The 143,439-nt window shown below is 32.8% G+C and overlaps 10 protein-coding genes, 3 long non-coding RNA genes and 6 other non-coding genes across 37 annotated transcripts in view; 7 read left to right on the forward strand and 12 right to left on the reverse strand.

Moving 5' to 3' along the window:
* Window positions 1-1,126: 1,126 nt before the first annotated feature.
* LOC101217041 (beta-amylase 1, chloroplastic) lies at window positions 1,127-6,901 on the forward strand. The gene is made up of 4 exons (XM_004144352.3): window positions 1,127-1,818; window positions 5,455-5,665; window positions 5,756-5,872; window positions 5,970-6,901. The coding sequence occupies exons 1-4, from the start codon at window positions 1,298-1,300 to the stop codon at window positions 6,759-6,761; spliced, it is 1,641 nt and encodes a 546-aa protein (XP_004144400.1). The 5' UTR covers window positions 1,127-1,297; the 3' UTR covers window positions 6,762-6,901.
* Window positions 6,902-6,958: 57 nt separating this feature from the next.
* On the reverse strand, window positions 6,959-10,223 carry LOC101211914 (protein MOS2). The gene is made up of 3 exons (XM_004144415.3): window positions 8,659-10,223; window positions 7,640-7,843; window positions 6,959-7,208 (listed from the first exon to the last, which is right to left on the reverse strand). The coding sequence occupies exon 1, from the start codon at window positions 10,216-10,218 to the stop codon at window positions 8,716-8,718; it is 1,503 nt and encodes a 500-aa protein (XP_004144463.3). The 5' UTR covers window positions 10,219-10,223; the 3' UTR covers window positions 6,959-7,208; window positions 7,640-7,843; window positions 8,659-8,715.
* Window positions 10,224-12,652: 2,429 nt separating this feature from the next.
* LOC101212157 (mediator of RNA polymerase II transcription subunit 34) lies at window positions 12,653-30,795 on the reverse strand. Of its 4 annotated transcripts, XM_011653373.2 has the most exons (21): window positions 30,576-30,792; window positions 30,353-30,470; window positions 29,613-29,839; window positions 28,948-29,094; window positions 28,226-28,441; window positions 27,942-28,046; window positions 27,753-27,857; window positions 27,555-27,677; window positions 20,036-20,124; window positions 19,722-19,758; window positions 18,620-18,653; window positions 18,082-18,134; window positions 17,940-18,017; window positions 17,786-17,851; window positions 17,392-17,458; window positions 17,187-17,240; window positions 16,059-16,166; window positions 14,808-14,872; window positions 14,208-14,286; window positions 13,562-13,776; window positions 12,653-13,300 (listed from the first exon to the last, which is right to left on the reverse strand). In XM_011653373.2, exons 2-21 carry the CDS (start codon window positions 30,414-30,416, stop codon window positions 13,106-13,108), a joined length of 2,127 nt encoding a protein of 708 aa, XP_011651675.1. In that variant the 5' UTR covers window positions 30,417-30,470; window positions 30,576-30,792; the 3' UTR covers window positions 12,653-13,105. The 4 variants fall into 4 exon arrangements, with proteins under 4 accessions (XP_011651675.1, XP_011651674.1, XP_031738250.1 ...); XM_011653372.2 differs by having other exon boundaries at window positions 30,353-30,792; XM_031882390.1 differs by lacking the exon at window positions 17,786-17,851 and having other exon boundaries at window positions 30,353-30,793.
* Window positions 30,796-36,541: 5,746 nt separating this feature from the next.
* LOC101217286 (probable polyamine transporter At1g31830) lies at window positions 36,542-46,786 on the forward strand. Of its 6 annotated transcripts, none has more exons than XM_011653374.2 (3): window positions 36,542-36,958; window positions 40,814-40,963; window positions 44,840-46,786. In XM_011653374.2, the coding sequence occupies exons 1-3, from the start codon at window positions 36,809-36,811 to the stop codon at window positions 46,298-46,300; spliced, it is 1,761 nt and encodes a 586-aa protein (XP_011651676.1). In that variant the 5' UTR covers window positions 36,542-36,808; the 3' UTR covers window positions 46,301-46,786. The 6 variants fall into 6 exon arrangements, with proteins under 6 accessions (XP_011651676.1, XP_004144401.2, XP_031738623.1 ...); XM_004144353.3 differs by having other exon boundaries at window positions 40,826-40,963; XM_031882763.1 differs by lacking the exon at window positions 36,542-36,958 and adding an exon at window positions 40,083-40,249 and having other exon boundaries at window positions 40,755-40,963.
* A 2,857-nt stretch (window positions 46,787-49,643) lies between these two features.
* On the reverse strand, window positions 49,644-59,348 carry LOC101217517 (formin-like protein 14). The gene is given in 20 exon segments (XM_031882575.1): window positions 49,644-50,087; window positions 50,185-50,439; window positions 51,238-51,304; window positions 51,390-51,458; window positions 51,817-51,933; window positions 52,038-52,109; window positions 53,109-53,203; window positions 53,469-53,550; window positions 53,636-53,686; window positions 53,765-53,845; window positions 53,929-53,970; window positions 54,888-54,986; window positions 55,085-55,156; window positions 55,341-55,467; window positions 55,828-56,675; window positions 56,677-57,501; window positions 57,649-57,870; window positions 57,967-58,670; window positions 58,779-58,905; window positions 59,201-59,348. Coding segments are annotated over 18 exon segments (3,780 nt in total). The 5' UTR covers window positions 58,852-58,905; window positions 59,201-59,348; the 3' UTR covers window positions 49,644-50,087; window positions 50,185-50,305.
* A 5,371-nt stretch (window positions 59,349-64,719) lies between these two features.
* On the reverse strand, window positions 64,720-64,809 carry LOC116402980. The gene has a single exon (XR_004215712.1). It is a non-coding gene; the product is annotated as a small nucleolar RNA snoR114 (small nucleolar RNA).
* A 15-nt stretch (window positions 64,810-64,824) lies between these two features.
* On the reverse strand, window positions 64,825-64,895 carry TRNAG-GCC. The gene has a single exon. It is a non-coding gene; the product is annotated as a tRNA-Gly (tRNA).
* A 2,910-nt stretch (window positions 64,896-67,805) lies between these two features.
* Window positions 67,806-67,895, reverse strand: LOC116402981. The gene has a single exon (XR_004215713.1). It is a non-coding gene; the product is annotated as a small nucleolar RNA snoR114 (small nucleolar RNA).
* A 15-nt stretch (window positions 67,896-67,910) lies between these two features.
* On the reverse strand, window positions 67,911-67,981 carry TRNAG-GCC. The gene has a single exon. It is a non-coding gene; the product is annotated as a tRNA-Gly (tRNA).
* A 3,120-nt stretch (window positions 67,982-71,101) lies between these two features.
* On the reverse strand, window positions 71,102-71,191 carry LOC116402978. Its single transcript, XR_004215710.1, has one exon. It is a non-coding gene; the product is annotated as a small nucleolar RNA snoR114 (small nucleolar RNA).
* A 15-nt stretch (window positions 71,192-71,206) lies between these two features.
* Window positions 71,207-71,277, reverse strand: TRNAG-GCC. Its single transcript has one exon. It is a non-coding gene; the product is annotated as a tRNA-Gly (tRNA).
* A 23,716-nt stretch (window positions 71,278-94,993) lies between these two features.
* Window positions 94,994-97,429, reverse strand: LOC116402677. Its single transcript, XR_004215170.1, has 2 exons — window positions 97,300-97,429; window positions 94,994-95,768 (listed from the first exon to the last, which is right to left on the reverse strand). It is a non-coding gene; the product is annotated as an uncharacterized LOC116402677 (long non-coding RNA).
* A 104-nt stretch (window positions 97,430-97,533) lies between these two features.
* LOC101217991 (probable methyltransferase PMT21) lies at window positions 97,534-101,778 on the forward strand. Of its 5 annotated transcripts, none has more exons than XM_011653383.2 (8): window positions 97,542-97,711; window positions 98,705-99,013; window positions 99,094-99,242; window positions 99,334-99,529; window positions 99,739-99,949; window positions 100,128-100,800; window positions 100,886-100,963; window positions 101,077-101,778. In XM_011653383.2, the coding sequence occupies exons 2-8, from the start codon at window positions 98,735-98,737 to the stop codon at window positions 101,297-101,299; spliced, it is 1,809 nt and encodes a 602-aa protein (XP_011651685.1). In that variant the 5' UTR covers window positions 97,542-97,711; window positions 98,705-98,734; the 3' UTR covers window positions 101,300-101,778. The 5 variants fall into 5 exon arrangements, with proteins under 5 accessions (XP_031738248.1, XP_011651685.1, XP_031738246.1 ...); XM_031882386.1 differs by having other exon boundaries at window positions 97,571-97,711; window positions 98,718-99,013; XM_004144355.3 differs by lacking the exon at window positions 97,542-97,711 and adding an exon at window positions 98,405-98,549.
* A 627-nt stretch (window positions 101,779-102,405) lies between these two features.
* On the forward strand, window positions 102,406-103,163 carry LOC116402678. Its single transcript, XR_004215171.1, has 2 exons — window positions 102,406-102,732; window positions 102,822-103,163. It is a non-coding gene; the product is annotated as an uncharacterized LOC116402678 (long non-coding RNA).
* Window positions 102,665-105,541, reverse strand: LOC101212399. Of its 2 annotated transcripts, none has more exons than XM_011653384.2 (5): window positions 104,901-105,541; window positions 104,220-104,315; window positions 104,065-104,113; window positions 103,231-103,359; window positions 102,665-102,862 (listed from the first exon to the last, which is right to left on the reverse strand). In XM_011653384.2, the coding sequence occupies exons 1-4, from the start codon at window positions 105,255-105,257 to the stop codon at window positions 103,268-103,270; spliced, it is 594 nt and encodes a 197-aa protein (XP_011651686.1). In that variant the 5' UTR covers window positions 105,258-105,541; the 3' UTR covers window positions 102,665-102,862; window positions 103,231-103,267. The 2 variants fall into 2 exon arrangements, with proteins under 2 accessions (XP_011651686.1, XP_004144465.1); XM_004144417.3 differs by having other exon boundaries at window positions 103,231-103,356; window positions 104,901-105,536.
* An 8,489-nt stretch (window positions 105,542-114,030) lies between these two features.
* On the forward strand, window positions 114,031-125,391 carry LOC101218231 (cadmium-induced protein AS8). Of its 3 annotated transcripts, none has more exons than XM_011653385.2 (5): window positions 114,031-114,281; window positions 116,105-116,351; window positions 116,840-117,112; window positions 117,673-117,730; window positions 125,166-125,391. In XM_011653385.2, the coding sequence occupies exons 1-4, from the start codon at window positions 114,279-114,281 to the stop codon at window positions 117,702-117,704; spliced, it is 555 nt and encodes a 184-aa protein (XP_011651687.1). In that variant the 5' UTR covers window positions 114,031-114,278; the 3' UTR covers window positions 117,705-117,730; window positions 125,166-125,391. The 3 variants fall into 3 exon arrangements, with proteins under 3 accessions (XP_011651687.1, XP_004144405.1, XP_011651688.1); XM_011653386.2 differs by having other exon boundaries at window positions 114,097-114,285; XM_004144357.3 differs by lacking the exon at window positions 117,673-117,730 and having other exon boundaries at window positions 114,032-114,281.
* A 1,438-nt stretch (window positions 125,392-126,829) lies between these two features.
* On the forward strand, window positions 126,830-132,993 carry LOC101218623 (MOB kinase activator-like 1A). 2 transcript variants are annotated; one of them, XM_004144358.3, is made up of 7 exons: window positions 126,830-126,998; window positions 128,768-128,816; window positions 130,463-130,571; window positions 130,779-130,872; window positions 131,526-131,659; window positions 131,739-131,902; window positions 132,531-132,993. In XM_004144358.3, exons 1-7 carry the CDS (start codon window positions 126,976-126,978, stop codon window positions 132,603-132,605), a joined length of 648 nt encoding a protein of 215 aa, XP_004144406.1. In that variant the 5' UTR covers window positions 126,830-126,975; the 3' UTR covers window positions 132,606-132,993. The 2 variants fall into 2 exon arrangements, with proteins under 2 accessions (XP_004144406.1, XP_011651689.1); XM_011653387.2 differs by having other exon boundaries at window positions 126,831-126,998; window positions 128,765-128,816.
* A 599-nt stretch (window positions 132,994-133,592) lies between these two features.
* On the reverse strand, window positions 133,593-137,680 carry LOC101212644 (bifunctional pinoresinol-lariciresinol reductase 2). The gene is made up of 4 exons (XM_011653388.2): window positions 137,256-137,680; window positions 135,410-135,650; window positions 135,108-135,311; window positions 133,593-133,921 (listed from the first exon to the last, which is right to left on the reverse strand). Exons 1-4 carry the CDS (start codon window positions 137,583-137,585, stop codon window positions 133,758-133,760), a joined length of 939 nt encoding a protein of 312 aa, XP_011651690.1. The 5' UTR covers window positions 137,586-137,680; the 3' UTR covers window positions 133,593-133,757.
* A 4,430-nt stretch (window positions 137,681-142,110) lies between these two features.
* Window positions 142,111-143,439, forward strand: part of LOC116402919 — a 3,914-nt gene continuing 2,585 nt past the window's right edge. For 2 of the 3 annotated variants that reach the window (XR_004215596.1, XR_004215597.1), the window contains exon 1: window positions 142,355-143,439. This exon is cut by the window's right edge and continues 1,186 nt beyond it. This is a non-coding gene — a long non-coding RNA (uncharacterized LOC116402919). The other variant, XR_004215598.1, reaches the window with a different exon arrangement.

Below are 143,439 nucleotides of genomic sequence, written 5' to 3' on the forward strand. Positions count from 1 at the left end.
GTAACCTTACTCCCCCAATTCATTCCCAATCGAAAAAAACCTTGTCATTAATTTTTACGTAAAACTCTTTCGGTAATTTCTCAATAATAAAGAAAAATATTTTTAACATCCAGTTTCCTTCATTCTCAATTGAATTGAATAGCCAACAAGCAATTAACCATAAGGCTAATATTGTTTAGCTTATTAACCATAAGGCTAATATAATCCTAATCGGATGATAAATATTGTTTAGCTTATTAACCATAAGGCTAAACATCTTTTAATGGTGGTATTCTTTGGCAATAAAGTTAGAGGATCATTCGTTCTATCCGATAAACCTATTCATAGCTGATAATACGTTTTTTAGGCTATAAAAAGTTTCTTTTTGACTATGCTAGATTTCCACTTGCCTACATACCATGAGAGTCACAAAGTATTGTTCAAAGTTTTCATTTATACTAGTGATGGCACAATTTTCAACATTATTGGCAATGTTACGAGGTAAGATATTAAAATTGAGACTGTGTGTAGTTTTTTTAAGAATAGTGGACTGCCAAATATCATTATCAGATACTACAAGTTTTTTATTGATCAGTTAAATCACTTAAAAAAAAGTTCCTAGCCTATCTTGATTGAGGTAATATGGGAAAGAGAACAATGTGTAAATAACATTGCCTCTTCTTCCCTTTAATTTTAATTTGCTCAAGAAGCATCAAGTCATAATTGCCATCTTAGAAAGCAACTTAACTTAGTTTTGGCTACTAAATTAGCATTGGGTTTAACTTCAAATTCATCTCCTTACATTGTTATTCTACACCAGCTTCTTTTAAAACTAAAACAACATGCTTTTGTTCTAAAAATGTTAAATTTAATTAACATTCAATTCAATGTCTATTTAGTTTAACACACAATTTAAGCTCGTATTGATTAATCATTTGTTTTTTTTAAACTGCTATCATAACAATTTTGTTTTTGATTTATAACCTTAGAAATGTAGCATATATAAATTTGAAGAGAAAAGAGAGAGTTTATAACTTGAAGTTAGAATTGATTAGAAAGTTGAGAGTAATTGGTAAGGAAAGGAGAGAGTTGGATCCGTCGGCCCACTTAATTATGTTAAAATGAAAAAAAGAAAAGAAAAGAAAAGAAAAGAAAAAGAAAGAGTTGAGGAGAGGAGAGGAGAGGAGAGGTTGCTTAGTGTGGTGACTGTCCTTTCTTTCCCATATGGATTCTCTTCCTCCACTCTTTCCCTCTTCTCTAAACCACAACCATTCCGAACCCTAATCTCAATTTCCATTTCTTCTTCCCTTAATCTTCCATGGCCATCCCTTCTCCTTCTCCTTCAACCTTCTCCCCTTCTGCTTCTTTCTCCTCCTCCAGAACTGACCCTTCTTCCTTCTCTCCATTTCCCTCCATTTCTCCTCGAACCTTTTCCATCTCTTCCCGTCTCAATTCCTCCATCTTCTCCGCCGCCGCTGGTTTCTTTGGTGCTCCCGACAACGGCGATATTCAGTACGAGCTTCTCCATCATGGCTTATCTCTGGAACGTCGAAAAACTGGCTCTGCTGTCTTCGTTACACTTCCTCTCGATGCTGTCTCTCCTGATGGCCAACTCCGTAGGAAGAAGGCAATGTCGCAGTCCTTCAGGGCACTTGCGGCTGCTGGAGTTGAAGGGGTTGTCATTGAACTTTGGTGGGGTTTGGTGGAGACGGATGTTCCTTGTAATTATAATTGGAAAGGGTATTTGGAAATTGTGGCTATGGCTCGTCGGTTTGGCCTCAAAGTTCGGGCTGTGTTTACATTCAATCAACATGGCTTGGGGCCCGATGATCCTCACTGGTTAGTCGGTTTAATTTCTCTGTTCTTAATGTTATCTTTTGGCTAGTTAATTCCGAGTTGCATCACCATAAGCATGTATTTCCATTCTTGAAAATTAATATTTCCCCCATTTCTTACTTTCTGGATAGCCTCTGGGTTGGGCGAGGGAGGGTTCTATATAGGGGGACGGTGCACAAGTTGGTCTGTAAAATATAAGTAAACAAAGAACAAAAATCTGTAGATATATGGTTTTATGTAAGAACTGTCTTCGTGGTAGCTGCATTCGATTGAATAGAGTTAAATTACAACTTTAGAGCAGAAGTTTTTGGGAGCTTAGAGATTTGGAGTATAATTCAGTGTTAAATTGATTGAAGTGCTGTAGCCCTTCAATATTTAATGGCGAGTTAAAGAAGAAAAAAGAGAAACAAAAAACTGACATACACAGGTATTCGTACATATTTTAAAATTCAGCATTGAGCGAAGTAAGAAGTGGGAAATAACTCACTCTCCTAACTCCTTGCATCAAATCTTAGACCTCCATCTTCCTCCATCTCCCTTCTTTTCCACGTTGAGCTTCTCGTGCAGTTTCCCCCTGCTTGTATTTTCAAGACATTTTACCTAGATTGGCGGTAAATCCTTATCTATGGCATGAGTTACAGTTGAAGAAGTAGAGTAAGAAGGATTGAATATGGTAGCAATCACTTGTAATCCATTTCCGTACGTTGGTGGCCCACCTTCTAGGGGCTCTCTTGCTACGCCTATTTTCACATTCTATCTTCTCCTGCTTCGATGACCATTGCTGAGGCTTCAGTTTTTTTTCGTTTTATGGCAATTCCAAAAAAGGTTAAGGTTATTTTGTGGCTAGTCTTATTTGGGAGATTTAATACCTTGAAAGGTGTTTTATAACACTCTTTCTTCATCTTCCTCCCTCAATAGTGTGTTCTGTGTTGAAGGCATTGGCTGGATCTAATAAATCATTTGTTGTGGGATTTCCAGTTTACAAGCTACCTTTGGAATTGTTGGCGGAGGTTGTTTTGTGTTAGTGGGGCTTGCAATATAGTTGAGTGAAACAACATGATATTTGGAGTTGAGGTTGGGAAATCAAAGGAGGTGATTTGGGAGGTAGTGTGATTTAACCCTTCTCAATAGGTGTCTGCCAAAAAGGAGACATAGTCTCAATAACTAAGAGGTCATGGGTTCAATTCATGGTGGTCACCTATTTAGGAATTAATTTTCTATGAGTGTCCTTGACACCGAAAAGTTGTAGGGTTGGGTGGGTTGTCTCCTGACATTAGTTGAAGTGCGCTTAAGTTTGGCCTAGATACTCGGGATAAGGGAGGATAAGAAAATTTTATCTTTGGGATGTGCCTTAATTTTTCGCCTGTGTATTTAATGGGGTAGAGGTGGCCGGTGTTTAATTCGTTGTTCCATGCTGTGGTTGATGGGAGAGGGGCTGAAGGGGTGGCTCTTCCCAACGTTGACTCTGTTGGGATTCTTTAGGTTGGCAATTTCCTTTTGGTAATCAGGGATCCTTGCTCTGCGAGGTTAAAGAGGCTACTGGTTGGGCGACATTGGCTTTGGTTGGAAATGGAATTAACAAAGTGGAGGTCAAGGAAGGTATAAATGGTAAGACCGTAAGGGGGACAAGGGTTCAGAGATAAAAGGAGGAGGGGATAAGAGAAAGTGGAAGGAGGGTAATGACTAGCTGTGTATGGAATTAAGGAAGTTGGATAGCTCAGTTAATTATGGGAGCAAGAAAGTCTCTAAGGAGGTAGGGCCATCTTTGTCAAAATGTTAAAAGTTGTCTCTTGGAATCTCAGGGGCCTGCATGGTCAAGTTAAAAGGAGGTTGGTTAAGGATTTTCTTAGACAGGAAGCTCCGGACATTGTCATTTAATGGAAACCAAAAGAAGTCAGTTCTGCAGTAGGAGAATTGCCAGCATTTGGAAGAGAAGAAGGGTTGAGTGGGAGTTCCTCGATGCAGAAGGGTTATCAGGTGGAATTTTGATTTTGTGGAGTACAAGGACTTTCTTAATGAGGGTTAGAGGTAGGTTCTCCATGTCTATTTCCTTCTTAGACAGTGAGGGCGAAGAGTTCTGGGTCACTGGAGTTTATGGTCCCCCGAGGATCAAGGGAATGGATTTGTTTTACCTTTTTCGGGATGTACCTTACCTTTTTCGCCAGTGTATACAATTGGACACTCAATAGGGGAGGATAAAAAAGGGGTAAGGCACATCCCAAAGATAAAACCCAAGGAAGGGGAGGATAAGAAAATTTTAATGTAGAAAGATTCTGATCTTCTAAAGGTTGTGAACATTTACGCCAATACAAAGCATTAAGAATAATAAAATCTCTAAAGCTCTCAAAGGTTGAGTTATTAACGTTTAAAATCCCTCATTCTGTTCACACCAAAGGGACCAACCAGTAAAGGAGAAATTAGAGGCATAGTATTTTCTTGCCACTATGGGAAGGATGTTCTACAAAAATCAACATAATAAGAGGTCGTCTTCATTCGGGCTCTAAGGTAGTTGTGGGGTAATTTATCCCATGCTTCGATTGTGTACTAGAGGTAATTATCGACCACTGTGAGGTCTTTATTTGGATTGTAATGCCATTGTGAGGTTGAGGGGAAGAGGTATAAAGCCACATATATTCAGTATTGAACCATAGTGAGCATACTCAATGGTAATTGATATATACTCCTATTAAAGTTGGAAATTTAAATCCACATATCCCTACTTGGTGGTTCCTTTCCTACTTAATAATTTTGGTAGTTGTATGTTTCTTTTGTAAGCTTCTTTTTGGAAGTTTTAAGGTTTTGGTTTTTTCTTCAGCCATTCCTGAATTCTCTGTTATACCTTTTTTTAAAAAAGATTCAAATCAGCTAAAAGGTGTCTCTTCAAATAATGCAAAATGTGAACCCTTTGGTCCTCATCCCTCAAGACAAGAACCAAAGAAGACGACGGTCCTTTTAAAAGAGAGATTTTCAAAGGTAAAAGGTCATTTTCAATCATATTGACAAATCATAAAATAACACTAAGATATGCATTCTGTAAGGTAACACGATCAAAAAAGGATGAAGTCAGACAATTCATTACATGGCTGATTGCTGATTGCTTTATAGTCCTTCAGCCCATTCATCGCATGGCTCCTAACTTGCTTTAATTCCCATCCATGACTCAGCACCCATTAGCGGTTGTACATACTGATATTCAGAGCTTTTCAATATCTGTCAATCATACAATATCATAACTCAATCGAAGTTTTCTTCTTATCCAGAACTTTTCCTTTCCCTTGCTTGTTTCCTAGATATTGCTGTCAATTTCTGCTGTGCTGTTTAATATTATATTTTTGTTATTAGTATTGTCATACTCTTATGACTAAAGCCAATTGAAGGGCCTTTTGTATTCACTTTCCTGAGGCTTTGCCTCCTTTTGTTTGTACATTCCATTTGTTACTCACGTTTGTCAACTAATAAAATTGGGAACTGATAGATTTAGTTTCTTGTTTGAAATGAAAACATGCTCATGTGAAATAAGAGTTGTCTTGCTGGAAAAGTGAACTACTTTAAATTTCGTTATTCTAAGATAATGGTTTATCTGCCATTGAATCTGAAGTCTCCTTTATTTCCCCTTTGTTTCCCCAATAAAACATTAAGGATTCCCCTTCCTAAATGGGTACTTGAAGAGATTAATAAAGATCCCGATTTAGCATATTCTGACAGATTTGGAAGGAGAAATTCGGAATATATTACTCTTGGATGTGACACTCTTCCCGTTTTGCGTGGACGATCGCCTATCCAAGCATATGCAGATTTTATGAGAAATTTTAGAGACACTTTTAGACCTTATCTCGGAGCCATTATAACGGTAAATACTGCTTTATACACTACGTCAAATTTCAAACTCTGTCTTCTGAATTTGTCACTTACATTCATTTTTTGATGGTTAATATTACAGGGGATTCAAGTTGGAATGGGTCCAGCTGGTGAACTAAGATATCCGTCATCCCCTTCCCAGAAGCTAGCATGGGCATGGCGCTCGCGTGAGCTCGGAGAGTTTCAGTGTTACGATAAGGTAGAAGAATAATAGGGAGCTTCTTCACACTTTCCTTTGATTGTAGTTGCATTTTCTAAGACTTATTTTGATTTCTATTCTTAATGGTGTGTTTCAGTATATGCTTGCCTCCCTGAATGCTTGTGCTCAAAATGTTGGGATGCGTGAATGGGGAAATGGAGGTCCAATTGGTGCTAGTAATTTGATGAACAATCCCGAACAAACAGAATTTTTTAAAGGTGATGATGGTTCTTGGAATACTCCTTACGGTGAATTTTTTCTCAAATGGTACTCAGAAATGCTTCGTCTACATGGGGAGAGACTATGCAAGGAAGCTGAAACCATTTTCAGAGGTAGTGAAGTCAATTTGTCAGCCAAACTAGGTGGGATTCATTGGCATTACGGAACAAAATCTCACCCATCAGAGTTGACAGCTGGATACTACAATACTTCGATCCGTGATGGTTATCTCCCAATTGTTCGCATGTTCGGTAGGTATAAGTTCACTATTTGTTGTTCATGCTTCGAAATGAAAGATGCAGTTGAAAAGCAGATGAACCCTGTTAGTAGCCCAGAAGGGTTTCTTCGGCAGCTGCTGATGGCTGCTCGGGTGTGCGGTGTACCTTTGGAAGGTGAAAACTCTGCATCGAGGTTGGATGACGACTCGTTTCAACAGGTTGTAAAGATGTCAAGGGTTTATACAGATGGGTTGGAGAAGCCCTCGTTTTCTTTCAATTTTGTGAGGATGGACAAGAACATGTTTGAGTATAGTAATTGGGTTCGATTTACACGTTTTGTGAGGCAGATGTCTGATACCTCCAAGCTTTTTCGAGCCAAACTAGATCCTGGAAATAACAGAGGTCTCTCATCGGATATTACTGCTTCAAGATTGACTCTTCTATGTCACTGAAGTTAATGTTTGCGTGAATCATTCAATGGTTCCTCCATGTAGTATGCTTTGGTATGTAATATTGAATGAACTACTGATCAGTCGAGAATATATAAATTATGTAGCAACTACCCGTATACACACCTAAATTAAGGAGCTTATGTAATGGCCAACAATATTACCCAAAAATAAGTAAAGAAATTCTTTGGTATAAGATGGCGGGCAGGAAACATAACCTCTTTTGATAGCATAAAATACTATGGTAGTATGAAGAAAAGCCCATTTAGTATTCAAAGAATCGTTCATGTGTACAAATCCAAATAAAGGCAACACCATTGGGCATGAAAGATGGTTCTAACAAAACTACGCATTGGACTCAACCATCTCTTGAGTATGTGATGTACGACTCATCCAACCGTGCTCAGGCATTCTTTGACATTCGAGATGCCGTTGGTGAAGATTTTGAATCTGGAAATATATTAGCCAAAAGAACAGACATTAATAAAAAAAGAAGATTCATTTTTTATTTCAATTTCAACGAAAGAGTGGAATATACATGCATTCAACGCAAAACCATTCAAGAGTTAAGCCACTTTCACATTGCTATTTCTTGATCCGTAAATTCACATAAAACAAGAACACAGAAAATAACACCCAATAAACCTAGTACATAATTATAGTAAATGTTGTGAATATCACAGGAAAGGAAGATAGAGCTTGCAGTTTTTATGCCTCCATCCTCCATTACATTTCAAAATATTGGGCGATAATGAGGCATGTGTGGGGGATTAAATTTTAATCCGAAAGATTCAACCCTGGCATATCCCCACAATTAATTATCACCAACACAATCAGACTATTCTTCGACGGGAAAATTGAACAAATGAAGTGAAAATTACCAAAAGATTAGAGAAGCATCCCGAGTGTAAGAAAGAATGATTATCACCACTCCACTTTGCAGGTGCAGGAGCTTTCTGCGTTCCCCTTCATGCTCTGAGCATTCTAAGACGACTTGTATGCACATTAGCACATGAACGTCTCAATTGTGTTAAGAAACTTGTTCACATATAGTCACATGTCACGGAATGGCTTTTATCGAAACTCTGAAAGATACACAAGATATCATCAATGAGAAAGTTGGAACACCGGTATCACCTAATCCAACAAAAACAAAATTCTAATCCCAACAGCTAATAGTGACAAAATGGACTAAACTAATGGTTAGTTCGCAGCTACGGATAGGCTGAAAGTTCTACGATAACTAAAAGTCGAAATATAGTTTTGGAGTCAGAAATTAACCCCTGTTTTTACTTTGGGTCCTAAAATTTCAATTCTCCCTCCTGAATTAACATCTTCGAACAAACATCTTCATAGAAATATAACAACCAACAGAAAAAATGACAAGATATATTTTATTTTACATATATTTTTATGAAGGAAAACAGAAAGAATGATAACAGCTCAACCTTGCTAGAGCAAAATTGCTATATAGGTTGTACAACTATGTCCCTTGAGTTCTGACATACAGATAAGAAAATGAATATGTAGTACATCACTCATATAACATGTGGGAAATGTAGGCTAAGAGCTAAGACTTATTTCAATATTCGAGAGCACACGTAATATTAGGTTGCCAACAAAAGTTTTGCAATGTAGATCATTTTCGCTTTTGCTCATTTATTTAGCCCCAACACCAGCAATTTCCCTTTGATTTAGTTAATGCATAAATGTCAGACCGGGAAAAAAGAAAAAGAACAACAGCAATATTAAGGTGTGCTCCTCCATTAAATCCTCATCTCACAGCATTGGGAAAACAAACATCAAAAAATAAATACCGGGAAACAATCTAACATGTTAAACAAAGTAGCAGATTGACCAATTAAGCAAGCATAAGAAGTACTATCAGCACCAGAAGTACCTGATAAAAACAGAGTAACCACTAAAACAGGTCCATCACCATCTTGGGTACAAAGAATCAATATCCCAAGTAACTTGGGTCACCGATATATTCAGCAATCTGTTCTAAACGCACATTAAGTAATTCGTGGCTATCCGCATCCCGAACTACCCCCGTCTCTTTGTCAAGATCCCTCTCAACTAAACTCCCATAAACTCCTTTGTGCTTACCATAAAGAACAAGAACAGGCCCCCCACGTCTGGGAAGTGCAGTCTCAAGAAGCTCTTGAGAGACCCCTTGAACAAGCTCTCTACTCCCATCAATGGATATATCACAAATAGAGGGTCCAACTACGTCTACTATCTCTCCCTTTTTCAAATAAAACTTCCCTCCCTTAAATTCTTTACTGATGATTCTAACACGAATATGACTAGTGAGCCAAGACAATCTACCGGTCCTCTTCTCTTTATCCCTTGAACCATTTTCACGCTTCTCCACTACTTGCTCGACTTCTCTTCTCCGTTTCTGGCCTGTGTTTTCATTCTTAACTTTCAATTCCTCCAGTTTCTTCAAGAATTTTTCCTCTTCTTTAGAACCCAATTCAGCTATATCGGTTGCACGAACTTTCAATTTGACATGTTCATCTCTTTTAGAAAGCTTAAGAACAAGCCAATCGGAATCCAGTTTCTCCAAAACTCTACCTTTCAAACCAGCATCTCTACCGCGAACAATCCTGACATGTTTGCCAATAGAAGCTAATCCATCACTTTCTCGATCCCTGTTTTCCTTCACTCTACCTTCATCCCTTTTTCTCTCACGCTCTCTACCTCCATCTTTCTCTTCCTCCTTCTTTGAAATGCCAACAGGAACATCACTGACAAATCCTAGCCCTTGCTTATCAGTTCTTCTACTGTATTCCCTAACTTTAACATCCTCTTTAGCATTCCTCCCAATTCCCTTACCCTGACGCCATCCATACCCATTCATCAAAGCAGCAGCAAAGCTTTCCACAGGAACCTCCTCAAAATCCTCGAACCCTCTGTCCTCAGGTAGCCTCTCGAGATCCGCTTTAAATTTCTCCAACATAATAACCTCCAAAGGAGCAGGCCGCGGCGGTTCTTCCCCAGATTTAGACTCATCGGAAATCTTCATACCATCAACGGACTGCCTCACATTAAGACCATACGACATCTTCGAATCATCGAGCGGATCTAATCCAGAGGCGGACTCGAACTTGAGATGAGACTCATCAGATTGATCAAGAGGAACTTCGAGATTCTTCATTCTTTTCAGCGGCCTCCATTCGTTCTGAAGGGAGGGAATAACCAAATTTCTGGACTTGCCAGTGGTTTCGGACAGGGGTTTTGAAGCGTCAAACTCGTTGACATACTGTTTGGAATCGTTTAAAGGTCCATGATCAAGGGTTTTGTCGTCAAATTCCTTTGAAGGTTTGACGAGATTTGGCTTGGAAGAAGAAGAAGAGGATTTTGAAGGAAGAGAGAAGGATAGCTTCATGGTTGAAACCCTAGAGCTTGGCTTGGAGGTGGCCGTGGATTTGTGGAAATGTTGTTCCGATTCCATTAGAATGCAAAAAGAAGGATGGTTTTTTTCTCTTAGAAATAGAACCGGCGTTTTGCTTTTCTCGAACCCGGTTTTCATGAAAAAAAAAACCCAATATGTGAATTTGTTTTCAGAACTTACAGTGAAAATGTTAATTACATACAAAAATCCACATTAAACTGATAGTATCCAAATTTAAGTTTCTTTCCAAGTATGAATACTAAACTTAGATATTTTAAATACATAAACTAGAATTCAACCACTTCTAAAGTATAAATAGGGTTGGCAACCAATTCGGGTGGGGGAGACACTCTCTCTCCCCATCCCCTAACCATACAAAATTAAGTTTGGTGTCTCTAGTCTGACCCCGTCCCATGTTAAACTGTGCATTCCCCGCGGAGAATTTTCCATCCATAAGCACAAAACCATAATTATGAACACAGCACGGTATACACGAAAAACATTCCAAAATAATACACTAATAAGCATAAATTGTTGAGAAAGTAAAAGAAACAAAAATAAGAATAAAACTTTTTTAGTACGATGCGATCCACCTTCTTACGTCAATGGGGGAGTACGTACTATAGATTTTAAGAGATAATGGTAAGAGTAATGATGTACAAATTATGAGTAAACCTCATCTTTTTGTAGGTGAAATCTTCAACACGTCACTGCAACATGTTTTTGGACCTCTCGGCTGCAACATATTGGAGATGATGATCCTCTCAGCTTCATGTATGCGAAGGACAAACTTGTTGATAAAATTGTATTGCTACAATCTTCTCACCATTTGCTTACGTAAATGCATGTTTTCACTTGTAAGGTGATTACAATCAACATCATTGTTCTTCCTATAGAATAAACAATGTTTTGAACTTTGCATTTAACTTAACAAAACTCATATACTATTATTCTCTAGGTATTAAAAACACATTTCATTGCTAACAAGTTAACCAAACAAGTTGAACATAGAAAGTAACAGAAAGATGGGAGAATGGAAGAAGAAATGCATTATTGTTTTTATAAAAATAACTTTAGGCTTTTGAAATACAAGTTACTATAGCCTTTTAGATAGAATAATAAGATCAAAATGCATAATAAAGGTGTCAAAATGCGTAACTTATGTTGCAAATGCATAAATATTCCAAAATACACTTTACATAAGCCTCTATGCATGTTTCACCCATTTCTTAGTGTCTTAACGCAGGATAGGAATAAAAGAAGAAGTTATTAAATCATGGAGGAACTTGCATGAAGACTATACGAGAAGACCTTGTTAGCACGAAAAAAGAGGTTCGCTAAAAGACAAAAGTGGTAGATGAAGTTGATGTGACTTGACATAGGTTGCTTTTGACGCTAACATGTTAAAGAGAATAGAAGTTTCCAGCCCAAATCTGCCTATAAAAAGAATTTCGTGTTGGTTTTTTATTACGCTCTATAATAATTTTATGCATAATTGGTTAATTGTTTAATAAAAGTTATTATTCAATTGCATACTATTGTATAATAATATCCATGAATATGTTATTATATTCTAAATGTCCCTAATCGATTATTATCGTGGGAGCAATAATAATTAAGATTAGTATGAGTTACAATTGATAATCATAGGACGATTATATGTAGAAAACATAAATTATAATCATATTTTATAATTGATATTCTTGACATGTTTGCATTATGATAATAGGACTAATGTTACTACATTTTCTAAATTGTAACAATAGCAAATTTAAAGTAGATAACCTTCTAATAACTCTTTGATATCATTAATTACTTGTCAAATTTATCATATTCACAATATGCAAGAAAAATGTTCTATGAACTATTTTTTTCTAAGAAACTTTATTATCTAATGTAATTTTTCTCAAAATATTATAAAAGGGAGGATGAAGATGTGAGTTGATGTGTTTGGAAAAGAGGGTTGTATCTTGAAGTTACAAAAATAATTGTAATTGAAAAGTGAATGGTTTATTAGAAGTTGTTTTTCCTTTGTTGGAAAGGTATCGTGAGAAATGACGTCACAATTCGGGTTTGGTTAAAATTTATTATTCAACAATTTGTATTGCAATGCTATGCTACAAATTTGATTTGATTTTATTTAGTTACATGGAGCCGGAAAAACTTCCATTGACCCTTTTGCTAAACACATACATTTTAATTTCTTAATTAGTGTCTCCAAACACAAATATTCAACTTCCAAACATGAACATTGAAACAATTTTTAACGTGTAATTTTCCCAAGCAAATGATCCAACTCGCATTCATAGGTCACTAGTTCTTAAAAATTTATTTTGATGCATCTAAAGCTATGCTTCTTGAAGAAGCAAGCCATCTTTTCCATTTTAAACCAAATCAAAACTTGTTTAGTCAACATGGATCGAACTCATGATCTCTTGGTAAGTTGACATTTTTACCACTAGGCCAATCAACTGTAGTTATTGAGAAAAAGTAATTGAATGCAGCAAATTCCTAAACTCAACTCATAAAATAGATATCAAATACATCAGTAATTGATCAAAGTGAACATAACACAACTACCATAATGTATGTACTACCAACCTCCGGTGAGAGTCAAAAAGTGATTTGATCCCACATTGAGTTTAGGTCATCTCCTTAAAGGTAAGAAGTTCAACCTTTCAACCTCATAATTGTTGTTTTAAAAAAGTTGAGTTTTGATCTATTAGTGCGATGAAGTGTATTCTTCATCGGATCAAGTTAGGATGACAGGAAGCAACTATGGCACATGGCAGGATGGGAGCAACTTAAAGAATAAGTGAACTTCTCTCAGCAATCAGGACTTCTTTCATAAATAGGAAATAAAAGATAATAGATGAGGAAGAAAGCGACAAACCAGAGGATTGGTTGTTATATTGGATCTTGACGACAAAATTATCAGTTGAATTCATCAGGCTTCTTCATCGCTGCTCTCAATAACAACGTGAGTGTCAATGGTTTTTGGTCTTTTTGGAGTCCTATTTTCATCTTCTTCTTGCTCTTCTTCGGAAGCATTTGGATTTTGACCAATGGACCATTTTTCTATTTCCTCCAGAATTCTATCCCCATACTTCTCTGCCTTCACTTTTCCAATCATTGTTTCCAACTGCAAATTAAAATCATTTAACATTTTCAGAATTTTAGATTTTTGAATGATAACTGCAGTCTAATTTGTTAAAAAGAAACTAGAAACAAAATAGTTATAAAAAAAGGTCTATTTTGATCTGGACCAGTGGGAACTCTTTGTAATCCTTCCATTCAGCTGCTTATAAAATAAATTGAACAAGACACCTATTAAGGCTTCCTAAGCAACCAGCAGACACCCTTTTCAAAATCAATACTTAAAATTGATGTTAAGAAGATTTGCCTGATCCAAGGAAGTAGGCTTTTGGGCACTTAAGACAACGATTTGCTGGGTCGAGAGCACTGAATGAGGGAATATGCCTCCGTCGATGGATGCAAGTTCCTTGCGTAGCTTGTCAAGCTTACACTCTAAACCTGATGGAGCAACACTTTTTCTTTTAGATTTAACACCAGTTACCTTTTGTTTGCCGGAAATCTCAATTTTCACGACCTTCTTCCCTGTAAGTAGAAAAATGTCAGCAAAGTCAATTATTATATTCCTTGTTGTAATCCTTCCCTGTAAGTAAAAAGTCACGACCTTCATAATTTTTCAAGTCAAGTAAATAGAATAACAATTGTACTTCGATAACCAAAGTGTGTTTCTCATTCTCTGAAATTGAAAATTATAATAATTGGATCCGTCCAACTTCAATTGTTGTATCAGGTCATTGGACTAGAGAAAGAAACCATACTTTTGAGGATAGATATTATTAACTGAAAAGTTGTTTAGAAATTAGGATACAGCGGTCTTAAATTTTTGTATGTTGAAACTTGAAAGAACGCAAAAATCATATCTACTTATGGCTTTAGAGCAATAACAAGGGAGAATAATTCTTTTAATTTTCAGTGTTTTCATATGGCCATTACTTGTTGGGAAAAAACATGCTGACCTTGCAATACTTGCCGAGCCAATGGCCCAACGGTAACATACGCATTAGTAGCATAAGCTGTATGCTGAAATTCTTCTTTCTGAAGCAACAGAAGATTATTTCAATGTCACACTGGGTAAGAAGAGAGAGAATATAGCAGGATAGATGTGCCAATCAACGAATAGAAAAAACTAACTACATGACATAGAAATTAGACAAATAGATAGAAGATTTACAATCAAATGAATAAAGGACAAGCAGCGTTTAGTATTAATCTTTAAGAACAATTATAATGTTTCATACTGTGAATAACGTGACACAAATTCCATTCTATATTTTAGCTTTGGAGGGGACCCGAGGAACATTTTAGAGCACGAGTAATTTGTATAGCTATATGATAAAATGAATACAGAAGGAGGGATCTCCAATCCCGATAGAACGTAAAGCAGTTACAGCAGTGCTCCTTATTTGTCTCAATTAGGAAAGGCAGGAAGAATAGTTTATATGGAGAACCTCAAAAATGCTATAAGATGCTAAATCCTCCATGGTTCTACCTCCCCCCACCTTCCCCTAGGTCTTCAATGTATTAAAGCAAGCTAGATAGAGAGAATGAATCCTTACCAAAACACGATCTAATAAAAGTTGTATGATAAGTTGCTCTATTTCCTCTTTCCTCAGGTCAGAAACTGAAATTAAAAATACACGTTAAGACTTCAAATAATGAAGTTCTCCAAACTGTCTTGCCAAGCAAAACAATTTCTATCAGACAACAAGAAATAACTTGAATAATAAAAGGATGGCATACACTCAAATGCACGTGGTAGGAAGGGGGTGAGAGGGAGAAAGAGGAGAAGCTTCACTAGTTTAAGATGCTAAAACTAAATGAATAATCAAAAGTTAAACAGAAAGCTAGTTAAGGAGTATTTTAAAGGTGATTTTTTCTAACTACATTCTGCAATTTTAAAGGTGACGTTAGGAGATGATGCCTCCAAGGAAGTGTCAATCTAGTTGAGATGTCCAAGTGCGCTTGTTCATCCTTAGGTTTTGCTCATTGTATAATTCTCTCGCACTATGAGTTTTGTTTCATTATATTTATTAATAAATAAATTTGTTCCTCTTTCTTTTTTTCTTTCTTTTTCTTTTTTAAATACTTGCTGGATTTTACTTATTTGATACTTGAATCTTCATCGTGTAAGTTAGTTAGCTCTTACTTTCAACTAATGTCTAGTTTTTTCTCTTTTCTTTATATACATGAGCGTCTGGGCCAACTTAAACGCACCTCGACTAATCTCACAAAGCAATCGGACATGCTTGCAAGTATGGCAACTGAAGCTCACACTTATAAATCTTGTTTTAATGCTGTTCACTGTATCATGGACAAATGCTTGATTTCTATAGTTTGGGGCAGAAGTGACAGAAAGTGTGTCCTCTTATCCTCCCCCAATATTTGTTGAACACTTGTATAAACATCAATTAGAGAGCTTTCTTGTAATCTCCTGTGACCTTAAACTTGGGAGGAAATCTTAATGTATATCTGCCTTCGCACACATCTCGTTCTCTTTTAATGATATATTATTTGTTTCTAAATAAAGAATAAAATATCATAGCATCCACCATCTGTCGTACAATACCTAATACCCAATAGATAAAGTTCATTTTCCAACACATGGTATGTATATATGTGTGTGTCTGTGCGCGTGCATGTATGCTAGGTAACGATGCTAATTAGGTGAACACAAGCATGTGAAAATTCAACAACCGCCTCAATTGGATAGTTTTAATTCTTTAACCATGTGAGATCATACATACAGGTTGTTTAGCAATCAATAGAAACTTGGGACAGTGAACAATATCATAAATCAGAAGACCAACCTAGACCATTGTGTTTTGTTTTCAATTTGTCTACTAACTGCAACATCGTCATCTTCTGGTTGCTCTTCTGTACATCTTGTAAGATTGAAATAATAACTCTAGCATGACCTATTAAAAAGATGAAGTATAGGACATCAAAATTAAAAGAAAAGTTCTCCTTGGAAAAGAAAAGAAAGAAAACTACAAAATAGGGTGTGGTGCTTCAGAAGAGAGAGAAGAAAGCAAGGAACTTTAAAACTATCATTTTTGCAATCATCTGTCGCTTGGCGGGAAGCCTCAATGACGGTGTACTTTCGATAACAATTAAACCCTTGTACTTGATATTTGTAAAAATCTGGCCCTTTTTGTTTATATTATTTCCATTCCGTCAGCCGGCCACCCCTCTCTCCTTCCACTAGGAACTTAGGAATATACCATGACTGTTCATTCAAGCACCAAATGCAGGGTTGCTTTAGTATGGAGGTGGCAGACATGTCATGAAGTTGGTCCTCTTCAAACACAATTCTGGGAAGTTTAGCCAGCCAGTAGAGCCTCCGAGGTAGAAGACAACAGAACCTAACCAGCTCAGAGGTGGATGCCTATGCTTCCAATTTGTGTATATAAATGAAATCCCTTCACCTTCCTCTTCTTCAGTTCAAGGTTGATGATTGAGTGATTGCTGTCATTGCAGGTCAGCAGAAGGATAAATGGGAGGACAGCTGACTACAGAAAATAATGTCAAATTTAATAGAAAGGGCTCAACTTTTACAATTATGTAAGTTTAGGGGTTTAATTTTTACAATAGAAAGTTTAAGCTTGTGAAAGTTTGTATAATTTTGGTTGCAGCTTTTATTTTCTCTCTCCTTGAGAGGGTTTCTACTCCTAAACCTTAAAGTCCTTTTCATTACATCAATGAGAACTTGTTTCTTGTTACAAAATAAAAAGCATGAGTCCAATTTTTGCAATTATGCAAGTTTGAGGTTAAATTTTTATAGTTGAAAGATTAGGGGTGCAATGCAATTGTAGCAGCCCTTTAGGACGGTTTGTGAATTTTCCTCTATTAGAGAGGAGATCTGCAAGGGACATAATGTAGTAAAGAATGACCTCTTAAAGAAATAGGCATCAGAAAAAAAAGTTGAAGAAACATACTACAGACATCCACTTCTTTAACCTCGCTGGCAACTGCGCACAAATCACACATCCCTGAAAATTTTAAACTGTTATTCATTTTTCCAAAAAGAAAAATAGTTAGTGTTCACAGAACACCCTGCTTCCCCCCCCCCCCCCCCCCCCCCCCCCGGACCCCCCTTCCAATAAACAAATACTAATTTTAAAAAATGTGGGGAAGAGGTACCATTGCAATCTTTCAGTGGCTCAGCAAAATGTCGGAAAAAGACACTGCGGCGACATTGTCTTCTAGACTGCAATAATTAAAAAATAATAATCATCATAAAAATATATTGAAATGAAGATGAAGATGTTTAATATCATCTCAACTGTCAACTAACATGAAGTAAAAAAAAAATGAAATGAAGATGTTTAATGCTAAATTTTCCTTCTCTCATCTGAAGTAGAAATCTCCAAAATTATCTTGTCTATTTACAAACAAAGAGATTTGAAAAGAAGGAAAGGGAAGGGAAACGGTAAAATATTTTTTTAATTGAACTAACACCTCTGCAATTATATCGTTCTTTTATTAATTAAAAAAAGTAATCAAACACTTTTTGATTTAATTGTAAAGATAATACCTGACAATATTGAACAATACCATAGAGATTCTCCAATCCAGAATTCTCATAAAATACCATTGAACTCTGGAAAGGATGACAGCATATATTAGTAAATCTAAGGGAAGTTGAATGATACACATAAGCTCATCCCAATGCCCCAAAAACTACTTACTTGTCTTGGGACATCACCAGGCCTATAGTAAAGTAGGCATTCAGATGGAAGCCCATCCCGTCCAGCTCGTCCACTTTCCTGCAACAGAAGAAGTCACAAAAGGAGAGCATTGAATACAATGCATGTTTAGTAAGAGAAGGACCTGATAGTATGTTTCCATTGATTTGCTCAGACTGTGATGGATAACAAACCTGACTACAAACAGTAATTCATAATTAGGTTTCAATTGTCAGATAAAATTTAACAAAAAACAAAACTGCATCATAAAAATTAAAATTGAAAAACATACACATACACATACACACACCATTGACCTTCCTATTCTCTCATCTTCTCCCTTCTATTCACCTCTATGTTTGCCCCATCTTTCCTTCACCTTTTTCAATTGCAAGGACCGATGAATAGAGTTCATCCTTTTTGTCTTAACTTTTTCAAGACAAGAAACATGAAATATAATCCAACTGTGAAATGGATACCCTATTCGCACAAATTTTAACCCAAGATTTTGAAAATGACAAAAAAGTATTATCACTTAGCGCCTGTCCAAGTATTATGCATGGGCTATAATCAAACACAAAATTGACAAACAACCATTTTTCATGAAAATTTGTGGCTGAAAGAGAAAAATAGGAAGAAGTCACACAGCATTGTCAAAGGCAAAAATTAGCAAAGAAACTAACCATCCGGTTTGTTGATTCCCATACCAAAGGCCACCTGAAATGCCAAAGCACTTCAAGCTATCAGATTAGTCAACAAATGCAATGCCTTTAAGAAGCTAGAAAATGAAAAGTTGCTGCAAGATTAAATGTTCACTCTTTATAATAAGATCTCAAAAGGTCACCTAAACTGGGTTCAGTTCATTGGCATTGAGATATGGAACATTTGGTATGAAGTGTGGGAAAATGGGTTCAAAAAAACTCATGTTCCTGTTGGACATTGCATTGCCATCCTAAGCCCAACAGAAATAGTTAATAAAAAATTTAATTACTCATCAATTTCCTTTATTGTAATTAATGAGTATTCACTATTTACAATGTCAAAGAAAACTTATTAAGCCTGAATTTTATTTATCAACAACGGGGAAGTTTTAAGAGCTTCCCGATCTCTCCCAATTCTCCATAATTCCAATTATAAGATGATATATAAAAGATGCCCCCCTTCCTCGAATTACAGAGTATTTAAAGAAAACAAACGACATAACTACTATAACAAACTCATGGCCCCATTTCATCAAAAAACAAAACAAAACAAACTCATGGCCCCATTTCTTAAAAATAAAATAAAAAACCAACAAACAAACAATCTCACGGCCCCATATCTAACAAAACTCCTAAGGGCCCACCATAACGCTTTTTTTCTCACTCCATCCCTTCTTGTGCCTACATGTAAAAACCTTTATTCCCAAGGCCTTATCACAGATTTAATTTAACTTTATACAGTTAGTCAAATTATTATTATTAAATATACAACCATAATTTAGGTAATACATACAAGAATCTCAATCACATTTTAGAAAAACCATTGACAATACCTTACATGGTCATCTCACTTTCCAGTTTCCACCATTCTATGTACAAGTTTCCTATATCCATTAATACTTGACAAACGCCCAACCCATATAAGCAGAGATTATCATAATATCCCATTTTTATTCATCGGAAGGAGATACCTTTGGTTGAATACTTAAAATGTATCTTCTTTATCTTTTGGAATAAAATCGGTGCCCAATCCCTCCCCACCCACACGCACAAAAGAGACAAGGAAAAACCAAATTATGCATACCGTGCCAACAATGACCTGCAGCCTAGAATTGCTCCACCTGTGATAGAAAATATTCATAGCATATTGAAGAAACTTGATAAATGGAATCAGTAATCAAGCAGTGTATTTGCAATCTAAATTCATTTAGTATAGGAGCAGTGATGCTCATGCTTTTTAGAAAGTGATAAGTGGCCAAGCTTAAGTCTGAGTTTTATCCTTCTATATTGTTATTAAAGATATCCTGCCTTCAAAAGTGGCAAGCCAATCTGCTTTCTCCAAAATTCCGCATTCAAAATACAGTTCATAAACATTGACCAGCATAAGAATGACATTACCGCATATGAACTTTCTCACGTGCAACAGAATCCATATCAGCATGATAGTGGTCAGCAGAAATACCCCTCAGACGTAACTCCTTTGCAACCTACAAGTCTTGAAGAAATAAGAGAAACACAAGCTTCTGGTATCACGTATAAACCAGATCTCACATTATAATCAGATGAGCCAAACAATCCACAACAACGACAGCCAAATTACAAACCCTCATGAAAAATAGTAGCACTTGTATGACAAACGATTTGCAAATCTCCCTTTAAACTATTTCTCATAGAAAATAAAACTGTCCATTGACTGTGCGAAATGGACAAACGAGTGTACTAGAAAATCCAAAAAATAAAATAAAATAAAAGAGCGAGCGATGCATTAAGACGTCATAAAGAGAAACCTGCGGTATCGTACATCAATTAGCTAAAAATTGGCCCATGTCATAACCTTTATTTCTACTTGTTTTTTCTCCTTTTGTTGTCTATTTTCATAAAAGTTCAAAAATAAAAAGAGGCTCTAGCAAAAATAGCAAAAAAAATTATGATAATAGAGCCCATGTCACTACATTTTCTAAATTGCAAAAATAGCAAATTTAAAAGCCGATAACCCTATTGATTACCGTTTGATAGCCCTTCATCCTATGATTACCGTCTGATAGTAGCCTGATATCTCTAATTTTGCCATTGTCACAATAGCAAAAAAATAAGTGTCATGATCTGTTTTTTCTAAAAGCTTTTAATTTGAAGCAATTTCCCAAATAAAAATGGTTGTTAAAAGCATCTATTTTTCTTTTATTAAAAAGAATAACAGTTATCAAATGGCCCATACCAACTTCCTAAATTTCAAAATTTATCGTTGAAGATTCTTTCTTTCAATTCAAATCATATCTCCCAGAAGATTGAAGCGATCTGATCCACCCTTTCAAGCTAAAGGAACATTGATCAAGAATGCTTCTAATCCTATCAGCTGGTGCTGAAGAGTGAAGATTACCATGTCAGCTAAAAATGATCCGCATTAATTGCCAAAATTCTGCAGAAATCTATGACAGCAAGAATTTTCTCGATCACCACCTAATAGTTTTATTAAACCACCTATTCATCCAAAAGCTTAAGCTAGTGGTTGAAGAAAAATTTAATTATAAATCACCAACACTCCCCCTCACTTGTGGGCTTATTGAAAGGACCAACAAGTGGAATCAATTTTACCTCACTTTTGGGTTTGAAATATTTGAAAGGCCCAACAAGTGGAAATTGATTTTAATTGGGGAGGAAACGACAATGCAGTGGTTTGAACATATGACCTCCCTGGACCACCTGCTCTGATACCATATTAAACCACCGATTCATCCAAAAGCTTAAGCTAGTGGTTGAAGGCAAATTTAATTATATATCACCAACAAGTTTCATTCATATTTTATATATATATATCAAGAGTTTTCAAGCTAGCTTGCAAGTACCACAACTATTCTCACGTGACAACCCTTTATGAAAACAACTTTCATTGAGAGAAAAATAAAAGAATACACGAGTATACAAAAAAAAAACCCACAAAAGGGAGTTCCCTTTACAAAAAGAGACTCCAACTATACAAAATAATGCCTAGAGAATAGTTACAAAAAGTCATTGAAATCGAAGTCCACGAAGAAACATGAAAGTGTTCGGGGGACCAAACTTCCCTAAAATCCCTTTCCACGCCCCTAAACACTCTACTATTCCACTCACCACACAAATAAGATTGCACACACCCCAACAAGCCATAAAAAATGGCACTCTCCCCAAATGGCGGATTGAGGAGAACTCCTTAATCATAGTGTTAGAATTAGTGCATTTAGTCAAATGAAAGATTTTCCCTAATATCCTTTCCTTTTTATCATAAGTTGTTACCTATTTATTTTCCCTCTTGTATCTTTTGTTAATACGAGAGAAATTAATAAGAAAGTCAATCGTGGTTTTCTCCCGATACTCGAGTTTCCATGTAACTTGTTGTCTACTTTACTTAAGCGCTTCTAACATGGTATTAGAGCAAGGTAAAAAGGAAACCCTAGACAGGGGTGTAGATGAAACCCAAATAGAAACAGCCACCATCGCCGCCGAGATCGCCGCCGCCATGGAAAAGCTGCTCCACCAGCTTCAAAAGACGCCGGTTGTCACAGTGGGCCTACCCTCGAAGTCAGTCCGAGTAGCCCAGTGGCAGAAACTAGCTGCACGCGCTTCAATTAATCGCCCATGTGCCGTCGCTCAACACCTCCACTACTCAGCTAGTCTACTCCCACTTGTCTTCCCAAGTCCAGCCACAATACCCTTCTGGTCAGTCACACCTCCACGCGTCGTTGCTGCCCTTGGTTTATGGACTGCCATCATTTCACGCACTGCTGTCCTTTGATTCTTTACAGCTGCCGCGCGTCCATGGTACCAGGATCGATCAAGTCCATTATAGATCAAGGTCTGAGGTTGGTGAATCTTCGACGCCAATCCAAACCAACCGACTTGCCAATGTATTCCAAGAACCCACTAACTTCACTCCTAACTTGTCCTCAAAATTATATAACAAGTTCTCTGGCACCATCTACAGGTGCCTTTCCAAGAGAGAAAACTGAATGGCCAGAATTACTTTTCCTGGTCTCAATCGATCAAGATGTTTCTTGAGGGTCTGTCACTAATTCAGTTTTCTGACAGGGTATATTCTTTGTCCCCCACCCAGTGAAGCCCTGGAACATTTATGGAGAGGGGAGAACTCATTTATTTGGTCCATGTTGATTAATATTATCGAATCACAAATAGGCAAGCCTCTACTTTTTGCATCAACTGCGAAGGATCTATGAGACACAACTCAGAAACTCTATTCAAAGTGTCAGAACACTTCTCGTTTGTATAAATTGAGGAAACAAGTCCATGATTGCAAGCAAGAAACTCTAGATGTAACCTCCTACTTCAATAAACTTTCTCTACTCTGGCAAAAGATGGACCTGTGCAGAGAGACAGTGTGGGATACTCCAATTAATGGTATACAGTATGCTAGACTTGAAGAAACTTATCAGATTTATGACTTCCTTGCAAGTCTCAACCCCAAGTTTAAAATTGTATGTGGTTGTATACTTAGACAGAGACCTCTTTCCTCCTCATGGAAGTGTGTTATGAAGTCCTTAAAGAAGACCGTACAAATGCCATGAGTGTTCTAACTACACCTACTACTAACTCCACTGCCTTCAGTGCTAGATCCTCGACCCATGATAGTGAGAAGAATAGCGGGAAACCAATCCCTATCTGTGAGCATTGCAAGAAATAATGGCACGCTGAGGATTAGTGTTGGAAACTTTATGGTCGTCCCCCTGGAGGTAAGAAACGTCCCTCCAATGATAAACAGAATTCTGGGCATGCTTATATAAGTGAGTCTACTGGCACTTCTCAACCATTTGACCATACTGTAAACGAGAACGATCCCAATCCACCTTCCACTCTAGGAGCCATTGCTTAGTTTGGTATGCCTCAGTCCCTTAGTCTTATCATTATTGATGGGAAAAAGCCTTGGATCCTAGACTTGGGAGCTACAGATCACTTGGCAGGTTCCTCTGAAAATTTTGTTTCTTATATTCTGTGTGCTGGTAATGAAAAGATCATAATAGTTTATGGTTCTTTAGCTCCAAATTGTTGGGAAGGGACAAATTTTTCCTTACGAAGGACTATCCCTCCAAAATGTTTTGCATGTGCCTAAGATTTTCTATAATTTGCTATCTATAAGCAAGATCACTAGTGAGCTGAACTGCAGAGCTACTTTCTTACCTAAATCTGTTTCTTTTCAGAACTTGAGCTCGGGGAGGATGAACGGCACTACCCGGCATGGCAGGGGACTCTATCTCCTTGACGATGATACCTCCACTAGTAGTATCTCTAAAACTAGTTTATTGTCTTCATGTTTTACTATTTTCAAACAAGATTGTATGTTGTGGTATTTTCGATTGGGCCATCCAAACTTTACATATATGAAGTATTTATTTCCCCATCTCTTCTCTAAAGTTGATGTCTCTTCTTTATCTTGTGATGTATGTATTCGGGCCAAATGACATCGGGTCTCCTTCCCCTCTCAACTATATAAACCAACCCAACCATTCACCATTATCCATAGTGACATTTGGGGTCCATCCAAGGTCACTACCTCCTCTGGGAACAGTGGTTTGTGACTTTTATTGATGATCATACCTGCCTTACCTACGTCTTTGTTATCATTGATAAATTTGAGATTTCCTCTATTTTTCAGAATTTCTATCACACCATTGAAACATAGTTCAATGTAGAAATTGCAATTCTTCGAAGTGATAATGGTCGGGAGTTTCAAAACCGTACCCTTAGTGAATTCCTAGCCTCTAAGGGGATAGTTCATCAGAGCTATGTGCTCACACTCCTTAACAAAACAGGGTTGCCAAGCCGAAAATTCATCACCTTTTGAAAGTAGCTCGTTCCCTTATGTTGTCTACTTCCCTTCCTTCATATCGATGGAGAGATGTTGTTCTTATTGTAGCTTATCTCATCAATAGGATGCCTTCTCGTGTTCTCCACCTTCAGAATCCCTTTGATCGTCTCAAGGAGTCGTATCCCTCTACCCGCCTAACTCCTAAGCCTCTTTCGTGTGTTTGGATGTACAACCTATGTCCATAGCTTTGGCCCTAATCAAACCAAATTTACCCCTTAGGCTCAGGGTGTGTACTTGTTGGGTATCCTCTTCATCAGCGGGGTTATAAATGTTTCTATCGTCCTTCCCGTAAATACTTTGTCCCTATGGATGTCACATTTTGTGAGGATTGGCCCTTCTTTCCCATTAGTCATCTTCAAGGGAAGAGTGCGAGTGAAGAGTTTAACTCTACCAATCCTACTCCTATTACCTTACCTTACCTGACTCTGATCCTCATCCCACGGTCCTACCTACAAACCAAGTTCCCTGAAAAACTTACCATAGGAGAAATCTCAAAAAGGAAAGTGAGTCTTCTATTGATCAGTCGGCTCCAGTCCAAGACTCTAAACCTCCTCGAGATCAAGGTGTGACTAATCCTATTGAACCATGTGTTGATAGTAAAATAAGTGAGAATGACAGGTCTAATATTGTTGTTCTTGAAGATATGGGAGAAAAAGATAGTGTTGATGAGACTGAGGTCAGTGCAGAAATTGGTGGTAATGAGGCTAAACAGGGTCATTCAAGTAATCTTGATGAGTATGATCCTTCTCTGGACATTCCCATTGCACTGGGAAAAGGCACCTGGTGCTACATGAAGCACCCCAATTTTAACTATGTTTCCTATGATAGTGTCTATCTCTACAGTTTAGAGCCTTGACTCTATCGTGATACCGAACAATATCACATTGCTTTAAAGTGTCCTAAGTGGAAAACTGTTGTTATGGAAGAGGTGAGGGTCCTTGAAAAGAATAAGACTTGGGAGATCTGTGCTCTCCCCAAGAGACATAAAATTGTGGGATGTAAATGGTTGTTCACACTCAAATACAAGGTAGATGAAACCCTTGACAGACACAAGGTGAGGTTAGTTGCAAAAGGATTTACTCAGACCTATGATGTTGATTACTCGAAAACGTTTTCCTTACTTTCTAAACTAATAATTAGAGTCATGTATTTGTTGATGTGAACAAAGACTGGCCTCTATATCAGCTAGATGTTAAGAATGCGTTCTTGAATGAAGACCTGGAAGAGGAAGTCTATATGAGCCCCCCAGGGTTTGAAGCTTAGTTTGGTCATCGAGTTTGTAAACTTCAGAAATCTTTATATGTACTGAAACAATCACGGAGAGCATGGTTTGATAGGTTTACTACCTTTGTCAAGTCCCAAGGGTATAGCCAAGGGCACTCTAACCACACTTTGTTTACAAAAGTCTACAAGGCTAGGAAGATTGCAGTATTGATTGTTTATGTTGATGATATTGTTTTATTTGAGGATAACACTGTTGAAATCATCCAACTGAAAAAGAGGATGGGTGATGAATCTGAAATCAAAGACTTGAGAAATCTGAAATATTCCCTTGGGATGAGATAGCTAGATCTAAAGAAGATATCTTCGTATCTCAGAGAAAGTATACCCTTGATTTGTTGACTGATCCAGGTATGTTGGGATGTCACCCTACTGATACTCTCATTGTATTCAACTGTAAACTGGAAAATTCAATTGATAAAGAACAATATAAGCACCTTGTGGGGAAGTTGATTTACTTGTCTCATACTCAACCATATATTTCCTATGCTATGAGTGTCGTTAGCCAGTTCATGCAGGCTCCCTATGAGGAACACATGGAGGCGGTTAACAAAATCTTGAGGTACTTAAAAACAACTGGTAAAGGATTGATGTTCAAAAAGGCGTGGAAAGCAATTGAGGCCTATACTGACTCTGACTAGGCAATTTCTGTTGTTGATATAAAATCCACCTTCGGTTATTCTACCTTTATATGGGGCAATCTTGTAACTTGGAGGAGTAAAAAGCAAGGGGTCGTAACTAGAAGCAGTGTTGAGGCTGAGTACAAGGCTACGAGTTTAGGGATATGTGAGGAAATTCGGCACCGGAAAGTTTTATTTGATCTTCATTAGGATTGTGAGGTGTCAATGAAATTATTATGTGATAACAAGGCCGCTATTAGTATCGCCAACAATCCAGTTCAACATGATAGAGCTAAACATGTGGAGATTGATCGACACTTCATTAAAGAAAGAATGGACAATGGTAGCTCATGCACCATACATTCTCTCGAGCCAACAGGTTTCTGATGTTCCTACCAACGGGCTTCTCAAACAGAACTTTGACTTTTGTGTTAGCAAGTTGGGTCTCATTATATCTACGTCCCAACTTGAGGAGAACTGTTAGAATTAGTGGGTTTGGCCTAAGGAAGGATTTGCCCTAATATCCTTTCCTTTTCTATCATACGTTGTAACCTATTTATCTTCCCTCATGTATCTTTTGATAATATGAGAAATTAATAAAAAAGTCAATCGTGGTTTTTCTCTCGGTACTCGGGTTTCCACCCAACTCGGTGTCTGCTTTACTTTACCGCTTTTAACACATAGCACTAACGTCTCTTTGATGAGCATACATCATATCAAATGTCTGGAGGAAAGAATCCCAAACAAAACTCGCAAAATCACAACTCCTGAGAATATGATCTACACGTCTCATGAGACAACCATTTGACCCTACTACATTTAGTTGTCAAGTAACTCATTGGAGGGAACATGGCTTGAACTTATTCCTCTATGCCTGTTTTTTAAAATTTATTTACATGGCCTTTGTTGACCATTAGGCACACCCATGGTGGCTCCAAATAGTTCCATCGTACATTGTTAATTTTTATAGTTAGCTGATAACCCCTAAACTATTTCTTAGGGTGTGAATCCTGATCATTTTCTTATGGGTTGACTGCTTAATATATTGCTCTATATCAGTCAGATTGAACAGGTTCTAGAACTATTTTTCATTTAAGCTAATATATAAAGGTTTACTACAATCGAAGTAGTCCAGATGAAGCATAGAGATTTAGATACAGACCTGCTCGCACTCCTTTCGGGAAAAGCAGTATATTATCCCTGATTCATTGTTAGGATAAGATTCTTGTATAAATTCAGCTATTTGATCTATCACCACCTTGCTAACAGATGACTTTTCCCTTACCTGTAGTACATTGAATAAATCATTAAGTAGGAATCTCCCAAAATACCATTTCTCTCGACAAGGTTTACACTATACCATGTAAAAGAGATTCGGTCTATTGACTGTACTGACAAATTTAACATATTTGGGGATGCGAAGCATCTCAACCAGATCATTTTGGACCCTCTGAGTGGCAGTTGCCTAAAAGAATTTAAACAATGTAGTCATTTAAAAGATCGAATATACAAGATAGCCATTTACCACAAAGGTAGAATAATAACATACAGTCAAAGCAATCACAGGAGCATTTGGAAACTGAGTCTTCAAAATACCAAGATTCTTGTAGTCAGGTCGAAAGTCATGGCCCCACTGACTACAGCAATGAGCCTCCTACAGAGACAGACAAATAAGTCCAAAAAAATCTCTTTCTTGCATGTCAAAACTCATTATTCATTGAAATGCGAATACCAACTTAATAAAAATATTAATTCTAACCTAAAAGGTATGGTTTTGGGGAATTTTACATAGGTACTAAAGGAAGAAATTCTGCTATTAATAGATATACTCACGTCAATTGCAATAAGAGAAAGACGACCAGCATGATAGCACTTTTCAAGTTTAGACATAAATCTCTTGCTCTTTGATACCTTTTCTGGTGTGACATATAATATTTTCATACTCCCTTCACCCTTTTCAAGATTCTTGTATATGAGCTTCTCGTCTTCTTTACTAGTTGCTGATGTAAGCATAGATGCTGAAATTCCTAAAGCAGCCAAACCCATAACCTGAAAAAAAAAAAAGGTGTTCTTGATCAAAAGACATGATTTACCTGATGAAATTATTACACGAAGTGAAATAAAGGTGTTCATACTCAAGCCAATTCCTGTGTAGTTCCCCTTTTTTTTTCCCAAAACTCAATGTTAAACAAAAATATTATTTATGGAAAAATTAGAAACAACCAAAAGTATAGAATTTCTTCTAGATCAAATAAATCAAAACCAGCAGGCTGAGGTATTATCTAATCCAAAACGTAAAATTGAAAGAATATAAACTTGACAGAACCTACTCAGTGAGCCAGTTTGATGGTCTTTCAATTGCTTATTGTAATTTACACCTCTATTAACAGAACTTAAAGTTAGGCAAACTGACAGAACCTACTTGGTATACCAGTTTGGTCAATCTTTCAGTTTCTTTCTATTGTAGTTTACACTACTTACAGAACTTAACATTTTTTTTTTATTGAACACACAGAACTTAACATCAAAACACGAAAAATATAACTAGAAGGTACCTGATCCTGAATCAAAGAAAGCAAAGGACTGACAACCAGAGCAATGCCATCATATAGAAGAGCTGGTAGTTGGTAACAAAGACTCTTCCCACCTCCAGCAGCCATAATCACCAAAACATCTCTCCCACTCATGACAGCATTGACAATCTACTTTTATGCGAAGAAGATTAGTAAATCTACTCACAAAGAGTAGGGGAAAAAAGCACCACAAAGACAACTTCTATAGTTCAAACATATTTTCTTAAGTTGATTACAGGTAAATATTCGTAGACTTGAATAATAGTGGGAAAATCAAGGTTGTTCTTCTAAATAAGAACAATCAAATGAATAGCATAGATAGGTTTGTGTTGTTTTCCGAGTAAACAGCAGCTCGCTCACGATCATTATTGGTCCATTGGTTGAGTATGCCATGTAAGTGGTAATCATGGTAGTCTGTCAGAGACTTAGAGGTAGTTACTTATATTGATTCGTATATTATGCTAGGCTACAATTGATTTCACTTTATTCCAGAGAAACTATAGTACATACTTCACCAAAGTAAACCTGCATTTAACAACAAGATGGCTTGCTCTATTTTCACTTTTTATCTTTAACCATTTAGCTAATAAACAACAGAGTCAAAATTATAAAATACATATGAGAATAGAAACCAAATATAACTATACCTCTCGCTGGTTTGCACGATATGAGGATATGCCAAAAATGTTCAATTTAACGTCATCCGCTTCAGAATCCCATTTAAATGAACCAGACCAATTTTCTGAATTCGTAGAAGTCCCTGTACCCTGGCTAACGGAATCTTCCGTTTCATTGCAGAGTTCTAACAAAGACTGCAGCTCTGACTTTCTTTGATACAAGTTGTCTTGGCGTTCCAGAAGTAGATTTATTTCAGCTGCAGAAAGATAAAACTCTATGACCCGAAACATGAGGACAACCCAAAATAACTAAATTGCCTTACCCATTGTGCTAAAATTAAAATCGATCAATTTTTAAAAAGTAAGCTCTATACTGAGATGTAATCAACATATAAGGCACGCAGTTTATAAAGAAATTCATAAATCTTCATAAATAAACTGTTGAAGATCATATCCATTCGATCACAAAGATAGTCTAAACAATGCGAGCTTCGGCAGTGTGGGAGATTCTAACTGCTGCGAGACATACAATGCGAAATAACCACTAACATGGAAGTAAGAGATTGATTAAACCGAAACAAAACACAAATTTTCAGTTCCATTAAGGACTTCCACCACTTCATGCAAAGATTTTCCCGAACTTTCAACTCCTTACGCAAGAGTTAGCACGAGTTAAACACAGAAGCAGCAATGAAACAATAGACATTTAGGCATACATTATAAAGAATAAAGGAACACAAAAATAGAGAAAATGATGACTAAATAAGCACCTTGGACTTCGTTTATCTGCACTTCTACGTTGAGAAGCTCCTCCAATACCTCTTCAGGGTTCATCTCAAGATCGCAAATTAGAGTCCAGCTTTTGAACAAAGGTAATCAAAACGGAACCTGTAGAGTCAGATTAATGTGAGGAGGTCAGAGAAGTGGATGATGGAAATGAAGGTCGAGACAGCAACAGCCATTGACTCCCAAGACGCCTGAAGATGAACCCACGTTTACGAAATTGGCAAGGTTCTGTGTTGTGGAGCCAGAAGAATTAGCAGAGTTTCGGCAGATCGCCTCGCCGGAATTTGGCTGCCTAGCCGTCGTCGGATTCCCCCCTACCGAGTTCTAGTCAGGTGAGTATTATTCTTGGTGCGTGTAACCGAGTGCTGTAGTTTGGTGTTAGTGTATATTTGGTTACTCCAAGATCCCTCCATCTCTTTTACCTTTAGTTCACTCACCAAAATGTGCATCACATATTTGAATTAACAAATTTTAAGTGAGGTCGCAATTATTATTAATTTTAAATAGTTCTTCAAATGGTTCAACGTAGCAATCCAACTTTTTTTTTTTTTCTTTTTCCCTTCTACAATAGCTAGAATTGTTGAACTAAATGGTGATCAAAATGGGTCAATTTTTCATTTATACAAATACAATTCTTTTGACAATTGCTGCCTTTTGGTTCGAGACTTTTGGGTCAAGAACAAGATTGGATAATGAATAGAGAATTTTAAAAAGATTATATGCAATGGATTTGGATCATAAATAGAGAATTTTGAAAAATCACATGCATAATACTTCTCAAAAGTAAGTTTTTATGCTAATTATGAATCCACGAGTAAAAAGATCCATTGTTTAAACGAGTCAATAAAAAATTAAATTTTAGTTTTGGTTTCTATATTGATTTTAGCCATCAAGACCAGCAATTGAAATAACTGAAATTGGCTAAAAAATGTGTTATTCGTAAGATATATATTGTCCATCAAATTTGAGCAATGAAACGAATTAAAAAAACAAGAAATAAGAAAAATAAGAAAGAATAAACAGTTATCAAACACATTTTCTGTTTCTTTTTTTCAAGAACCAAAAACAGTTATTAAACACATTCTTATTTCTTGTTCTAAAAAAAGAAACAGAAAACAGAGAACAAAAATGTTACCAAACGGGCTCTTATATTTTTTCTTTCTTTTCTATTTCCCTCTCATTCTTCCTTTCTTCTTTCTTCTCACTTGCTTTGAAATTAGAATTTATCATTCTAATTTAAACACTTTTAAAGATTAATCTACTATCCATGTGTTTGAGTTCTTAGTTTCTCCATTTTATTCATTCCACTTCAACTTCATTTCGTTGGACCCTCTTCTCGTCAGTCACTCAAATGGTGGTCTACAAATGACGCTAGGTACTTCCAAACAAAGGTTAACTTGGTTATTGGAATGATGGTCCACAGTTATGATTATATAGCACGAGAATATGGGATGATTTCAAGTTTATATTATGTCATCTTGTGATTACACTTAAATTATGACTTTAAAAAAAACTAATATGTTTTTGTTACCAGGATAAATTAATTCAAAATTGTGGGCTAAGGGTGAAGGCTGTTGAAAGTTTCAAAAAAAGAAAAAGAAAACGTTTTAAAGGTCCATTTGAGTTGGAAGAATAGTTGAAACCTGGAGGGTTACCCAACGACAAGATGTAGCTAAATTAAGAAACAAAGGGAAGAGGAAGGTCGAAGAGAAAAGGGAAAGGGCTTTGCATACGAGAAAAAGGGAGAGTGAAAGGAAAAGTAAAAATAATAAATATAAAAAGTAACCTACTAAAATCAATAATATATCATTGCAACTTGAATTAAAATTTGTCTAAATGGATGGAGGAATCATTTAGAAGATTTTACAAACGTGAGAGACCAAGTGTTTCTTTTGAAACTTCGAGAACCAAATAGACACTAACCCCAAACTTCATGAACCAAAGATGTATTTTGGTATTTTGCTATGAGTTAGATGTGTTATTTGCAATTAGGGTGATTATTTGACTAGATGTCCAATTTTCCCATAGCTCCGCGAGGATCCTCCCGGATAGAGCAAGGATTCACAAAATGAAGAAGGGGGTGAGAAAAAATACAGTAATTTAAAAGGGAACGGGGATGGCCCAACACCCTGCCTCGTTGTCCGTCCCTCGTACTCGCTCCCAGTTACATTTTATTTATTTAGTATAGTTATATAAGGTTTTATTATTATTACTATATAAATAATGCATTTAAATCAAGTTTGATTGTTTATTGGTGAAAGATAATAAGAGTGTTTAAATTCAATTTTTAAATTTAGATTATATATGTGTGAATAATATGGTTTATGTTTATTTATTTCTACTAAAAAGTTTATTAGTTTCTTTGACCAAAATTTGACTAAGTTATCTTTAAATTCAAATTGTGATATATAACTAACAATAATAAGCAATTTAGTGATAGGTTTAATTATTTAATTAGATTTTTTCTATATTAATTTCTTAATTTTTTTAAAAAAAATAATGAGAAAAATTCCACACGGGAGACCCAATCCCCGCAAATTCCACGTGGGATCCCCATCTTCATCCTCGAGAATTTCATGCGGGGACGAAGAATGGTATCTTCGGTCTTGCCCCATTCAATGGACATATTTATATTCAACCAAACCGCCACCAAATCGACTATGGTTGATTTGGTTAACTATTAATGTATAAATGTTGATCAATCGATTTAACTCTAAGAAATATATTATGAAATTTCTCAATTTGAAATTTTCCTAAACAAACATCGATCGACCCCTCTCATTCTTTGACCAACCAACTTTCGTTTGATCAATCAACTCAATTTTCTAGTCTACCATTCTCACCCATAGTTACAATTATATGAAAAATTGTCTAAAGCTAACACTTTAATTAAGCTTTTATATTTAAAAAATAGCACACTTTTTTTCAAAGTTGTACTAGTGCTTCTTCTTGGCCAAGATGACCACCAGATTTCACTATAATCATTTGAAATTCAAAATAGATGCTACTACGCAATTACAAAAAATACCCTTATTTAATAAATAAAAAAATTCCTTCACCTTCGATTTTTTTTCAAAGGGTGAAGGATTTTTTTAAAAAAATAAAATAGAGATTAATTACATAAAATTTAAAAAGGATCGTTCCCTAAACCCTAAATTATTGACAAAATTATCAAATTATGAACGTTATTAAATAGATTTGAGTGAAAAACATACTAGTCAGATAAAATAAGAAATTATCAAACAAATTATAAAAATAGGAAAGTGCAATAATAAATTTATAAAAGTCATTAAGTAATAAATAATAATAGTGCAAAATTAAACCATTAAAAGTATATTGACCAAAATTGAACAAAGATCAAAATACAAACACTGAAATCATATTTTAATCTAAAATAAAATAGAAGGGCTGATTTGGAAAAAAGAAAATAAAAGCTAAATATTTCATATATGTTTCTTTTTATAGACATATGCTCGAATTTAAATGAACCCAATAATAATGATATGGAAAAATTAAAAGGAAAAAGATTGGTGAAAATGAGATGGTTTAGGTGGTGGTTTCATCCTTTTTAGCGTTTACACGGTCAAATTTGAAAAAGAAAAAAATAGGGGAATGTGTCTCTTCAAAACAACCATTTTTTTCCAATTTTATTTTAAAATCACTCTTTTTCCAAATTACTTAACATGAGAGAAATAAGGATTAAATCTTCTAGAGATCTCAAAGTGACGAATAATGTTTTTGCTTGTTTATATCATCATGTAACTTCAAAACTACGTGCATGAGTTTTTAATACCTCTACAAATGAGGAGATTTTAATGGATACATAAGAAAAACACAGCTTAGTAAATTAATATCAAATATTGAATATTATTAATTATAAATAAACTGTTTAATTATGCTTCTCTATAAAACCAAATTTGGTAAATTCAATACATTATTAATTATCTCTTACGTTTAAAATCTAAAGAATATTGTCACTAGAGATCCAAAATAGATATTAAAAAAAGGTCAATTTTGAAAAGAGAAAAGGATGGGATGATAAATAAACTCAAGCTTCATCTTGATTTTATTTGTATTTTTGTCTCCTTGTAGGACCAAATTACAAATAATTTCAAGCGTGACAAGAAGAACACAACACACGCTTGTACTTATTAAACACAATTATTATATAACAAATAATAGAAAAGAGTCAATTTTGTAAATAAAATAATCATACAGCCAGTCCAACCACTCAACACACACTCATTATTGATCAAAAAAATTGTTCTGAATTAATAATTATTCTGCATAAATATTATTAAATCAGCCTACTTTATAATTTCCAGTATTCCATATTTATCACCACTCAACTATACACATAGTTATGAGAAACTAAATAAATGCATTTTAGTTTTTTTTTCCTTCAAAATATCAAGTTCAGTAACTTTCTCTTTCCCCAATTAAAATACTCCCAATAGGTTAAGAAGAATATATTTGATTCACACATTAAATAGTATTGTTGAAAAAATATATAAAATACTTCAAACATACATTCACATCACCCTGCTTGAACCATATGTTTTTCTTTTTCCCTACTTTTTCTGATTCAACATATGTGTGAAATAGAGATCACAATGAAACATTATTATTATTTGTATTTAAGGAATTTGGGCACATTTTGAACACTCGAAAGATCAATCGTGTGGTGTAAGGTGAATAATGGAAGAATCTGGGTCGTTGGTTGGTGGTCAAAAAACAACGTCTACTTCTTTCTTCTTCTTTTTTATTTTTCGAATTAAAAGCTACTTTTTTGTAATAAAAAATATATTTTTTTCAATTTCAGGTAGTAGATAGGGCAGCACGTGCGAAGGAGTTGTTGTAGTCATTTCCATATTTAGATTTAGTCGGTACTCAAAAGAATTAAATAATAGTATTAAATTAACTAATTTAATCAAACAACACCAACTCACCCCTCAATATTTAAAATTTCCAATTGTTTCTCTATGCCATCAAAATATATTTTTCTTAGGTTACAATGTTGTATTTTTAATAAATTTTAAATCAACCATAATATTTTTATGGACAATAAATGAGTTCCTCCAACTTACAATCATCATAAAATTTAGACTCACGAATGATAAAGAAAAAACGAATTATAAACTCATATAATTATCTAATTATATAAATTTAAGAGTTAAATTTTTAATTTAAAAAGATTTAAGGATATAATTGTAATTATTATTTAGCTTGGTGTACTTGCACTTTGCTTTTATTTTTATTTTTATTATTTTATTTATAAATATTGTTTTTCTAACCTCCCCACATTAAAAATGTGTACAAACTTTTTGACTCTTGAAAGGATCTTCTGACTTACCATATAATTTTATTGAGATTTTTTTTTTTAAATGACCATTATTATTAAAGAAAATAAATGTACTAATTATTCGGATTTGCTAAAATTGTGGGCTTTAATTATACAGATCTAACACAATAATAGTCAAATGCCTCAACAAATTTTCAATAAAGGGTGTGAAGAAGGAAGACATAAAACCCAAAAATTGGCTCCAATCACACCAAAAATACACCCTTCCACTAAATTAATTTAATTCATTCTAATAATAAATTTGGTATATGTATCTTGTGTTTTTTTTTTCAATTTAGTATTTCCTTTTCCACATCGGAAACCACTATTCTTTTTATTTTCCCAAAATATTCATATACTTTCTTCACTCATTTCTAAAACCAATCTTATTCTGTACAAATTCACCTTTTATAATTTAAAGATTTTTATTGTTATTCTTTTTTATAAAACAATGTTTTTTACTATTTTTATACAAATCTCTAGTAGATAAACATTTAAGTGTGTTTTGTAGTTTATTTATCTAGCATCTCATCAGATTGTTTAATTATAATATTGTTTTTAAATTATTTAATATTTTAATAACTTTTTACGTCTGAAGTCTATCGTTTGCAAATATGTTTGCTGATGTTGAAAAGTTAGAATAAAAAAAGAATTAACTACTAAATTTAAGATTAGGGACAGAAATGATAGTTTAAACGTTACACGTGGGTTATAGTTAAATTAAAGAAAATGGATTTAAAACTTAAAAAAGAGGTGTGTTTAAGAGTCCATAATTGGTTGTTTGTATCGTCCAAATTGGCCATAGAATATATCATTTTTAAAGATTCCTGTAAACCCAAGCAAACTAATTGCCATTGCTCCACAAACTTTCAAATCCCCAACTTCATCTTCCTTAGCTTCTTCTTCATTTCTCAATTCCTCTCTGCTTAATTAATTACTCACTCACTTCCTCTCTCCTCTGTTTCTCTTCTATATATCCAAAATTCTAAACCACTTCTCTACCCTACTTGGATTTCAATCATCAATTAAAAGCTTTCAACAAACTCCTCCTCTCTCCATATTCACACACACATATATATATATATATATATATAATTTCATGAAGACGACACACCAACAGGAACCGCCGATTTCTGCTCCCCAGATCCCCTCGGCGGAGCTTGACCAGAAGGATGTCCAACCTCACTCAATCGCCGCCGTCGCCGCTTCCCCGTTGAAACCGTCCATCGTTTCCGATTCCGACCACCAGGTAACAAACAATAATTATCGCTACTCATAATTATTGTAATTTAGAAAAATCAAACTCCTTTATTTGCCGATGAGATTCTTGTTGTGTTTGTTTTGTCCACCGTTGGGAAGATGAAATCTGTTTGAGAGTTAGAATTTGAGATTTGGAAACCATTTTTGTTTCAGTGCGGACCTAACCTAGCTATGAATTAAGCACCTCATGCTTATTGCTTTAGAGACGTTCTATCTATTTTCTCTCTTTTCTTAAAAAAAAAAAAATCATTTATTATCTTTCGAGATAAATTATTATTTTTGTCTTTTCAAAAAATTAATATTATTTTAATGAAGTCAAATTTGTCTTCAACCTTTCAATTTCAATGATTTTGAAAAAGGGTTAATAAATTATTTCGTTTATTTTTTCAATCTAGGAAAGGTTTATTTTAAACTTTATATATTTTTATTAGTTTACTTATTGTTGTAGTTTATTGTAATTTTGAACCTTGAAAAGGTAATAATTAATTTTTTTAAATGGTACAGTAAGGAAGGATTCAAACGTAAAAATGATAAGGACTAAAATAAACTAAAGTCTAAATTATATGGAATGGAACAAAACCGTATTTGAATACATTGTTTTTAAAAAATAATTGCGAGTATTGTGTGTATATATATATATATAATTCAAACAAAAATGATAGAATAAAAAACAAAATTATTACATTCAACATTTTTTTGTCTTTTGTGTTTTATTTTTTCTTTTACTTAGTAGTATTTAAGTCAATATTATTCAAATTTAGTATTTGTAATTTTAATGCTTTAGAAAACGATGAATTTTTAAAAATGGTAGATTTTACAAAAAAAAACTTACGACCTCTAACAAATTCTATCATTGATAGTCATTGATATGTTATAGTGATAAAAAGACTATCAATGATAGAATCCAAAATTTTGGTATAGCTTGTAACTATTTTAATTTATTTTGCTATTTTTAAAAATTTCCCTTAAAAACATAGTTCATTTAAAGATAAATTCATGGAATCTTATAAATAAAATATAATATATGGATGAAAACTTTTCAAAAATAAAAAATGAACAAACTATTCACGTCCATAATACAAAACTAAAATTAATTCACATCTGATTTTTCTATAAAAGAAATATTTTGCCGGATGTTCGTACGATAGATTAGTTAAAAATTATGGTAATTGTAATGGATTACCATTTGAGAAATAATAATTAAGGATATAGCAACATTTTAAAAAAATTGCAAATATAGCAAAATTATCGCTGATAGACTTGTATCACTAATAGACTCTAATGATTTATCGGTGATAGACCAATTTTTATAACATGGTCTATCAGTGATAGACTCTATCATTGATAGAATTTGACCAATTTTGCTATATTTGCATTTTTTTAAAAATATTGTTATATACTTAATTATTTTGAATTTAATGGCTAAATTTGCAACTATCCCTAAAAATTAGATTAGATACGTAAAAGTATTTCTATTTTAATTTAGACAATAGACATTAAATACGGATACTAGTGGATCCAACAAATTTATTAATATTGGACTTGAAGTTGTAACTTAGAAAAAAAATATTGGAAGGGAACTTACGAGTTTAGTGATAGTTATCACTAAACTGTCGATATTAATATACTTTATTTATACATATTATATAAAGATAACAAGGTCGAGAGAATTTTACCACTCAATCTATATGACGGTTGGCCTTCTTCTTTACGAGAAGTGGTAAATGGGAACTAAAGTAAAAATGGGGTGCTCTCAAGAAAATGAATATATTTTTATTTATTTATGTTCGGCACCACTTTGTAGGTAATTAATTCGGTAAGGCTATGATTTTTCTTTTATTATTTATCCACAAATTCAGAAGATGAAAGTTATAATGTCTTCCCATTCACTTTTTAAAATAATTTAAAAAATTAGACTATTATTATTGATATTATTATTGTATGTGTTAGATACCAAGGGGGTGATGCTAATTGCTAAATCCCTGATTATTGGTAGTGCCTTCATTCTTTTAATATACATTAAATAATAGTATTTTGGTTATCTACAATTTACTTACATTGCATCTCTTTTAAACTATAATAAATAAAATAAAATAAATTTTCATTTTCTAATCATTTATTAACTTTTGTTCTTCAATTTGGTTTCCTCAACACTAAACATCAATGGAATAATCCACTTTATGTATGTATAATATATATTTAAAAAATGTCTTTTAATTTATATCTTTATATTATATGCTATATATATGCAATTTGAAAATTTAAAACTATTGGATTTTAAAGATTTAAATTTATTTAATTTTTAATAAAATCTCTTCTATAACTAACATTTTAAATAATGAATCTATTTACTAAATATATCAAAATTTATTTTCTATAGTACAATTATGACCATTTTTCTATTTATTTCTTCATTTTTAATCTCATCAATAATATTATTAACCAAATTAAAAATTAACCATGATAAATAATTGCATCCATGATAATACAACATCAGTACACTAATTGAGTAATGTTTAGATGCATTTTATTCTAAAAAACTTTACCTTTTCTATTAATAAAAAATAAGAAAAGTTTCTCTTGTGATAATAGATAAATTATGATTTGATAGTTGGATGATGCATTTTATATTTTAATTATGTTCACACGATAACGTGTTAGATTTACGATCTAAATCAAACATCATGGATAACAAAATACATTAAAAAAATACAGAAGGAGAAAAAGTTGGTTGACTAAATATAAATTTTAGAAGCTAGTATAAACGTATTTTAACTAGCAATGAAGTGAAGTTTTAGATTTAAGTTTGATAACGATTAAATTTTTTTTGCCTAGAATGATCCAAAGTAAAGTGGTATGTATGTGTCATGTGTGTATTATATATATAAAAAAGAAGTGGTTCAATGAATGGCACACAGATATTCAGAAGTGGAACACCTTGCAGATGCAAGCCTGCAAAGCAAATACTCTTTCATTTCGAAAATGCCACATATGACTTTTCCTTTACGAAAACAAAGAGAATTAAATTAAAGCTAACTATTTCTCTTATTAATATTATTATTTATATATATATATAAACATAAGAATTCTAAATTCTAAATTTTCAACATCTTTCTTTATTATTTTTTCAAATTTCTTTTCTTTATCTTAGATTCTAAACACCGTCGTGATATTGTAATTTTGAGGCCTCATCCGCGGTAGTTTTCTCCGCTTTCTTCCACCGCGGAGGTGCTATTGCAGTAATGCACCCCTCTCCTCCACCCATCGATTTTCCTTGATGGTTTGTTCTCTCTTCTGCTTAATTCTTCTCCTATTCTTTCCCTTATCGATCTTACCTCAAGATCCTTTCAATTTTCGTATAAGATTGCGGTTTCTTTCTTTCTTTTTAATTTTTCGATTCTAGGTTTTTTGGAATGGGATTCTCTGTTTAGGGGGGGGGGGTAAGATTGCGGTTTCTTTCTTTCTTTTTAATTTTTCGATTCTAGGTTTTTTGGAATGGGATTCTCTGTTTAGGGGGGGGGGGGGGGGGGGTGGGGGGGGGGGGGGGGGGGGAGTGTTCTTGTTGTTTTTTGCAACGTGTGAGAACGGCATCTAGATGTAGTTCGGTGGTTTCTGATTAGTGTGAGTCATGAGTTCCATATGTATTCTGCATTCCTAATCTGTTTTTCTTAATTAATTACTAACTCACTTCTTCTCTCCTCTGTTTTTCTTCTATATATCCAAAATTCATTCCTAATCCTAAACCACTTCTCTACCCTACTTGAATTTCAATCACCAATTAAAAGCTTTCAACAAACTCCTCCTCTCTCATATTCATATATTATATATATACAATTTCATGAAGGCACACCAACAGGAACCGCGGATTTCTGCTTCCCAGATCCACTCGACGGAGTTTGAGCAGAAGGAATTCCAACCTCAGTCAATCGCCGCTGCGCCTCACTGTAACGGTGCCAAGGAGGAACCCCTCATCGTTTCCGATTCCGACCACCAGGTAACAATCAATAATCGCTACTCAAAATTTAAATTTAGAAAAATTAAACTCGATACGATTCTCGTCTTGTTTGTTTTAGTTTGCGATTTTTTATTGTTTAAATTTAATTAATCGATCCACCGCTGGGAAGATGATATCTGTTTGAGAGTTAGAATTTGAGATTCGAAGACCATTTTTGTTTCAGTGCGGACCAGAATTAAGCACCTCATGCTTATTACTTTAAAAACAGTCTATCTGTTTTCTTTTTCTTTTTTAAATTTTATATCATCCTTTGAGATCAAATATTATTTGTGTCTTTTAGAAAAATTATATTATTTTCTTGAACTCAAATTTGTATTCAATCTTTCGATTTCAATGATTTTGAAAAAAGGTTAATAAGTTATAACATAATTTGCTATGGTCCATTTTTTTCATTTGGTTTATTTTTGTATCCAGGAAAGGTTTATTTTAGACTTTAATATTTTTATTCCTATATTTTCAAAAGGTTTAATTTACTAATGGAACTTTTGAAAAGTAATAATTAATTTTGATCACTTAAAATGAATATAATACTAAAATGATCCTTTTTAATGGCATAAGGACCAAATGATCCAAAGGTAAAATCATGAAGTATGGCATGTATAGATGTAATTCAAATAAGAATGGTGAAATAAGCTCTCTCAGCGGCAAAATATTTGTACGTTCTTGTAGATTGACAATTATTTGATGAGAATCAAAGGCTATAATTTATATGAGATTGTAAAAGTAGTATTAAAAGTATTTTTTTAAGCAAAAGAAAAAGAAAAACAGATATATTGAAACTATTGGAAAGAATGCTTTTATGCGATACAATTTCATTTTTTTCAGAGTGTAACACTTGTGAGACTCACATTTTAACTGTCGTGTTATTTTTTAAAAAATAAAAATAAAAATACAAAAATTCATTTGTAAATTCACATTTTAAAAACACTAATGTTTCATTTTTTTTAAAAAAATACAAACATTGTTTAGTACCAAGAAAAGTTTACAAGTGTACGAAACGTTTTATTTTATTTTATTTTTTTCTTTTGGGAAATTCGATATGATGTCTTACCTAAATTTTGTATTCTTATGTCTTTTATTTCTATTTTCTCTTTTACTTGAATAGTAGTATTTCGGTCAATATTATAATTTCATTTGAATGATTTAAAAAACACAACCCAATAAGTATAAATTTGTTGAATCTTAGAAGAAAATATAATATGTGAAATGGATGACTACTTAAAAATCAGATTAGACATTTGAAAGTATTTCTATTTTAAAATTAAAGGAGTGGGTTGCTCTTTTGCATTCTCTGCTCCGTAGGTGAAGATAAAGTTATAAAGTTGGATTTCATTTTTGGTAAATAATTGTCTTCCCATTCACTTTTTAAATAATAAAAAAATTGGACTATTATCATCATCATTATTATTATTGTTATTATTATTATATATGATGCTAAATCCGTGTTTATTGGTAGTATTTTGGTTACCTACTATTTATTACTTATACTTTGCATCTCTCTTAAACTAAAATAAATAAATAAAATAAGACTTCATTTTAATAATTTATTAACTTTTGTTTTTTAATTTGGTTTCCTTAGAACTAAACATCAATGGAATAAACTTCTATATATGTGTGTATGTATATATATATATATATTAAAAAATGTCTTTTATATCTTTATATTATAATATTATATGCTATATATGGAATTTGAAATCTAAAACAGTAAGAGTGGTTTAAATGTCTTTTTGTTAGTTTTCATTTAACTTAATTTAATTTAATAAAATGTCTATTTTAGTTACAAAATTTTAAGCAACATTATAATAATAGCAAAATATTAAACTATTTACAAAATATAACAAAAAAATATTAAATTATTTACAAAATATAAAATATAACAAAATTCATGCTCAAATTAAACTTTTCTCTATATTTTATATTTTTTGATTTTTTTTTGCTATTTTATAGCAATTTTTCATTTTTCTCATTTTTTAATCTCTATTTTAAAATCAATTTTTTGGGGGTGTAATTTTCACTTGCTTAGTGATTATAGCTAACCTATATACATTGTTATATATTTTAATAGACGATGAGAGTTATTTTAAAAAGTTTGGAAACTAAAACATTACATTTTAATAATTGAGACACAAAAATAGACATAAACTATTTTGAAAGTCATAATTCTATACATTTCGTAGATATTTTTCTGATTCAGAATCATGACCATTTTCCTATTTATTTCTTCATTTTTAATCAAATCAAACAAATAATTGCATGCACTCTAGTAAAACATTAATCCACAGTGAATGAACATGCACTAATCCATGGTCGAGTGATGTTGGGATGCATTTTAATCTATCTTCAATTATGATTGGATAATTGGATAAGAGTGACATATATATTTTTTCCAATTATATACACACGATAAAGTGTTAGATTTATCCTCACATTTGGTTAGATATCGTCTTATATAAAAGATACATGAAAAAAATAATACAAAACAATAGATTTTGTAAAAAAGGTGGATGACTAAATATAAACTTTTAGAAGCTAATATAAACATATTTTAACTAAAGAAAACTTAGATGAATGAAGTTTGATTCTCAAAACTCATAATTTTAAATTTCCCCCTAAAAGATTTAATTAATATAAAAAGTCAAAGTTCAAATATATTTCACTACTCTAACAACAAATAGAAATGGCGGAATAAACTCCTTGGTATAGTATTTTTTTTTTACACAACCTTTTTTTTTTTTATGAGTTTTGTTTCTTTAAAATTTACTCTCCAAACTCTAAATTTTCATTTATTTCACTTTCAATTATCTGGCGATATTGTATGTTAAGTGACTTAAAGTAACAATGAAGTGGAGTTTTAGATTTAAGTTCGATAGTGATAGAAAAAAATTGAAATTTATCCCAAGAATGATCCAAAGTAAAGTGGTATGCATGTGTGTGTATATATGTGTGCTAATAAAAAGGAGTGGTTCAATTACGTGGCACACAGAGATTCAAAAGTGGAACACCTTGCAAATGCAAAGCTGCAAAGCAAATACTCTTTCATTTCGAAAATGCCACATTTGACTTTTCCTTTACAAAAACAAAGAGAATTAAATAAATACCTTTTTAACTAAATTAAAGTTAACTATTTCTCCTATTAATATTCTCTTTTATTTTTATATATATATATATATATATAAACAAAGATAACATAATAATTATAAATTGTAAATTTTCAACATCCTTCTTTATTATTTTCTCAAATTTCTTTTCTATATCTTAGATTCTGAAACACCGTCCTGATATTCTAATTTTGAGGCCTCATCGGCGGTAGTTTTCCCCGGTTTCTTCCACGGCCGAGGTGCTATTGCAGTAATGCATTCCTCTCCTCCGGCCAACGGTTTTCCTTGATGGTTTGTTCTCTCTTCTGCTTCCTTCTTCTCTTATTCTTTCCTATATCGATCTTACCTCAAGATCCTTTCAATTTTCCTATAAGATTGCGGTTTCTTTCTCTGTTTTAAAATTTTCGATTCTAGGTTTTTTTTGGAATTTTCGTAATCTTTTGGGGTGGTTCTTGTTTTTTTTGCAATGTAAGAGCGGCATCTAGCTGTAGTTTGGTGGTTTCTGATTAGTGTGAGTCATGAGTTCGATATGTATTTTGGAGACGTTAATCATAGGGAATTACTCCCTATGGCTGAAATTAGAAGATGTAGGTTGGAGACTTTCTTTGTTTACAAATAAGAAGCATCCTATTAACTGATTGGAATTGAGTGACTGAGAATATTGTGTTTTTCTTGTTTCTTCTGTATTTGAATTTGAATATGAGATATTGGTTTTAGCTTTCTTTATCATGATGTTGCTTTGTGGATTGAGCAGAAATTGAGGACTTCGCCAGCCAGACAAGCTTCTGTTTCAATGGGAGAGATAAATCGTGCAGAGTACGTTTCGGTTGGCGAATCACCTTCTCCTCCAGTCGTCAGTAATGCAAAGAAAGTTTCTGTATTACCACTTGTGTTTCTCATTTTCTATGAGGTTTCAGGGGGTCCATTTGGAGTTGAGGATAGTGTTGGGGCAGCTGGTCCTTTGTTGGCTCTTCTTGGATTCTTGGTTTTTCCACTTATATGGAGTATTCCTGAGGCATTGATTACTGCTGAGATGGGGACTATGTTCCCCGAAAATGGTGGTTATGTTGTTTGGGTTTCTTCTGCATTAGGTCCATTTTGGGGATTTCAACAGGGTTGGATGAAATGGCTTAGTGGAGTTATTGATAATGCTTTATATCCTGTCTTGTTTCTTGATTATTTGAAGTCAGAGATCCCAGCTCTTGGTGGAGGTCTTCCAAGAGTTGCTGCAGTCTTGGCTTTGACAGTGATCCTCACTTACATGAATTATAGAGGATTAACAATTGTTGGTTGGGTTGCTGTAATCCTTGGTGTTTTCTCAATCCTTCCTTTTGCAGTTATGGGACTTGTGTCTATTCCCAAGCTACGGCCGGCTAGATGGGTTGTAGTGAACCTAAAGGATGTTGACTGGAATCTGTATTTGAACACTCTTTTTTGGAATTTGAATTATTGGGATTCTATTAGCACATTGGCTGGAGAAGTGGAAAATCCAAACAAAACCCTCCCCAAAGCACTTTTTTATGCCTTGATTTTGGTTGTTCTTAGTTACTTTTTGCCTCTTTTAAGTGGGACAGGAGCCATTGCGCTTAATCGCGAACTGTGGACCGATGGCTATTTCTCTGATGTTGCTAAAATTATTGGAGGGGCTTGGTTGGGTTGGTGGATCCAAGGGGCTGCTGCAATGTCGAATATGGGAATGTTTGTGGCTGAGATGAGCAGCGATTCTTTCCAACTTCTTGGAATGGCAGAACGTGGTATGTTACCAGAGTTCTTCAGCAAACGATCTCGTCATGGGACACCATTGATTGGGATACTATTCTCAGCCTCAGGTGTTGTTTTGCTTTCTTGGTTAAGCTTTCAAGAAATTGTGGCGGCAGAAAACTTCTTGTACTGCTTTGGAATGATTCTGGAATTCTTAGCTTTTATCAAGCTAAGGATTAAACATCCAGCTGCATCTCGGCCATACAAGATTCCTGTGGGAACCGCTGGATCAATCCTGATGTGTATTCCTCCAACAATATTAATATGCATAGTGTTGGCTCTTTCAACAGTAAAAGTGATGATTGTGAGTCTAGCCGCTGTGGCAATTGGCTTATTGTTGCAGCCCGGTCTCAAGTATGTTGAAAAGAAGAGATGGCTCAAATTCTCTGTTAGTGCTGACCTCCCTGATCTCCATTTTGCCAACCGAGACCGGCCAGACACCTTAGTATATTAACAGGACTTCACTGATCATTTGGTTTCAAAGAAAGGAAGACTCACGCAGAGACGATAAATGGCGCATTGGAGATCAATATCAGTTGATTCAATGGCAAACTGAAGATCTTGTAAGTTCTTTCTGTTTGATATGTGCTTAAGTTGTAGCATAATCACATTTATCATCCTAGTTTTAGAATGATATTGATGATAAATATAAAAATGAAAAAGAAGCAATCTCAGTTCCTTAAATCAAGCATCAATTAGTAACACTGCTTGTTGAGATGTCTTATGGGTTAACGTTCGAATTCAACAATCCACTGTCCTTAAACTATTCCACTAAAATGTCCATCTCTCTCTGACTAAACAACTTCTCGGACCAAACAACCTTACTCTTATGCCGAAAGCACCAAGGTGATAATTGGTGTGTTGGCTCTGTAGTGTCACGTGAAGTAACTATGGTCATCCTAATCCCATTGAATAATATACATTGCTTATTCTTTCAAAACTAGAACTTAAAGTCGAACGTTCTTTTGCATGTTTTAATTAATTAATTTATTTCGTCCTCCTGTTTCTCTTCTTGATGATGTCAAATATTTGAGTTCAAACAACAAGATTTTAACCTCCAACTTCTTTATCATTCACCCATCGAACTATGTTTAGGTTGACTTATTGCCACTGCCGTATCTTGCTATTTTTAATGGCTGGATCCATATATATGTATTTGTTCCATTTTTGACATAATGCCTCGACGAATTCCATCACAGTCAATTTGTTAACAATTGACAATGGGTGGTTTAGCATAATTCAAACATAAAATTTGTATTATTGATTTCGAGATTGAGATTCAATTTCTTTTTTCATGCTATATATTATGGGGAAAATAATTGTAGCATGCGTATAACATTAGTTTTTCATATGGTTATATTTATAGTAATGTGAAATAGCCTTTTTAACTTAGGGTGGTGTCTATCTTTGTACAACAATTTGTTGGTATGTTTACAAAAGGCATTGAAATTCCGTGAAGGAATTAAAAAAGTTAAAAAAAGAAAAGAAAAGAAAAGCTGTTTATACTTTATAGTAAGCTTCTGGTTGAATGAAATGTTTACTCATTTTGGTAACATTTTAAAATTCTCTTGGGAAAAGAAAAAGAGATTAAATTATACACTCAATTGGGTGTGTATACTTTCAAATTTGTTAATAACACCATTGAAGTGAAGTGATTTAAGATAAGATGATGTTTGAGTTGCTATATTTTCAAACTTTATAAGGGTATTTGTAAGGAAGCCAAAAATACTATAATTCAGTTGGTAAGGGTACAGTGTTTAAACAACTTTGAAATTTTAACTAAACTTCTAAACTGTGGGTGAATACGAATATAGTATAGCTTAATAGTAATTGTGGTTATTTTCATTTAAGAGTAATTGACATGACACGTGGATAAGAAAATAGTAATAATAATATATAGGAAGAAGGCTGAAATTGGAAAAGGCAGCTCAAAAAATGGGTCATTTTGGTGAGATTCAGTAGAGATTGAAGACAATAGTAGGAATCCTTTTCTGTAAAATTATGATATTTCTCAATCAAGGACAAAATCAGCTTTTCCCCCACAAAAGAGGGAGTCATGTCCTGACCCTCAACACTATGATATTCTCCCTTTCACATTGAATCATTGATAATTCAACATCCAAAAAGCCTCTCCTTGACAACACAAATAATAATAATAACAACCATATCTTTGGAGTATGATAATTTCAAAAGGTTAGATTGTGTCTTTCAATCCAATCTATATTATATTTTTAGGTTGTTAACTCGAAAAGGTTAGATTGTGTCTTTCAATCCAATCTATATTATATTTTTAGGTTGTTAACTCGAATTAAGCTTTCAACTCAATTCAATCCATAGATTGAGAATTAAGCTTTCAATCCAACTCAACCCATGAATTATTTTTAGGTTGTTAACTCGAATTAAGCTTTCAATCCAATTCAATCCATGGATTGAGTTCAATCCAATTCAATCCATGGATTGAGAATTAAGCTTTCAATAATTAAGCTTTCAATCTAAATTCAATCCATGGATTGAGAATTAAGCTTTCAATCTAACTCAACGAGAATTAAGCTTTCAATAACTTGAGTTGTATTGTTTTTTTTCGTTTCTAAATTTTATAAAATTGTTTAAAAAAAAAAATGTTTAAAATGAAAAGAAAGAAAATCCAACGCACAAGGCCACAACATAGTTAACCTAATTATTTAACTTTTATTAAATAAATAAAGTTCAAAATTGTTTATTTTCTAAGTAAAAAAGTTTACCTTTCGAAATTACCTTTTGAAATTTTCAACTCAATCTAATCTATATATACGAGTTAGGTTATTCAAGTTACTCGAACCCCTATTTGGAAGTTGAAAACATATTCAGAATCACTTATTTTGCACTAAAATTATTGTTATTGTTTGATAAACATCGTTTGGGTGGCAGCCATGTGCTTTGACTAAAATCTGTTGCAATGAAAAGTTTGTATTTGGTAAATTTAACTTTATACATAAATAAACTGGCTAAATTGTGGTAAAAACTACTGTGTTCTTAGATTCAATAACTAAAATAGATATATTAAAATAATGGTTCATACATGTGTAGGTATGCATTTATAAATTGATTATTGAATATTAAGAGGTAATAACTTTAATTTTCTTTAAAATATAGGGTTTAATAAGGACTGGTTATGGGATAACAAAAAATTCATATGAAACTATATAGTAAAAAAAACTTAAATAGATTAAGGAGGATTTTACTCTGTTTTACAAATAATCTCATTTTAAAAAAAAAAAAGAAATTGTCTCAATAAGAAATCTAAGAAAAATAAAATTTATAATTAAAAATTGAAACAATTACTGTGGTTGATTTCACATGACACTTTCCGAATAGGTTATATTTGTAGTTCATATGTTGAGAGAAAATACAGGAAAATATTAAAAAAGTAAAAAGGAATCCAAACAATTCTTCACATGCCTACAGAGAGAGAGAGAGAGAAAACAAAATAACAAATAAAATGATAATAATAGTAATAATAAAAAGGAATCCAAACAGTTCCTGAAACTGAAAACAAGTAGTCTAAAAGTAGATTCTAAAATTGCACCAAAGCATTGTCAAACATACGCATTTGAAGGCCATTTCAATTACCACCACGGCTAACATCAGATATCTGCCTAAACAAAAACTTTACATATACCAACAATATAGAATTTCAAGTCAAATGAAGCCAGCAAATATTGAATTGAATGTGTCTCAAAAGTAGTTTTTGACCTGAGAACTATGAAAGATCAATTCACTGTTGTTTAAAGAAGAATAGAGCATAAGTCTTCAAGATGTTTAACTATGTATGTAAAGGAACTAATGATGCATAATAATATTAACTAGAAATTCTAACCATTTCTTTACAATAAATGTGCAGCAAAAGCCACGACAAGTAAATTAATTGAAACTATCACAAGATACGATCCAATAACATAAAAGTATGGATTCTAGAAAATGATATTTACCTGTACAATGGTCATAGCCCTATTTTAAGTTTTTAACCATCTAAACAATTGATATAATATCTATAGACGTTGCTGTGGGAGAAGTTTTGTTACCATTATAACAGTGTCAAGTTGAGATCAAAAGAACTCGAACCTCTGTCATTGTCCAATGGCAACCACTCCCAATTCTGTAATTGCGTCGCAGTGTATTTACAAAGCACGATATTGATGATAAAAACGGCAGTGCAGGAAGGCGAAGGAGCCAACCTGGGAACAAAATTGCCTCATATTTAGCTGTTAAAAGCATAAAACAGAAAAATTTAGTTTGCATACCAAATCTTGAGATGGTTTCCTTTACTATACCATTTTGTTAAGACATTCAAAGCCTTACCTTGATGGAAGTTCATGAATCTTAAATCAGATATTCACATTCACACCTCTTCAGGTGTTCAACCGAACCAAATCAAAGAGGTTGATCTGGCAATACCTTCTACTAAAAACATAATATGGTCTCACTTTGCTTTAACTGAACTTCTTTCTTTCATGGCTTCCTTCTCTATTTTTTTCTTTTCAGCATCAGCCTGCCTTTCATTTTCTTCTCGTGACTTCCTGAACATCTTGACGAAGACTATCAAAATTTGAGTCACTGCCAAGAAAAGCCCAACAAAATTCATTAGTTATAGTTTCAACGCAAATTTTCCACAATATAGGAAACCTTAAAACAAAATCTCAATCCATGAATCATTAAAGCTGCTTTACCAAGTTCAAGAGGTCACAATTCATGTCACTCTACTTAATTAATGCTCGTGACGGAGAATAGAAACTAATTGTCTATAAAACCTTTTTTCTTTTCTTTTTGACTACAAAATGAGGGTTGCGAGATTTGAGTACATAACTAACTATACAGACTATTCTAAGATAAATGAGCCAATCGTGATTACAGAAAAAAAAACTCTAATTTGGTGTTAGAACAATTGCTGGACTTTAGTAACTGTCAATATAAGACTGGAAAAAATTGAAATAGAGAGCTTTGTGAGTTGCCTCGTTGCCCAACTAGCCATGCTTACTTATTGAAGGGATACTATTTACCGAAGCTTTGTTTTTTCAGGAAGAGCAGACTTAAGTTGAAATTGTGTTTAGACCTGACCCAGCGTACAGAAACAAACTCAAGTTGTGTATTCATTATTGGTGATTAAACTCGAGTTGTTCTCTATTGGTTAAGGTTGCATGACAGTAATTATGAGGAAGCTAGTTTTGGTTGGATGGTCAAATGGGGTAATTGAAGATTTGTAAGTTGCAATTAGTTTTGGTTTCGGCTGGTTTTCACTTTTATTCCAACTGAGGTAATAGACGAGGTGTTGATTTTTACCACAAGCAAGCTCAACTAAACCAATTTTACCCCTGCTTAAAGGACCATGCATCTAAAATATAAAATTCACAAGACCTTGCTCAAAAGGGCACCGAGCTGGATCCTCGCCAAAGTACTGTGATAGAGAGTCCGCATTTCTCCCCTGCATAACAACAATATGCCAGCTTTAGAGGGGGGAAGCAGAACACTTTCTGGAATGAGATTTTTATTGAGAAGGAAGGACTCACCACTTCAGAATATAAGGAGATAAGTGCCCTTACTTCAGCTTCGGCCGTATCAAGAAAATTCTTCAGCACCTGAAAGGAGTTGCTTATCAAAAACATTACTCATTAGAATAATGACACTTGGAAACTCGATACACAGTAAGGATATTTGTAGCAAGTGTTGTAGAATAATCATAAGGAGGCATACATTAGAGCACTAGCATATTGACTTTAATATGTCGAACTGTGTGATGCGCAGAGCTTATAATTCATAAGACCATTTCAACTATTTGGAATGCTTTACTATCATTTCATGAGAACAAAATTACAAATCTGAGCAGAAAATGATTTCAACCTTTGAGAGTATTAAACTCATCGATATATGTCTTGAGAGAAAGTAACCAGATTCCTAGCAAAGAACCACATGATAAATGAACATAAAATATCACACCTTTTGGAAACCAATAGAGATCACACCATCGTTTTCTGAGGCAGTTAGCTCTTGCTCCACCTTTTCAAGACCTTTACTTACTGCTTGCATTTCCTCGGCCAATGCTTTCAATTGAATCTAGTTTTACAAAATTCAATTGCATCAGATAAAAGGAGCAAAGGAATGGATATCTAATCAATATATTTATATTTCAAACTAGAAATTGCAGCACAATAACATACCTTGGAGGCAGCTTCTAAATGAACAAGGTCCTTGTCAAAATCAAGTAACTCTGGCATTTTCTCTGCAATGAGCTTTTTTTGGTAGGGGGAGGGGAGGATTTTTAGCCAAACTGATAAAATCCAGATACAAAAAGTTCAAATCAACGAAATTAAAAACTGCGAGATTGTCAAAATAATCAATATAAATAGAGGGGCCAATGGCGTGAGGCGGATATTTTGTGAGGCCTCTAAATTCAGCCAGGTCAAGAAGAGATTTGTAGGTCCTAATTCCTCGAACTACCTAAACCATAACCTCTCTAGCGACTAGCACTGTCCTAATTCAATACATTTCAGTGTTATTTGGTTATTAACCTCCTATCACTTTCTCAGACACTTAAACTAAAGTGTCGTTCTTTCATAGCTAGTTAACTTTTACATAATTATTTGCACAAGAGTTGAGACAAATGTTTAATTATAGAAATAATATGTAAAAATTCTCTATCACTTAATTTCAACCTTTTCTTTGAAAGTTTCATCAGAAACACGTTAAATGCATCAAGGAGTTGAAGTTGAACAAAAATTGGAACGAGTCAAAGCCGATCATAACACACCTCTGAATCACTAAAAGCATCACATCATATATCCATGTTGTGGAAAAAAAATGTTTGTACATGAACGAGGATGATATAATTGAGAAAATAACTAGATCACTATCGGATACAAGAAAAGTATAAGGTAAAAAAAAATGTTATTGTAGTATCTTTAGATGCTGATCTCCGGAATGAATTATTTTACCCACGTGAAAAGGTAGATCTTCAAATATTAGTATTGACTTCAAGACTAAAAATACCCCAGAAGCGTGAAAGAAATTTGAAGACAGTCCCCACCCAAAAAATAAAAGAACTGTAACAATGATTCAGCAAAGATGTGGACATGGACACACTACATACAATTGCAGACACAACCCCATTATCTACCAAATAAGTAAAACATACTCATTTTGAAATCATTCGTTGTAGATTCAAATTTTGGTAAAAGAGATGATACATACATCGTAGTGCAAGTACAGAGAAAGTCTATCTCGATTCCTACCTTACATAGATAATGCATCAAAGTCATTTTGTTGTTTCTTGCCCGAGTGTCAGACAATTTAAGGAGGCTGTCCAACTTAAAACCTATAGCGGAGCCTGCAATGTAAGTACAAAAAAAAACAATTAATTAAATAATTGAAAACAAATGAACACATGCTGTCAAGATTGGACTAAACAGCTTACACAATTAGTTAATTGTAGAATTGGAGAAACTTTTAAGTGATTACTCCAGTTACAAAGAATGCGAAGTCTTTGAAGACAGATAATCGTGTTAGCCTTCCTAGCTCGTCTATCACAACTTCAAGAACATATTTTAACAAAACTATATAGATTAAGATGGAAACAGTGGTGGGAACTCTACCTCGAGCAGTACCCTGGTTTAACGCATTTCCCAGTGTAAGAATAGTTTGCATTATCTGACGCAGTTTTGCAGATTCTTTGACCTGTGGCTTAAAATTACAACATAAATATGGACTCTGGAAATAATTGATACGGTCACTTTGAAAACATTAATAAGTGAAAGAGTACCTCTCTTGTAGCATCATTTATTGTGCTCAAATGATATCTCAAATCATTCACCTGACCAAAATAAGAACTATAACCGTTTACTACAAGTAAAGAGCATAAAAAATCACGTGTAACATTTTGATATTATACCTGACTAGAAAAGGTGATTTTGAAAGCAAATACTCGTAACTTGGACTCTATTCGTGGGACCTTCAATAGCTCGAGAAAAAACTGAAAATGAAAGAAGTAGCATGTGATTCAGGAACGTCATTGGGGCTTATACCTACTAAGGAGATAAGAAGCAATTGAAGTACCTGCTCACACTTTCCGAGCATTTCTCTGTCACCTGTATAACCCTGTAATATGCACATAAACCATTTGCAAAAAAAAAAAGGAAAGAATTAAAATTGCACGACTTTGAGGATCTATTGAAGCGAACTAGACATCTAATCCAGCATACTCAATATATAAAAGAAGCCAAAATATCAAAACTGACTTTACCACATCTCTTTACTTAATACCAATGTTGTCCAGAAATCAGAAATGATGCAACAATTTTACTTATTTTGCATAACGCTCAAATTACCTCAGTAAAACCCAACGTTCTGTTTTCATGATTTAAAATCTAACGAGCTTTGGGATGCCAAATATTGTAAAATACTAAAACCAAACACATCTCCAGAAAAATAAGTAGAATTGCATGATACCTAAGACAATAATGATAAAATACTCTCTCTACTGTTGGTATAAGGTTAAAAAAAATAAGGGGAGAAAATCATCCTCGAAGGGGAAAAAATGAAGATACACTGCTTTGTATATGCATTACGTTACTTACATTAAATAAGAAGAAAATTTCATAAACATATAACAGGAAAAACCTCCCTAATAATGGGCCTAAGGTTCTGAGATCATAAAAGGGAAAACAAAAATGGTTGCTCCTTTATGCTAGCCGATAAATGTAAAGCTCCTTGTTTTTAATAAAAATTCTAAACCACGTCCCGCTAATTATCAGTAGAGACCATAAAATCATGACTAGTTGGGAGTGCAAAACCTAACATGGGTTATAGGAAATTGGTTTGGAAAAAAACCAACCTTCACATGTTTAATGGACTATTACTACATAACTCATCGACAAAATTTTATTTCTTACATATAAGCATTATAACAGCTAAGGTTCACTATATTCAACATTGATAGTGTCCCCAAAGTTCTGGAATGAGTTAACAACAATATGTAACTATATGTACAGTGAAAGAGGAGGCAAGTAAAGTACCTTCAACGTTTCCATCTCTTCCCTAGTAGGACAAAACTTGATGAGATTCTCAACCTGGTCAATATCAAGAGCAGAAGAATCCAATGCAAGAACTGAATTCTACAAAAAGTGAACTTGATTAGTGCAGAGATAACATAGCCTTAGAGAGGAGAAAATCATTATCCTTCTAACATGCACACACACGTATATAAACTTACTATCATATCTGGTAAAGGAATCTTTATTTTTGAGAGCATTATCTCACAGTTGTATGCTCTCCGCAGGTCAATCTGACAAAATGAAACAGAAAAAGATCACAAATTTGACCAAAAAACCAAATGACAGAAGAAAATCAATCAAATGCTCCCTGCCAACCTCCCCTCCCTAAAGTCCCTTAATAAAATCATGAGAAGGAAATATGAAACATAGAAGGAATGGCTAAGGAAGAATAAAGAGGAATGAAAGATGACTAACCAGTTGCACTTTTTCAGGTTTATTGATGTTGGAACCACGTCGACCTCCACCTTTACTGCCACTTCCATCAGAAGCAGAAGCGGCTGAGAATAGACTTTCAAGTTCAGAGATGTCTATTTCTGGGGCCCTATAAGACCATCATTTGGAATGAGAAATATAGGAAAACTTCATGCAATACAACTCAATAGTAATGAGTCACCTAAGATGATATGAGTGAATCTAGAAAATGTGGAACAAAGGCAACCAGCAAATGTATAACAGAGAATCCAGAATAGGTTCCAAAAAGAAAGTGCACAACAAGACTTTTCTTTTTAGGAAATGCATGGATCAAACCATACATATAAACCTTTTTTTTATTGCTCGCCAGGATCAAATTAAGAGAGTTTCATTCATAATGTAAACTGGCATGAATAGGCTCTACAATCTAAGACATCAACATGAATCATCCAATCAGAAGAAAAAAAAAAAAAAATCACGCATAGTGCACCTTGATTGATTTTCTTGCTTTTGTGAGTCAGCCCATAAACTCCCTTGCATTGCTCGAGTAACTTTCACCCAGTGTAATGGTTTTAAGGTGTTTTTTTTTGGAGCATTTACAACTCCTGTGGCAACTCGGCCTCTTCCTTGAGCTGTTGATCCTAGGGAAGCTTTGCCTCTTCCAGCAGAAGGCGGCGGCGGCGGTGGTACATTTGATCCTCTTGATCCGGGAGGAGGGGGTGGCATTGGTGTAGCACCTTGACTTGTCAGAGAATTGGAATTGAAGGGCTTTGCTGGTGGAGGAGGTGGAGGAGGTCTAGTTGATTTAGCACCATGACTTGGCAGCTCAACACTGGGAGGTTTTGGCGGTGGTGGAGGAGGTGGAACTGGTGCACCACTATTTGATTGTGGAGGAGGTGGAGGTGGAGGTGGAGGAGCACCAGAAAGTTTTGGAAATGGAGGTGGAGGCGGAGTTGGAGGAGCACTAGAAAATTTTGAAAACGGAGGAGGAGGTGGAGGTGGAGGAGCACTGGAAAATTTTAGAGGCGGAGTTGGAGGAGGTGGGGGAGCACTAGAAGATTTTAGGGGCAGAGGAGGAGGAGGTGGAGTAGCACTAGAAGATTTTGAAACTGGAGGCGAAGGCAGTGGCGGGGGCGGGGGCGGAGGAACACTAGAAGATTTCGGAACTATATGTGGGGGTGGAGGCGGAGGTGGAGGTGGAGGAGCACTAGAAGATTTCAGGACTACTGGAGGGGGAGGAGGCGGAGGTGGGGGAGCACCGGAAGATTTTGCAATTGGGGGTGGAGGTGGAGGTGGAGGTGGAGGTGAAGGAGCACTAGAAGATTTTGGAACAAAAAGGAGGAGGTGGGGGTGGGGGTGGGGGTGCACCAGAAGATTTAGGAACATGTGAAAGTGAATGAGTTGAGGTTGTAACAGGATTGTTAATAGTAGGATACTGAGGTGGAGATGGAGGAGGTGGAGGGGGTCTCACATGCATTGTTACAGTGGTCGAATCTGAACTAGAGGAAGTTTCTACATGAGGCTTGTTATGTGATAGAGAAAAAGGTGGTGGCGGTGGTGGTGGTGGTGGTGGTGGTGGAGGAATCACCTTAACAGTTGGTGTCATATTATTTGAGTCAAGTTTCCCACTAGCATCGGTAGATGGAAGATTAGATGGAGGCAACAGAGGTGATGAAGAGGGCAAAGGTTCTTTATTTGAAAATATCTTGTCTTGAAATTCATCAGAAGATTGAGGAGACTCTGATGAAATATTCACTTCATTAGCACCAATCTTGTCAGACAATAATTCAGAAGAATGTACCGTGGCTGGAATTGTAAAGTTGGTAGAAGTTGGATCCACAAAAGGCTTTGTAATAATATCAAATACTTCATCTGAACTATCGGCAGTGCTAGATGTATTATTTTCCTCTTCAGAGTCTACTGGTGAAGAGTATGAACTAGTTTTATATTGCAATCTTGACAATTCTTTCACATCACTCAAGGCAGAAAGATTCTTAAGTAGCCACAAGGCAGCATCATCGTTGTTATCAATCCACTCGACACCACTAAAAAGTTCTTGAACCCTGGAAAAAGCTTCAATTGGCAATCCACCTTTCTCTTCACCATTCAAAATGGAGGTTGGAGCCCTTGGAGGAGAGATGTTTTCCATCTCCCCAAACAAAACCTAATTTAGAGGTAATTAATTAGACGGACAGATAAAGAGAAAAAATAAATGATTAACTCGGACTGAGACACTTATTTCTTATGGTTATAAATAGTAAAACCATGAGCTTCGAATTGAGATTCTACAAATGAGGGTCGATGTACACACCTCAGCTCGAAAGCCTTTTGGATAACGCTCCTTTGACTCCCAAAGAATATCCAAATTTTCAGAGGTTAGCATCAGTATGTTTGATCTAATAAATGCTGTATTGAACATAATACGAAACATCATAACTTCTCTTTCTGGTTCCGATTCCAAATGTGAACACTCCAGCACTACATCTCCTTGAACCAAACACTGTACGTCTATTTTAATCACATCACAGTCTGCCTGCAGTGAAAACGTCCATCTTTTCATGGTTAGCATATCTAAAGTCTATGAAGTCCCTACAAAATTAAAGTAGAAAATCAGTATTTCAAACTTAACCTGATGGTAGTGACGGAGGGCCTTGTTCTTCTTGGGCATAGAGAAAAGCATCTGCGTGGAAAGTCCACCCTTACTGAAAAGATTCCTCCCAAAAATACGAATGACTGGTCTGCAGCCATTCTGAGCATCAAAACCTGGAACGCCACGAAGAATTACACAATCTAAAGAGAGTGCTCGCTCAGGTGGTGGCCACTCAGAGACTATATTTCTCCTTGCTACATATTGCAAGTAGCGGAGCTGAGATGGAAATGGATTTAGTGGGGACAAGAGCTGCAAAAACCCTTTGGGAGCTTCTCGATGTACAATTTCAAGAGTTTTCCTCTCACCACTGTGCATTTTTCTAAAAATCAAAAAACTAGCCAAAAGGAATGCCAAGAGAGGCCAACCTCCCCTCTCACAGTGAAGAAGAATAACATTTTGTTGGTTACCAAGCAGAAGCCAACTTTCACAAACACGGAGGAAGTGCTGAATCAACGATAGTGGAAGAAGCGGACAACCTTCATATTGTCGAGGATAATCCATGACAGTGACGTCATACGCACACAACACTTCTGCAAATTGGCTCCTTTTCTCCCCTTCACGAAAATTAAACGCAAGGAAGGAAGAGTCCGGGAATTCTTCATGTAATTCATTAATTATTTCATGCAGATATATTTGGTACATACCATCAGGCAAAGCTTCAGTCGAAAAACACGAATCAAAAACTGCACAATTTCATGAAATCAACACACCCCAATGAGGAACTATTAACGCAAGTTCATAATGACCTATATCACAACGAATAAATAAATAAAGTGGCCAATTTCACTTACTATAGACTCGTTCAACAAATTCCAGCAACCCATCTGGAGGTCTTCGGTAAAAGAATCTACTAAGGAGGGACATTCTGATGAAATGATTTTACATGTGAGTAGATAATGGCTGCAAGAAAGGAAAAAACTGAAACCAGAATTAAAAGTTTCCCCAATTCCCAGACGAATTCTGAATCTTCTCCAGAAAAAAAAAAGTGTAAAAATCTAATCCTAAATACAAATTGCGAACTGAGTGGAGCTAGATAACATGCAATTCCATTCTGAATTAAAAAAAAAAAAAAAACAAGTTAGAAATCAGCAGCATTGCAATATAAGTTAAATATTGAGCTTATGAGGGGATATAGACGTGAATGGGAAGGGAAGATGGGGGGAATGAAAATCAAAGAAAAAAAAGGAGGAAATTAGAGAGAAAAAGAGTTCACCTGAGGATGAAGATGAAGGGAAGCGATGGAGAGGTGGAGAAATGGAGAGACGGGAGAGGGAGAAATGGGAAAATTTTGAGAATTTGAAAGTAGAAAGAGAGAGGACCCCACGCCGCCACAGCCCCAAACTTCAGCTTTTTGTTGTGTACTCTCTCTAACTTCAAATTTATCGTTCCCAATTTTCTTCCTCTCAATTTGCTCTCTCTTCTTTAATTATCCAACTAATTCCTTTTTTCAAATTTGTTTTTTTAGTTTTTTTTTTCTTTTTTTCTTTTGATTATTTTGTATCAAAATTGTTAAAATAGATCCTTATTTACTTTGGTTGTCATTTTGTTCTTTTTCTTAGTGATAGACTATATGTTAGTGCTCTCTCTTATTGGTAAATATGAGAACAGAGTTTCGTTCTTACCTTGTGTTTTAGATGGATTTCAATGAATTCAATTTGCAATAGAAAAGGCTATACATATTTTGAGATTATTGAGCTTTTTCTTTCTAAGTATAGTCTGAAGTAAAAATGTCCATTTACTTGACCAAACCATCCACAAGATTCGCTTCAAATAAAATGCAAAAATATGTTATTGATGTTGGCGGACAATGAGGGACGGAGGGACGTTGTGAATGTACATATTACACACACAAGGTTATAGTTTTAACAATTAGCTATTTTTAAATTTTCGTCACAACTATTTTATACTTTTAGTTCGTTTTTAATATATAGATATAAGATGTTATAATATTTAACACTTTTTTACCTTAAAATCACTAAGTTTGTTCTATTTAAGTTGAAGAGTAGACTATAATAGTAAATTTTAATTTTAACTTTAAAAAATTATGGGATTTAATATTCTAATTTAAGGATTTTTTTCAAAAATATAACAAACCGGCAAAGTATTTACACTGTATAGAACAATTTTGAAAACGAGAAAAGTCCATAGGCTCACAATGGGAAAATACATAAAAATACTCCTGTCAATAGTACGTGATTAATTGGCCGCACACGTACGTGCAATTCTTCTTTTAAACAATCATGGTACGCGATCGTGTAGGTAATATCAACACTGACCACGTGCACGTGTAATCCTTCTTCTAAATGATCATGATATATGATCGTGTAGGAAATGATACGTGATATAAACAATTGTGTACCTGTTGAAACCGCTTTGCTGGAACACTTCGTCATAACAACAAAACCTGCAAAACATAAACTCGTCAATTGTTGGGTTGAGTTGTGAAACTCGCTTTCTTTAAAACGTTTCACGACTCTACTTTAGGTGCTAGCAGTTGTTATAGTCTTGTCGTCCCCAAGATAAAACAGCCTTCTGCGATGGTGAAAATAACACTTGGACCCACCAGAATACCAACACTCGATAAAGAACACTTACTACACTAGGAAGAGTAAAGAAATAAATATTAAAGGGGTTTTTTTTTTCTTTGCGAAGAGGAAGAATATGAGAGAAAGACTTTTGTTGTTGTGTTGAAAATAGAAGGGAGAGTGAGTTTTTATGGAAGAAGTATGCGAGGTAAGGGAGTAATAATAATAATAATAATAATAATAATAATAATAATAATAATAATAATATATGGTTATAAATTAACGACATTTTTAAGGAGATAAAAAAAGAAGATTTTCCCGTTCTTCTAAAGTTCAAGAAGACTCAACCACTTCTTACTTCTTGGCTATTCCCACTTAAAAAAAATTAAACATATTTTCATCGAGCAATGTCTATCTATGTAAAACCGTGCTTAAGCAAAGGTGTCTTACGTCTTAAACCTTTACGTAGTGACAATGATCAGAATATTGTAAAGTAACTATTGCTTTTGAACTTTACCTCTAGTAGCATTGCACATACAATATTATTCGAGTGAAGTTCTAAAATGCATGTGCTTTAAGGCATCGCACATATATTCAAGTTTAGTGGACGCTCTAGAGAATTTGCCTAAAATTTCATAGAAAACAACTCTCACTTCCACATTCACAAAGGTGAATCTATCAGAAGTACTCCTATAGTTAGGTACCCCACTTGACATCAAGTATAGAATTCATTAAGAACTAAGTTCAGTCTCTTCTTTCGCTTAGGATATCATAAGAATGGAATTCTTAGATGTTTTCTAGCATGATTCTCTTCATATCACTTGTGATAAGTTATTACTCATTCAACCTGATTCTTGGGATCTTCAATCTTTCAAGTTGGATTTGCCTCATAGACAATTCGTTTTTCTATAGGCTTGAGTCTCATTTTCTTTATGAGGTTCTGAAAACCTTCTATATAATCATTCCTTTCGTCAAATGATCAACCAAGTTATCATCAGTATGTATGTGATCCACTATAACTGCACTGGTAGTAATAACCTCTGTAAATGGTAATGTGCTTACGACGTATTTCTCGTCTCTTGCCATTGTAATAACAGTTATGAACTTTTTTGATAACTAGAGTATTGTCGAAATGGATCGGTATGGTTGATATTGATATTTTCCATGTGACAATCTCTGATAGCAAGCTTTGAAGCCGACTTGCTTCTTCACAAGCAGTAGCCAATGATATTGTTTTCTCTATGTTTTCTCTCTACCTAAAACCTTTTGCTATTAGCCTAGCTTTATACTTATTGATTGACCCATCGGGATTGAGTTTCTTTCTTAAAACCCCCTTGCAGCCTATTGCTTTGCAGCCAGGTGGAAGGTTAACTAAGTGTCAAGTTCTATTTGATTCAAGAGAATCCATTTAATCATTAATAGTTTTATGCCATAAGTTGACATCAACTGAGGAAAAAGCTTTGATAAGATCTTTTGGATCTTCTTCCACATTGTACATTTCAAAGTCTTCTCCAAAGTCGTTGGCTATTCTTACTCTCTTGCTTCTTCTAAGTTTAGGATCTAAGCCCTTATCTTGGGATTGGATCCTAATTGAAGGTAAGCTACTAGAACTTGAGCCCCCACTAGTTTGACTAACCAGGCCCCCCACTAATTCTAGATTTAAAAGGAAACTTATCTTCAAAGAAGTTTGCATTGATTTTATGATTACCTTTGTTGATTTTATGGAATTAATCTATATTTCATTAACTATTTAGTAGAGGTACAAGTTTATATACAACCATAGAGAAATACACTTCAGAAAATAATATCAAATAATATCTCTAGAATAATATCACCTAAGAATAATCTAATTATATTAATACCCTCCCTCAAACTCAAGGTTGAAATCACAAACTTGAGTTTGCTAAGAACTAAGAATAGAAACAATATATCTAGAATAGAATAAAAAATCTGAAGAATAAACACACAAAGAACTTCTAGGCTAAAACAAACCCACGAAGAGCAAAACAAAGAACTTCTGGGATAGAAACATAGATGCTCGTATAGAGATCTATAACAGAACCTAGGAAGAACGAAACAAGAACTTCGGGGGCAAAATGAAAGAGCAAACTGAAGCAAAGTAGAATCAAAGCAAGACGAAAACAGGGTCGGAATTGGACAGAAGCGTTTTTTCGGATCAGAATGGAATAGAACGAACTAAACTAGAGCAAGTCAAAATCTGACTAAACGGGAAATCTGGGGCGAATAGAACGAAAATTGAACTGAATGGAGCAGAGAGGCTTAGCGGATCTGAACAAAAATAGAATCGAGGCGTTGTTGGATCTGGGCTTCGATCTAAACTTCGAAGGCAGACATGAAGGATGGGTCTGAACGAAATCAGACAAATCTAGAACATATTGGAGGCGGATCTGAGGATCTGAGGACATGTGGTTTCATGGGTTTTGTCGGGACAACTTAAGGAGATGGAGCAACGACAACGAAACGCAGTGGCGAGCAGAGCTTCTTAGACGACAGACAAAACCGAAACTCTTCAACTGGGCGTTCAGCTTCAACTGATAGAGGTTCAATCGGCTGCTTGGCTAACGAAAAAACAAGAGGTCGGACGGAGAACTATGAAGGAGATGGTTAGGAAGCAAGGGCGGCAGACGCTAATGAAAACGAATGGGGTTTGAATGGTGGCAAATTTGAGCAACAATGAGCGGCAAAGGGAAGGTGTGACGACGGCGGCAGATTTGCAAATATAAGGGGTGGCTTCGACTAATGGGGGATGATTCTGCCTCCGTTGATGATCAACGGAGGCCGAAATCGAACGGGATGTGGAGGCTAGAATTCAATGAGGCGAAAATCCTAGAGCTCTGGTACCATGTTGATTTTATAGAATTAATCTCTATTTCATTAATTATTTTTTTTAGAGGTACAAGTTTATATATAACCATAGAGAAATACACTTAAGGAAATAATATCAAATAATATCTCTAAATAATATCACTTAAGAATAATCTAATTATATTAATAACCTTATTATTTAAGTCATAGAACCTAAAAAGGGATCATTAAACCAAGATTCTATAATTCTATGATTTCATGGTCTTTTATATTTGGTACATGATCTTAAACCAATAGCATTTAGATCTGGAAGAGGAAATATATGAGAGGTGACAAATATCGTTTACGAAGTGGGAATTTGAAGAAGTGAAAAAAGATTAAAAAAAAAAAAAAAAGAGATGACGAAGTTCTAGAAGAGATAATGAAAAAAATCACGAACAAAAACAAGTGTGAACATGAAGAAGAAGTAATAATATGAAGAGGAGATGAATAAATCACAAGGAAGAAAATGAAAAAGAAGTGGAAATTTGTCCGCAATATTCAATGAAAAACTTGGAATTTATGACAATATCATGATTTTTTTTTTTAATTTTGTTACACGTGTCGTAAATATTTTGGTGTTTTTTTATTATATTTATAATTTATATATTTTTACATAAAATATTGCTCTTTTTACTAAGAAAAATTATAGTGCATTATTTGAATAAAAGATATACCAAGTTTTATTAGGTGGAGAATAAAATTAAGAAAGTTTTTAAAACGAATAAAAAAAATCTGTGAAAAACTCGATCGCATGCGAGGAGTCTTTATCTTAACTCTGCGAGAATGAAGATTGAAATAACGAGGGGAGATAGGAACATGGGCAATTCCCTATCATCTTGGATCAAAATCATCTTCAACCTTAGCTTTAAAAACAATAAGAAAAAGAGAAGAAAAACAATAAACTTTTAGTTGATTTGTTAATGGAAATTTAAGGATTTTTTTTAATACAACAAAACGCGAAAATAGTTATATAGTATATAACCATTTTAAAAAAGGAAAAAGCCCACGAGACCACAACAGAAAATAATAAAAATATCACACAATTAATTGATTACACACGCGTGAAAAATTGATTTTGTATCCAGTTTAAACGGTCTTGTACCTCAGTCTGAACAATCTTGTACTATTCTACCAAGTTTAAACGATATTGTACCAAATCTAAATGATCAAATAATTTTGTATCCTTATATCCAATCTAAACGATCTTGTACTCGTGTGCCTAATCTAAACGATCTTGTACTCTTATACCTAGTCTAAATTAAACTCAAAATTAAAGAAATAAATGTAAAATTTAATGAAAAGTCAAATATTTAAAATGAAACTGAAATAAAAGATTGTCAAGCTCAGATGTGCCTTCAAATTTCGTCCGAGGGAATCAGACGGTTGTGATCGACCCACGATCACTTGGGCACCATAGTCATCATTGCAATGACAATTGGCGAGATGCACCAGCCGGGAATCGAACCCGGGTCTGTACCGTGGCAGGGTACTATTCTACCACTAGACCACTGGTGCTCTTTGTAAACATCATTCTATTTTATTTATAAAACACACACACCATGAATGTTGACCAATCCAAAAATTTATGCAATTAAGTGGAAACGAATTTGATATAATATCTATAACACTCTCCTTTAGTGAGATTAAAATATGAAGAAATATCCAACTAGTAAAAATGAATATTGAATGAGGAGGGAAAACCAATACAAAGGCCTCATCACAATACCTCCCAAAATCATCCACTGCGACGTCATCTTAAATGGTTGATTAACTAAAAAACTTAAGGTAGCCGATAAAATACCTAATACTAGTGGAGTTTTTAAAACAATGGGTGGATACTTCTAAAAAAAATCAAATTTAAGCTACCAAATTTGTTTGTCATCAATCTTACCAAATATTCAACAAAGTGATTAAGATTTTGTATGCAATCACTCGATAGAAAACAATCCCAATCTTATCGATAAAGACCAACATCCATGAAAATGCCAATATGTAAATCTCTTAGAAAAATGATTAGTTGGATGCAAAATTCTAGAAACTAGTAATATTGTAGTAGTTGAAATTAATCGGTTGAAGTTTGTAACACTTTAAAAAATTAAGCTTCTAGCACATACTAATTTACTTTTACAAAAACGACAAAAGGCAAGTCCAAACTACATGATACACACTCATACATACTTAACACTTGTTATACACGACATACTCGATCAACTACTAATATTTACTATTGATATCTACTTTGATACACCGTGATATACACTTGATACTCTTCTAGTAGACATTTGATATACATTTGATGTACACTTGGTATACATTTGATATAGATATATAAAATATTTTGAGTTAATGTAAAAGATTTTGAATTTTTGTTAATGAATTGGAAAAAGAAAAATATATATATATATATATTGAGTGTTTCACGTTTTTTGACCCTAGAAGTTGATAAATACCAACATTTTTACAAAAGTGTCACATTGTCTTATTTACCTAAATGTCATTAGTCATATTTACTTAATTACCATAAAATTAAAAAACCTTCAATATTTTGTCATTTTCACAACATTTATATACAAATATGTTGTAACGTTCTAGGCACAGGATTTGAAACTCAGATCCGCGATATTCTCCTATGACCTGACAACATCATCTTACTTGTCTTAAAGGCTTACGAGCTCTTTCAGCACATCCCAGGCCCAAGATTCGAAATTCCTATGATCGAGCCACCGAAAAAGAAAGTGTACCTTGTTGGTGTTGATAGTAACTTTTAATTCTCTTAAGTCTTTCTTAACATTACGGTCATGTTCTCAATATCCCTCTCATTCAAGTGTGATATCAGTTCATTTACGTCCCCCTTCTAAAATCAAGGTGTTACATATGTGTAAGGTGTATCAAAGTTATCAAACATGTATCACTTGAATTGTACTTTTTTTTATCGTTATATCTACAAAATCAGAAAAGTATTAGTTGATCCTAATCGAGTCTCATGCAATTTCTACTAACTTTAGTTTCGTCAATTTAATTATTTTGTTCACAATGTCCACCTCTAGCGATAATGAGTGAACAAGGTACCATCTAAGTTTTAAAAAGATTAGGGTAAATTTTAGAACTATTCCTAAAGTATGTTAATAGTTACAATTACACTCTCAAACTTAGACTAATTAGACACTCAAACAGTCAAACTTATAATAAATGCAAAAGTTTGACCCCAAATTTAAACTTATACCAAACTCTTAAACCTATACCATTGTTATAGTTTTTAAAATTGAGGGTTCAATTTTTACATTTATACACCTTTTAAAATTTGATTCCTAGAAACTGTCAAATGATTTTGCATTTTGTTCACAATATTGAGATATAGCAAAATGTGGAGATAAACTAAAGGTTAAAGGGTGTAGTTATAATGTGTATCAACTTTAGAAATAATAATTAAGTACATAATAATATTTAAAATTAACCTGTAAATATAAAAAATACATTAAAAAATATGTTATATTTTAAAATATGTATTAATATTTTTAATCTAGGTTGTAAATTAATAATAACACCAATTAAAAAAATGTGGACAAAATGATGGATGAATAGAATTATAAAAGGAGCACATAGGCTGATGATGATGATGCAAGGCCCAGTAGGATCTCTTTGTCTCCTTTTTCTTCTGTTATGATCCATGGATATATAATGAACATTGGATAATGGTTTCTCTTACAAAGGCCCACTTCCATTCATGGACAATGGTCTCTCCCTTCAAATGCCTCAAATATTGATTGATATGAACTCTACTTCACACTACTAGGAGTGCACATTATCGATCAAACTATCATTGAGCCAATTGTAATCGGGTTAGTTAATATTCAAATTAACCTCCATCATGAAGCATTACAAGTCGCAGTTGAATCCCTCCTTATCTCAGATTGACCGCCTTTGGTTCGATTGGGTCTAATCTATTTTTCGGTCTATCACGTTCATCCTTAAACATGACGTCTCGACTTTGAGTGTAAAGTTGCTAATTCTTGTCATGCACACTCTAAACCTAAAGTTAGTTGTGTTTTAGCGGGGTCATTAGACTAGATTATATAAACTTATAAATTAGCAAAGCATAGATTAAAATGAACTATAGATTTTGACTACGGTTAAAGTTGAAACGATGACATAACCTTAACTTCGAGTTCAAAATTGTTATCTTCTTGTAGTGTTGAGCCATAAGTAAAGCGTCAGAAAAAGTTTAGTCATTCCCTTCGTTATAAGTAAAACGTCAAGAATAGGGGGTATCTCTCGACGTTTTTTATATGCGTAAGGAATTCTCTTATAAAAACCCTTTCGATTACGTAGTTCACAAAACTAAAAAGTAGAAGACTGAGAGAGAGGCCGAGAAGGAGAGAGAATTTAATGAAAAGTGAAAACATAAAAAGGTAAAAATAATTGTCAAAGCTCAGATGTGGCTTCAAATTTCGTCCGAGGGAATCAGACGGTTGTGATCGACCCACGATCACTTGGGCACCATAGTCATCACCGCAATGACAATTGGTCAGATGCACCAGCCGGGAATCGAACCCGGGTCTGTACCGTGGCAGGGTACTATTCTACCACTAGACCACTGGTGCTCCTTATTTACATCATTCTATCTTATTTATGAAACCCTCACACCATGAATGTTGACCAATCCAAAAATTTATGCAATTATGTGGAAACGAATTTGATATAATATCTTTGAATTAGTTGTAGGTTTTAGGAATTTGAATTTGAAGTGTTGAAATTGAGATTGAAATGTTGAAGTTGAGATGGAAGGTATTTTTTTAAAAAAAATAGAGGAACTCCCGACATTGTGTCTGGAGTTCCAAGACATCTTCCGATGCTATATTGACAGCATCTTCAACGTTCATACAACGTCGGGAGATGTTTAGGAACTCTCGACACACTTGCCCCAACGCGTTTCCCAACACATAAATATACGTCAAAAAAGAATTTTCCAACGCTTTTTTATATATATCCCAACGATTTTGTGCATCGGAAAAACTCCCTTTTCTTGTAGTGATTGTTCGAATTGGGTAAAGAGAGAGAAATAGATGAATATATTTGATATAGTCATCAGTTATAAGTTTAAAAAAAAAAACATTTAAATATGATTTAAATATTAAAAATATAAATGTCAATTCATATTCAGAAGCTTGAATTTGATGGAAGTGGTCAAACATGTGAAAAGTCAAAATGTTGACTTTTGATTTTGAGAAGTCAAACTTTGATTGACTTTATATTCAAATTTGACTTGAATTTTGAAAAATGAATGCAGATTCATACTTGAAAAGTCAAAATTAGTCAAGACGGACAAAATGGTAAAAAAAGTCAGAATGTTGACTTTAGACTTGCAAAAGTCAAACTTTGAATTTGATTTAAATGTTAAATTACGATATTGCCCTTAGACAAATTTAAATAATAACACTTGGTGAGATTTGACAAGCTTATCATTTGCATGTGATATGCAAGTGGCTTATTGCATGCAAGACACCTACCCCCACTAATAGTTAGTGGAATGCCAAGTAGTGAGATAGAGAAGCTCTTACATATAGTTTGCTTGTAAAAAGGTTTTTTGCAAAGGTGAAAGCTCTCTTGGTTTTTAAAAATTGTGAGAATTAATTTTGTAATTAAGAATTACAAAATAAACCAAGAACTTGCTTTTTTTTTTTCTCTCAACAAAGATCTAAAAGTTAGGTTCCTCCTAAAAGTATCATCTCTCTCTTTCCTCCACCATTTGAATCTAATTCCAAGTCAAGAGAATAACGAGTCAACACTTGTGGTAGTCCTAACTTTGAGTTCGTGAGAAAATTACAAGAAAAGAAAAGTATCAAAGATGAGTTTTTCTTTTAACCATATATTTGTTTCAATTAGGGTTGTAATGCATGTTATTTACTAGTGTTTAGTTGCAATTAGAGTAAAGTTTGATTCTTATTCTGCTGTGCATGTATACCGTTTTCATCATTCGAAAGTTATGTTAAGCGGTTAAAGCTATTCGTGGTATGAAATTAGGCAAGAATAAAAATTTGGCGAGAAAATGTCAAATTTGATTTGACAGGGATTAGCGTGTAAGATTAAGAATTGAAGCATGACTAAGATAAATATTATTTTTTCACGTGTGAGATTTTAAGTAGTTGCTGACAATTTGACAAGGACTTGAGGGTGACTATTCCAGGTTAAAGAGTAGTATAAATAAAGGATTTTGGTCACTAAGTAAAGGAGTTTTCTGGAAATTTTGATGTGTTGAAGTTCTGCCATTTTGCTTCCGCGCAAGAAGGCTAAGTATCGCAAGTGATCTTTTCTTAAAAGTATTTGTGGGTGCTTTCTTTCAAAGTGTTCTTTTAAAGTATTTATATGATTTCAAACATGTTTTATAATGCTTAAATCTTGATTTGATGACTACGATATTGATTAAGAAATGGTATTCAAATCATTACTTGCTTCCTTTAAATGAACTAACTGTTATGTGCATATAAGGTTAAAGGGAGCCATGTAGAAAAGGCCTACATGGTGGAGTGAAGCCGACCAATGTAGAAAAAGATTGCATTGTGTTAGGCGGCTTAACCAACAAGGATGAATCTGCATGTTCTCGGAAGTTGTTGATACAGTAGTCTAAATGCAAGGTAATGAGACCAAACATAGAGAACGATTGAAGATCCTTGTCGAAAGAAATGATTGTGACTAATGGGTGTATATGCGAAATTTATATTTATGTGATTTGCGAGTTTGATATGATTCTATTGTGAAAATGATTATACGCTTTTCGATATGGTTTGTGAAATGATTTGTTTATTGATAAACTGATTTGTGTTGAAGTTTATGATTTGGCGAAAAGGATTTATCAAAGAGTATTGTGAAAAAGTTTTCATAAAACCTTACTAAGTCTTTAAACTTACGTTTTAAAATTTCATCTACCAAGATCAGGCGTTGAGGCCAAGTAGAGAAGAAGGTTGAAGGGCTTATAGCAAGTTGAGAAAGCTACCAGACATTTAAAAGTTTTATTAATGTTATTTATTTTGGTCAAGGTGTTGTAATTGTATGTTTATGTACTAAACGCATGTTGTTGTATAAAAGTTTAAGATGACTTTCGTTGCGTTATGTTTATCTTTACCGCTTGGTAGTTTAAATGAGTTAAGTTTGAGGTAGGAGATAAGACCAGTTTGAAGGTTTTAAGCTAAATCGCGTTCTATCTACAATACTTTATGCGTTCTAGCTGTTTTGCGGATCGGAGTGTCACACAGAAGATGGTAATCTCGAGGTTGATAAGAACTTGCACGTCTTGAGAGTTTTTAGAAGTTTAAGTTTTCAATTATTTAGAGCTTCAGTTGTTCCTTCAACCAAAGATCTCAAAATGAATGAGAATGTATCTATTTGTAGAGAACTTCCATAGGCTTTAGGACCAATTTACTTAGTAACACATTTGTTTGTTGGACTTGAGCTTAAACCCATTTACCTACTAAACCTGGATTTAGATTTATTATTCTCATTTGACCTAATTTGAAATGAAATGAAATATTAAATATTTAAAATGAAACCCAAATAAAAATTAAACTCAAAATTAAACAAATAAATGTAAAATTTAATGAAAAGTCAAAACAAAACATTAAATATTTAAAATGAAACCCAAATAAAAATTAAATTCAAAATTAAACAAATAAATGTAAAATTTAATGAAAAGTGAAAACATAAAAAGGAAAAAATAATTAATTGTCAAGCTCAGATGTGCCTTCAAATTTCGTCCGAGGGAATCAGACGGTTGTGATCGACCCACGATCACTTGGGCACCATAGTCATCACTGCAATGACAATTGGCGAGATGCACCAGCCGGGAATCGAACCCGGGTCTGTACCGTGGCAGGGTACTATTCTACCACTAGACCACTGGTGCTCTTTGTTTACATTATTCTATCTTATTTATGAAACCCTCACACCATGAATGTTGACCAATCCAAAAATTTATGGAATTAAGTGAAAAACGAATTTGATATAATATCTATAACACTCTCCTTTAGTGAGATTAAAATATGAAGAAATACCCAACTAGTAAAAATGAATATTGAATGAGGAGGAAAAACCAATGCAAAGGCCTCATCACAGTACCTCTCAAAATCATCCACTCTGACGTTTATCTTAAATGGTTGATTAACTAAAAAACTTAGGGTTGCGGAAAAAATACCTAATACTAGAGGAGATTTTAAAACAATGGGTGGATGCTTCTAAAAAAATCAAGTTTAAGCTACCAAATTTGCTTGTATCAATCTTACCAAATATTCAACAAAATGGTTAAGATTTTGTATGTCATCACTCGATAGAAAACAATCCCAATCTTATCGATAAAGACCAACATCCATGAAAATGCCAATATGTAAATCTCTTTGAAAAATGAATAGTTGGATGCAAAATTCTAGAAACTAGTAATATTGTAGTAGTTGAAATTAATCGGTTGAAGTTTGTAACAATTTAAAAAATTAAGCTTCTCGCACATACTAATTTACTTTTACAAAAACGACAAAAGGCAAGTCCAAACTACATGATACACACTAATACATACTTGACACTTGTTATGGTAATAGTTACAATTACACTCTTAAACTTAGACTAATTAGTTACTCAAACTTATAATAAATGCAAAACTTTGATGCTAAATTTAAACTTAAACCAAACTCTTAAACTTCTATCATTATTACAATTTTTAAAATTGAGGGTTTAAGTTTTACATTTATACCTATTTTAAAATTTGATTCCTACCCTTGAAACTATTGAATGATTTTGTATTTTGTACATAATATTGAGATAATAGTAAAATGTGGAGATAAACTAAAGGTTGTAGTTATAATGTGTATCAATTTTATATGTATATAACAATATTTTAAAAAACTCTGTAAATGTATAAAATACAAAGATAATGGATAAATTTTAATAATTTTTGTTATATTATAATTTTTTAAAACTTTATTTTATATATATATATATATATATATATATTTTGAATCTACGTTATAAATTAACAATAACACTAATTTAAAAAAAATGTAGGACTGTTTATTGCGCTTTGGAAAGACTTTTTTCTTTTACAAAAAAAAGGGTAAAATAATGGATGAATAGAATTATAAAAGGAGCGCATAGGCTGATAATGATGATGCAAGGCCCAGTAGGATCTCTTTATCTCCTTTTTCTTCTGTTATGATCCATGGATATATAATGAACATTGGATAATGGTTTCTCTTATAAAGGCCCAATTCCATTCATGGACAATGGTTTCTCCCTTCCAATGCCTCAAACATTGATTGATATGAGCTGTACTTCACACAACTAGGAGTGCACATTATCGATCAAACTATCGTTGAGGGAAGTGTAATCAGGTTAGTTAATGTTCAAATTAACCTCCATCATTGAAGCGGTACAAATTGCGATTGTTTATCGGTCGATCGGTTTAAGCACTTGAGTTTTTTTTTTTTAAATGTTGTCGGTGAGGAATTTGTCCAAACCGACATTTGTTGAATCCATCCCTATCTTTGATTGACTGTCTTTGGTTCGATTGGATCCAATTGATTTTTCAGTTTTTCATGCTTACCTTTAAACATGATGCCTCGACTTTCGTATAGACTTATAAATTGGCAAAGCATAGATTAAAACGAACCCTAGATTTTGACTATGGTTAAAGTTGAAACGTTGACAGAACCTTAACTTTGAGTTTAGATTGTTGTCTTCTTGAAGTGGTGAGCCACATGTACTCCAAAGCTCAAGTTAGAGTTGTGTTCTAAGGAAAATTGTAGAATATATTTGTATATACCTAAAGACATCAAAATTGATAAAAACATATATTAAAGTGAATCGTAAATTTTGATCAAGGTGGGTGCCTCATCTTTAAGTTCAAAATTCCTACTTTTAGTTGTACACCCTGCAAACTTAAAGTTAGAATTATGTTTTAGAGAGCCTTTTAACTTATGTTGAGCATATTTATAAAGTTGTTATCTTTATGACTCCCATCTTTTATGGAGAAGAAAGTGCACAAGTAGTTATATAATTAAAATGACAAGTTTTCCACCCGTGTTGTCCATACCATTGAACAATTGAGTTTTCCTAACTCGTGGTTAGATTAATATCATTTTCATTATTACTTAGACATTCACTTTGATAGATCCAATCTAAATACGTGTCGAGTCATGTAAGAATTAAAAGGCTCCATCCTTTGGTTAAAAATTGGAATTAAGATGGAAAAAGGCAAATAACCCATAAAATGTAAGTAGAAAGAGAACAGACGTGTTGCCCACAAAGTGTTGGGCGTAATGTGAACAAGAAGTGATGATTCCAATTCTCTCTGTGCTTGGATCCGACCTTACTTCTCTGCACGACCCATTTTTCATAATTCTGAAAAGAAACTAGGAAGAATGGTCAAATAAAATTAAAAGTTTTTGTTAATGAATGATTGATTTCTAATGAGAAAGAGAGAAAAACAAAGAGAAAGGAAAGTGGAGTTGTCATGGGGGTGTTTTATTTGATCGTCACATGGGAGGATTGGCGTTGGCGCTGTGGCATTTTCACAAGCACATGGCATGCACTATTTTATCTGCCCGCCGCTTTACTTCTCTCAACTGTGACAGCTGCGCTAACTCCCAAAACCCATGTCTCTTAATAATACCAACACAATTTGAAATTCGGTGTTCATTATTTTCCCTTCCTTTTGAGAATCTCATCACCATTTTTTTTCTCCATAATAATCTTTTCCAATTTATTCTTATGTCTTGTTTGGAGAAAAAAATTAATTTTAGTTCTTATTTTTATTATATCTCATAAGGATGGCAAGATCTTTACAATAAAATTTTAATTGCTGTCATTGAGTTGATTTTTTTCTAGTTGATTACTTATTCATGTTTTATTTTACTTCGGTGCCATATGATGCTTTGGTGCCATATGATGATGTTTTATCTCTAGATCAATCGACAATTGAAAGAGTAATTCAACTATTTTTTTAAAGATGTTGAGGTTTTCAACTGTACTAAGACAACATGTTACTTTTAAATTTTATTATAGAGTGATTTTTGATGAATAATTAGCTAGTTGTGTTAGACACGTACGCTTAAACTTCGATCGATAATCATTAAAATTTTTGTTTCTAATTTTAAAAAATTGTCTATAAAAACTTTGTTTTTTCTGAAGAAATGTGGCTTATAAGTAAGAAGTATGAAAACATTTATTTAAAATGACAAGTGTTATTCTCCTTAATAGCCTAAGTTTTTTAGAACTCTTGACTTCTGAATTGGACGCTAATGTTTACTAATGCAAATCTCACAATTGGAATACAAACAATTACATAAGTTTAAAGTTCAAATATGTATATATATATATATATATATGTAAATGAACTAAAAAATATCTTGTGTTCTTAGGTTTTTTTCAATTATTCCTCATAATTATTACATTGTTTATTATTATTTTTTTAAAAATATTATTTTGGTTTTGAAATTCAAAAACATTATTCTACTTTCATTAAAAAAAGATTTAATAATCCACGTGATATCATTAAAAATAGATACCAACTCACGAAGTATGCAACACCAAGATGTGGATGTGATTGAGGTGACAATCTCCATCTACAAAATTGGTTACTTTTTTACTTATAACATTCAAGGATTTCTAAACATTTCTATAAATAATAACAAAGAAATAAAGAAAAATAAAGTAAAACTATAGATAACTAAATGAATTCACAACTAGTTTTTTTTTTTAAATAAAAAAATCGAAATACGTCACCTACTTTTAGGTATGTTTGAATTGTATCTTAAATTTTAAAATGTTTTGTTTTATTTCTCGAACTTTACTGTGGTTTGAATAAATAATTTAAGAAATCGGTATGGGTAATTCTTTGAATTTAAGACAATAATTTTATACTTCTAAACAATTAAAATTGAGAAAAAAGTGATACTATTTTGTATATTTCATAATTTATAACTTCATTCACAAAATCAAAATTTCAAAGGTTATAGAACACTACCATACGAGATAACTTTGGATCTATTTCAATATCTTCTATGTTTCACATTCAGTCCTCTTTTGACTTATGTATTAGAGTGTGTGGTAAGGCAATGCACTTGGTGTACATGTTTTCTTTTTATATAAATCATATTCATCTAAATAAATTCACTATTGGTATTACGTAAAGTCCACGTGCGTTTTTTCTGTTCAAATTCTGACATCAACCAGATATACATTTACAATTTCAAGCTATTTTTTTTGCAAAACTTATAAATGTCCACTAATTCTAACAAAAAGAACAAATAAATATATATATTCTTTTCTAACTTACTTTTTGTAGATGAAGCCAAATTATAAAGACATGAAAAGTTGCATCTAAATTTAGGAATAAAAGAAGAAAAAGGAGGGGAACTGATTTGGTGATGGCAAAATGGGGAGTGGAAGGCGACTTACAAGACAAGAAAAGAAAACACTAAAATAATGTTTACCACGTGACCTTTGATGTTCAAGTCGATATTTAGCAAATGGACAGACCAAGTTAAAGATGGGGGATAAGAATTTGCCTCTAGGTGTGCCTATAATCTTATATTTTGTATTGTGAGGATTAGGAAAGGTAAATAGTTATAGGAAGATAAAGAGGATAAGAAGTAGTTAAATTAATTGAGAAAAAGCACAACAAGAAAATAGAGATCTCTTGATGCATAAATGTCCGTCGTGATTAGAGTATGGCGAAATGAATTGGGAGAAGATCTTCCGATGCACAAAATGAAACGTTGGAAGTTCCTTTTACATCTCCCAACGCCGATTCCCTCCTTCATAGATTTGCGAAATACATATTTTTTAAAGGCAAACTCCCAACACCGCATTTGCATATATGTGAAATACATATTGAGGGAGGAATTTTAAAGACAAACTCCCGACGTTATTTAATGTGCGTCGAGAGTTCCCAAATAACTCTCGACACTTTACTAGTGTCGTGGGGAGTTGGCTTCCATCTTCCAACGCCTCCCAACACTTCATCAAGAGTTCTCAAACAACTTTCGACACTTTATTTGTGTGTCGAAAAATATTATATCTTTCGACGCTCCAATTTTTGCATAAGGAGATGTCCTATCTCATAACACCCTTTCTCTCGACAGTGTAAAGATATGTTGGGAGATCCATAAATTCTTGTAGTGAAAGGAACTTGATCCATTGCCTCTAGAAGCAATTCCTTTAGGATGGAAAAACGGTTGACTCGATCTTGACCTTCGAAATTGAGGTGGGTAAATTAGGCTAAATGGCCCAATTCTCCTCGTCCGAAGAGGAGGGAAGAGGTTGGACCATTTGGTTCAACTTGCCTCCATCGATGAGGGTAGGTATTTGGGCCATTTGACCTAATTTTCCCCGACCTCTGCAAATATGTTGGGCCTTTTAGATCAACACTTTTTTTTTCCTGATCAAAGATTAATTAATACTTTTAACTTAAGGTTAAATTAATCTTTCTTGGTCCAATGTAGACAAGTTGGACATTTTGGCCCAACACCCATTTTTTTCCTTCGAGATCAATACTTTTAGTACAAAACTAAAATTGATGTTTCTACCTCGGGAAAGTATGAGAACTTGATGTCGAAAAAGAGGGATATATGCCTCAATATCTGCTAAGCTATTATCTCACTATACCGGTGCAGATCGACCACTGAGAAAAAGGATTATGAGTAATAAGTTTACGAATCAGTTTCAACTAACTAACCGAAAAAGGAAAACTATTTCATAGCTTGGACTACATTACATAGACTAAGCCCTATTTACTACTTGGGTTGAGTGCGCCATGACTCACTCACAAAATTATGACCCCCCAAATGGAACAAGAGAGAATAGTTTACCTCTACCAAAGCGTAAGGAAAGATGACACAACACATAGGCTTATGGGAGAGGTCCCACTAGAGAAGTTATCGAGAGGTGCTCATACTACTAGACTATGATAGGAAAGATTACGAAAAACATTTAAAATAATTGCATTGATCACAAAAGTTTGCAGAACAGGTTACGTCATTCAGAGGAATGACCTAATCTGACTATATTATTTCACAAATGTCTTAAATTATCAATTATTTATATTAATAAGGTTTGACTAATTTTTAGGACGAATTTAACCTTATCATACATTAACAATAAAACATTTATACGAAATTCATTTACTTGTTTACCATAAATACATTAACTGTTGATTTTAAAACTGACATATTTGAACTATTAATTATGTAATTTTTTTATTTGATTGCATTTATTATTGATTCTAACTAATTAAGGTATATATGACATAGAATTAGGGTAATTGTTAAATTGAATTTAATTAACAAATATATCTTCAATCTCTCCACCACTTCTTGTTATTTCTTTTGCCGATCAAATCTTTTTTTTTTTTTTTGTTGTTCACCTCTTTCATCTTTTCCGATGTGTTTGTAATTTTTTCATGTTATATATTCTATTCAATTTTCATTCTATATATGTTGTTTTGAAATCATTATTATTATGGATTTTTAGGTTAAATTAGTAAATAACACTTTTCATTAGTTTGGAGAGAAATGCATTCTCAAAATACAAAGCTTATATTACATTCAGTTATCAATATTATTCATATATTTAAAGTCCATTTCATAATTTTAATTTTACATTATATATAAATTTGGAATCAAATTACATGTTTGTTATATACCATGAATGATTATGAATGTGTATGACACTCATTAACAACTAATTTTATTACATGTTATATTATTAGATTAGATTAATTGAGTCTTCAAGATATACCATATTTTATATAAAACATTGTTATAGTTGTTTATTATATAGTATGATGTATATATGCAAAATAATTAAATATAATTGTGTATATATGAAAAAAATACGTAATTACTATAATTATATTTGATATAAAACATGATATATATTTAAAATTAATAACTAAACCAAATAACTACACAAGTTGAACAATTCTACGTAAAAAAGAAATCATTATATATTTTCAAAAAATTATAGAATTTATAGAATAAAAAAACTTACGTACATTTATACAAAACAACATAGGAATGGAAAAAAAGGGAAAAAAATCATGTAAAATATCATATAATAACCACAATGGAAATTTATATTAGAAAGAAAAAATAAACCAAACATTTACGATTAAAAATAAATATATACTATTTCACATTAATTTAATCGAATCTCATACAATTAAAAAATATATATATTATTTCACATTAAATTTTCTAAACTAAAATAAATAATAAATACTTAAAGTAAAAATTTAAATTAACTCAATTAAAAAACCATTTTCATTTTTATTTTTTTTTTATATTTGTGTCATTACCAATTTCTTCTACTTAAAAAAATAATATTAATCATAACCATGGATAGCATTGATAATTTATGCTTTATTTTCGTGTAAATTGAGAGCTCAATGTATCTCTTACATAATTTTAAGTTTATTACGTAATGAAGCATATATAAAATTAATCTAAGGTAGAAGCAGACAAGTTGGGCCTTTTGCCCAACACCCTCTCTTTTTTTCCTTTGAGTCCAATACTTTTACTTCGACGCTGAACCTAATCTTCCTCCCAAATCATGATGAAATTTATGCATTGGAAAAAGACAATAATGAGATCTAAGACATGCATTGCAACCAACCAAATAAATGGTATTATGAATTCTTGAAACCAATTGCTTGAAATATATGATTGTACAAAGTAAATAAAGTTTAATTAATTAAATTATATAAGACATCCAAGTCGCAAAAATGTAATTAATGAAGAATTGATGAGCCTTTCTTTATAAGTAAATGTATTATATGGTGTGGTATAATCCAACCTTGTTTTCCCAATCTTTCCCTTTATAAAAATATTTGAGATATTATTTGTTTTGAGTTCATTGTTTCCTCATCTTTCCAAAAAGGAAATCACTTCGTTGCATTATTGTCAAAGCAAAATTTTGTGGTCCTCAACATATAGATCTTTTTCATCCCACTTTTTGAAAAGCTTTTCCCCACAAAATTATACACACACACATATATTTATAAAAGGTTTGGTAGATTTATTTAGATTGCTATGTTTGTATTAAATGATGATGGATTCATTGAAAAGTATAGTGTGTCAATTGAGTGTGGTCGATCTTTTTGATCTTTTTCATTAATCAAGCTGCAACTATATTATAGAGACGTTTAGAATGGATGTCATTTTTAGTACCTTTCGTCATTTACAAATCAACTATAATTCCTTTCATTGATCATGAGAATTTGGTTAAAGTGACTTTGAATTAAATCACAATTATCCACTCAATTAATTTAGAGAAATGATGTATGTTTTTTTCATTAAACACAATAAAACCCAAAATTCTTAAATAATTGGTCAATTTTTAACCCTTGTGTTTTTATGAAACAACAAATATTTGGTAATGAAATCAATAAAAATATATAAAAGTATTATAACTTTGTAATGTTAGAGGATATGTTCAAATTCTTCTCCCACATATACATTTGTAGAACTAAAAGAAAACATTTGGTTTTAATTATGAGATTTGATGAAACCAAATTATATAAAATAAAATTGGAACTTAATCTCAAAACATAAAAAGGACCACAATTTTATAAACCAGAAATCTAACCCGAACCTTTAATACCAATAAAAAAAGAAAAAAGAAAAAGCAAAAGCAAAACACACATAACATAATATTATATGTATGTGTGTATATATTATGAAACATGGTGGGGAGATTCGTACTTTGGAGGCCGTACAATTACGCCATATCCTTCATCCTTCTCTGGCTGGGAATCAAATAATTATTTAAATAAAACTATATACAATTTTGATCTAATAAAAACATAAACATTCTCCAAATAAATGACAAAGAGAGTAGGAGATAAAATAAGTTATTGAGAATTTAGAGATGGATAACAAAATATGTTACAAAGGAATCCTTATGCTTATTCGTTGATCAATTTTATTCAGCGATTCTTCCAATTTTATTACAGAGAACTCAACTTTGATGAGAAATTAATTAAAGATAAAATATAGTTCTAAAAAACAATAAAATTGACATGGAGTGAGAATCAAGGGAAGACATATTCTTAGGATTATAATTTCATCCATGAGTTAGTTAATTGCTTTTAACGTGAATTTTAATTATGACAATTGTAGATTTAGGAGTTTTATTTTCCTGATTAACTTTCTAATATATAATTAATAGACTTATCTTCATAGATCCATTAAGTAGTACAACATTAAAATCCTCCATTAATTAATCTCTACTAATCTCAATGTCCTTCTCGTGCATATTAATTAACAGATTAGCATACTAGATACTAGGTCCAACTCAATGTATTCTCTCTCAAGTCAATATCAAGTAAAAGTAAAGATAATTCATACATTAGCCACATGGTTTAAAGGCATTATGAATGAATATGCTAATTAAAATGAGTTATATGAATGAATTTGCTAATTAAAATGAGTTATGCATTAACAAGTCCATGACAAAATCATAAATCCAAAGATCAACACAAATTAGTTACTCATGATTACAACATAAGTAAAGACACTTCAAGACGAAAACCAAGATAAATTAATGGAAAAATAAAGAGGGAAAGAGAAAGCAAGTCAAGTATGTGACTATCGTCCTCCTCCAAATTTGAATAGCAACTCCAACGGTCTCCTTAAATGTCCACTCCTTTGTAGCACCAAAATGTTGTCTTTCCTTTGAACTCAATTGCTGGGAAGGCTTCACCAAGTAATTGAAGAGAATTTAGGAGAATTCTCTCAAAGAATAGGCTTTGTAGGGATGGAAAATAGTAACTCTCGAGGCCTTCCCCCTCCCAATTGCTGTTTTGGAGTGTCAAAGTAGCGTTACAACGCTTGTTGAATATTCTACCTAACCCACTTGTCGTCCGTCCCGCGCCATGAAGGCTGGTCTGCTGCACAACGTTGCAGCGTGTCCATCTAAAGCGCCACCTATCACACGAACTTGAGGGACACACCATGTATCTAATTTTTGGTCGACAATGCAACACTATCCTGTGGTAGGGGCATACATTTTTGTTAGTTCACATTCCTTTCTTCATTTTTGCTCCAAATTGACCTAGTTTTGTTCGTTTTCATTTCTTTTGCTCCCAAATGATAAATTTGCCATAATTTGCTGAGAAACACCGGCAAACACATCAAATTTAATAAAATCAACTCTAATAAGAAGCGAAAATAAACACATTTTAGGTGCTTGTTAAGTCCACACTTTCGATCGGTTGGTTATCTAATTATCCTAAGTTAACTCGAAAACTCTGTAGAATACACCGAAGGTCAACCTTCTCTATAAATATATTATTTTAACTTCATATCCTAACTATTTTAAAACAAAATGGAGGGTATTTTTGAATTTTTTTTAAAATTTAAGAAAATCTTTTAAATGAAATTTACATCTGTAATAATTTAAGGTGTGAAAGAATTTGTAAAGCATCGGGTATAAAAAAACGAATAAGATGAAAAGAAAAGAAATAGAAAAGGGGAAGATGGATGGTGGTGTCGGTGATTTACGTTTTTAGATTCCAAAATATTTTAAAGAGTTATGGTTTAAAAAATGAATACATAATAGTAAAAGGACAAAGAATATTGGTATCCTTCACTTTTCTTCTTTCTCAAGCTTTCCCCATCTCCACGCGCTTTCTTCCACGCTACCAATTCTTCTTTTTTAATACTTCAACTCTATTTCATATAATATATTTAGAATTTGAATCGATCAGAAAATTAAAGTTTATTTCTTCAGTGTAAAGTGTCAAATTGAAGAACTTTGCACTTCATGTTGAATTAATCTCATATATATGTTGTCTGTTAGCACCCCAATATATAATATCTAATACTTTGTGTCGTCGTCTTACATTATTTGTTTCTTGCAATTTGAATTGTAGCATTTTAGAATAATATTTGAAACTTATGTGTGATAGTGATGCTAAGTTTGATTCAATATATGCCAATTGCTTCTCATTCGTTGATAATAACCTAAATGTTGAGTTTCCCCTAGTGGCCCTACATTTTGTCTAAACACCTTAAGTTCACAAAAACCTGATCATTCTCCTAAACTTTATCATCCATATTATTCAATCTTGTTTAAATTTCACATACATACAATGAGCAATAATTGATCCATTCATTCCTTGTGAATTTTCTATCAGTAGAACCCTCCAAACATATGCTTTGTTTCATATATAGTGTTCCAGTGTTTGCAAGCTAGCTTTTGATTTCAATAGGGTACAACTAATAATCATAATCAATAGGGTGTACTATATTAGTACTTTGATTCATATATATATATATATATGTGAGAAATGAACTGAAAGATGTACTATTATGTAAAAAAAATCTGATTCAAATATTTTGTCCAGCTTACAATGTATCATTACAATATCTGCTTGTAAGTGATTCAATTCACTCATGTGTATGGTTTTAGCACATATATAACAAAAAATGTACGTGTAACTAACAATAACAATGGATACATATTTTTGTAAATATAACTATAAAATATAGAGAGTTTCTAAATGCATAAGAATGTATATCCAAATACGTCGAAAAAGGATCTCCCAACACATGTAAGACTATCGGGGGACAAATCAGGAGAAATGCGTCGGAATACAAATTCTCAACGCGTACATGAAGTAACATTGTGAATACCTTACTCCAAACGGAAAAATGAAGCATGTCAGGCATTACCTTTCCCAGACATGCTTCATTTCGGCATTGGGAGTAAGGTATTCCCAACCCGACATTGGGAAATGGTCTTCCGATACAATGCGTAAAATGTCGAGATTGTGATTAACTACTGGCACGTACGTGCGTTGGAGATTATGTCCTTTTACTTTTTTTTTTCAATTATTATGTTTAGTTTTTTTATCCTGTGATACGTTTTTGAGTTCTGATTCGACTTAAATTCAGTAAAGTTTTCAAATGAACAAACACAAAATTGTCATTTATAAAATTAAAACATAAATCCAACAAAAAAAAGTGTCTTCCTGTTTGAATAAGTACATATTGTTTGTTTGAAACAAGTACGTAAAAAAGAAAAAAAAAACAGCATCTCTCATCGTCCCAGATGTCATCTTCGAACAAGTCCACACCTACAATGACATTAAAGTGAGGTACATTATTCAAACTTCAAAGAAACCAAAATGCATGGATATGTCAAAAACCAAAAACTTAGGAACAACCAATAATCAAAGTATAACCTCTAATTAAACTTCCACTCTTACAACTTAGGAACAAACAATAATCAAACGACAACCCCTAAGTACCTGATCTCTCAATGTCCACTCTTTCTACAAATGTAACCAACAATAGAGACCAAACTTACAAATACACTCACTTCGGTGTCTTACCGAATGTAACAATTACATTTAAACCTTCAAAGTGTCGTTTAAGCCCTCCTCCCCCCAAACTGACGCAATGATCGAAGTACCCAAAACAACCCAACTTATCAACCTCTACTCTTTCTACGTAGGAATATAACAATAGAATCGCTAAATCTTGAACAACAATGGAAACTAGGAAAAAGATTTTGAAGAAAAACATGAGAGTCATGATTTTGCAATTGTCGTTATTTTTCATATCCTTCTCATCGCTACAAGAAATCAAAATAATTCTGATGCCAGAAACAAGATCGATGAAAGATGCATCGATGTTGACCACCTTTCATTGCTTGCATCAACGTCAAGACATTCTGCGACGTACAAGAAACAGATGTCGCGGACCAAAATGGACCAAGGAAGATTTTTTCAAATGAGTTATGTTTTCTAGAACTCTCGTGAATTCAAGATTTTTTGGAGGATTGCTAAGTTGCTAGCCTTCATTTGTAGCATCCATTTAAAATTGAAGAGTTCTCTCCTATCTTCCTTTCTTTCTTTTCTTTGTTATTGAGTTGAGCTGAAAACAAGTATCCAATAGTTCTGCTAGATCCGAAAGTAGTTCAATCGTCAAGTTCTATCAGAGTTAGTCATTGTATTCTGTTGAGTCGATTGTTGTAATCTGCTTGCAAGCCCGTGTAGAGCGAATGATTGTCTTCAAGACAGCGCTTATCAAAAGCGTGCATCGACTATAGTTTGTATACAAAGTTTTTTTTTTATATATATTTCTTTCCAGTGTTTTATTGTTTTTATATCTAAAGCTTATTATGTCATCTTACTTAAGTGTATTTGTTTCCATTTGAGTTGCAATCAGTTTGCTAGTGGATTGCGATGCCCTGATCCAAAAAAGGGAGTCTTGTTGTAGAGAAGCTTTGCTGGGAAGTTATTTCGGATAAGTGTATGGTCATCTTGCGAGGAAGGACAGAAGAGGAGAAAATGCAATGTAAAGAAAAATGTTTGCGTCTAAGTTTTATCCCGTTAAGGTAAGCGATGAGATAAGAATAGCTGGCAAGGAAGAAGCATGTGTTGGATGCCAAGAGCTAGGCGTTTAACGTAGTAATGCGAGAAAAAGTACCTATGCCTAAGGAACGTGAAAAAAAGTAGGTGTCCTGTTGAAATGATTAGAGGACCCAATGAGGAAAGTAAATGTTTGTTGCTTCCCAAGAAGATAAAGAGATTCAGAAGATTAAAGAGTTTGACTTTCTAAGGAGATAAGGTAGATGTCTCAAGGAAACGTCCAATCACCGATGACTTTTAACCTACATGTCAAGTTTGGGTTGGTAGTATGACACAAAAAATTTGTGAGATGACACGTTTAAAGAGTGGAAGTGACCCTTGGATGTGAATGGTCACTATAAATAGGGGCCAAAGACCAAAGAAAAAGGAGCCCAAAATGTTAGATTTTTTGATAAAATGACAGGAAAAGTTTTGAGTGTTGAACGACTGGTTGAGGGAACTGCAAGACAAAAAGCAAAAGCAGAAAGTAGAGAAGAAATGAGTTAAGGCTAATTATTTTTTTGAGTGATCTTTATAAATGAATAAATGTTTGTGAATGATTCTTCATAAAATAAAATGAGTATATTTGTATGAATGAATGGTTGTTTATAACGAAAACGTTTGTATTTATGCTCTTCGTTTTGGAAAGAAATATTTTATAAATGTTGTGTTACAAGTATTCCTTTGCAACCTCGTGTTTATGATTATTGCATGGCTTTGTTATTTTTGTGATAATCTATGTTAGGAGTAAGTTGTGAGCTAATACTCCTTGTTATTAATTGTGTGATTTATGCATTGAGGTGTATGATCTATCGTAAGACACCGGTGGAAATCCCAGGTAACTTGCAAGATGCTAGTTGAATGTGAATCCTAGGTTTAAGCTAGGGGAGAATCTCAGGTTGGGTAGAGTGTTGACAAAATCTTGACATTGGATGCTGGTGAATGTGAATCCCAAATCTAGGCAAGGAATAAGGTATGAGACGTTTGATCGAATGTGAATTTCAAGTCTTAGAAAAATATTGAATGTGACGAGATGTTGGTGAAAATCCTAGGTAACTCACATGACATTGGTTGAATGTGAATCCCATGTCCTGGTGATGAGTTTGGAATGTGTGATGACTTAAGCATGTAGAACTTATTGTACTTATTGTGATGGTAGTTTGATTGGAATATGATACAATGAGAATCATATGTTTGTGATCTGGCCTTGTTGCTATTATTATTTGAATTTGTTGTATTTCCTAAAAAGTTTTCTCAAACCCATCACTCACTTAGTCCTTTTGACTTACGTTTTAAGTTTTTTCTCTCCAGGTTGTCAAGCGTTAAAGCCAAGTAAAAGATGGTTCTCAGATGTGGAAGTCAAGTTAAGGAGGGAAGACAAGGTTGTTATGTAAACTTATGCGGCGTGAGAGTCATGTCATTATACCTCGGGTTCAAGGAGTCGGTTGGTAAGCGCATTGCTCCTTGACACAGATGGCTCAACTCAGAAGGAAGACAAGCTTAGGTTGGTAAGGCCAAGCCCAATGAGCAAGAGAGCCAAAGAACTCAGTTAGAAAAAGGAAGCCCTAAATACTGTCCTTGAGTTGGGTTGTTGGGAGACCAAGGTGAAGGAAGAAATGAAGTCTTTACACCTCTAGGTACCCTGTCTCAAGAAGCAACATTTGGCGGCAAAAAAAAAAAAAAAAGAGTCTTATACTCTAGAACATCTTGGCACGAAGAGCAACACCTTGGTGGAAGAAGAAAGGCGTGTAGATCATACTTAGTTTCTTTATATATATATATACAAGAAGGAAAAATGGTTGTATTTTGTAATTTGGGAACTTTGTATAAAGTGTTAAGTTAATAAAAAGAAGAAGTCTATTCATTTCGATGTATTATCTTTGAATAAAGTGATAATTATCACATAGTACTAAAAGTTGTCTAGAGCTAAGTGTTAAGTGCTAGACGTCGTAGCTAAGTTAAAAGTTGTTTTCCGCTGCAAAGAGTTGTGAAGGTCTCCAAGATTCAAGTAAAGAACTCAAATAGACAAGTGAAGGGAGTTGTTCCACTTACTAAGGGTTTGCACGTCATCTTGCGAAGGGGTACACGATAAATGTCTATGCGGCACGCCCCTATTTGGTCGCATGGAGTGATAGTTGAGACGAAGCGTGACATGGATTCAATTCATATGATATTCAAATTTTCCTCCAACAAATTGATGCACAAATGTTCAAAGCATTGAGAACACTCATCCCAAAAAGTATTCAATGCTAAATTGAATTCAACATTCATAAATATTTTATAAATAACCCACAAAATCCATCTAAACGTACATAGACACAATCACATTTAGAGTACAGAATTAGTAAAAAGAATGATTAAAGATACAAAAGGAAAATAACAACGTTATTCGACGATCCAACTTTGTCTGTAAAGTAGAATTGATCCTCCAATGCCCTCTAATCATCTCTAGCTACAAAATTCTCTAAACTCTACTTTGACCTCTCTCTCTTGGCCTCTAAGCTTCAGAGACTCGATAACCTAACCAAAAGAAAAGAACGAATTTTATAAAGCTAGAATCACGACAACACCGCAACACTACGTGAAAAATAATAGTCACATCACAATACTCTCTCGTTCTTTTACTCTCAATTTTGGCACCGTCCTTAGCGTCGATATACCATTTGTGTGCCACGTTCAGCTTCTTTTAGCATTTTTTCATGCATTAGAAATATTTAGCTCCTTTCAAGACTCTTCTTCAATTAAACTCCAAATTTCTTTTAATTCCATCTAAATAATCCATTAGACTACAAGATGAATATAAAAATGCAATAAAAAACAGCTAACTAAAAATTAATAAATTGAAATCAAATTCAAAATTCAATATACTATTCTAAAATTTGAAGGTATAAATAAAAACAAAATCTAAAACCCAAAGGTGGACAAAAAAAATGTATATATATACTTAGTTGTGAGAGATGAACAAAGGGCAGAGTTTGGTTTTTGTCTTTAATGAATGATAGACGGCGGTTTTCACTTTCATGGTGTGAACTAAAGACATGTGAGCGTCTCACCATTGCATTTATCCATGACCGTCCCTGTTCACTATTGATCTTTTTTTAACGGTGTGAACAATATTAAAATAAAATTCAAAATTCCTAAAAATATTTACAAAATACATCCAAATACTATCCAATTTATTTTTCTATATTTGAATTGTCTTTCTCTCCCTCCAATTTAATTTTAGAAAAGAAATCTGTTATAACTAAAATTAAAATAAGTTTGAGTGAAAAACTTATAAAATTATATTATTTTAGAAAAAAAAACTAAAAGAGTGAATATCACATATTTAAAAAGAAAAGTAGAAACAAACTTTTGAACCAATAATTGAATTCATTTAAATCAAAAGCATATCAGCGTTATTAGTTTGAAAAATGTCATGTGGGATGAGAAGACTTGAATTGTTTTAATTATAAAAATTCAAAATTTAAATTGCTACAACGAGTGAATAAATAAGGGAAGGAAGAAATGGTTTAATATTGTTGAATAATTATTTTTCATTTTAAAAAGAAAAGATAGTTTCAAGTAGTTTTGTAGCATTTAGAAAAGTTGTATTAAATTTTGTAGTGTGTTCATACTCCAAAGCTGTGTACGATATATTTTATAAAATATATATTAGATTGTTTGTTAACCCATAGATCTTTAATATATTAAAATTGTTTGATAAAAAATTATAGTTTTGAATTTTGTATTCTTGAAATGTGTGCTATATTTATTCTATAACCATAAAATTAATATGTATTTTTTTAGGCAATAAAATATATATTTTTGAGTTTTTACTCCTATATATATATATATATTCATGTTCAATAGTTTCAATCCTAAACTGAGCTTATTTTAAAATTTATTAAAATTACTTGGACTAAAAAATTAAAATTTGAGAAATGTAGCTCAACTCTATCCACATCTAACTTCAAAATAAAAATAAAACAATAAAAAAAAATGTAGAAGAAAAGAAAGTGAGGGGGAGAAAATGGAATATTTGGAATTTGGGTAAAAACAAATAAGCCCCAAAAACATTTTAACTATTTATTTGAATTTTTGTGAAGTGTCGGCGAGAAAAAAATTGAAATAATTACACGTAGGCTATTATTAAAGAAAAGGGAAATTTATTTTTTATTTTTATTTTTTATTTTTAAATGGTAATTTATTTAAAATAAAAAAGGAAGAAGAAGAAGAAGGAAAAGAAAAGGAAAGTTGTAGTCAATGTCACCGACAAAGGCTTTGATTAAATCAACAAAAATTTGGGACTCCTCCACATGGAACTCATTTCCTCTCATTTTTTAATTTCCAAATTTTGGTTCTTCAATATTTTTAAGCTCCCTTCTTCTTTTTTTAAATTCAACTTATTTTCTTGATTTACATTTTTCTGAGTAAAATTCTCAAAATTTTTAGTTAAAATCTAAAAACAAAAACAACTTTTAAATTATTTTTTAGTTTTGAAGGTTTCCCTTTATTACTTTAAATATTGGTATAATATAGATATCAAAAGGAAAAAAAAAGTTGAGTTGAAAGTGATATTTATAGGTTAAAATTTAAATAACAAAACAAAAAGGTTATCAAATGACGTTAAATTATAGATTAATAGTAGAGTTTAAAAAGATTGAAAATGAATAGATGGATCTTGTAAAGTGGAGTTGTCCTTCTGCTTATAAGTAATTAAATTATTTAGGCTTGTTTTGTTTGATAACCAATTTTAGTTTTTTTTCTAAATTATGTTTTTAAAGTTTTGTTTATTAAAAACGAAAACAGGTTTATAACTGATATTGTTTTCTATTTTTTTTGAAAAGAAAATGTATTTCTTTAAAACTTCGTTTTTTCCATTTTTAATTTTGTTAAAATAATTTTAAAAACAAGTTTATGGTTTAAATGCCAAAAAAAAGTGAATTATTATAAAAAAAAACCTGTTTTTCAAAATTAATTTTAAACATAAAAAGAGAAAACAAATGAATTAGGAAACATGCTTTTAATTTGTTAATATTAGTTAATGATTTATTTTGTAATTTGTTAGAGCTAGTTGAGATAGTTGTAATCTATAAATATCTCTTGGAATCTATCTTGATTAATGAAAAAAAATCATCTTCCACCCCTTCTGAAAGATTATCATATAGGTTTATAACTTAATAATCCGGACCACTCAACCCATATTATAAGAGTTGGGTTGGGTTGAGTTAAAAAATTTTGATTTTTTCGAGTTGAGTTGGGTCTTGGGTTAGAAAGTTGAAAAATTCGATTCAAGCCAACCCAATTCGAATTAATATAAAAATTATTTTAATGAAAACAAATTAAAGGTATATAAATCTTGAATTTATTGTATGAAAATTTGAATTATGTACGTTTGAAATTTAAATATAACAATTTTAAACTTTTATGACTATAAGAAACTAGAAAAGAGAATTTTTTTTTTTAAAAAAATTATATATACAATCCGACAACCCAACCCAATTTCACTCCTAGTGCTCACAATCGTGTTTGCTATCAGATCTACCAATTGTGTTTTTCAAAACTTTTAAAAATTATAAATTTAATTAGTTCAAAGCTTTTAAGTTTTACAAAATTAAGAAATAAAGTTTCATTAAACATATAATTAAAATTTATATATATGATAGAATAATTATTTTTTAAAATCAAGTTTGTTAATCACTTACTACATATAAAGTGATTTAGTTTAAAGATTTATCAAGTACTAATGTTAAACATTAGGTGTAAAATTTGTAGTTTAACAATTTCTTAAGTAATTTGAATTGAAATGGCTTTTTCTTGGTTTATCAAACTTCTTTAACTTGGAATTTAGGTATATATTGTTGGCATGTTAAGGACACATATCCTAAACTTTTAGGGGTAAGGTTTCTCCAACCCTAGAAAATAAGATTATTAGTATTGAAAAGGGAAAGGGTGACTCAATTATGTAACCTAATTTACTCAAATGTCTCATTCTCTTCTCTCAAAAAGTCATCAAAATAGGACAAAAGTTTCTCAAATTGGAGGGTTTGGTTTTGTTGATTTGTAACTTAAAAATCTTCATTTTTCAACCTATAATCTAATTTTGACTTTTTAAATACTTAATAATTGTATGGAAATAACTAGAATTAGAATTTACAACATCACTATAACTAGATATATTAATTTATTATTCATATGAGAGATATTTGAATGTGAATTTTAAAATAAGAGCAAATGACAAATTTCATTAGGTAGATCAACTTAAGTAATACAAGTTACTTAGATGTGAAAAGTTTATTACACTCCATTGTATATCCAATCAACTCTACTATAACTTTCATTACAAAACAATTACTTGCAATGAACTAAAACAAACAATGAAAATATATATTATTATTTTGATACTTGGGTTGGTTCAACTTACTCCATATACTTTTTAATTGACATATTTTATTCTTTATACTTTCATCCTCTTAAAAATTATTTTTTACTAAATTTGGTTAAATCATATTATATATATATTTTTAATTAATTTTCATAAATGTAACAAAAATGTAAAAGTATTTACGACATGTGTAACGCAAAACAAAAGATCCATGAAGCCGGTAAAATATTTTCATAAATTCCAAAATTGTCATTTATTTATTTTTTCCTCGAGATTTCTTTGGCTCCTCTTTCAAATTTTCTTTCATCTATTTTTAAACTATTTATTTTTATGTTTAAATCTCCTATTTCATTTTCACCATTTTTTGGCAAGATTTTTTAAGCTACTTCATCTTCCTCATATTCAAGAATATCAAGATCAATTGAATATCACTTTGATATAATCAAAATAATTCCTAACTTAGTCAACACGATTGTTTAACATGGTCAACACGATCGTTTAGATTTAAAGCTCTTTTTCCATTGTTTAAAAAGAATTACACGATCATGTGGATATGATCTAAACGATAGCTTACCTAGTTAACACGAACGTTTAGCATAGTCAACATGATCATTTAGATTTGAAGTCTCTTTTTCCATCGTTTAAAAATAACTACACGATCGTGTGGATATGATCTAAATGATTGCTTACTATTGTCAACACACTCGTTTAGAGTGGTCAACACGATCGTTTACATTTGAAACATTTTTTTCATCATTAAAAAGAACTACACGATCGTGTTGATACTCTACCTACATGAACTACATGATTGATTATGTAGGTAGTATCAACACGATCATATATAATTTGATATGTGATCACGTATCATGATTGTTTAGAAGAAGAACTACATGCATGTGTGTCATCGATTAATCACATGCTACTTGGATATTTTTTGTATTTTTCATTGTGGATCTGTGGATTTTTTTTCTTTTTTCGAATTATTCTATATGTTGTAAATATTTTGTCGGTTTGTTATATTTTTAAAAAAACTTTAATATGTTCTCAAACTTCACAATAAAAATTCTAAATATCTTTTTTATAAAAAAATGAACAATAAACTAGCAAGTTGAAAATACATAGACTAAAATTAAATAAAATCAAATTATGTACAATTTTTGTCCAAAATTATGATATAATATCGGTCCTTATACTTTGAAGTATGTTCAATTTGAGTCTCTCTGTTTTCAATCATTCAATTTTAGTTCACACATACTTTCAATAAATCTTAAAACTTAGTCTACCTGTCTAGTTTATTGTTGATCTTATTAAAAACATTTTGGTACCTATTGAAACCTTTACTAACAAAATTTTAAAACTCTATTCACCTATCACATTTATTAGCATGAAAATCATTATTATTTAACAAGTTTTGGTAAAACAAAAACTTAAGAGAAATTAAATTTAACTTTTATTGAAAATATAAAGACTAAAGTTAGATAGGTGAGATTATACGAATAAAAATTAAACAAACTTGAAAGTAGGAAAACAAGAAATAACCCTAAACCTCTGCCTGCTTAGATATATATTGAATAAGTGTACTTTTGAATAAATTTTGATTTTGACAAGAGATAATCAAATTCAAATTAAGGAGGTAGAAACCCAAAAGTAGCAAAGAAAAATACATGTCTACACAACTATTTCTTTAAAATTATAACTACATTTCATAACATCATAATACGAAATTAAGGGTGATTAATTTCATTCCTTATCGTAATCAATGTCTATTAGACATGAGTTAAAAATTTAAGAATGCATTTCACTAATTTTAGACTTCAAAGAATTTTCTTTAAACCAAATATATACAAATTAAAAAAACCAATGACTAAACTTGAGATTCAACCCATGCCTATAGACAATTTTCTTTTATGAGTTTAATTAATAGTTAGAAGAAAACGTGTCAATTTTTTGTTTTTTTTTTTTTGACAATTTGTGTCGATCTCTAGGGCTAGTACATTGCCATTAGATGATGCAATTATGTACATTCAACACTAGAAATGAATGTATTAGATGAAAAACTTTAATGTTGGATAAAGTAGATGGAAATTTTTATTTACAAAAATAGAGCCTACAATTTGTAGACTATATTTAACTCACTCCACCATATATTATTACTTTTTTTAAAAAATTATCAAAAACAGAACATTTAACAACATATTTACACTTCATAGAAAAATCGAGCATAATAAATTTTGGGTTTTAGTGGATTTGTTATATAGAAATGTAAATAATTTGTCAATCTTTTTCTATTTTTGAAAAAACTCATGTCTTTTGAAAACTATAAAAACTATAACAATCTGACAAAATATATATATTATATAAAATAATTTTGAAAATGAAAAAAACCTATAGATCCACAATAGAAAATACTAAAAATGTCTCAGTCAACACGCGATTAATTAGCTATTGACCACACGGCACGTAATTCATGACACACGATCGTGCTACATGACCACGTACCAAATCTAAGCAAATTTAAACGATCTTGGTTTAAGATCATGTACCAAGATCTTAAATTTGGTACACCAATATCGTTTAGATTATGTACACGATTTGTGTACCAATATCTTAAAGACTAGATAGGGTACCATATATTTCGTACACGATCGTGTTCCCAAATCTAACTGTGAATCTGATCAAAGTCCAACATCAATTAGATAAGGAGATGATTTTGAGTATATAAGAACAACACTATTTTCATTGGTATGAGACCTTTTGGAATGATACCAAAAACAAAGCCATGATGATGTATACTTAAATTGAACAATCTCATACAATTGTGGAGATATTTTTAGGGGTTTGTTGTCCTAACATAAACAAATTGATTTAGATTTGATATGCAATCAAAATATAAAAGAAAAATTGTAGAAGAAGAAGATATGGAAGAAATCAAAACGGCAGGACAAGCGTGAAATATCTTATAGCATGGAGATTTGCCCTTTTCTTTTTCTTCCAAGAATAAAAGACTTATTGAACCTACTTAGTAGTGACCACCTCTATGGCAAATTTTCACATTCAATATGAGAGTGAATCCAGACTTAATATCCATGATAATAGAAAAACAAATAACAAAATATTTTTAAATATTAGGGTGTATTTTAGTGATTTACTGAAAGTTGAGAAATATTTTTAAATTTTAATGCAATTCATGTGATAACTAATTATGGAAGTAGGTGAGCCTGGAAATTCCATCATATAAACCCTATAGTCCCATAGATTTACAGTTTCAATAGTATATAATAGTAATAATTTTATATTTTCCAGACAATTACGAGAGTGGGAGATAAAGGTTAGGACATCCTTCATTATCACTACTAATGTTGTCCTCAAATTTATTATTCCAATTGAAATCTATCCTAAATAACCAAATTAAACATGTCATATATCCTAAAAAATAAAGTATTTAACAAGGTGAATTATGATTTTATTCTTTAATTATTTTAAATGGTGCAAACATTCTTGATACTAATTGTTTATGTGAAAGTGAGGCTAAGTAAGTAGTAATTATTGACACTATAAAAAAGAGATACATGCACTGTTGAAGTAAACACTTGTATTTATTTTCTAATAAACACTTATTTCCTAAGAAAATTCTACCCACATTATGTGAAGATGTCAAAATACGATGGATATATGACATATCTTCTTTCTCTAATATGAATACTCCTTGTGATGACAGAACTAAGTGAAATAACTAAGACCATTGGACTTGGATTATTGATCAGAGTTCTTCTAAGAAAGTTGGAAAATGTGGTAGTCATTACGTGACATATTTAGGAGAGCATAAACAAATTGCTATTATAGAGAATGTCAACAAACTTTGACTCAATTAATGTTTCAACTTAAAAACATTTTTAAGAGAGCAAAAGTTACGGGTACGTATGGATACAAATGACAAAAACGTGGCAAAGAGATCCAGTTTCTCCCTAATCGCCTTATTTTGTTGGTTGACACCCTCCTTCGACAAACATTAAGAAATTGAACACTGACGCTTCTTGGAGCTATGTCAATCTAACTAGTGGGTTGGAGTGAGTGCTTTGGAATAATTTGGATCTTATTCACCTTGTTGGGTTAAAATTCTTTCCAAGATGCAATAAGGTCAAAATTGTTGAAGCAAGAGCTACTCAAGATAGTCTTCATGGTATTACTTTTTTCTTACATTGAGCATGTCGTAGATGAGTCTAACAGGCTAGGGGTCGTCAAATCTACTAAATGAAGTTTTTGTAGATCTTACCAAGGCCCTCTTTTCATTGATGAGGTGAAGTCTTTTGTGCCCAATTTGGCCAATGTCTCATTTTCCATGTACAAGATTGTCACAATGTTATGTCACACTTGGGTCTAAGAAGATAAGAACAAGTTTTTCTTTTGTTTTCTAAAGAACTTACCCTTAAGCATGAGTGGTTTGCTCTACTTACGTCTCTTGATGTAATTTTGTATTCTTAGTATAACAAGTTTCTTCTATATTCCAAACAACTTACCATAAAACATGAGTGGTTTGCTCTACTTGTGTCTCCCAAACAAACAAATGATAATAAATGATTTGCACCCCTTCTATTGAGGTTGGAATTTCGATCCACCATCCCCACTGTTCACATATACACACCACATTTTTATTTAATATTTTAAATGTATCTCAATTTAGAATTTAAAAAAATTAAATAAGAAAATTAATTAGGAAACATTATAAACTCATATGCTCAACATTGTAATATTATAAACGAACATGCTTTATCCTATAATTCTGGTATAATAATTATTTTTGGACATTTTCTGTTACATTAACATATGCTTAACATTATATATTATAAATTATTCGATATCATAAAATAATAGTTATACAGGAGTTATAGGATAAAACATGTTCATAAATACATGAATGATAATTGAAATTCAAGCAATGGCTAATTATAAAACACATTATAATCAATTATTTAAATTAATTTAAAAATTGGTTAACAAACACGTCCAAAAAACTTGAAATTTTGTTTGAAATATATCTATACTTTTTTTCACCAAACTGAATCGATGGTGTAAAATGATGACATGCCCATAAATAGTAAAGGTAAAACTTCAGAATAATTTTAGACTTTGTAGAAAAATGAATTATAATTAGAAAAAAGTTAAAAAAACAAGAAAATAATAAGTAGCCACTGAGTTGAGAGAGTATAAGTGAAATTTGAAAACAGTGAAAAAAGAAGAAAAAGAAACAATTTTAAATGAACCGATAAGCATATTTGGACAACAGTGCGGTGGCATATACTGATTGGGCTCAAGTTGATAAAAGTAAGGCCAGTTGTGTAGGGGAAAAAAGTTTTATTGTCTTTTTTCCTCTTTTTAGGAAATGTGAAATAAATAAAATAAAGTAAAATAAAACATAATTGTTGCATTTTCTTTTTTTTTTCCCATAACGCGTATGAATCAATCTTTCATGCAACTGTGTGAGGCCAAGTGCCAATCATGGAAATCAAAGATATTAAAAGTCAAAATAAATACGCAAAAAACGGGGAAATTATAATAATCAGTACCAATATTCAATCAATAACAAAAAGTCTGAATGTTATGCTTATTCTGTCTTTGAGCTTTCAAAGTTCTCAAGGGTTTTTTTTTTTTTCTTTTCAAATGTGCAAAATTGTTATATTTTCTACAAAATTATTTTAACTCCAATTTTTCTTATTGAATTTCTGTTTTACTTCAACCATTGAAGGATGAGTACATTTATTCGTTACACTGTCTTCAATTAATTTTTTTGTTAATCATTTAATATTTTGAAATAAATAACTTATCAAAGAAACATATACCAATCAAACAATCAATAATATACATCAAACTAACAAATCATTCCTTAAAAAGAAACTCTAAATTCATAAATTTTTAAATTTTGAAGGCAACATTTGTAATTTTAAAAGGGTTAAACTATTTAAAAGTTATGACAGAAAGAAAATAATAGAAATTAATACAAGACTATAGAAATTGATACATGTGTATGGGTTAGTATTTATTATTAATATTCTTTGTAAATAATTTGACATTTTTACTGGCTTTTGAAAATTTTGAAATACGAAAAATTCCCTACTTAAGCAATAAATATGAATTGAAATAAAAACAATTAAATGTACCTAAAGAAAGCTGTCCCGTTCTTCAATTCAACACTTCTCAGCGCTCTTCTCACACTCAGATAACGATGAAAATTAATGGGAAAAATAAAAATAAAGTGAAATGAAATGAAAAATAGTAACCCAGAGAAACATGGGGGAGAAGTGGCAGTTGAGAAGAAGAAAAGGGAAGGGACGAGGAAGTGGGGACAGGCTGACTTATTTAAACCTTCATCTTCATGAAGCTCAACAAAACACAAACACTCTCTCTCTCTCTCTCTCTCTCTCTCTCTCTTGGGACACTGAAACCAGAGAGAGATTTTGAGATAGATAGACCCCAATCTCAATTTTACTTATCATTCCCCAGTTTCTAAATCTTTGGTGGTGGGGATTGGAATACAAATTACAAACACACACACACACACACAAACTCAAGGTAAAAACTCTCTGTCTATCTCTCTGGACTTTTTAGTCTATTCTATTCTAGAAATTTTCGTTTCATTTCTTTCTTGAAATGGCTTTCTATTCTATTTTTCTTCTTCTTTATTTCTCTTCCACAAACAGATCTCACTCTATGGACGCCTCGCCATTCTTTTCTCTTCTGTTACTATTATTAGATTCTGATGTGTCTTCATTTTTTACCATTTTCTTTTTTTTCAACTCACTTCTGTCTTCCTTTTTAACATTTTCGATTCCTCGTTGGGGGAAATTATTACAGTTGTTTTTTCCCTCGTCCATGTTTTCTTGTTTTGCTCCATTTCAGCAAATACTTGGCGGATTTTGCTTCACCCTCTACTTCTTTTAACAATAAAAGAAAATTATAATCTTCATTTTCACATTGGTGAATCAGAGGAGGGAAACGTCTCATTATCAAAACGGTGATTGTTGAATTTGATTTGGGTTTTAATTTCTCTCATTGATACTTGGATTCAAGGGGTGGGTTTTCCCTTTTTCTTTTTGTTCACTGTGTGTGTTTGTGTGTTTGGAGGGGCCCAACATCATGTGTGAAAATTCTAATCAATGGGGGCAAAGGAAAGTGGAAATTGTCGGTTGTTGTTGTCGGATGTTAAATTTTACAGCTGCACTTGATATGCTTTCATGTTCATCATTTGACAATTTATCTTCACTTATCTTTTTTTATTTTCTACTCCTTTATCTGAATTCTTCATCTTTTTCCCCCCCTGAATGTCTTAACTCAAATCTGAAGATTTTATTTCAAGATCAAATTAATTGGATCCGTTGTTTTCCCATCTTGCCAGATTGTAGCTTGTAGGGTAGGTTTTGTTTTCTGTTGTAGATTCAATAGATTTGTTACAAGCTTCTGTTTTCAAGTCACATTTTCGTGTTTCAGACCTATAATCAATAGATGCAAACATTCATACATAAGAAATAATGAAAATGGACTGTGACTAATAATCTGTCCCCATAGATTCCTTTTGCAGATTTTTGATAGGCAATCATGAAGTATAAAGATGGGAAGCCAGGATATAACCCAGATAAAAATGCAAGAGTTCTTCCTATGACAATTCTGTTGTTTGTGTTATGTGGATTCTCGTTCTATCTGGGTGGAATCTTTTGTTCTGAGAAAGAAGGATTCAATGTCAACACATCCATGGATGTTGGAGACTCTGTTGCGTCAGCGAGGGATACAGCCGTTTCCCCTCTTCAACTTAAACCGGTTACCTTCCAGGAATGCAGCAGTGATTACCAAGATTACACTCCTTGCACAGATCCAAGGGTATTTCCTATTTAGATTTTCTTAGTTAAGAGTATCTCATCTGTAAATCTACATATCTAATTTTCATTTTTTGAGTGTAGAAATGGAAGAAGTATGGTTTGCATCGGCTTACTTTCATGGAAAGACATTGCCCTCCTGTGTTCGAAAGAAAGGAATGCTTAATTCCACCACCAGACGGGTATAAACCACCAATTAGATGGCCAAAAAGCAAGGATGAGTGTTGGTACAGGTAATATGTTGTTTCATGTTCTTTTCTTTTGCAAAGAACCTCCTCTTCACACATACGGATTTCAAACTTTCATCTGTTCCAATTACTTTAGGAACGTGCCATATGATTGGATCAATAAGCAGAAATCTAATCAAAATTGGCTGAGGAAAGAAGGTGAAAAGTTCCTTTTTCCTGGTGGAGGAACTATGTTTCCTCATGGCGTTAGCGCATACGTTGATCTGATGACAGATCTAATTCCAGAAATGAAGGATGGAACTGTTCGAACAGCCATTGATACTGGGTGTGGGGTGAGTCCTACTTTGAATTCATTCTTGTGTTTTCTACAACAAACTTTTCTAGTCACTAAGCCTCGTAATGCGATCTTTGCATTTTGAGGAAATTTTCGTTGTTTATTTCGAACAATTCCTAACTTTTCATAGGCACTTGATGGGATCATATTCTAAATTATATCAACGAACAAAAAGGTTTTTGATCAGTTCGGTGAATCACATTCCAGGTTGCAAGCTGGGGAGGAGATTTGCTAGACCGTGGAATTTTAACAGTTTCTCTTGCACCAAGAGATAACCATGAAGCTCAAGTCCAATTTGCATTGGAACGTGGAATTCCAGCAATTCTTGGCATCATTTCCACACAACGCCTTCCTTTCCCATCAAGCTCCTTTGATATGGCTCACTGCTCAAGATGCCTTATCCCATGGACAGAATTTGGTAAATATCTATTTTTCAAAGATTAAATCATGTTAATTTCTTTTAAGAACGAATGTGTTACTACTGTACTCAATTGAGTTAGTTACTTGATTGTTTGTTGTGTTTTTAGTTTATGTTTATGTTTTTTGTTTTGATAAGATTTGTGATCATCAATCATCTTTCTTTTTTTTCTTTTCAGGTGGAATATACTTGCTAGAAATCAATCGAATCCTCCGTCCTGGGGGTTTCTGGGTTCTATCTGGTCCCCCTGTCAACTATGAAAATCGTTGGAGAGGATGGAATACGACTGTGGAAGAACAAAGATCAGACTATGAAAAATTGCAGGAACTCCTAACTTCGATGTGCTTCACCCTTTACAACAAAAAGGATGATATTGCTGTTTGGCAGAAATCTTCAGATCCAAATTGTTTCAACAAGATTGCTGTTGATGCTTACCCGCCTAAGTGCGACGACAGCCTTGAACCAGATTCAGCATGGTACAGTCCATTGCGCAGTTGTGTCGTTGCTCCCAACCCAAAACTGAAGAGGACAAGTTTGATGGCCGTCCCTAAATGGCCAGATCGTTTACACACCTCACCGGAACGTGTTTCAGATGTTTATGGTGGGAGTACTGGCACTTTCAAGCACGATGATAGCAAATGGAAGGTCCGAGCAAAACACTACAAGAAATTGCTTCCTGCAATTGGGACTGAAAAGATCAGAAATGTTATGGACATGAATACAGTTTACGGAGGTTTTGCTGCAGCCATTATTGATGATCCTTTGTGGGTTATGAATGTGGTTTCTTCCTACGCTGCTAATACTCTTCCTGTGGTCTATGATCGTGGTCTAATTGGAACTTACCATGACTGGTAAAATAAAAAAACCGTTTCTTGTCCTTTATTACTTTTTTTTATGGAGAAACTTTTCGTTAACTCGCAATGGTTAATTTGGCAGGTGTGAAGCATTTTCAACATATCCTCGAACTTATGATTTGCTCCATCTTGATGGGCTTTTCACCGCAGAAGGCCATAGGTAATAAAGGATGATGTGTTATGAAAGTTCTTTTGTTTTTTATCTTTAAAAGTAATGGATGATTGGAAAACCATTAAAAGGAGTTTCTTCTGACCATTCTGCATTCCTTGCAGGTGTGAGATGAAGTATGTGCTTTTGGAGATGGATCGAATCCTGCGTCCAAATGGGTATGCGATAATTCGAGAGTCAAGCTACTACGCAGATGCAGTAGCCTCAATGGCCAAAGGGATGAGATGGGGATGTCGTAAGGAAGAAACCGAATACAGTACCGAAAAGGAGAAGATATTGATTTGCCAGAAGAAGCTTTGGTATTCTTCTAACCGGAAATCAAGATGACAAACATGAGAAAAGGAAGCTGGCCAGCCAAATCCAGGTACTTATACTTTCAGAATCAAAGCGAAGCAAGCTCGATAGAAGCACAAAGAGATTAGTTTACTTTTACAAAATACTGGGGAAACTACAATATTTCTCCTCGAATATCTTCGACGATTAAAGAATTGGGTGTCAAATAGTGTGGTTATATTTATTTTACAGGGCCTCTTTCATATAGATATATTCTTTTGTAAGGGAGCAAATTGTATGTCAAATTTTCAACTTTTTTTCTGTATCTTTTTCTGTTCAATACTACTTTTTGTCGTCTACATTGAAGTAATTGATGGGTTGTTGAGATATCAAAGTATGGGCTAGAAGGTTTCAAACCACAAGTCCCATTCTTGTGATTTGTCTTTTGATTTTCGTTTTGTTTATAATTTTGTCACTCTGAAGAGCAAAAGAGAACTAAACAGATTCAATACAAACCATCTAATATTTCTTGATATCTGGAAATTTCTTCAATACGAACCATCTAATATCTCTTGATATATGAACATTCCAATTAGAATTCCTTTAAAATCCAAAAAAGGAGAAAAAAAAGTCAAACTAGTTGGTTTATTTTTGGTCGGGTAAAGTACATCCAGAAGAGCAGCACCAATATGCTCATATACCCATAATTTTGTTTAACTTCAGTGAAGATACAAGTGGTAGGATGGTAGTGAAAAAGGAAGAGAAGGAAGCTGGAAGAATACAAAAATAGAAGAAATCATACGGCTGTATTAGGACTGGGGCCAGTAAAACATTATTCTTGTAAGTAGGCCATTGCAGCTAAATATTCAGCTCAAGTGTTAAGGCTATGAACAGTAGTAAACGCTGTTTGTCATTCATGAGCTGGGAAGTAATTAGCTAGAAAACCAAATCACGTGACCAATGCCCTACGACAACTCAATCATTTTCAACTCCTTTGGAACTAAACTAGAAAATACCCTATTGTCAGAGCTAGTTACGGAAGAAAGGGATTTTCTGTGGACGAAATAAGATAAGAAGGCAAGCAGATGAGATGGAATTAATCCCCTACCTCACAAAGGGAGAAGAAGAAAAAAGGGGGGGGGGGGGGGGGGGGGGGGAAACCCCAATTGTTGACCGATAAATTCAAATATCAGAAATGAAGGATATATAGATATCCGAGGCAGGCTCTAATATAAGAAGTTAATACACTTTCATTAGCTCTATCAATACCCTACTCGCATGAGTTTTGTAAATAAGCAATTGAAGCCATTTTTTAAGAATTTTATTTTGGAAATGATTTAGTTCAGCATCCATATGCATGATTGTTGATAGTATAAAAGACAAGTCATGAAAAGACAGACATTTGATAGGTAGTCTAGGGGAGTTGAAAGGCGGGAATGGCCAAGATTCATCTCAGATACAATACAAATAGAATCCGAGTAATACTTGTGAGTATCCGATACCAAAATGAATATTGCTAGATATTTGACTTGAATATTACATCTGGTTAGAATGCACTAAACTTACTTGAGTACAGATATTCTTGAGAACCAAATGATATCACGTACAGTTATTGCTCTGAAAGATTAAAGCGAAAGGGAAAAGAAAAGAGAGGTTAGTTGCACATCAGAGAAGGTGAATATTAGTAGTTTTTATTTGATTAAAAACTGTAACAAGCATTAATAGAATTCTTGGATTTAAAGATTGTTCAATTATTTGGCTATTGCCACCATGTAATTTTAAGACACGTATTTCCTTCTGAACAAGTACTTCAAAGATATCAAGATCGTAGATTTATATCGGTTAATTTTTACAACCGTAAATTTTAACTGGTGAACAGAAAAGGAATGAGGAAAGAAACCATCTTCATTGTCATTTAGTGCCTGTTCATATTTTGTAGTTCTAAACATCGTGTACTTTATTAGATTAATAGACTCAGTACTCACCAAGTCGCCACAAAGCTGCTATCAATTGATAGTGAGGTTAGGTGGAGGGGATCCCAAAACGGCTACGAAGAGCATCAATTGATCTCTCAAACGACTGTGAAAGTTCAGTTATGGATGTTTTGCAAGCTGCTATTGAGAAAGTGTCATAACCAAGGTTTCATATTTCATATAATAGCTTCAAAATTGAAAGAATGAAAATAAGTAAACACGGCAACTTCATTTCATTCTGAATACATGGTGTTTAAAAGCATTCTAAAAATATGTTAGACATTGCTAATGAAGATTGAAGAAAAAGGATTTCAGAACACCTTCTAATTATCCGAATCTATGATTTTTAATGAGTTTTGTTTTGTAAAAATTGAAATTAATTTTTGTTCCAACTTATAGTTCTAAGTAGCCGTTGACAAGGGTTTTAAATATAAAACGATATACGTTCCATGTATTTATTCTAAAATAAACTCTATAATTGAATCATACAAAAGGTTCTAGTAACATCGTAAACACTAAAAATAATATATCTAACACCATTTCGTAAATCAACATCAATAAGGATATCTCCAATATCTCATAAATACCTAGAAAATTCATTAAAAATCTCTAACTTGTACATGCAGTGAATTTAAACGGTTTTTTTATAAATTATCTTAATGGTAGGAATATGTGTTGCTATTTGATATATTATCAGTATATCCATAAACATATCCGTTTGATATGGATGTCACGTTGATGCAAACAACAAATCATGAAAAGCCATGCTGAACCAGTAACATCTACACTGATTAACGTTATGGAGAAATTCGTAGTTAACCAATGCCGTTGCAAGGATTGACTAACCTCGAGATGCACTCTCTTCTTCATGTGCCAAAAACTCTTCATATGAAGCCTAATAATAGACAATGAAACCGAGTAAGTTTTTTGGCCAAAAAAAGAAAAATGAACAATAATAATCATGCAAACATTTTTGCAAGTTCGATTTCTCATTGAAGCACCTTCATAGCTTCCTGACTTTCATGAATCCTTTGAGACATCTTCTTATACTCCTTCTCTGCTTCATCCATCATTTTTTGGCAGGTTTGACCTTGAATCTGTTAAATTAATTGACATGAGATCCCAAGATCATTTTCTTATACATCCTTCCCGTTACAAATCGAGAACATAAAGAAACCAAGAAAATGCTTCTAAGATAAATTTTCAAATACTTAATCTTATATCCTAGCTTGTCCATACGAAGTCGATCAGTACACAGACAAACCTGTCATATGTTTATAAAGATCAATGAAAATTCATGTTGAGCTACCTTACATAGATAATCTAAGCCTTAAGTTTTCCATATGTGCTCTAAATTATATTAATTAAATTCATGGAAACTATCAATTCAATTAACATATCTATGAAGCCGATGTTCACAAGTACAGACGTAGTTTTTCATTTAATTTCAAGTTTTAAACTAAAACCATGAATATAAATTTCCGGTGATTTGTTAACTAATTTCAATGGACTGAACTAAACTAACTCCCTCTGATCAAGATCATGTTCATTAAACAGAGAGAGATCTCGAGTTAGGGATTATAATCAGCGGAAATCGCAAAGAAAAATAAAGAAGAGAAAAGGAAAGTACATGCAACAACTCGCATTCATCATCGAAATCATAAAAACAGAGAGATGGATACCTTAAATCGCTTCTGGAGGCGTGAGTTTGAGGAATCGAGGTCTTTGACGATTTGAGAGTGAGAATGATCAATGTGGCGCTTGAGATCGAGGAGTTGTGAAGACGCAAAATCCTTGAGATCCGATATAGAACTCAAACTCGAAGCATTTCGAGGAGACGACTTGAAGAGACCAGCGGGAACTTTGTTCTTCGCAAGGTTGGTGTTCTCTGGTGAAGACAATTTGCATCCAATGCTGTTCATTTTTCTGTTGAAGATCGCTGACTTTGGAGAATCGGTGGCAGGAGGAGGCGTTAACGGCGGCGTTTCCAGAAGCTCGGCCGCTGAAGACCGGCGAGTTCCACCCCTTTTCTTTCCCATCTTATTCGCTCAAACTCAGTCCGTGCGCTTAAAATCGTTAATGCCTAATTTTGCGGGAATATTCAGTTGAATTTCCCTCGCTTTTTTTTTAATTTTATTATTTTTATTAATACATTAAGATTGCCAAAATGATATCAAATTCCACTGCAAATTGAGAACCCAAGTCCACGATCAACTGAACCTAATAAAAGTTGATTTTCCGTTATTTGTACGGACGCCTTTCTCCCTGGGACGCGCCCTGCAGGAACAGGTCCCGAACCGGATCGAAATTCTCGAATTAGGCTGGGAATGGGGGCAGAGTGAACACATTCCTCTTACCTGAATATACATGTGTGTATATATATATATGAGAGAAAGTACATAAAATATATATCTTACCATTATGTAACTTACTAAAAGTCTATAATATATCTTACTATTAACTGTTATGTAACTTACTAACAGTCTATAATTGTTATAATTATATTTGATATAAACATGATATATATTTTAAATTAATAACTAAATCAAATAATTACACTCATATAACTATTTTACGATATATCATTTTATATACCAAATAACATATGAAATGTATATTTTCATTTTTTAATATATTTATTGACACAAAAAATAAATTATGGTATATTTAAAAAAAAAACTATAGAATTTGTAGAATTAAAAAATAAAAATTGAAAAAAAAAACGTAAACTTCCAACCCAACAACATAAGAATGGAAAAAAAAAAGGGAAAAATCAGGTAAAAAATCATATAATAATGACAATAAAAATGAAAATAAATAGAATTTATGACAAGAAAAAAATAAACCAATTATTTACGATTATAAAAAAATATGGATTATCTCACATTAAATAAATTGAATCTCATACAACTAAAGAAATATATATGTACTATCTCAATTAAATGCTTCAAACTAAAAAGAATAATAAATTTGAAATTAACTCAACGAAAATATTTCTATTTTTGGAAATTTAAATATAGCAAAAGAAAAAATGAATATTTTGGGCTTGAGTTAAAATTTTTGTTATATGTTATGAGCTTGGACTAAAATTTTGCTGTGATCGTAAATAGTTTACCAATTCTTCTTTTTTAAAAATCCTCCATCATTTTTCCATATATGTGTAATAACGAATTTCTTTCAATTTTGTTTTTAAAATAATATTAATCATAATGATGAGAAGTGTTGGTCATTTGGGCTTGTAAAAATCATGTATGGTGATATCAACTTTTAAAATAATATCAATTTTCTTTCAAGTTTGTAAAAATTCATATGGTTGGACTTCGAGGATCTGATCATGCTGAAGCCCATTGGTTCAAATAAATATTATTTATTTAGGCTAAAGTCCAATTAAGTAAAAAAGAAAAAAAAAACTAATTTAACATAAATACTAGATATGATTCAAATCCATGTGATTGAGCTTATAAGTTTGATCCATTGACCAACCAAGCCTAAGCCTATAAAGGCCACCAAAAAACTATAAAAATAGTATAGTTATCTTCATTTGTGAGAAACATAAATTTCTTACTCTAGAATGTCTAGAGAGAATTCTTAGAAGAGCTAGAAGACTCTCAAACTCCTAAAAGTCAATCACCATCAGGAATTGAAGTTTCTTTAAAGATACAAATTTTCTTCCAAGACACCAACTTCAAGAACATTATGTACTTCGTTTCCGCAAATCAAGTATATGCGTTCAACCAAGAGAGAATTAGAGGATCAAATACTAAAGATCGAACCACATCACATTAAATCAACATAAATACAACACCAACACAAGTTTAACTCAACGAATTAAATTTCTCTAAAAATCTCGTGTGACAAAGGTTGGTCATTAGAGGAGCATTAGTATTTACTCATGGGTAAAATGGTAATTTAATCCAGCTAGCATTATAGACACTTGTGAATGACTAACTTATTGTTGTTGGCATATATCTGTAGACACGTAAATATATCTATAGTGAGAAGAGTTCAACTGTGAGTTTTTAGTGGAATGTACTCATAATTAACGACTATTTATTAATATGGTTAATGAGTTTACTCAATTAATCTCATATCTTGTAGCTTTTAATCTGTGTAGGGTAATTAGGTCCTATTCCTAGCTCGTAAAAGGTAATGATGTTAATTATATCTTGATTATAATTTGATATGTTCAAATTTATTTTAGAAATTAATATAATGTATGGTGATACATTATAATATAAAGTGTATATTTTAATTAAACTTTGTAATATAAATTTAATTTTTGGATATGATTCAAAATTAATTAAAAAATAATTTATGAAAGAATAAAATATTTGAATGAGTTCAAATATTAATTTAATGTGAATCAGATTCATATTAAAATTATATATTAAAATTTAACGTGTATATGATACACATTAAAACTTTAGATTATGAGAGAAATTTATACATAAATATGATTCATATTTGGATTAAATTAAATATATCTAATTAACTGCCAAATTAATTGATAATTTAATTTAATTAAAACTAGATGTTAAATATGATTTTAAATGAAATATTAATTAAATATGATTTAAATGAAATATTAATGAAATATGATTTAAATGAAATATGATTTAATATTGATATTTTAAAAAACATCATAAAGTATCACTGAACAGAACCATTATGAAAACGAAAAAAGCCCACAATTAAAAATACCATAAAATGTCATGTCGTTTAATTTACATCCATTGCCCATAATATATTTGGTAAACAATCATATAGATTTGACTATTTAAATTTGGATAGCTAAATCTAAACGATTTTTTTCAACCAAAATTTGGTAGATGATCGTTTAGATTTTTTACATGATCGTTTAGATTTGATCATTTAAATTTTGAAAGCCAAATCTCAATAATTTTTTTTTCAAGACTTTTTGGTTTACGATCATTTAGATTTCTTACACGATCGTTTATATTTGATTGTTAATTTGGAAAGTCAAATCTCAACGACGATAGTTTAGATTTGGCTATCCAATATCTCAACGAATTTTTTCATAATCTTTTATATTTTGAACAATCAAATAACAGTTGAATTTTTTTTTACACGATTTTGAACCAAATAACCGTTTGAAAAACAAATAAAAGAAAAATTGCAAAAGAAGAAGAGAAAATGACGATGGAAAGAAAAAAAATTGCAGATGAGGAAAAGAAGAAATATATGAAAAGAAAGAACAAACCTAAAATATTTTTTAAAAAATGACCAGCTTCATGAGTTTTTTCATTTTGTTACACGGGCCGTAAATATTTTGCCACTTTTGTTATATTTATGAAAATTAACCATTTAATTAATTAATTAAATATAATATTAAATTAAATTAATAACTCCCTTATGTAAGGGAATTATTTAAGGAAATGTGGGACGTTTTCACGGTATCCCAATATCTCTTTAACTTCCTCTTCTTCAAAAGGAAAAAAAAAAAAAAAAAAAAGGAAGGAGAGTACATACAAAATATGACTACTTTTCTGAAAAACGTAAGTGCTCGACATAAACTCTCTCTAAAAAGACATCTCTATTTTCCTAAAAATCTTTCTTGGTTTCCACAAACCAAAACTTCAATTGCTCAGACGATGGGGAGATTTCCAAGTGGTGGTGACCCGCATAATGGCGTTTAGCAGATATGGAGTCGACAACGATAGTAAGTCTCATTTTCTCTTCATTTTTATTTTGTAAAAATCATGCTTAGCTTTTAGGTTACAATAATTTATCTCGGTAGTTTTTTCAATATACTATTTTTTTAAAAAATCCCAATTAAATTTGAGTTTAATGGTTATGTTAAACTACTTTTGCTGCAAAGAGCTTTTATCCCCTCACAAGTATTGTCACACGCCTCACGGATCACCTACTCTCGACCGGAGAGATAGCGTAAAGTCAATCGATATCGCCTCTTGTCTCAATGATACCGGCTAACTCTAACTTCTTTAACTTTTACTTAAGCTCAAAATTTAGCAAAAACATAAAATTCATCTTTTTTATTATAGAAAATGATGTGCAACCCATCTTATTTCCAAACTTTTAAAATATAGCTACTTACAAAGGTTTTAACAAAACTCAAACTTATATTACAGTCAGTTTTCTCAACCAGCCACACTGGTTACCTAAACATAGCAATTTCATTATATTCTCCCAACATACTAGTCGACATGCCAACGATAACCTCAGCTCAGGGCAACACAATCTTTACCTAAAAAGTGAGAAAACATTTGAAAGAATGAGCTAAAAACATCTAGTGATTTGATGTTTTCAAAACACAATTTCCAAATAGTTATGTTCAATGCATAACTTAAACGTAGAAATCATTATAAACATATCATAATAAGCTTTAGAAACTTTTCATAAGTTACTCAAACATTCTTAAGTACTTTAAGTTATTGCATACCACTTTCCTACTATACATTCATAATATAACATAGGTTAGCTTTCATTGAATCTTCCCCACATAGACACTAGGGCCTTCACTGATGTACTCTACCTAGGCCCCTCTATAAAGCCTTCACATCAGTAATTGAGAATCATATATATGTGCACATTTAGAGTTACTTTGTATAGTACTGTCATAAAAACATTTGAGTGCAAGTTGTTTGCAAAACTTGAATTTCACCTTAGAAATAATAAGCATTTAAGTAAAACATTTAAATGCAGAAATCATTCATAAGCTATTGTCTGTGCAATCTTAAAATCATAAATAACTTTTAAAAGTTTTACTCACAAACTTGAAGCTTTTACTCCTTAGCTTAGAGAAATTCACTAAACTTCACTTATCTTAAACATAGGGTATTTGTACTCTATTGATCTCTAATAATCAGAAAATACATAAACTCCAAGCAAAAATAGTTAAAACATAAAAAATGTCAAAATTTGTCAAATAGGTTAGCTGGTTTGCATGGCATGGGCGGTAGGTTGCACGCTTGCGTGCATGCCTAATGGCCTTGTTGCGTGCTAACCTCGCGCTCAAGGTTACACACATGCTTTCTGTGTCGCAACGTGCATTGTGCATGGAACCCTTGTCTACATGCGCATGATGCCTTACATGGCCTAGGCGTGCACCTGATGTTGTCTGGCTATGCGGTGGATATGCTCCTCACATTCTCCAAGGCCTAAATAACTTTTATTATCTATTTTGCACACTCAGCTCCCTTTATCAACTTGGTACTTGACTCTCACCCTTGGCCTTGCTCAAAAACTTTACTCGACTTTGGAGCTTAATATCTTAAAATCTAGAACTCAAATCAAGAAATGTCCTTCTACAAATTACTTAGAAATGTCGTAACTAGCTTACCTTAAAATACCTTTCACAAATTCCAAGTATAGAGTTGTGTATTTCCAAAATGCCCAGTACTACTCAATTTCGTTCCGAAAATGACCTTTGGTCTTTCTTTACTTCAACGCTTATGAAAAAGTGAAGACTCAATTAACTAGATGCCTTTAGTCAATACTCAAGTTAATAACTGATGTAATAACTCGAAAATAATAAGAAAGAATAACAATTAGAACACAGACATTGGCAATCCAGTTTGATAATCCAGTTTGATGACACAACATCTATACCTGAGGGCCCTTAACCCATGGTAAGAGATCATATATTGCCTTGTGATCTAATTCATGATTACATAATTATGGCATACAGTACAAACATCATCACACATTCTCAACATGATGTATGTAGTGATAATAATACACTGATAAATGAACTAGAAGATTAATCACTAATAATCACCATAGTAGCAACGAAGGAAACACTTTTCCTTAATTAGAAGTCATAATGCAATAGTTCAACCAAGCTTCACTTGATCGTCTATGATCCCTATTAACTAAGAACTTCTTCAAGTAGCGAACTTAGTTGACATTCAAGATTACTTACCATAGAAACACTTTCTTTCTTTTCAGTACATAATTTATTGAAATTCCTCAAACTTAATTCTAAATTTGTTAACACGTGAACAACCTTGAACATAATAAAAGTCGAAACAACTAGCCTAATACAAACTGAAAAATACGGTCAAATCCCTACAACCAACCAAAGCCAAAACAACCCAAACCAGAATAGATAATTAATTAATTAAATAAATAAAGGAAGGAAGTGGGACCATAATTCTCAACAAACTCTCCCTTGAGACGCTTTCTTTATTTGTCCAAGCAAGCACACCATAAAACACCAAGAGGCACCAAACAATATCGTAAATTCAATGGGTTTAGATTAAAGTATATATATATTATCAACATAATAAAAATCAATGGGTTTAGATTAAAACATTATTTTTTAAAGGAAATCAATGGTTGAGATTCTCCCAAATTCAAAATTAATTTTGTTATTTCAAAATTGTAACAATGAAAGGTATTGCGACAACTAAAGGTATTGCGTTTTAAAATGGATTGTTGAGATTCTCTAATTCGAAAAATAATAATTTGAAAATTTTCAAATTTAATTAAGGTTATTTTAAAATAAAATTAGTCATTCAGAATCTCAATTTCAAAATAATCAATAATTCTGTTATTTTTATATTCAAACAATTTAATCTAAAATTAAGATAAAATAGCCATTCTCCCATTTTGAAAAATAAAAAAATTAGTATTTTGAAATTAATAAGTGTTATTTTGATACCGAATTTATTCTTGAGATTCTCCCATAATTGAAAAATAATAATTTTGTTATTTTGAAAGTCAAAAAAATGTATTGTTGAAATTTTGCAATTTTGTTAATTTAAAAAGCCTTTAACGTTATTTTAAATTTTAAATTTAATTTGGTTATTTTGAAATTAGTAAGATCTAATAAAGTTGATACCCGAGATATGAGAAATGAGTTATGATATGGGTTGCTATATGTTTACCATAAAAAACATAATTAAAGACTCATAAGTACATAACACAAATTAATTACAACGTATAAAAAAAATAATTACGGTTGAAAAATGTAGGTATTTTGGTATTTTACAAAATACCATGCACGTGCAAAAAATGTCATTTTTCAAAATGACCCATAAAAAGTTGCTATATCCTTTATTATTCTAAAGTTGGGTTCAAGTGTATAGAGAAAAAAAAAAAAGAACGGGTTTTAACTACTAATGCCTAAAATGATATAGCGTTTTACAAGATGGACCCAAATTTCGTAATTTTTTTAAAATATCATAAATAGATTAATAAATATAGGGTTAAAATGACTAATTTACCCATCTTTATTATTTGTAATATATTAAAAAATAGAAAAAAGGAAAGTGAACGATGATTAAGATTTCATTTATTATATGTCATATGTAAATACAGTGAGTGATTAATTATATTATGATAATATTATAATCAAAATTACACCTTAATTATTTTTCTTTTGGTGATTTTGTTCAAAAGAATATCTTTCCCGATATCTCTCTCCGTTATTTCTTTTTTCGTTTTGCATTGTTTTTCATATATTCCACATAATTATAGTATATATTTAATAATATGATGTATATTTTATGAATGAAAGGTTATGATATCAATTTTTTATGTATTTTATTTAAATTATTCATATTTTATACAATAAATAATACGTTATGTTTGAAAAATATCGATTATGTATGGAAGTTGTTTATGTTTACAAGAACATGGATCATAAAAAAAATCTGATGAATATATGTAATATATGTCATTAAAACATTAGTTGTTCACTCGTATATGTAATGCTGAGAAAAACTAAATATGTTTAAGATGTAGGAACTTTGATGAAAAAATTGAAAATTTAGAGAATTGTATGAACAAGTAGTTGAATGTGGAGTATATGCTAAATTGGTTTATGAATAAGATCTATATGAAATAATAAATAATATATTTTATGAATGAAAGATTATGTTATCAATCCGTTAAATTGGTTTATTTATTTTATTTCAAATATTTATATTATATGTAATAAATAATAAGTTAGGTTCGAAACAATAGTGATTATGTATGAACGGTAGTATATTAAATATAATAAATCAAGAAACTTTGATTAGTACCGTAGATGAAAATTTATGAAAAAATATGGAAATAAAATAATTGAATTAAAAAATTGAATATGAATATTTCAAATAAAAGTCTAAAACACCATACTGAAAATCCAATAATAAGAAGGAAAAACTAGTTCAATAAGGAAAGTTTGCATTTGATGTTGCCATAAGATCCCTAACTCCACTTTAGAAGAAACTATAATCTTCTTTGGTCGACCAATTGAACATTTTACATTCAGTAGAAGGATGACAACTTCAATTTTTGTATTATTTAATATATGCAACAAATAATAGAAACATAAATGTATTATGCAATAGTATATATATAAGAAGAAACTCCAATTTAAATATTATTGAATATATGCAATAATAAACAAAATTAAAAATAGTATAAGTTTAAAAAAATAAACAAAAAAAAAAGATTAACCGATTCAAAATCACGAAAGAAAGGGAAGAAGATAGAACAAAAACCGATTTCTATAAAAATTGGAAAAAGAATCTGACACCAGAATTGATGATGGTTTGAAAGAAAACTTTTGATTTGAGCAATAAATTGAAAATAATAAAACGAAAGGATAATTAAAATTATTATTATCATATAAATTATATAACTTATATCGTATTTAAATAATTGCGAACTAATAAATAGAAATATATAATTAAGGAAGTCATGGTTGATATAATAAAATTGTTGGTTGATAATTAAGGAAAATATTGTTTAAATTTTTTAAAAATAATTAATTTTAAATAATTAGATGAAAGATTAAAATTGGTCTAACATACCCCCATTTTCTACTTAAGATAATAATGGTAAAATTATGATATTTGTGAAAGATGAGAGGTGTTTTCTTCGAATCTTTCAAAAAAACAAAAAAGAAAGAAAGAAAATAAAAGCAGAAAACTGAATTGAAGGGGCCTTTTCGCTTTCGGGCGTATGTTTTATCTATTACGGATGGAGAAGCTCCCGCCATCCACTGCGACAAATTTTCCAGCGCTAAACAAGAAACGCAACAACTGAGTCTAGAAAGATCGCCATACTTGAAGCTGAATAGCACTTTCATGGTAGGTAAATTCTTTATTCTTATATAAACTCATCATTTCTCTTGTTTTTCGTTTAATATGCTGCAACTTTGTCCATTGATTTAAGTTGTTAACTAGTATGATTACAGATGGAGGAGGGAAGTGAGAAATGGAGATTTTAACAGAGTAGGAGTGTTTTTATTTCTGGAAAATGAATTTCTTATACTTGTAGCTAGTTTTTTACCAATTCTCCAAGCTGGGTTCGAACATTTTGCTTTTGTTTGAATGTTGCATAAGACGTTTAATCCTTTTGCTGTTTCTTGTTATTGAAAATCCGGATCTAAATTATTGATTGTGAAGCACCAAATTGAAATCATAATATTTGAAGTATAGGGTTTGAGACGTGCAACAACTTTTACCCCAATGTTGGTGCCTGGTGGATTTACCCCTTTTGGCGTCATTGGGCTGAGATGGGGTTTTGCAGTAGGTTATTGGAGATTTAATGGGCTGTTGCAACTTTGTTCATTTGTTTCTGTTGATTTATACCTGAGTCTTCATACAGAGCCATACTGTTTTATCACAGCTCGAGCTTTATTCACTCACAAATTTCATTTTCCCTTCTAAACATATTATGTTTTGAATAGATACAGATGGGAGTTAGTAATGAAGTAAGTTATTCACTACGTAGGGCATGTTTGGGGCTAGGCATTGAGGGGAGTGGGCTATAATTAGAGCAATGTGTAGTTTTAGTTGGAGATTAGGATTAGGATTTAAAATAACCCACATGCCTTCACTATTCTTCGACCGTAAGGGTATTTATTTCAAGGGTTGGAAAGTTTATCCACCAACTTCCGGACACCACCTCCGATGATTGTTGCCGGCCAATCTCTAACCACCACCTCTAATAACTCCATTGGCGAGCCTGTGACAATCTACTCTGGTGACTGTCGCCATTGATCAACCTTGAAACTTTTTAATAAGAACATTTTAGGGTTTAGGCCCAATCTCCAGTGATTGTCACCAACCAACTCCAACCACGACCTCTAGTAAGTCCACCTGCAAACTTCTGACAACCAACTCCGATGACTGTCGCCAACCAACTTTGGCACCAACCTCCGATCGCCCTGATCAACCTTGAAAAATATTAATAAAAATACTTTTATTTTATTTTACAGGCGGCTATAATTTGGACTATAACAATCTATGCCCAAACACAGATTATAATAACTCAAACTATAATACTCATACTATAATTGTTTCTCTCCTCAACCAAACACAGACTATAATTGTTTCTCTCCTCAACCAAACACAGACTATAATAACCCATGCTATAATACCCTGCGCCTTGAACACAGACTACAATAACACACAGTTTTTTTATAGTCATAGACTGTAATAACCTACTATGTGTCCCAAATGCCCCCTTAGTAGTTCATGGTGAAGCAAGTTGTGAACCTCTATGGTATTCTTGTGAATATATTGAATACTAGTGATATTTTCTCAAACTGTTCTAGTTGAAGTTGATTTTGGTCATGCATAGGGGTTTGGTTATGTTTAGTATTTCTAGTTTTTGACAGCTTGTATTGCAGTTTGAGTTATTTTTGTATTTTGATACTAAGTTGTAGGTATCCTTCATCTACAAGATATTTTATTTTCATCTATACACCAGTTAACGTAGAAAATATTATCTTATTATGGCTGTAATTTTAAAAACACGTCGATAAATATCCCTTTGTTTTCTATAGTCTATACTATGAAGGAAGCATAGAATTGTCACTGTTTAATTTATAGTATATAAAATATTTTGATCTGATCTCGTCAAGAATATTTGATGAAACCATGACTCCTTTATCATCTTTAACTAGGTATACATGATTATAAAAGGTCTAATTAGGAGGTACGAAAGATGGAATCCTGTACATCCAACTCTTGGGGCCTTTTGGGGGATGGGAATAGGCATGGGTTGTGGTGTTGGATGGGGTCCTGGTTTTGGTCCTGAAGTAATTGGCTACGTTGGTGCTGGATGTGGTATTGGGTTTTGTGTGGGATTCACAGCTGCAGGTCTTGGCATTGGTCTTCCAGCAAATGTGCTTTATCATGGTCCATACAGCGGTACACCATCCTTGTCATCTTTGTTGTTATACAACTTATACTCCTTTAATTCCTTAAACGCCATCAAAGTACTCAAATACTTATTTCATCGGATACTTGTGTTTGAGCTGCTTAAGACAATGTATGATTAGTTGCAATGGGACCCTTAAAACTTTCAATGGTTAAAATTGAGCCCCTAAATATCTACAAGTGTCAATATTGGACCCTCAATTTTACAATAATTGTAGAAATTGGACCCATAAATGATAAAAATTGAAGTTTTAAACTTGTCCAACTGTTAAAGTTTATACAATTTTGCAAGTTTGAAGCTCCAATTTGAACAAATTTTAATATTTATGTAATTTGGAGGGTTTAATTTTAAAATTGAAAGTTTAAGGATATAATTGCAACTACCACCCAACTAGGATGGTTTTTGCAATTTGCCCATTATAACTAACTTTTCTATTGTAGTTTTTAATGAGACAATTGATGGGCAAACTCATTTACAGCTCTCCTGGCCACAAGAAGTGGAGCAATAGAATTAAGCCAATCCAGTAGTCTTCGATCCAAAAAATTTTCTATTAGTAATGGATGGAATGACTTTACACAGCATGTATTTGGGCTGCAAAGAGAAGCAATTAGACGATTAGCAAACATCAAGGTGGATTGTACGGACAAAAAGATTAATTTGCCTGATATGCAGATTTTACCAGCCATTCATACTAAGTCTATCTGCGAAAGTTTAGGAACACTAGGTCATCGCCTCTCTCACTTTCACAAAGGTAATCCAATATTTGCTCCTTTTTCATATCTAACAACTGTGAAAAAATTACTAACGTGTTAGGAAGTTGAATTTCTTGTTATCAATTGGAATGGAACAATGTGCCATCGGAGTTCTTCATTGTTTTTCTTGTTTGAAGTCTTTTTATATTGTTGGAGGAAACCTGTAATTTTTTCTGATTCTTTTTGGCAATGTGATATTTTAGTTTTCTTCATATTCTGATGTCTTTATTTGAGGCATGATATGAATGGGTTAAATTGTAGGGTAATCACAATAGGTAGCACTTTTAGGGTTAATAATTAAGTGTGTAACAACATTTTTAAAGAATTGCAAATCTATCATTGATAAACTCTATCATTGATAGACCCTTATCTATGGTAGACTCTATTTTTGATAGATGCTTATTAGCAATATAGTCTAGTAGTTATAGACTTTGAGAGTTGGAACTAAATTTTGATATATCTGCAAATTCTTTTGCATTATGCTATATTTGCTAATACTTTGGATCTAATTTCTATATTTTTAACTGCTCTTTGATCCATCTCATGTTATGATAACAAGATGGAATAGGCCTTTTCATTAACATGGAGTGATCGTTCTGCAAACTTTACCAACCTAGGTCAGTCATGCAACCTTTATGTAACATCAAGTTTACTCATAAATTTGTAAAGGTGGATCATGAATATAAAAAGAATCCAAAGGTAGATAAAAGAAGCTAGCCATTTGGGAAAGGTAAAGATTAATAGCGACTTGAGAAAAAGGGAAAAGTTGTGTCTGGAAAGAGCATCTAGAAGGTTTTGTTTCAATTGTACTTGAAGCTTTAAGTTTCTAGTAGAAGTGATTGAAACACTCATGGGATAGAGGACTTCAGTAGGAAAATTTTCACTAACTCATCAGCTAGTAGCAGAAAAAGATGTTTCAGAGAGACCTCAAACTATATCTCGAACCTTACCCAATTCATGCTCTTTTTCTGTATCCATTATCCCTTAACATTGATCTCTGTTTTGGAGAGGACTTCAATAATTCTGTTTCTTTTGATTTTTTTTATGATAATGTGTATCAATTAGCTTCTTAATAGCGTTTGGATAGACCCCAAATAATAAAAGTGTATTCACTAAGAAACAAGAGAGTGAAGGAAAAGAAGGTGACTGAGAGGGTTAGTTGGTATTTCGGTTGGTTTGTTGTGGGCCTTAGGAATATTGTTTGTTAGGAAGGGTTGGATGTTTTGTTATTAGTTTTACCTATATATGTTACTGGTATTGTTAGCGCACGGTATCTTTTTGGCTATTTTGCTTGTAGGAATTTCTCAATAGAGAATTGTGGAGAGATTGGGAAGCTCTCTGGCTATTTTGCTTGTAAGGATTTCTTAATAGAGAACTGTGGAGAGATTGGGAAGCTCTCGAATCTTCCCTGGCTGTTGATAAATAAAATTGATGCAGAGGCCTATCAGTTTTGGTACCAAAGTCACTGTTTCTGTTATGGTTGGTAAGATGGAAGCTAAAGTTATTGAATTGGAAAACAGCTTGGTTGGAGTGAATGCAAGGATGTCCGACATAGAAGGAAGTGTAGAGGCTCGATATTTGCAACCGGAAGAACGAAGAGTGGCATTCGAAAGCAAATGCAACACAGTTTGCAAAAGGGGAAGTTTGAAGGACAATGGCTGAACAGAAAATTGAGAGCAATCTCTCAAAATTGAGTGAGGATGTGAAATTATTAGTACAAGGTATGGGTGTGATGGGAAGTGCTCCGAAAGGCTCTGCGTCAAGCGTAAGGACTATCACCAATAAGGGAAAAGGAATAATGATTGACGAACTGATACAAGGAGAAAAGGGTGAGCAACACACTAACCTAGTTGCAAATGATGGAATCAATGTGCCTTATGTGTCCAATAATCGCGAGGTACGCCTTTTTGACATGAGATTACGGAAGCTTGAGGTGCCAATATTTGAGCAATAAGATGGAGACTCCAGCCGAGGAAGATGAAGGCAACGCCATGGAGGAAATTGCAATGGAAATAGCTAATTTATCTCTAAAGTCGTTGGTGGGCCTTAGCTCTTCCAAGACGATAAAAATAATAGGGGAAATTAGGGGCCATGAGGTAGTTGTGGTAATCGATGGAGGAGCTACCGACAACTTCATTTTAGAAGAAGTTGTCAAAATGTTACGGATTCCGATCTAAGCCTCAAATGATTATGGCGTAGTTGTGGGAACCGACGTTGTAGTCCATGCGGTAGGTGCGTGTAAGAATGTGCACCTAACTATTGCAAACTTGGCCATTACTCACAACTTCCTTCCATTGCCTTTAGGAAGTGCAAATGTTATTCTGGAGGTTACATGGTGGGAAACATTGGAAAAGATCATGTCTTTTTATTGAACTGGAGACAAGCTTCTTTGTTAATATAAAACTCAAAGTACAAGAGAATTATACAATGAAAATAATATAGAAACCTAAAAACAAAATTAAAACAGAGGAATAGGAGGTGTACCCGAACATCTTAACTAGGTTGGCACCCCCTTAGCACCATCACCATATCCCATAAACAAACAGAGAACACATAGGTACCATATCAATTGGAAGACAAACGGCCATAGGAAAACAAAAACAAAATAAAACAGCAAGTAAAGGAAGACCACAGGAAATAACACAAACAAAAAGGCCTCCAACTACCAAAGTACAAGGAAGATACAACTCCAAAGGCCCCCAAATACGTAAATTTCTATACATAACAAAGCTGCAAAGGAGTTCCTCAAACAACAATAGTGAAAGATTTAAAGATGCATAGGCTTGAGTCTTTTGAGGATAGCATGAAATTAGACCCCATTAAAGTGGTTGATGGATGAAAGCTGACCAGTTTAGATATATATCTTGAATTGAATAATCCTTGAATTCTACATTCAAAGAGCACCAGGCTGTTGCTTTTCTCTTTGACACGTCCAAAGTATCAAACCAACCCTTTCTTTGTCATGAAAAATGTGCTGATTACGCTCAAGCCATAAGTCTGCCAACATGCTTTTGCCATGTTTATCTAAATTAGCCTCAATTTCTTTCGCAACAAAGGGCCCCTTAACAACTGAAAAACATTGGAAAGGTCATGTTTGACTATAAACTGTTAGAGATGGAGTTTTCAGAAGGAGAATGGTTGATTATTTTACAAGGGGATAGAAGTTCAGTAAGGTCACAAGTGTCACTTAAATCAATGATGAGGTCCTTTCGGAAAAGAAGACCAAGGAGTACTAATTGAGTTAAGTGCAACCGAACAGTAGGGAATAGTGGAATCAAGTGATGATATAGACGAACGTATGAACAAACTTCAGCTAGCAGTGCAAACTATTCTTCAATCCTTTATTGCTGTGTTTGAATCACATAGTCAATTGCGTCCTCCCTGCGATCATGATCACACTATCGAATGGGAGCCAGAGGTTGGCCTAGTGAACGTACGCCCATATTGTTACCCACAATTTCAGAAGGATGAAATAGAGAAATTAGTTCGTGAAATGTTGCTGGCTGGAATCATCTTGCCAAGTCGGAGTGCTTTCTCTCATCCTCTGCTCCTTGTCAAGAAGAAAGACGGAAGTTGTCGTTTTTGTGTGGACTATCGAGCTCTAAATCAAGCCACTATACCATATAAGTATCCTATCCCCATTGTTGATGAATTACTAGATGAGTTATTCGGTGCCACTGTATTTTCACAAAATTGATTTAAAATCAAGCTATCATCAAATTCGAGTCTGTGCTTTCGATGTTCACAAAACAACATTCCGAACCCATGAGGGACACTATGAATTCCTTGTGATGTTGTTTGAGTTGATGAATGTCCTAGCAACGTTTCAATCATTTATGAATGATATTTTCTGACTGCACCTGCGTAAATCTGTGTTGATCTTCTTTGGCGACATCCTAATATATAGTAGATCATTGCAAGAGCATTTACCGCAGTTGGTAGTGTTTTGGAAATTTTGGTGGCACATCAGCTTGTGGCTGATTTTAGGAAATGTCAATTTGTAGTGGACAGGATCGAGTACTTGGGCGACTTTATTTTATCAAAAATGGTGGCAGCTAACTCGTCAAAGATAGATGCAATGATCAAGTGGCCAACACCTAAGAATGTAAAAGAATTGTAGGGTTTCTTGGGCCTCATAGGATACTATCAGAAATTTGTAGCCAATTATGGTTCCATTGCATTACTGTTGACACAACTGCTCAAGAAGGATAATTTTTAGTGGAACATGGAGGCAGAGAATGCCTTTCAACAATTGAAATCTGCTATGATGTCTGTCCCAGTGGCAGTTGACCCGTCAAAGATAGATGCAATGATCAAGTGACCAGCACCTAAGAATGTAAAAGAATTACGGGGTTTCTTGGGCCTCACAAGATACTATCAGAAATTTGTTGCCAATTATGGTTCCATTGCATTACTGTTGACACAACTACTCAAGAAGGGTAATTTTCAGTGGAACATGGAGGCAAAGAATGCGTTTCATCAATTGAAAGCTGCTATGATGTCTGTCCCGGTGTTGGGCATTTCAGAATTTTCTTAAAAATTTGTGGGGAGATAAATGTGTTGGGTGTGCGTATAGGAGCTGTGCTGATGCCATATCACCGTCCATTGGATTTCTTTAGTCAAGCTGTGTATGAACGTATCGCCGGTGTTGGGAAGGCGTTTCGTGGTGTGGATCGACCAAAAATGTTCGAAATTCTTCTTGAGCAATGGGTGGTAGGGGGAAAATATTAGAAGTGGATTGCTAAACTATTGGGTTATGATTTTGTGATTGAATACAAGGAAGATGCGCTAACAAGATTGCCACCAACATTAGAACTGGGCTTATTATGTGTCGTGGGGATGAAAGCACAAATTCATTCTTATGTTGCATAATGCTCTATTTGTCAACAAGTCAAATACTTGTCTTTGACTCCGTTGGGACTCCTTCAAGCATTGCCAATTCCGGATCAAGTATGGGAGGACGTTAGCATGGACTTCATTGAGGGCCTTCCAAAATTTGAAGGGTATGTTGCAATTTTGGTGGTTCTTGATCGTTTAACCAAATATGCTCATTTTATTCCTCTTAAACACCCCTTTAGTGCAATGGTTGTGGCTGCTGTTTTTGTGTGTGAGTAATACGTTTGCATGGCTTTCCTTGGAGTGGTATTGGATTGTGACTGTAAAATGAGCTTATATTGGGAGGAGCTGATGCGTTTTTGGGAACTCAGTTAACAAGAAATACAACATACCATTCTCAGATGGACGACCAAACTGAAGTAGTTAACTGAGGTGCAGAAACTACTTTCGTTGCTTTGCCATGAACACACCCAAACAGTGGTTTAAGTGGCTAGTTTGGGCTGAATTGAGTTACAATACAATGGTTCATATGGCTACTAAAATGACTCCTTTTGAGGCGCTTTATGGGCGACCACCCCCCACAGTATTATCTTATGAGAAGGGCTCCAGTCTACTAAATGAAATTGACCAATTGTTGATAAATAAGGATGAGATGTTGGGTGTGTAAAAGGCTAACTAATTTATTGAAAGCTCAGCAACGGATGGTTAAATATGCCAATATGAAAAGGCGGGAGTTGCAATTTGAGGTCCATGATTGGGTTTATGTGAAATTACGTCCATAATGGCAATTCCCTCTAGTCAGCATAAACACCCAAAGTTGGCTCCTAGATTTATCTGTCCGTTTATGGTGGTGGCTCGGCCGGTCTCGTGGCATATCGTATGGCCCTTTCGAAGCATTCCATCATCCATCTGGTCTTCCATGTCTTTATCCTTCACAAGGCAGTTAGTGCTAATATGCCAACATTTCCAATTCCAAAAGACTTACTGCTGATTTGTCTATACAGTTGTTTCCCGCAGAGGTTTTGGCTGTACGCAAAGCTATGGAAGGGGAAGAAGACATGGAGGTCTTGATTCATTGGGATAATGGCACAGCAGAGAATGCGACATGGGAACAAGCAAGCCTTATTCGTGTTCAATTTCTTGAGTTCCACCTTGAGGACAAGGTGGCTTTTGGGGGGCGTGTAATGATAGACAGCAAACAATAAAAGTGTATTTAGGAAGAAACAAGAGAGTGAAGGAAAAAGGTGACTGAGGGTTAGTTGGTATTTGTTTGTTACCAGATATTTAGTATGATATCAGTTAAGGGGTATAAGGGTAAATTGGATAGATAGGAAGTTACTAGTAGTTATTATGTAAGGGTGGTTATTAGTAGTTATTGTGTAAGTGTGGTTACTAGAGTGGTTACAACTTGTTATAAATAGTAGAAGGGTAAGTGAGGAGGGGGAATCAGTTTGTGAGTAGTTTTCTGCATCCTTCCTTGAGAGACAATCTAGTCAGAGTGGATAAATTTTACTTTTGTGTTCATAGTTTTTTGTACCGTTTTCTTAATTCAGAATTGATAGTTCATCAATTTTACTGTGTAATCTTTGAAGTATTTTCAATCAAATTAGAACACAACTACCGTTTTCAGTTGGTTTGTCGTGGGTCTTTAGAAATATTGTTTGTTATGATGGGCTAGATGGTTTGTTACTCTACTATTTTCTCCTATTAGTTTTACCTATATATGCTGCTGGTATTGTTAGGGTAGGGTTTTTTTTTTGTCTATTTTGCTTGTAAGGATTTCTCAATAGAGAATTGTGGAGAAATAGGTAAGCTCTTGAATCTTCCCCGGCTGTTGGTAAATAAAATTGAGATCGAGACCTATCACGTTCAAACCATACTAAATTCTTTTGTGGTTAAGTCACCTCTTGATTTGCGACCCCAATTAAGGGAGTCTACACTCGGAGAAATAAGAAAGTATAAGAAAGAAGTGCAAAGTGAGCAAAAGATGTAATTAGTAAGAAATGAAAAAGTTTCGTGAAATTGTATGATTCTGTGTGCCCTTAGGGATTCTACTAGCTGAGCTGTTTTCCTTTTAAGGGAGATTGGGAGGTGGAGTTGATTTTTCATTTGTTGACACATGTTTTATAGCCTCTTTGAACATTGAGGAAAGGAGGGAGATCTCGAACTTCCTTGGCATTTACCTAAATAACAAATACTTGAATTCGGGTACTATCAAGATTATGACAGATTGAGGGTCTTTTTTACGTAATCTCTTCAGTGGGTTACCTCTACCTCTACACCTTGGTTTTGGGTGCAACTTTTTCCACTTGGATATAAATATGTCTTCATTTCTTATTAGGAGAGGAAAAAAAAATCATAGATCTCCAAATCTAGTGAAGATACTTCACCTAGTGTCTGCCCCTCCTGAGTCCCGACCAACATCACGTGCTCATTCTTTCAGACACAAGAGGTTGAAGCTAAGCGCCTTAATTTAATTTCTGTCCTCTTCCGCCTCTATTATAAGTAAATTTAATGGGAGCCCTAGTATTCTGTAATTGCTATGCTGGCATGTTCTCGTGAGCTGTTAACTGCATGGCAACAGATTAAAATTGAGGTATGAATCTGACAGTAATTTAATATTGGTCAATGGTGCCCATTGTTTAAGATGGGTTCCTCTCAGTAACATATAGGGTCAGGGAGTGGCTTCAGCCACAGAGAAGTCTTCTTATTTTTCTTGTTTTTGCGTTGAAACTGTTCTAGTCAAAACTCACAATTTTCAGCCTTACACATCTCACGTAGACCCACTTTCTTGGTTGGTGCCTTTGGATTAATTGGCTATCAATATTCTATGCCATGTACTAATACATGAGAAGGACAATAATTCCATTGTAGCCAGATTCCTTGGCCATTCATTTACTTCCATCGCTATCTGAATTTCTTTATTTTCAGAAACTCATCCTAGTGGTAAATAAAAAAGCAGTTATAATTCAATTCATGATAGTCACTTATATAAAAATTAATATCAATGTTGTATGGTCGGGTTAGAGGTTTAAAAAAAAGAAAAAACTGTGTAGAAATTGTGCAATTCTGCCAACACTTCCCATCAACAATATGTTCTTGGATATATAAATTGCAATTTCTTCATGTTATGCTGATTTCTGAAGCTCTTTTTTTCTTTCCATCATGACTTAATGCTATAAAAGTGTTGTAACTTGTGAAACGTTTCTCTTGCAGGTTCAAAAAGTTAAACATATTAAGCGCTAAGCTACTGGTATACTGTTTGGTTGTAGATAGGGAGCGAGCTTAAGCTACCAAGAGTAGAGCGAGTAAAAACTGTGCATTTTACCCTTTATGCACCTCTTCTTTCTTGGCAATGCTGGTTTCTGTTTGGCAATATTTCTTTGTATACTTTTTTTCCCTCTTAATAAAATATCATAGGGTCTCAGTTTAGTTGAATTTATTACTGGAATTGATTCTAAAATGGGTAAAATTATTTGAGATGGGTTGATAATTTTTCTAATAAATCAATTTTAATAATATGAAAATTGTGTTTTCAAGTGTAAAATTAATTTTCCAGTTGTCTTCGAAACCAAGATTTGTAGGGTTGAATTGATTTTGAGTGATAGAACATGATAAAAGTGATTTTAACAATTACAAAATCCTTTTCATTTTAAAATTTTGTCATTCATTCACGAGGGTTTCGAAAAATCAACCCTTGAAAGTAACAATGTGTGAGAACTTCGGATTGATTGAAAGAATCAAATTTGTAATTTTCATTTTACGTCCATTTCACACCAATTGACTAAAGTTATAATTTTCATTTTATGTCCATTTCACCCCAATTGAAGTTGGATTTTAGTTTGCATTTATAAGTGAGATTATTAGCGCAACCCTTTCAACCCATTAACTAAAGGCTACATGATGGTAAAAGTTCAAATCAAATGTGGGGGGTATGTATGAAATGCAGTCCAAGTAATAATGTAATTGAATTTGGTGCATCATTTGATTCTGCTTCAAACGTACGCTGGCTAAGAATAAAACTGACCTTCCAATTTGGGTTTCATCTGTCCAGATCAGGGCCACTATACTAATTAACCAAACTCCTTAGCCTCTCCCTTATGTCTCATTCTCCAATTTATAGAATAATTAATGGGCTTCCTCATACCTCCCCGCTTCTTTATTAATATATTTTATCTCATTCAGAAATATAATAGAATATATAATTTTAAATATTGAAATTAAAAAGCTTTCAAGGGATTATTTTATTGTACATGTGGTGAAAACATTTACCATGTATACCCAAATTTTAACGATGTGAAAAAAAAAAAAAAAAACCATATTTTCAACTAAAATTGGTAGTAACTTGTCAATATAAATACCCCTCTATGGTTGAACGTGGAATCAAATTAAACCATATTCTAATAATAAAAAAAATCAATATATATATATATAAAGAAAATTAAATTAGTAAAAAGATTAAGAGCAACAAAAGATAGCATAACTATCATAATCTCCGATTTTATCCACCCTTTACTTGTAATGGTTTAATTTTAATCAAAAGTACTAAAATTAGTCATTGAGGTTAGTCTAACAAAAAATAAAATAAAATTACACAGTACAATTTTCTTTTTCTTTTTTGCTTGGAAATTGTTATTACTATTTAGTCAAATTTTGATTTTAAAAAACCTAAAAACTTATATAATGAATTAAATTTAAAATTTGTTTAGTTAAAAATATATTTAACTTAAGAAAAAGGAGACTAATTTTGGACTAAAATATACATTAAGCCAACCAGCTATTAGCTAATCATTTTTTGTTTAATCATTGAAAGAGCAATGGAATTCAACAAAAAAAAAAAAAAAAGAAAAAAATAGCTGGAAACAATAAAAGGGCCATGTTTTAGATTCTCCGAAATTAGAGGGGAAATCATGCAAAAACACAAAACTTAGCGTTTCTTTCTTTTTTCATTTGGCCCTTCTTTCGTTCGTCTAACCCAACGAAACAACGCGAAGACCAGAAATCCAGCTCTATCTTCTCTGAAGCGATGAGTCTCTTCGGTCTTGGCAGGTAATTAAATTCTATTCATTCATAATCTTTCATGGATTTTTTTCTCTATTAAACGATCACGATCGATTTCCTTCTCTTCCATTCCTCTCTTTCTTGCGGATTGGAATTTAGCTACTTCTTTTGATTGTGATGGTGATTGTGATGGTGATTGTTTCACTAAAGATCCTGGGATTTTAGATCTTCAATCTTGTTTATTTAATTGTGAGTTTCAATTTCAGTCTTCTGATGTGATTTGTGCATCTTGATTTCTAGTAAACGTATTAATTTCACATGCATGCGCAGATGCGTCTTGTATGTGAGTTGATTTCGGTTTATGTTTGTTTGGTTTCTATCTGATACTCGTATCTTTCACGCTTGTCTTTGTTTTATGGAATTATGTTCGTATCTCACTGTGAAAAGCGGTTTTTGTTTTTATGTTATTATTTTTATTATTATTTTTATTTTGGATGGATTATTGGTCCATTACAACTCCGTATTGGCAATTCAGTCGGTAACTTATTCATTTTTCCTTGCAAATTATCTCTTGTTCGTTTGTAAGTGCGTGAAAAGCAGTTAATTATTCATAATTTATCCTTTGAATTTTTCTTTCTTTTTTTGTATACATTTTTACCGGGGTGATTTGAGTTTATTTGGGGTATAAGACGCAAAAAATCAGTACACACAAGTACCAATGCCAATTGAATAGATGGGGAGGTTTTGTAGTTACGTAGCTGAGCGTAGTGCAGGAAGTTTTTCTTCTAGGAAGAGTTAGGATAAAAAGTCAATTTCTTTGGAGGAGAGAAGGGTTGTATCAACGAAGAGGATCAGATTAGCAGTCAGAATATGCCCGAAAACAAATCGATTTCACTTAGAACTTTGAATTTCACATTTTCACACAAGTGTTAATAATCAGTGGCTTGAAGGTATTCCTATCTAAAATGGTTCAGGGAATAAAGTTGTTATTATGTCAAGAAAATAAGTATGATTTGATGGGGTACTTGTAATTTTAAAAGATGATCTTTTGAATAATAGCTGTTTTTAAGTTTCTTTGTATTTTGAGCATTAGCTCTTTTCACTGAAGTTCAATTCCATTTCAAAAAACAAAAAGTGGAAGATGATCTACGGAGGTTGGAAATTGGACTGAACTGGATTTCTTTCGCTTAATTTATAGACATTACATCTATGCTTGTAGATATATTTTGAGTACAAAGACCGGGAATGTGAAGAAAATGGGAGACTATGAATTTTTTGGGCTCTTGAGGCAATTCCTGTGAGCTATTTTGGAATTATAATGATTTCTTGTTATTCCAATTGGAGTAGCTTTTTATAAATTTCTTTGTCCTTAGAGTGGGTTGATGCTATATGTACTCATCAATTTAGTACTTTGATTGCCAATAATAAGTTTGTTTCCCATCTAAAGAATGAACTCATATTTAGTAATACTTATTTGAGGGTAAGAAGATTAGAAAACATATAGTTAGGAAGGATTGTGATTTTTTATTTTACTTATTATAAAGAGTCCTAGATAACAAGAATTGTGTGAAGTATAGATGGTGGCGCAGCATTACATGGAATGGTAAAAATGAGTATAGGGAAATATAGCACAGTCAAACCTATGCTACAATTATCACTTTTTCACTTTTATCGTTCTCGCTATTCCATCAATACCATGACACCTTAATTCTGTGATCTTTGGTAGTTTGTTGTTGATGTTGGTATTTGCCTGTGTTATTTATGCCCCAATCATATATGCTATCTGTAATGCATCGTAAAATGTTGTCTTGCAGCAGAAATCAAAGGACTTTTCGCCCCAAGAAAAGTGCACCATCGGGGAGTAAGGTTCGGCCTCCTCACTATTTCTAAAAATACATTAAATTTATTGTATTCCATTGGTTGTTTAATTAAATTAAGTTCGTTTTCTCAATAACTTCTGTGGCTTCTAAGTATAAGTCGTGATTTGTAAGGGCATGTTACCTTTGTTATATTCCATGGGCAAGACCACCAAGATTCACCAGAAATTATATCTCACTGTTTTCTAAAACAATGAAAAGAGTTGGAAGCAATGCTAAATGTACCAAGGAATTGAAAGATGTATAATCCAGATCTTTTCTATCCTTCTGTGAGGATTATTAATGTTATTGATCTTTGCATGTTGTTCGGGTCTTTGCCTTTGTCTGATCACTAATATTTATCTATTTATTGAGCTACCAATGAAAGTGGATTATTAAGGAGATTCTTAGTTTAGGCATTGCATCAATGATGAGAAAGAGATCCTAGATGTGGAAACAAACTTAGTACTGAAAAAATTGGAGTTAATGGTCTCTTCGAATCACATAGTGATTCTTTTCGTTATTTGGGGCTTCAATATCATGTCTTTTAGCCTTTCTGGAAGAATCTTATTTTAGGTAAGATATTGGTTGGTCCTTTGGGAGAAGAAAGGCAGAAATGAGAATAGTGACGTTCCCCACAAGTTTCGAACATTGACTATTTGTAATTCTTTTAGAACTATATACCCTTTGTAATAATTTCAAATTTGCGTATGTTTTTGTGAACTTTTTTAGAGAGAGACTGTAGATTTTGACAGTACATTTTACTACGTCTTTTCAGTTCAAAAAATAAGAAAACGAAGGCAAAATCTTTATGTTGATGGAATCTACTCAGCTGCTTGTGAGGTGTTGTTAAGATGTATTGTTCATGTGTAATAGGCTACTTAGTTTGTGAGTCTAATTATCATTAATGTGTAATAGGCTACTTAGTTTGTGAAGTAGACCTCAACTGTAACAGTGGTTTTATTTCAGACATTTTGTATGAAAGGCTACTAGGTATTTTCATTTGGACTTGTTTAAAGGCATCTGAACTTGGACTAGGACTCCATTTTTATGTATCAATTGGTTGTAATACCCGATTTTGCCCTAGCAAAAGACATGGTTTTCTATCACTGAAATCTGGAAGGTCTTTCTGCACTCGAGTGTTTGCCTGGAGTTTGGGCTCCCAGTCAACTACCTGATCGACTGCCTAACTACAGTTTCTTAGAATATAAACTGAGTAAACCTCTGATTACCTGGGTTATGCAATTTTAAAAGTCAAGTTAGTTTTCCAGCTCCTGGACTTTGAATTTTAAAGCGAATCTCAAAAGAGAAAAAATCACTGAATGGGCCTCTTTCATCCAGCTTATCTTGCCATCTTACAGATAGATAAGACCAATGGGCAATAGGTGAGAGCTCTTGACAGCAAAGGGTATTTCTACAGAATCAGTATATCAACTTATCAGGATATAGGTTTTATTTTGTCTAATTTTTATCAGTCACCATTTGTTGAAGTTCTAGTCGAGCTATGATACATCTTCTTGTTTCTAAATGATGCAAAGTTCCAAATGTGGATTACTGAAAAGTGTATTTTCTTTTTCTTTTTTGTCTTCTGTGGAAGTTCTACGTTGCGATAGTTTCTCTTGATGAGTGTTTCATTGACATTATTTGTTATTGCAGGGGGCTCAACTCAGAAAGCATATTGATGCCACACTCGGTAGTGGGAATTTAAGGGAAGCAGTGAGACTTCCAACTGGGGAGGATCTGAATGAGTGGCTGGCTGTCAATAGTAAGTTGTACATTCTGCCTTCTTTATGTTTCTTCTCCAGCTCTTTTCTTTTCTTTCCTTTTTCTCCTTTTTTCTGGGGATAAATGTATACTTTTTCTTTTTCTAGTGATAAATCACCATGCCTAAAAAATTTATTCATCATTTCTATTTAGCCAAAATCTCTTCTGTAGAATAAATATCTAAAATGTGGTTGAATTTTTATTTCAGCTGTGGATTTCTTCAACCAGGTGAATTTGCTATATGGTACCCTCACAGAGTTCTGTACTCCTGAGAATTGTCCTACAATGACTGCAGGACCCAAGTACGGGATAGTGGACAAATAATCAAGTTTTTTTGCTGATGTTTAACACAAATTAGTTTAGCTTTCTATTTTACAATTTTCATCGTATAAGAGAGTAACTTTTGTCCCCTCTCTTTTTCTTCTCTCCCCCTTTTTGACTTGTTTGTTTGACTGCAGTTATCCACAGTAACTCATCATGCTTTCTAAACACTGTTTGCTGTTTTGTCGATTCATATAAGGACAAATTTTATACTTTGTAGGGTTATTCTCTTGTTTGCTGATTATACTACTACTATTTGCAACAAAAATTTAGACGTTAAACTTTTGAGTGTGTGAGGGATTGTATCTGACCATGGTAACACAGATATCCTTGCTTTTGAATGACTTTTCTCTTTGTTCTGAAATGTTTTATTTGAACTTCTAAATATGGTTTCAGTGTTTAACTAGATAATTTAAAACCCTGTTCCTATCAAGAAAGTATGCCTATTTCTACGTATGAGTGTGGGACTTAATTATCTAATTTCCATATAACCGGCTTTCATATGTTCCCAATCTTATACCTAAGCATTTAGATACTTAGTTTGTATCTGAAGCTTTTCTTTTTGCTTCTATTGTTTTGTATTTTATCTTTTGTCCTCCCCTCTTCTGAAACGATTTAACATAAAATTTTACAGGTATGAGTATAGGTGGGCTGATGGTGTACAAATCAAAAAGCCTATTGAGGTCTCTGCTCCAAAATATGTTGAATATTTAATGGATTGGATCGAATCCCAGCTTGATGATGAATCAATATTCCCTCAAAAGCTTGGTAATCATCGCTCTTGTTTGCTGAAAGAGTTTCCCTTTTTCAGTTGCGTTCTTATTTATTGCTCAATGTCCTCTGTTAGGCACACCATTTCCTACCAACTTCAAGGATGTCGTGAAGACGATATTCAAAAGGTTGTTCCGTGTATATGCCCACATTTATCATTCTCACTTTCAGAAAATTGTGAGCCTTAAGGAGGAGGCACATTTAAATACATGCTTCAAGCATTTCATACTTTTTACTCATGTAAGTCACTCATTTAAACTGGCTTATTTTTATAATTTATTATTTCTTCTAGCAGTATCTTCTTTTTTTTTTAATAAAACACTCTCGAAACAATCTATTTGATGGATCAGTTTACAAATTAAAAAGACAGCAGCTTCCTATATTTTGGTGGCAATTAGTTTCCTTAATGTAAACAACATTTTTTTTTCTTATTTTTCTAAAAATAAAAGAAAAACAAGGTTTTTTTTTTTTCTCTAGCATCTGGGTTGCTTTTTGATACATGTCTATCAATTTGTTTTCATAATTGTTTCTTGGAATTAGTCTAGGCAGGTATCTACGACCGTACTTGAACTAGACTTGTACCATTTTCTCCTTGAGTTCTAAAAAGTCTAGGCAGGTATCTTCTTGATTGTATCTAAAAAGCACGTGAGTTATATTGGATATGATTGGTTGTTGAACATACTGACTCATTGCTTAAAACTATGCCAATATCAAATTTATATAGAAGTTATTATTTGGTAGACGGGTGCTTAATTGTTCACTCTTTAGGAGGGTTTTTCCAAAATCCAAATTCTCATACTTCATTTCTGATTTTTGTATCTGGTGGAAAATTCTAACCCAATTCACCTTTACTATGCCATTTCTTCAGGAATTTGGTTTAATTGACAAAAAGGAGCTGGCTCCACTTCAAGAGCTGATCGAATCCATTATTGTTCCATACTGAACAGGGTTTGGCATAACTGGGCAGAAAAGAAAAAAAGGAGATCCTATTCTATTTTAGGAACACAACTAATTAAAATAATCAATTGGTTTCTGAATTTTTAATGTAATATTTATATGTTGGTCTTTGTTCTGTGTACATGGTTCTGTATTTGGATATTTTCTAAGGTTGTGGAAAATGCTCTCCTCTTCCCATGAACCAAGCTGATTTAAAGAAAATCAGCTTCTTGATTCAAAGGGAATGAAGTTGGAAGGCTTGTTAGTTTCATGTTTCTCTCATCTTTTCTTATATGAGGTTGCATTTCAGATATCAGAAGTCTCTTTCTAGTTAACTATTTGGGTTTGTCAAAAAAAAAAAAAAAAAAAAAGAATGAAAAAAGTTGCCTTTCCATCTTTAGTGTTTGTAAAAAATTTCTAAAATTGTATTAATATATTGAGAGAGTGGAGTAAAATTTTTCTTTAGTTTGCATTGCCATTGTCCTAATATTTTGGTACACTGGAATGCAATCTTATATTGATACAAGGGGCAGCTCATTATACCTTTTTTAGTTATTTCGAAAATCTCGAGGAAAAAGAAAAAAGAAAAAAAGAGATGCTGTATTTATTGGATTCATTCATATAAGTTTTAGATTTAAATAGTGTTTTTGGTTATTGCTTTTGGTTTTGGTTAATCCTGTCATTTCATTTTCACGTGCATTTCTTTACGTTCGTAAATTTAGTTTGATACTTTATTTATATAAAAAAGTTAACCAATCAAATACCAAAGCCAAAAGTATAATTTTATAATTTTTTATATGTAAATCCTATTTTTGTGAGATAAAGAGAAAGAAAAAGATATGTATTAGTTGAGTTAGGTCAATGTTTTAATCGATTTAAATTTTTATATTTTTTATTAAGAGGTTAAAGATTATAATCTTTCTGTAGAAAAAGACATAATAAATAATTAAAAAGATGTATCATAGTTAAACAAATAAATAAATGAGAGCTTGAGTTAAAGAGGAAGAGATAGACTTCAACACTATTATTCTGTCAATGCAATTGGTTGAAAGTTCAAACATAGTCATACACCAGAGATTAGGGCCAAAGGAACATATGACTTTAGGACATTGGTGAATTGAGAAGCGTAAATGACTTTATTTTAGAATGGGACTTTAAATTAAAGGTAACGTTTCATGTATTCCTCCACAGTTGTGTAGTCAACTTCTGGATAGAGATTGCAAGCTTCTTCACCATCTTTTCCTATTTCGAAGTTTGCAAGACAACCCTCATAGCATACATGATAATAATGACTTAACCCAACTTGCGCTGCATAGTCTTGATCTTTTCTCAACAAAAAAAAAAAAAATTAATATACAATCATCAAAATTCAAAATTTTACATGAAATATAATTGGAAGGAATCAAACCTCTAACTTCAATACTACAATACTAAATATATATATATATATATATATATTAGTCTCTAATGTGTCTATATAAATTATATTAATATATTATTTTTTTAAAAAAGAAAAATTATACTTTTTTGTATGGGGTTTAAGCTAAGTTTGTTAGGTTTCAAAAGTCACTTTTTATCCTTTTACGTTTTGAGTTTGATTTTTATTGAGAACTCTTGAAATATAGTAATTAGAATAAAAATATTTAACATTTATAACACAATTGAAAAAAATTTACAAATAAAACCAAATTGATTGGAGATAGACTTCGTTGTCTATCAATTATGGTCTATGACTGATAGACTATATAAGTCTATCAACGATATAAATATATCATTTATAGACTTTTCTATATTTGCAATTTTTTAAAATGTTACTATACACTTTATTATTATATCTAGAATTTGCTATTCATTACCATTTACCCATTTTTATTTAGTTTAAAAGTTTTAAATATTTCAAGTTTATTCTTAAATTTGAGTTTTATCTCACTTGGAAGGTTTACATTTTTAATGAAGATTTTTGAAACACTCACCTTTTGTTTTAACAAAATTTTAAAAAGAATTATAATTAATTATGCTTGATAAAAAAACCCAGTGAATAAAAACACTTTTTTTTTCTTTCTAAACAAAGTATTATACGAGTTTTAATTTAAAAAGTTTCAATACACTTCCTTTTTATCAATGTTAAAATTGTCTCGATCATAACAAATAATGCATCCAATAATATTATCATGCATAGTGAGAATATGTTATTTTTTAAGTACAATTGCAAAGATGGAAATTGAATGTTTTTAACCTCAAGAAAGAAAGATAGTATGTAGGTTTGCGTCAATGGGAGATAGTGCTTAGTTTATAATATCTTTTAGTTTGATTGATATCCTTATTGACAAATATTAAACCTATGGAACTAAATTGAAAATTTTAAGATTACAGGCATATTTTAATTGACAAACACTTAAACCATTAGGGAGTAAAATGCTATAGCAAAACATATATATGTATGTATATGTATGTATAGGGAAAAAAAATCAAGAATAAGTAATATATATATGTAATGAATGGAGCTAACCTTTCATATTAGCTAGAAATTCTTGGGAAGAGATGGAGGTTTTGATTAGCTGTTTTCCAATTAATTTCTCCCAAATCTCAACAACTTCTCTTTGTGATAAAATGTTTTTGGGTGGCCTAATGTACACTGTTTTGTTAAGAGTTCGACAGTCATCTATGCTCTTCATTGTGTACATTGCAATGTCATCTTCATCCACATATATTGCTGTCACCAATTATATTATTCACCACAATTCAATAAGGTTCATACCTATCAAGTTTAAAGTTAGAAGTAACATTTTTGATTGTATATGTATGTATAACCTTTTTGATTGCCATCTCCAAGGAGAAGAACATGATCTTTGGAAGGAAGGATTGAACCAGGTTGACACAAACCACCGAGAAAGTAACCAGCAAAACAATTGGCTGAGATATAAGTAAAGGGAATTTTAGCCTCTTCAATGGCTTTCCTCACCACCATTTTATCATCAAATGTTACTCTTCCTGGCTCCATTGCATCCTCCATTCTTGCCGGATCCGTCCCAAACTCAGACGGCAAAAATCTCTGTAAATAAATCTTATTTTACTCATTCTTCAAATTTCACTTAATCTAAAATCTTTGATGAATAGGTTAGTATCCTTTGGTCCATATACACATTTTTATTACCAACATCTAACATGTGAAGTAGTGGCCTATGGTGGATGAGTTTTGAACCCAAGACGTTAGGATTTCAAGGGGCACAACTACTTACCAAAAACACATTTTTTAAGATATATTATAATTTGACACTTTAAAACTAATATTAAAATACAAAAATTGGGAATGTGAGGGAACACGTGTCCTTCTAGCTCCTTAATAGATCCGCCTATGACGTGAAGACAGTTTATTAATTAGGGTTCGAAAATACTAGCCAAAGAATTTCTTCATTAGGGTTTTAAAAATGTCTGTCAGTAAAAGAAAACTATTTTCGTGCATTAGGGTTTGAAAAATAATAAAAGAAAATTAGTTAAAAATTAGAATCATATACATACGTTAAATAATATTAAACTCATGTAAGAAATTCACTTTAGTTTAACTAAAATTAGAACATGTATGCTTAAAAAAAAAAGATTAAAACACATACGCATATATAATATAGTGTAAAGTAATATTGTAAATTAATAATTAAAGGAATTATATTTAAATTAATAAATTAATAATAATTGAGATTAAACTAAATATTTAATCTTTATATGATAATTTTAGCTGAAAAATTTGTTTATTATGATTTTTTTCCCTTCTTACTTTCATCTTTATTTGATACAAATCATCACTAAAAAAACTTAAAAGCCAAGTATAAGTGTAGTTTGATTGAAATAAATTTAAGAAAATTTTCAAAAATAGCAAATTTTATAAAATATTTACAACTTACAACAAATTTTATAGTTCATATATAAAGTAACTTTTAAAAATTTTCTTTTGTTTTGGAAAATTTGACAAAGAATTGAATGCAAAGAAAATGGTTAATAAGACCTTAATTATTAAGTTTTGAGTGTGATTTGAATTTTAGTCTATTACAATGTTACAAGTTTATCTTTTTATGTGAGAATTTAAAAAAAAAAACTGATCTTTAAATTTCAATATTTATACATTTGAACTTAATTTTTTTCACTAAATACTCCTATTTAATTTTAGTATTAATGTTTATTAATTAATTTAGATAAAGTAAAAATAATTATAATTAATTATGCTTAATTTAAAAGAAGTAAAAAAAAAATATAATTAATTAAGTTTCATTAATTTCATCACTATTTAACGTTAAATTTAAGCTTTCAAAAGTTGAACTTTAAAATATATAACTTTACTAACATGAAGTCTATTTCTTTCGTATTCTATTATAACCACATATAAAGTCTAAGAACTACTTTCTTTTTCCGATTTCAAAATTTGACTTGACTTTAAAAACACTCCCAAAATGTATCGAACTAAAGCTTAAGAATAAAAACGAGATATGATAGGTTTAAAATAATAAAAAAGCAAACAACTAAAAATCAAATAGTTAAAAGAAAATGTTGCATAAACCTAAAAGCAGAAAAGATGTTATTATATATACCGTTAATAATTCCTCTAAGGGATCACTTATATGACTTTGAATGAATGAGAAATAAGAGCATACATATATTAGGGTACCTTAACATTTCCAGCTTCTTTAATTGCACGAACAAGGTTGAGTTGAAGAAGAATATGATGAGATCTAATATGAACACCAGAAATAGAAGAAATAACAACATCTACAAGCTTAATAGCTTTAACAAGAGTATTATGGTCATTAAAAGAACCACAAATCAAATGAGCTCCTTTTTTCTTGAATGATAAAAGAAGCTCAACTTTCTCAATATGATCAACTCCAATTTCTTGCCTTTGTAAAACATATGTTTCATGCCCTAATTTTAAACTTGCCTTAACCAATCTCTTTCCCAAGTAACCTGTTCCTCCAATTATTAGCACTTTGCTCTTCATCCCTATCTTCTTAATCTAATAATTACTGCCAACTCAATTTTTCTTCTTATTACCTTCGATCCTTTTCTTTTGCAGTGGAGGACGAAATGAAGTTCATCAACATATATAAAGAGGCATAATATATGTGGGGTTTGTTTCTACATGATTTTTGTTTTGAAATCTTCTCCACTTCTGACAAATCTATCTCACCTACAACACTTCCTTTTTTTCCCTTTTTCTTTTTTTTCGGTTTTATCTTTGAAGTGAAGAAAAAAACTATTTCTTTTCTTTTCCTTCTACTCTTTAGTTAGTATTTTATATGCTTAAGTTAGTGTTAAATAATATTATATTTTAGAGTATATATTACCTATTAATTAAGAAAGTTTTGAGTTTCATCTAAATTTAGTTTTAGAATTCCAAATTTTACTATTAACTCTAAAATTTGAGAGTTTTGTTTTAATTTAACCCCAAATTCAATTATATATTTATATTTTTGTAGTTATTAATTTTGTAAATAAAATTATATATTTATATTTTTGTAGCTAGTAATTTAGTAAATAAAATGACAATTTATGGTTGAAAGGTTGGTTTAGGTAAGGTGGTTTTAAAGAATAAAAGATATACAAGAGGTAGCAACTATTGCAGAAAACATTATCACAAATGATTGCTACAAGGTTAGAAAGAGACAGTGCAATAGAGAAAGAGAAATCATGTTAATTAAGGAATCATATTTTGTTGAAGATATCTAAAATACACATTTAGTTTCATTTAAATAGAAATCATGTTAATTAAGGAATAAATTTAAGTAGAATCTATGCCTACAATGATATATTTCTTCATTTCTAGATATCAATATTTGATATCACTTTTGCTTCTTAATTCGGACATTTGATATCAATAATTTATTTCCTTTCTAGACATTTGCTTCTTAATTTACTTTTAGGACCGCCATTAGCTCGTTTAGGTTCTATTCCAAATAATATACCTAAGTTAACAAAGATTCAATACCCTAAGATAATAAATAGTTCTACACCCTAACTTTGGGAATCTATTTTCTTTAAATGTAGTTTCATTATTGATAACGCTTGCTCTTTCTAAGTAACTTCATACACGCTTTTAATTCTTGTTTGTGTATATATTGTTGATTTTATATTCTCAAACTCGTGATTTTTATGATAAACATGTTCTATTATTCAATGAAGTTGTAATTAAGGTACTATGCAGTATAGTTATTGTTCAATTAACGATTTTGATAAGAAACTCCTGGCATATATGATCTAAGAACCATGTTAAACAACAAGACTCAAAAGAATACAACCCTAACAACCCCAAATCCAATTTGATTTCAACTCCTAAGATAGGTTAGATTCAAATTGCTTAGGTGATCTAATAAACTAAGGATCGGACAAAGTTTTGAAAGTCCCATCAATTCTCGATCTTCAAAGCACTCCACAAATAAGATAGATCAATTATCACTTGAATGCTCCAAATATTTGTGTAATATTCTATCACAAGAACAAAATTCTACATTTTAGAATTTTCATGTTTCAAACTTCCAAATTCTTCTTTTTTTTAGATGTGAAAATTACAACCCCATATATACTAATTAAAATATGACATGAAGGGTCACAACATTTTAATTTTATGCCCTTTCAACTACTATAATAAATGAAAACATATAAATACATAATTTCTTAAACATTTAATATTTTGACTTTTGGTTTGCCAAAATAACTCTTCAACTTCCAAGCCTTGCATCTCTTCAACTTCTTCATTTGATTGAATTCTGATTTCTTGATTCATATCATTCTCCTCTTCTTCAAGAAGATTCATCCTCAAATCTAATGGATCTCTTTCGAATATATCGCTTCTGGTAGTCATCTTCTTTACTCTTGAATTCACGAACAACAAAATTCAACATGAAATCTCTCACATTATATTACACAACATTTTCTTTTACAGATTTTCCAGATGACGACATTTAATATAGAAGAAAATTGAGTTAGAAGACCTTGAAGAAAACAAATTTGTAGAACAGATTCGGATCTAAAACATTGAAGAGGACGAAATTGTAAAATTAGAACAGAAAGTGACATTTTTTTTTTAGATTTTATATAGTGGACAGAATGTGACGAGATAACTAGAAAAAGTAGAAATTAAGAGAACACAATTAAATGGAAAGTTATACCCATTGACTAAAGTTAGTGGAAAAATTCAATAATTTATTGGATAATTTCACGAACTTTTAGTGGACTAAGTGGAGGCTCATGATGATGACACGAAGCCCACTAAGAGAAAATGCAATGGTGAATAATTCTACTAATGGTTTGTGGATTGCGAGGTTTTGAGCTTTGGTGATTCAATTAGATGCATATTTGCATTAATGTATTTGTAAAAGGAGGTAATTTTCAAAGTTTAAAAAACTTTTGACCTTTTTTCTTTGATTTACTTAATAATAATCACCAAAATTTTCCCCAACCCTATGCCCTTTTCAATTCCATCACTCTTTTGTGTCAGATCTCTCTTCCGTTTTCTTTATCCATCAGGTCCTATAGTCTGGTTCGAGTTCGGAGGATAGTAGATCAATCCTAGTGGTGGTTCAAGAAACAATCAGAGTTTCAAATGTAAGTTTCCTTAAAACCCTAATTTCAAATTAATGAACAATTTATGGCTTCATGTTAATTGAGTGCAATTAGAAAAGAATGTCGATTCTTTTTTTGCTGCGATGCCTTTTTTCCCCATCAATAACGGTCGACTTCACACCACATCTTGGGCCTAGTGAAGATGTGCTTTTGGATAGGGTTGACATATATATTCGAACTTGGTCCATGTTTATGTCTCTACATAAAGTTTAATTTTACTCAAGATATCCCTAGACTTTAGTTTATTGGATAAAGATTATAGTATTCAATTTCACTAATTCTTTAATAACAACTTTATTGAACATAATGTGATTTTAAGTTACAAACTACGAGTTTTAGAACATAAATTCCAACAATATCCACTCAAGCGATTATACCACATTCGTCTTGATTGTTTTATTCCATATAATGATCTCTATAGCTTTATTGAATATAGTTCTTGAGAACTTGATTTATATGTTTCAAATATCTTAAATCTTTTTGGGGGATTTTAATATAAATATAGTTATCAAGAGATCCATATAAATATGTCACGACTACATTCTTAAAAATGCATGTCCAAAATTTTTCGCTAATTAAAAATCTTAATGTAATTGCATCCACCACTGAAGAATTTGTTTCTTCATAATCAATACTAGGTTTTTGTGAAAAACTCCATGCAACTAGTCTTGGTTTATATCCTGTGATCTTAATGTGGTTCCATATAAATAATTTGTAACTTCATCCATAAACTATCCATTTATATCGAAAAATTGGCAAAAGTAGCACACTTTTGGTTTTACATTCCAAAAGTAGGACACTTTCAAAAATCTCAAAATTTTGTTTTTTCCTATCAATTTCTACTAACTTTGACACCGAGTTTCTTCTCAAATTTTAAAAAATTGATTCAACATAATTTCTCGATCCATCTCGACAGAATTCGACACCGAGATTTTAGGTTTTGTTTTTAAATTTCTAAATAAAGAGATTCTCAAATGACCAAAAAAGCCTTGAAAGCCTGAACTTTGGATATTTGTAAACCTTAAACCCTATGTCCATTTTGGCAGAGAGAAGACATATTTGCTTCCAAAATTGAATAGATTTATCTGATTTTTGCTTGCCAAAATTTCAAAAAGTCATCCTCAAGCTTAAATATATGACGGTGATTTACTTTAAATGATTTCATAGTTTAGAATTGGATTTTAAGTTGTGTTATAGTGTTTTCCGTGGAATTTAAGACAAATGGAAAAATATGTAGTTGGTTTTCTGTTGTAGGTGGATGTAGAACTATAATTTATTTTAATGTATATGGTTTTCATTGATGAATCACTAGAAGAAAACTACCCTACAATGACAGTTATATATCTCAAAAAATGAATGGAAGAAAAAAAAACTGTCACGAAATATAAAATTTCGCGTTTTTGGCGGGAAAAGACGGAATTTTTCGGAAAACACTTTTCGCGACAGTTATTAACTGTCATAGAATGTTAGGGTTAAAATTTTTTTCTTTTTTCCTTTTCTTTTCTTTTTCCTTTTTCTTTCTTTTCCCTATTTCCTTCTTCCTCCCCGTGTGTCCTTCCCCTTCTCCCCAGCCGCAACCGCCGCGCCTCTTCTCCTTCCTCCCGTACCCGCGACGACTCCACCGTCTCCTTCTCCCTTCCCTTCCGTTTCCTTTCCGCCGCAGCCCAGCCGCCGCCAGCCGTCTTTCTCTTCCGTTTTCTTCCCGCCGCAGCCCAGCCGTAGCCCGCGATCTGCCGTCTCCATCTCCGGTTCGCGAAGCAACCTTGCAGCAGTCGTCCCGCGCGCCGATCTGCCGTCTCCATCGCCGGTTCTGTCTTCGTCGAAGCCCGAGCCGCCGTGTGAACCAGTAATCGCCACGTTCGCCGCTCACAACCGCCGTGAAGCCAGCCGCAACCTTCGTTCCAACCGCTGCACTGCCGCACGATTCTCCGGCCACGTCTTCTTTAGCCGACCGCTGACCGACCCACACTTAGGATTTTGCTGCGAGTTCGACAGTCGTGCGTTGAGTGTTGGGAGTAACCTTGGGCTCCCTTAAATTCACAACCAAATTGTGAATTGTTGAGGGTTCAGTTCGCCAATATTTCGGATTTGATTCATTGGATTTAGTCGATTGAAGAATTTGCATAGAAATCGAGGTAAGGGATTTTCTACTGGACTCAATTGTGATTGTGAACTGTATGTGTGTTGAATGTATACTGTGGTTTGACTGAAAATATATATGAATGCATGTGAATTGAAGTAGACATAACGTCGAATGTATATCGTGAATGTCATGGAAGATATATATAAGTGTGTGTATGTTGACAGGACAAAGATTGTAGATTGTGTTGGTATGAGATATAGATATGAACTTGTGATTCTCGTTTAGATTGGGTGTACGATTACGCTAAAGTATGATTGGGTTAATAAGGATTGGCCTGTTTGTTGTTTGTTGTTTTTTCTTAGTAATGGTAGTGTGTGAAAGGGAATTTGATAACTCTATATATTGTTTAATTATGGTTTTGAATTCTGTTTTGTGTCTTTAAAAGGACGTTGAACTTCAAAATCGTTTTAATAGGGTCCTTGAACTTTGATTTTTTCTTTAGGGGAAGGGGTGTGTAAGGGATTTTGATTTTAGTCATTGAATGCCAGTGTGTAGCGCCCACCTCCAGGTGACGGATTTTCAGCAGCCACCGTCGCCCTCTTCCAATTTTGTTTTCGACAACCCTCTCTATTCTATGTTGCTGTTTCCAATGGGGTTGTATTATCTTCTGGAGTATACATGTTGGATTTGTTGTAGATGTAGCCATGGTTGCTTCCTCCTTCGTTGCTTATTCTTAACTTCATGTAACTTATAGCCATCTAATTCGTTTCTTCTTCCTATTTTTTCTCCTCTTCTAATGGCATCTTTCATTCTCTACATCCAACTTGCGCAACCGTGATATATTCTCCAAGGTAAGTATCTCTTTAATGGACGTCAAAAGACTGCATCTTGAAAAATGATTTCATCCAAGATATATTCATATGGGCTTTTTTATTCCTTTGAAAGAATGCCATTCATATATTACACATCCTTATACCTGAGTTTACAAGGTTGTTATAGTACTTTCGCGTTTCATGAGTGAAAAGATAGAATCAAGTTGCGGAATTACGTTCATTTTTAGAGCTCTTAAGTGATTGAAGATAGTTGATGTATATTTATTTTCTCAAAAGTCACATTTTTTGCAAGTTTGGTTTACTTTGGATTTATTAAA

The sequence above is a fragment of the Cucumis sativus genome, chromosome 3 (assembly GCF_000004075.3).
Source record: "Cucumis sativus cultivar 9930 chromosome 3, Cucumber_9930_V3, whole genome shotgun sequence".
In the NCBI taxonomy this organism is placed as follows: Eukaryota; Viridiplantae; Streptophyta; class Magnoliopsida; order Cucurbitales; family Cucurbitaceae; genus Cucumis; species Cucumis sativus.

Coding starts and splice junctions, on each gene's coding strand:
- LOC101217991 (XM_011653383.2), top strand. CDS start 98,735: ATGAAGTATAAAGATGGGAAGCCAGGATATAACCCAGATAAAAATGCA. Junction 99,014..99,093: donor CTCCTTGCACAGATCCAAGG/GTATTTCCTATT, acceptor TTTTGAGTGTAG/AAATGGAAGAAGTATGGTTT. Junction 100,801..100,885: donor ATTGGAACTTACCATGACTG/GTAAAATAAAAA, acceptor TTAATTTGGCAG/GTGTGAAGCATTTTCAACAT.
- LOC101212644 (XM_011653388.2), bottom strand. CDS start 137,585: ATGAAGAGCAAAGTGCTAATAATTGGAGGAACAGGTTACTTGGGAAAG. Junction 135,651..137,255: donor AAGAAGCTGGAAATGTTAAG/GTACCCTAATAT, acceptor ATTTATTTACAG/AGATTTTTGCCGTCTGAGTT. Junction 133,922..135,107: donor ATTTCTAGCTAATATGAAAG/GTTAGCTCCATT, acceptor TGTTGAGAAAAG/ATCAAGACTATGCAGCGCAA.
- LOC101218231 (XM_011653385.2), top strand. Junction 116,352..116,839: donor TTATCATGGTCCATACAGCG/GTACACCATCCT, acceptor ACTCATTTACAG/CTCTCCTGGCCACAAGAAGT. Junction 117,113..117,672: donor CCTCTCTCACTTTCACAAAG/GTAATCCAATAT, acceptor TATGATAACAAG/ATGGAATAGGCCTTTTCATT.
- LOC101212157 (XM_011653373.2), bottom strand. CDS start 30,416: ATGAACCCTGAAGAGGTATTGGAGGAGCTTCTCAACGTAGAAGTGCAG. Junction 18,654..19,721: donor TGCAGGTCATTGTTGGCACG/GTATGCATAATT, acceptor TTGGCATTTCAG/GTGGCCTTTGGTATGGGAAT. Junction 13,777..14,207: donor GGCTCGGCAAGTATTGCAAG/GTCAGCATGTTT, acceptor TTCTACTTACAG/GGAAGAAGGTCGTGAAAATT.
- LOC101211914 (XM_004144415.3), bottom strand. CDS start 10,218: ATGGAATCGGAACAACATTTCCACAAATCCACGGCCACCTCCAAGCCA.
- LOC101218623 (XM_011653387.2), top strand. CDS start 126,976: ATGAGTCTCTTCGGTCTTGGCAG. Junction 126,999..128,764: donor AGTCTCTTCGGTCTTGGCAG/GTAATTAAATTC, acceptor GTTGTCTTGCAG/CAGAAATCAAAGGACTTTTC. Junction 130,572..130,778: donor TGAGTGGCTGGCTGTCAATA/GTAAGTTGTACA, acceptor TTTTTATTTCAG/CTGTGGATTTCTTCAACCAG.
- LOC101212399 (XM_011653384.2), bottom strand. CDS start 105,257: ATGGGAAAGAAAAGGGGTGGAACTCGCCGGTCTTCAGCGGCCGAGCTT. Junction 104,114..104,219: donor AAAGTCAGGAAGCTATGAAG/GTGCTTCAATGA, acceptor GTCTATTATTAG/GCTTCATATGAAGAGTTTTT. Junction 103,360..104,064: donor AGAAGAGAGTGCATCTCGAG/GTTAGTCAATCC, acceptor CTTTCTCAATAG/CAGCTTGCAAAACATCCATA.
- LOC101217286 (XM_011653374.2), top strand. CDS start 36,809: ATGAAGACGACACACCAACAGGAACCGCCGATTTCTGCTCCCCAGATC. Junction 36,959..40,813: donor TTTCCGATTCCGACCACCAG/GTAACAAACAAT, acceptor AATTTCATGAAG/GCACACCAACAGGAACCGCG. Junction 40,964..44,839: donor TTTCCGATTCCGACCACCAG/GTAACAATCAAT, acceptor TGGATTGAGCAG/AAATTGAGGACTTCGCCAGC.
- LOC101217041 (XM_004144352.3), top strand. CDS start 1,298: ATGGCCATCCCTTCTCCTTCTCCTTCAACCTTCTCCCCTTCTGCTTCT. Junction 1,819..5,454: donor GGGCCCGATGATCCTCACTG/GTTAGTCGGTTT, acceptor TAAAACATTAAG/GATTCCCCTTCCTAAATGGG. Junction 5,666..5,755: donor ATCTCGGAGCCATTATAACG/GTAAATACTGCT, acceptor TTAATATTACAG/GGGATTCAAGTTGGAATGGG.